Source organism: Bos javanicus, chromosome 8, assembly GCF_032452875.1.
Source record: "Bos javanicus breed banteng chromosome 8, ARS-OSU_banteng_1.0, whole genome shotgun sequence".
Taxonomy (NCBI): domain Eukaryota; kingdom Metazoa; phylum Chordata; class Mammalia; order Artiodactyla; family Bovidae; genus Bos; species Bos javanicus.
In genome coordinates, this window is record NC_083875.1 from 6,821,815 (window position 1) to 6,965,993 (window position 144,179).

Sequence of the window (144,179 nt, forward strand, 5' to 3'; positions counted from 1 at the left end):
TGAGCTGAGGAGTTGAGGATGGGGCAGAAAGAAGAATAAGAGGATGCAACAGGCTGAAACAAGGAGTCTTTTCTTCTTTAGGCACAGCTGTATCCCTGAAACTTTACAGTGGGAAGCATTCTATGTATCCAATTGTTTGTTTGTTTTGTTTTGCTTTGTTTTGTTTGGCTTCACTAGGTTGGCTTGTAGGATATTAGGTCCCTGATCAGGGATTCAGAGAGGGCAATGGCACCCCACTCCAGTACTTTTGCCTGGAAAATCCCATGGACGGAGGAGCCTGGAAGGCTGCAGTCCATGGGGTCGCTGAGGGTCGGGCACGACTGAGAGACTTCACTTTCACTTTTCACTTTCATGTATTGGAGAAGGAAATGGCAACCCACTCCAGTGTTTTTGCCTGGAGAATCCCAGGGTCGGGGGAGCCTGGTGGGCTGCCGTCTCTGGGGGCCGCACAGAGTCGGACATGACTGAAGCGACTTAGCAGCAGCAGCAGCAGATCAGGGATTGAACCTGGGCCCTCTACAGTGAAAGCACAAAGTTCTAACTACTGGACTGGCAGGGAATTCCAGTTTTCTGTTTTGTTTTGTTTTATAGAAAGTTCTTTTTTAAAATTAATTAATTAAATTTTTTTCTTTGACTGCCTTTGGTCTTTGCTGCAGCACTTGGGTTTTCTCTAGTTGCAATGAAGAGGAGTTCTCTCTAGTAGCGTGCAGGCTTTTCCTGCTGTGGAGCATGGACTCTGGAGCCCACACGCTCCGGAGTTGTGGTATGCTGGCTTCTCTAGTTGTGGCACAAGGGCTTAGTTGCCTCGAGCCATCTGCAATCTCAGTTCCCCAACCAGGGATCATACCTGCATCCCTTGCATTGGAGGCCGGATGCCTAATCACTGGACTACCAAGGAATTCTCCCCAGTATTCTGTTTTTACAATAAAACATAAGGTGGGATAATGTATTAAACTGTCCCCTAGCTTGATCTGCACTCTATCTAGATCTCAAGGGCCCTTTTCTCCACTAAATTGCACTTGATATATGATATTGACTAAATTCAATATCACAACGGAAGGATATCAGGCATTGGGCACAGGAGGGCAAGGATTTAGAAGAAATGGGTGAGGTTTTTTTTTTTTTTTTTTTTTTAACACTTCTAGACTGATTGGCTTGGAAAGGGAGTTGGAGAGGTGCCAGGTAGGTGGGAGCTGATGGACTCAGAGTTTAGCACCAGTAGGCCATCAGGTACTTCCTGTCACCAGTATCCAGAGGCCCCATATGAGCCAGGAAACCATCCAAGCACTTTTCAGATGCACAGTGCAAGTCTCTTTTTCCTTGTGGGAGTGACAGCTGTCCTCCACAAGTTACTCCTGTTTAAATTTTGAACAGATGATTTAGCTCAAACATTGCAAGGGAAAAGTGACCCAATGTAGCAGAAAGACTTTTTCTTCTCTTAAAAAACTCATACCCACTGACAGTTATGTCTAAGCGACAGGCTGTTAAAAGCACAAAGTGAACCAGAAAATTAAAATTATTCTGTAACTTTAAGAGAGTCAGATAGGCCAGTGGACACATAGTGTAAGACATACATTCATTACCACTTTATCCTTTTATTTTATATTTAGTTTATAACTATTTTACAGTTGCTTCACAATGTTGTGTTGGTTTCTGCTACAACACGTGAATTAGCTATATACATGTATATTCCCTCCCTCTTGAGCCTCCCTCCTATCCCCTCTTCCCACCCCTCTAGGTCATCACACAGCACTGAGCTGAAGTCCCTGTGCTATACAGTAGCTTCCCACTAGATATCTGTTTCACACATAGTAGTGTACATATGTCATTCCTAATTCATCCTACCGCCCTCTCCCCCAACACATGTCTGCTCTCTGCCTCTACATCTCTATTCCTGCCCTGAAAATAGGTTCCTCACTACCTTTCCCCCTAGATGTCACATATATGCTTTAATATACAATATTTGTTTTTATCTTTGTGACTCACTTCACTCTGTTTAAGAGTCTCTAGGTCCATCTACACTCTTAAATCACTTTGTGTTTCATAACAAGCAGTATTTTTGCTTTGGTCATTTGGATAAACTAAAGCTGGATAATTCCATTACAATTCTTGAATACCAATGATTAAAGTTCTAAAGAGAATCTGTAAGTTTACAGAAACTAGTGCTAAATGTACCATACTGTATTTCCTGCCCCATTAATGGGGCATCATTTCCTGCCAAGCAAATGGTGCAGTTTGTCAATTATTTGGTTTGTCTCATGTTCAGTTCAGTTCAATTCAGTTGCTCAGTCATGTCTGACTCTTTGCAACCCCATGGACTGCAGCATGCCAGGCTTCCCTGTCCATCACCAACTCTCAGAGCTTGCTCAAACTCATGTCCATTGAATTGATGATGCCATCCAACCATCTCATCCTCTGTTGTCCCCTTTTCCTCCTGCCTTCAATCTTTCCCAGCATCAGGGTCTTTTCAAATGAGTCAGTTTTCGTATCAGGTGGCCAAAGTATTGGAGCTTCAGCTTCAGCATCAATTCTTCTAATTGTTTGAATATTCAGGACTGACTTATTTTAGGATGGACTGGTTTGATCTCCTTGCAGTCCAAGGGTCTCTCAAGAGTCTTCTCCAATACTACAGTTCAAAAGCATCAATTCTTCGGTGCTCAGCTTTATTTATGGCCCAACTCTCACATCCATACATGACTCCTGGAAAAACCGTGGCTTTGACCAAACAGACCTTTGTCGGTCAAGGAGTATGTCTGCTTTTTAATATGCTGTCTAGGTTTGTCATAGCTTTTATTCCGAGGAGTAAGCGTCTTTTAATTTCATGGCTGCAGTCACCATCTGCAGTGATTTTGGAGCCCCCAAAATAAAGTCTGTCACTGTTTCCATTGTTTCCCCATCTATTTGCCATGAAGTGGTGGGACCAGATGCCATGATCTTAGTTTTTTGAATGTTGAGTTTTAAGCCAACTTTTTCACTCTCCACTTTCACTTTCATCAAGAGGCTCTTTAGTTCCTCTTTGCTTGTCTCAGGTGGATATTAATAAATCCAGAACACTGCCATGAAGCATTTATTTATTTGCAAGATTGAGACATGAAGCCTCCATCAAATAAAAATAATATCCTAATGCAAAGTTCAAAATGACAGATGATATCAGCATTGTAATCTGTGCAGACACAGATGTCACTGGTGTTGACAACCTTGTGACCATCTCTCTAACAGACTGTGTCTTTCAGGGAAGAGCATTGGACACTGGGAGCCTGCTGGTCCTAGGACAACCCCAGAGCATCAAACAGCTGATTTAGTAGCAAGTGCAGCAGTGTCTTCTGCAGTATCTGTGAACCTGAAGTGAGAGTCTGTGTTCTCATATCTTCCTTTCTGAGTTTTGCCTGAGATGTCATTGCTGCCTCTGACCCTGGGTTTTGGGAGAAAGATTTTCTAACACGTTTTACATTTAGATGCTGCCCCCCGAATGCCCCATCAAGACCTTCACACTTTTCCCATCAAATTTATTTTTACAGTAAATAGTTTAGAAGTAGCCCACATGTTCAGCCATTGCCAAGGATATTAGTGAGAAAACACCTAAAATATGTACAGCTTATGTCATACCTTTGCCTAATAAATTAGTACCAGGAAAGTGCGAAACCTCAAGAATACTTAATGATGATGGGATATTTTATCACACTGTAGCAATGTAAAAATAGCCTGGAAATCTTGCCAGAAAATTTTAGGGGCAAAATTCAACAGTTCACCTGCCATATAATGCAATCTGGGCATCCAAATTTGGAAAATCTATTCAAATGTCCAGACTGGGGACATTTAGATAATCACCGAGACACTGTCTACCAATTTTAAAACCAGTTTTCCAATACACAGAGGTGCAAACAATCTTACAATATGCCCTATATACCCTCCCTGAATGTCAAGGGTAACCAGTGCTTTACAACACTTATTTTTTTCCTTTAGAATCTTCTCCTCACAAGTTTTTTAGAAATATTTTTAAAAAATCCCATACATCATGTCATTTCAACTGTAAGTATTGTCTGCATGCAACTTTAATTTCTAGGGTCTTTGTTTTTATTAACCACTATTCCTCCACACCAACAAAATTAACCATTGCTAAATATCATTCATATTCATATTTCCAATTTGTATTCAAATTACCTTGATTGTTTTGAGAGTGTTTTTCAATGGCTGGCTACTTCTAGTAAGGATCTGAATATGATCAATAAAGACAAATACTACATGATATCACTTATATGTGACACTTAAAAATAAAAATCAAACTTATAGAAACAGAGTAGAAAAGTGGTTGCCAGGGGCTCCCAGAAAGAAGAACAGAAGTTAGTCACTCAATCATGCCCAACTCTGCAACCCATGTGGACAGTAGCCCACCAGACTCCTCTGTCCATAGAATTCTCCAGGAAAGAATACTGGAGTGGGTAGCCATTCCCTTCTCCAGGGGATCTTCCTGACCCAGGGATCAAAACTGGTCTCCTGCATTGGAGGCAGATTCTTTATGGTCTGAGCCACCAGGCAAGCCAGGGGCTGGGGGGTGGGGGAAATAGAGAAAGGCTGGTGAGTGAAAGTCTCTCAGTCATGTCTGACTCTTTGCGACCCTAAGGACCATACAGTCCATGGAATTCTCCAGGCCACAGTGGGTAACCTTTCCCTTCTCCAAAGGATCGTCCCAACCCAGAGATCGAACCCAGTTCTCCTGCATTGCAGGCAGTTTCTTTACGAGCTGAGCCACAAGGGAAGCCCAAGAATACTGGAGTGTGTAGCCTTTCCCTGCTCCAGCAGATCTTCCCAACCCAGGAATCAAACCAGAGTAGAGAAAGATTGGTAAAAGGGTATAAAATGTTAGTTATAAGCTGAATGAGGTCTGAGGATCTAATGTAGAAACTAGTGACTGTAGGTGGCTCAGTGGTAAAGAATCCGCCTGCTAATGCAGGAGACATGGATTTGATCCCTGGGTCAAGAAGATACTCTGGAGAAGGAAATGGCAACCCACTCCAACATTCTTGCCTGGGAAATCCTATGGACAGAGGAGCCTGGTGGGCTACAGTCCATGGGGTCCCGAAAGAGTGGGACACAAATTAGTGACTAAACAACAAGAAGTTGATAAGATTGTGTTGTATAATTGAAATTGCTAAGAAGTTAGAATACAGGTACAGAGGATTATGTTAATTAAGCCAATGGGTGAAATCTTTTCACAATATTTATGTGCATATATCAAATCACCATTTAAACTTTAAATGTCTTACAATTTCATCAATTATAACTCAATAAAACTGAAAAAGTAAGATCAATATGCAGTACTCTTGTTGCTCTCTTAAGTCTCTCTCATTCTGTAAGTCTTTCTGTATTCTGTAGAGTGGAAGTCCTCTTCCACTCTACTCTCATCCTGCCATTGATCTTATGGAGGGACTGGAATGTCCCAAGTTCTAGATTTGGCTTTCTGCTTCCTCTGCTGTGGTCTCTGCTCTTTGATTTTTCCTATAAACTGGCATTTAGATACAGAGGCTTGATGACCCTTGGGTTCAGTTATTCATGCATAGTGCTGAGTGCTTGCTCTCTATACCCAGTTAGCAGGCACTGTCTACTCTTAGTGTGGCTAAGACTGTGACTGGCCGAATCAAAAGGGATCAGCCTGATTCTCCTTTGTAATGATCCCCATTCACCTTTTTAAAAAACAGTAATTGATGACTGTTGCATAAATCCATTATTTCACTGTCGTTGACAAAAGAATGATTCCCTAATTTTGCCATTTCTGGAATTCCTTTATTAAAAGGACTCATCAGTTATTTAGTGACCCTGAAACAAGAACTCTTTTTTTTATTGATACCTAGAATAATGTGTTACTGCCCCAGCAACCCTGAGGGAGTCCACAGTGGGGTGCTTTGGGGTATCATTATGAATGCATATATGATATATTTTAATCCATTGTAGTTACTGTTTTTATTACAAAAACGATCACATCTTAGGACAGTGGGAGCTGCTTCAAGTTGTCTCCTATGCCCTTTTGATATGATCCAATTTCTCTTTGATAGACTTCTTATTTTCCAGTGCCCTAAACCTTCCAGGCTCATCTTACATTTGCTAGATGGACCTAATAGCAATTATTTCTCTAAGAACTCTTGGTTCTTATTAGTGGGAAATCAGAGCACCAAAATTTGACTTTTATACGAAATCTTGCATTTGCATCATGGCCATAAACATTGCACATATCTTTTTTTTTAATTAATTTTTTTTATTGAAGGATAATTGCTTTACAGAATTTTGTTGCTTTCTGTCAAACCTCAAGATGAATCAGCCATTGGTATACATATATCCCCTCCCTTTTGAACATCCCTCGCATCCCCGTCCCCCATCCCACCCCTATAGGTTGATAGAGAGTCCCCATTTGAGTTTCCTGAGCCATACAGCAAATTCCTGTTGGCTATCTATTTTACATATGGTAATGTAAGTTTCCCTGTTACTCTCTCCATACATCTCACCCTCTCCTCTCCTCTCCCCATGTCCATAAGTCTATTCTCTATGCCTGTTTCTCCATTGCTGCCCTGCAAATAAACTCTTCAGTACCATTTTTCTAGATTCCACATATATGTGTTAGAATACGATATTTATCATTGCACATATCTTTTATTTTGAAAAAATAAAATATTTTATTTTTTCAACCCAAAGTATTTGAAAAAGCTGGACATATAAAATCTTAAAGTGGACCTTTCAAGGTTTGGTATGTCAATTGTTTACTTCTGTAGCGACTTAAAAATTTTATGTAGACTTAGAGATAGCATGTGTTAGCATTTTTATTTATGCCTTTGTAAGTTTTATTTAAAACATTTTTGCTTTTCTGAAATATGAAAGATATACACCAGTGTTCACTCAGAATTTCAAAATGTAAGCACAATATAGTTTAAGGGATGATATTTTTAAACAATTATATTTTCTTATTTTCAATGAGTTAAAAAATCATTTGTGAATCTGCTTTTCTTAAGCTAGCATTTTTACATTGAAACATTCAGTACTAAGACCTGACATGTAGGTTTGAAGTAAGTTTTGGGGGATAATTTAGAAACCTAGCATGCAAACAGTTCTACTTTGCTAAACATCTTTCAAAACTGCAATTTTTCAGTCAAATACCACTGAAAGCTTCAGTACCATTAGAATCTGTCTAAATCTCTAAGTTCTATTCACTCCCCAAAGTGCAAAGATCTTCATGTAACATTTTTTTTTTTTTTTTGCCATACTTATTTTGATTGCTTGAGCTCCAGTAGGTATATTCCAAGGCTTAATGTTATTAAGTAGATATATTCCAAGATTCCAAGACTTAATGTTTCCCAAGTGGCTCAGTGATAAAGACTCTGCCTACCCAATGCAGGAGACATAGGAGACATGGGTTCCATCCCCAGATAGGGAAGATCTCCTGGAGAAGGAAATGATAACCCACTCCAGTATTCTTGCCTGGAAAATTCCATGGGCAGAGCATTCTGGCAGACTGCAGTCCATGGGTCACAAGAGTCGGACACGACTGAGCCGCATAAATGTTACTCAGCCACTTATACACTGAGGGAGAGTTCAGTTCAGTCGCTCAGTCGTGTCCGACTCTTTGTGACCCCATGAATCCCAGTACACCAGGCCTCCCTGTCCATCACCAACTCCCGGAGTTTACTCAAACGCCTGTCCATTGAGTCAGTGATGCCATCCAGTCATCTCATCCTCTGTCGTCCCCTTCTCCTCCTGCCCTCAATCCCTCCCAGGATCAAGGTCTTTTCCAGTGAGTCAACTCTTTGCATGAGGTAGCCAAAGTATTGGAGTTTCAGCTTTAGTATCAGTCCTTCCAATGAACACCCAGGAATAATCTCCTTTAGGATGGACTGGTTGGATCTCCTTGCAGTCCAAGGGACTCTCAAGAGTCTTCTCCAACACCACAGTTCAAAAGCATCAATTCTTCGGTGCTCAGCTTTCTTCACAGTCCAACTCTCACATCCATACATGACCACTGGAAAAACCATAGCCTTGACTAGATGGACCTTTGTTGGCAAAGTAATATCTCTGCTTTTTAATATGCTATCTAGGTTGGTCATAACTTTCCTTCCAAGGAGTAAGTATCTTTTAATTTCATGGCTGCAATCACCATCTGCAGTGATTTTGGAGCCCCCCAAAATAAAGTCAGCCACTGTTTCCACTGTTTTCCCATCTATTAGCCATGAAGTGATGGGACCAGATGCCATGATCTTAGTTTTCTGAATGTTGAGTTTTAAGTCAACTTTTTCATTCTCCACTTTCACTTTCATCAAGAGGCTTTTGAGTTCCTCTTCACTTTCTGCCATAAGGTGGTGTCATCTGCATATCTGAGGTTATTGATATTTCTCCTGGCAATCTTGATTCCAACTTGTGCTTCTTCCAGCCCGGCGTTTCTCATGATGTACTCTGCATATAAGTTAAATAAGCAGGGTGACAATATACAGCCTTGACGTACTCCTTTTCCTATTTGGAACCAGTCTGTTGTTCCATGTCCAGTTCTAACTGTTGCTTCCTGACCTGCATATAGGTTTCTCAAGAGGCAGGTCAGGTGGTCTGGTATTCCCAGTCTCTAATGGAGTGAATTCTTAAGGAAACAAAGCAACAATTATGTAGGTCTCTGATAAATACAATGAATACTTTAGGTTGTCCTTGAAGGTAAATAAAGTGGAAAATTACATATTACCATTAAAATGACTGTGTTCTACATCCATTGAAGTTCCTGGGATATAATTGGAGAGAATACCAAAATAAATACTGAAAGGTATAAATCAAAGGAATGGTATTCATATTAGTAAGTAGGTGGCCTTCCCTGGGAGTTCAGAGGTTCAGAATCCACCTTGCAACACAGGGGATGTGGGTTCAATCCCTAGTCAGGTAAATAAGATCCCACATACCATACTAGAGAGTCTATATGCCACACTGAAAGATCCTGTATGACACAATGACAATCTTCCGTGCTGCAACTACGAAAGAACTGGTGGAACCAAATAAATAAATTTTATTTATTTATTTTTTTAAAAAGTGGACTGGAATCTGGATGAATCTCAATGTATAAAGAAATATTCTAACCCAGAACCAGGAATCTGAGAGTCCCACAACCTGTACAGAAAAACTGATCTATTCTCTGCACCAGACCACCCTGACTTCTATACATTATTTTCTACACAACCAAAAGGGTTTCCTGGGTGGCTCAGATAGTAAAGAATCTGCCTGCAAGGTGGGAGACCTGGGTTTGATCCCTGGGTTGGGAAGATTCCCTGGAGGAGGGCATGGCAACCCACTCCAGTATTCTTACCTGGAGAAGCCCCATGGACAGAGGAGCCTGGCTACCGTCCACGGGGTCGCAGAGAGTTGGACACAACCGAGGTACTAAACACAGCACAGCACAGAAATGACTGAAGTCAAAACAGAAAGCCTTCTGGCGCTGAAGCAGTGGAGACACAGGAAAACGAGGCCATTGGCTGCAACCCTGGGCCTGCCCATCTTGTTGCCGATTTTTCCAGGGATCAGCTGAAGTTGCCCCCACATGCCATCGGGCTGTGAGGCACTGAAATACCTGGTGTTGATGAGGCAGAGACCACCAACCTCTCACTGGTCTTGGGACCCAGGTCTCTGAAGGTGAAGGGTCAAAGCCTCACCTCCCAACACCGCCTTGGGTCTGTTTCTTATTACAAAATAATTTCCAGAAGGAGAGAAAGCATGGGCCTGGGTTTCCAGGAAGAGCATGGAGATAAAAAGGCCCCGAGGAGGGAAAGCATGGCCTCCATGCAGCATCTCTTCAGGGCTGAGAGTGAGAAGGGCTGTGGGATCAGGAGGAATGCAGCCATCTCCCCATCCCAGCCCCAGGTCAACTGTGACTGTCAGAGGGACCCAGCCACTCGTCAGAGGACACAAGCTTCTTGTGAGGAGACAGGAGGAAACACGGTATCTGCCACCAGAAGGGCTGCTGCCTTTCAGGAGCCACTGGCTGGAGCCTTAGGCAGCCCAGTCCCCTAAGAGGAGAGGTGCAAACCACATCCATGGACCTGAGGTGAAGGACCACCATTAAAAATAAATAAGAAACTTCAAATGTGTAAATCCGATATAAGTCAAACCATATGGCATAAAACGAAAATGCTTTCTCCCCACGCGTTTGCTCACATTGCTTTCTACTAGATTTTATCCACAGGGAAGTATTAACACACCTTAGGCCTGTGGCGCTCCTCCCCTGATCCATAACCCGGATAACAGGAGCGGCTCGACCATCCTGCCACAGTTCTTGCAGCTCTGCATGTGAGAGAAGGTCGTGTGTGCAGAAGTGCTAAAGTTCAGGGCTAACACCTCATCCATTAGCGGCCTTCCACGCCGAACAGTCATTTTTCAGGCAAGTAATAAAGTAGCCTGAAAAACAAGTGTTTCAGTGTTTGCTCCAAATGAGGCGGTGACCGGGGGACCGTCTGCCCTGACATCATTTCTGACGTGGTCAGTGTGAGTTTGGTATCTGATTAGGGCTCCCGCCACTGTGGTGCCAGACTCCCCCTTGAAGTGAGGTGGTGAAGGGAAATTAATGTCCGAGAAACCAGAAGGTGAGAGCGTCGGCGGCAGGGTTCTTTTGGAGAACTTCAGCTGGACTTGCCTTTGAGCCTCAGAAGAGACTCTTTTGAAACTATTTATGGAGTCTGGTAGTAGGTAAAGAAGAGCTTCCAGCAGGAATCTCAGTCAGCATTAGAACTAAAGGTGACCTGAAGGGTGTAGATATGTTGCAGTGACATTTATGTACAAATGTGGTCAAATAGCTGACTCACTGAAAGGATGCTCTGCGTCTCCCAGGAAACCAAACCAGCTTATCCCTTTATCCCTAAAGGCCGAATTTTCACTTGGCTGAGCCCTTGACACACCACCTGGTTCTGCAGACTCAACCTCTCTCACTGTTAATTTATTTACCTTAAACAATAAGAGAAATTCTGTATACTTCACTGATGCATGGGAAAATTGGATAGAAAAATACCAAAATGTGTTTTGAGATTGTTTGATGAAAGGATGATATATATACTTAGGTGCTATTTCTGTAATGTGTTCTTTTCTCCCCCTCCTCTTCCTGGCCTGTCAGCTGCTACACACATAAAACTTACCACAACTCCTAACCCTCTTTATTTCCACTTTCCAGGCAAACTTTTGGATCTGTAGATGGAAGACGTTGTGGTGTACCTTTGCTTTATTCAATTGAGGCAATGCACACAGGAGAATTCTGCAGACCTTAAAGTCAGACAGAAATATCAGTTACTATTCTCTTTTTTTAAATTTTGAAAATATAGTATGAGAATGCATCCTTTACATCAGACAAATCTGGACTTGAATCTTGGCTTTGCCACTCACACATATGTATAGCATATGTACACACACACATGCAGTCACACATGCACATATGTGTGAACAAATAAAGTCACACATATGTACACACGAGCACAGATGCTCCCACTCATGCATCACTTTGGGGCCAGAAGACTGGGTGTGAATCCTTCTGTGTGACCTTGAATAAGAGACTAAATGTCTGTGTTTTAAATGTCCTCATTTGTAAATCAGGAATAATAAGAGTACCCATCTCACACCCTTACAAGGTAGTTGTAAAGAATAACCCAGCAAGCTACTCAAAACATGCTTTGTGGTTGTTGTTTTTCAGTCACTAAGTCGTGTTGGACTCTTTGAGACCCCATGGACTGTAGGACACGAGGCTCCCCTGTTCTCCACTGTCTCCCCGAGTTTGCTCAAATCCATATCCTTTGAGTCAGTGGTGCTATCTAACTATATGCCACACTCTTCTCCTTTGGTTTCAATCTATCCCAGCATCATAGTCTTTTCCAGTGAGTCAGCTCATTGCATCAAGTGGCCAAAGTATTGGAGCTTCAACTTCAGCCTCAATAGTCTTTCTGATGAGTATTAAGGGTTGGTTTTCTTTAGGACTGACTGGTTTGATCTCCCTGCAGTGCAAGGGACTCTCAAGAATCTTCTCCAGCACCACAATTTGAAAGCATCAATTCTTTAGCTCTCAGCCTTACTTGGCACATAGTAAATACTACATATTTATTTGCCATTAACATTAAGGGAAGAAACTACACACAGTTAGTAGAGAGAATTCTTTCCCAGCATGACTTTTAATGCACTTTTCCATGTGTGAAAGGGAGAATGAAACCTTATGTGAATTCATAAAATTTTTAATGAGTCAGGTCATCTTAATAATGCACTTGGAAAAGCTGTGGCATTTTCATAGGAAATGTCAAGTTTTCCTGGTTTACCCACAGGGAGGGTCAGGCCTGTGCTCCAGTGACTTTCAGGAGAAATAAGAGATGGCAAACACTGTGTAAATGCCTCAAGGTTTGTTTCGAGCTGTTCTCCTAAGAGTTTAATGGAGGCAATTATCTACCTTCTCAGAAATCTGGGGGATTGGGTGGAGCCTTTCATTGAGAAAGAAAATAGTTTAATTTTACTGTGCATGGTTTTAAAACCTACTTTCTTGAATGATGGAATATGCACACTCACCATTCTTGTTGCTGCTCTGTTTCCCAGCATACCAACCCCTTTGTACAGCTGTGTTATATTTAGAGTTGTATTAGGCTCATTCAACTTTAAAAATATTAATTATTCTCATATTCTAAGTATGATGAACTTTGGAAAGATAAATAGACCTTGGTCTGGACTTTTGGGCTGTATCATCAGCCTTTTGGAGGTGCTAAGAGTGAGGAATGTGTACTGAGTTGTATAACTAATGGCGATTTAGAGCACTAACACCCATGGTAACAACCTTGGTGATTAATTCTGAGTTGCTCTTCATCACAGCCCATCCTAACTGATTTCCAACAAGCTTGAAGAGAGATATTCTATCAACTTGTAGTGAAGCTTCTTATTTGTGTTAAAAATAATGCTCCTTTGACTTACAGGACATCATGCTGGCTCTGTATCAGAGTTCAATATGGAAACCTTTACATCCTGATTTCTTTTCTTTTTTTTTTTTTTTGATGTGGACCATTTTTGAGGTCCTTATTGAATTTTTTACATTTCTTCTTCTTCTTCTTTTAATGTTTTGGTTTTTTGGCCATGAGGCTTGTGGGATCTTAGCTCCTCAACCAGGGATCAAACCCGCACCTTCTGCATTGGAAGTGCGGAGTCTTAACCACTGGACCAGCAGGGAAGACCCACGCCCCTTTGATTTCTAATTAGAAATTTATTTCTGCATCTTCTCTCCTCTAGAACCTACTGTTAAAGGCCTTCCTTAAAGGTTAACAATCCTTCACTTTGACTCAGTGAGATATGGTTTGCCTGCCTTCCAACAAATGCACATTTTTAGTCACATCATAAACTCATCAACTGCTTCTGATTTTATCAAACAGTATGAGCCATTCAAAATTTTCGCATAAATACAATAAATACTTACATTTACACTATTGACCTTCTCTTTTTTTAAGATACTCCCACCAAAAAGTTTGCTATAAAATGCTTTCAGAAAAACTTTGGACTTACACTAGATTATAACTTGAACATTTATATTCAAATAAAATTTTAAAAACTGTTTAAGTGGGAATAAATAATGGATAGGAAAATAATTTTTGGATCACCTATCTTAGGCAGTACTCTTTGAGTTATTTTACTTAAATCTCTGTAACAAGCATGTGAGAGATTAAGTTATAAAGATAAGGAAACCAAGGAACTGTTGAAAGTCAGGATATTGAATCCATTATGATAGGCACTGGAAAAATAAAAACTCTGATTCCCATCTTCAAAGATGGGAATTTAATTGGAATGAGAAGACGCACAATCTTCAATAACCACACAATGGTACAGACATAAAAACAACTAGGTTGGTTCTCATTTATGGAAAACTTCCTAGAAGAGACATGAATAAAACCTCAAAGATGGGCAGGAATATACTGTGAGGAGGCAGACTCTATCACCTGCTTGGGGGTGGTGTTCAGCATACTGCATTCAGGTGATGGTAGGAAGGTCCCCTTACTAGTGCTAAGTCACTTCAGTTGTGTCTGCCTCTTTGCCAGCCCCATGGACTGTAGCCTGCCAGACTCTGTCCATGGGATTTCCCAGACAAGAATACTGGAGTGGGTTGTCATGCCCTCCTCTAGGGTATCTTTCAGACCCAGGTATTGAACCTGTGTCTTTTACATCTCTTGCATTGGCAGGCGGGTTCTTTATGACTAGCGCCACCTAGGAAGAGCCCCAACTAGAGATGGGCTCAAATCAAAGAGCTATGAGAGGGTGGAGGGTATCTGACCAGTTTGATCAGAATTGGAAGGGTAGGGAGGAAGTTTGGACTTAATGATTAAAAAAAAGACAATATTAGAATTTTAAGAGCACTGAAATTATCATAATGGTGGAAGCATTTAAAAATATGGTGGGGGGAATTTCCTGGTGGTCCTGTGTCTAAGACTCTGTTTTCACTGCTGGGCCTGAGCTTGTTCTCTGGTGGGAGAACTAAGATCCCACAAGGCATGCGGTTAAAAACAAGAGAAAAGAAACATTAAAAATATCGTGGGGCCAAAAGGGACTATGAATGATGATACAGTTTTACAGTTGGAGGACAATTGGGATAATTTAGGCTTGAGGTGATAAAATCTTGTTGAAGATGATAGTACACATGTGGGGAAATGGAATCTGGTGATTTATTAAAATTATGAGATCTAAGGAAAAGTTTCCGTGATAATTTTTTGATTTGGAAAAGTGGTTTTTCAATTTACTTGATTTTAGAGAAAGACCATATTATCTAATCCAATTGGTACTGGTGTTTGGTTGCATAAGATGATAACTTGACTTTAAACATATAGACCTTTCACATTTTCTTTTCTTTTTGTTTTTTAAAGACTTTTTTTTTTTTTTAAAGGGGACCATTTAAAAAGTCTTTATTGAATTTGTTACAACATTGCTTTTCTTTTGTGTTTTGGTTCTTTTTTTTTTTTTGCCACAAGGCATATGGGATCTTAGCTTCCCAACCAGGGATCAAATCTGCATCCCCTGCATTGAAAGGCAAAGTCCTAACCACTGGACCACTAGGGAAGTCTTCCACACTTTCTTCTGGAGAATTTTCAGTTCAACAGAGAGTAAATGCCAAGTCTAACAGTTTTTAAATTTGCAGCAAAATTGAAGCAGCAAGCAGATGAGAAATGAGATAGAATTTGATATTATAAGGCAAAAGCTTTAAAACGTATTTAAGAGGAGGAGAGAACAAGATGGTAAGGAAGTAGGTGGATGTGGAGTATGTCTCTCTCCATGGATGCATCAGGTATATACCTTCAGACACAGAAGTGCCTGCAGAACACCTGCTGAGAGTGGACAGGAGTACCTGACCAGTGGAAAAGAATATATAGAACCACGCAAAACTCGGTAGGATGAAGAAACTATGGGGAAAAACAGGATTGTTAGTAGGACAGGACCTGCCCTTGGCTGGTGGGGGAACTGAAGCAGGGGTATGATCCAGGCAATTGTCTGAGTCAGAGGAGAAACATTTAAGGCTGAGAGTGAAACAGCTGATCTGTAGCAGCCTAAATAGAATGGGAATCAGACAATCCTTGCCGCAGCCATACACACCCTGGGGAAGGAATGCTGCTCCCCTGAAAGGCAGAGTTGCTGGGAGCTGGAGTTTAGGGATGTGGAGAAATCCCAGGGCATGGGCTGCTGTTGACTGCAGAGAGACTAGTCAAGGGGATGTGAGGCAGGAGATTGTGGGCAGAAATGCCTGTGGAGGAAAGCTGGGCAGCCATGGAAGCAAGGTGATACTGCTGAGTCATGTGTAGGGGGTGGACCCAGCACCAGAGACTCTCTCTCCCCACACATGCCAGCATCGGCAGCTGAACAACAGACAGGTTGGCCCATCAAAGGCCTGACACAGTGAACTACAGAGTAGGAACCCACCCAGGGTGCCCCTTTAAGTGCCTGGCACGCCAACTTACAGAGTAGGATTCTGGCCAGGGTGACCCCTCTATGTGCCTGACACGTTGAACAACAGAGAAGGACTCCAGGCAAGGGAACACTCTAAGTGCCTCAACAGGCGGAGTTACAGAGAAAGACTGGCCAAAGAGGCCTTCTGATAACCAGCTACAAGAGGCTTGAAAAAAGACTCTGATAGGGCATAACTCCTGCGACAGAGGTAGTCCGTGTCCCTGCACACTTGGTGCCGCCATGGTCCCCCAAGCCAAGCAGCTGCACTACTTTCATGCTCAACTCTTACTGGGGCAGAGCTGCCACAGGCAAAAGTCTTGTGTCTGTGTGTACAGGGTCACTTTGGTCATGTCTGGCTCTTTGTGACCCTGTAGAATGTGACCTACCAGGCTTCTCTGTCAGGGAGGAGGGTTCTCCAGGCAAGAATACTGGAGCGTACTGGCCAATACTGGTTGCCATACCCTTCTAGAGCACTTTATTTCCTGCTGCCCTAGCCACCAACTCCCCTGAGTACCTGGTGCTGCCAGAACCCCTGCGACCCAAGCAGCTGCACTACCTCCACACCTGGCCCTCACGGGGCAAACCCAAGTCCTCCAGGGCAGTTGAAGGAGCAAACCCCAGTGGACGACCAATATGCAGAGGTGGAAATAAAACCACATTTGAAATCCAGGGGCAGTGTGACTAAGGAAGACCCAAAACCGTCCCATTAGCTATACAACCTGCAGATTAAATCCATATGATCAACTAGGTAGACTCTGTGTCTATGGAATATATAAAAGGTCATTGAGAGTTCCCACAAAAGAAAATGCACTAGTTCTGATAGCTGTGGACATTGGAGGCAAGAACACAGAGGAGTAGGACCAGATTAGAATCTGAGCTGCCCCCACGTCAGGTCTAGAGATCAGCACAGTGTTGCAGGGCATCCTAGGGAGGTGAGGTGGACTGTGACTCTCAGCAAAGGAAAGGACTCTGCTAGCAGTGACTCAAAAAAAAAAATTTTTTTTTTATTATTATTTTTATTCTATAGAATCTTTTGGATTTTTTTCTTTTCCTTCCCCTTGCCTTGGTTGTAGTTGTCAATTTTATTGGCACTATGAAATCCAGTTAAGCTTCTGAGCTTTTTTTATTCCCCCAGTCACATTTTTTTATTGTTGTTATAAACATCTGCCTCTACATTGGGCTTTTACAGTTCTGTGACATTTTCCTTTTTTTTAATCTTTTTTTTTCTTTTAATTCTAATTTTTTAAACCTATTATTATTTTTTCTACATTTATTCCTTGTTTGCTTTTCCTACTATACTTTTCCCCTTGCAGTTAATCTTTAATTATATAAATCTCTTTATCTACCTCTATTTAACTTTCATATCTATTCTTTCTTTCTTTTCTTTCTCCCCTTTCCTCTCAACATATTTGTCAGTTTTATTTTCATTATTTTATTCCCCAGTTGGCACCTTGCTTTAGTTTTGTTTTCCAGTTTGTGCTTTAGTTAGTTTTGTTCTTAACTGGTAAATATAATTTTTGATTCCCTTTGTTCACTGTGTCAGCCTACCATATTTTATTTTTGTTGGGCCATTTTGACTTTGCTCATGAGTGTATATGTATATGTGTATATTCCATTATTTTAATTATTATTTGCCTGATTTTGTAACTGCCATTTGTCTGGGGCTCATCTTTGGTTTCTCATTTTTGGATATGTGTTTTAATCTCACTTAATGCCATAACAAACCACTAGTGAAATCTTCGTTCCTGAACACAGATCAAGCCCTGAGCCTCTAGAGTAGAAGCACTGACTCCAGGACCCTAGACTACCAGAAAACTAACCCTAAGGAGTATCAAATAGTGAGAACTTACACAAAGGAAACCACTTGAACACAAGACCAGCATCACCCAACCACCAGTAGCACCCTGTGCAGGACACCTCATCTAAACAACAAACAAAACAAATACAAACCCAGTCATCAGCAGACAGGATCACCACCTCGCTCAGCCTGTCCATCAGAGGAAAAACAAACAAACAAAAACTCAGCACAAATCTCATATCCTGTATGAAGCTTACACAAACCCCTGGACCAACCATGGGAAGGCAGAAACCAAAAGGAAGAAAAAATTCAACCTTGAAGCCTGGGAAAAGGAGACCTCAAACAGAATAAGTTAAAAAAAATAATAATGAAAAGGCAGAGAAATAATAAACAAATGAAGGAACAAACTAGAAACACAGAAGTCCAAATAATGAAGAGGAAATAGGCAAACTACCTGAAAAAGAATTCAGAATAATGGTAGTAAAGATGATCAAAAACTTTGAAAACAAAATGGAGAAAATGAAAGAATCAATTAAGAAAGACCTAGAAGAATTAAAGAATAAACATGCAGAGGCAAACAGCACAATTACTGAAATTAAAACTACTCTAGAGGGAATCAATAGCAGAATATCTGAAGCAGAAGAACGAATCAGTGAGCTGGAAGTTAAAATGATGGAAATAGCTTCTGAATAGCAGATAAATTAAAAAGAATGAAAAGAACTGATGACAGTCTCAGAGACCTCTGCTACTGCTGCTGCTAATTCGCTTCAGTCGTGTCCAACTCTGAAACCTCATAGACAGCAGCCCACCAGGCTCCTCTGTCCCTGGGATTCTCTAGGCAAGAATACTGGAGTGGGTTGCCATTCCTTTCTCTGGGACAATATCTAATGCATCAACATTCGAATTATAGGGGTCCTAGAAAAAGAAGAGAAAAAGAAAGGGTATGAGAAAATTTTTGCAGAGATTATAGTTGAGAATTTCCCCAACACGGAAAAGGAAATAGTCCATCAAGTCCAAGAGGCACAAAGAATCCCATACAGGATAAACCCAAGGAGAAACATGCCAAGACACATACTAATCAAACTAACAAAGACTCAACACAAAGAAAGAATATTAAAAGCAGCAAGGGAGAAGCAACAAGTAACATACAAGGGAAACCCCATACGCTTAACAGCTGATCTTTCAGCAGAAACTCTGCAGGCCAGAAGGGAATGGCAGGATATATTTAAAGTACTGAAAGGGGAAAATCTACAACCAAGATTACTGTACCCAGAAAGGCTCTAGTTCAAAATTGATGAAGAAATAAAGAGCTTTTCAGACAAGCAAAAGGTAATAGAATTCAGTACCACCAAACCAGCTTTACAACAAATGTTAAAGGGACTTATATAGTCAAGAAATACAAGAGAAAAAAAAAATCAACAAAATCAACCCTGAACAATTAGAAAATGGCAATAGGAACATATATATCAATAATTACTTTAAATGTAAATGGATTAAACGCTCCAACCAAAAGACACAGACTGGCTGAATGAATACAAAAACAAGACCCATATATATATTGTCTACAAGAAACTCACTTCAGACCTCAAGACACATATAGACTGAAAGAGAGAGGGTGGAAAAGTATATTCCATGCAAATGGGAAGCAAAAGAAAGCTAGAGTAGCAATCCTCATATCAGACAAAATAGATCTTAAAATAAAGAAGATTACAAGAGATAGGGAAGGACACTACATAATGAGCAAGGGATCAATCCAAGAGGAAGACATAACAACAGTAAATATCTATGCACCCAACATAGGAGCACCTCAATACATAAGACAAACACTAACAGACGTAAAAGGAGAAATTGACAGCAACACAATAATAGTAGGAGACTTTAACACCCCACTCACACCAATGGACAGATCATCCAAACAGAAAATTAATAAGGAAACACAAGTCTTAAATGATACATTAGATGAGATGGATATCATTCAAATCTTCAGGACATTCTGTCCAAATGCAGGAGAATACACCTTCTTCTCAAGTGCACATGGAACATTCTCCAGGATAGACCACATCTTGGGTCACAAATCAAACCTCAGTAAATTCAAGAAAATTAAAATTGTATCATACGTCTTCTCTGACCATAACACTATGAGATTAGATAACAATTACAAGAATAAACCTGTAAGAAACACAAGCACATTGAGATTAAACAACATGTGCCTAAATAAGAAACAGGTTATTGAAGAAATCAAAAGGGAAATAAAGTAATTTCCAGAAAAAAATGACAATGAAAACACGACAACTCAAAACCTATGAGATGCAGCAAAAGCAGTTCTAAAGGTGAAGTTTATAGCAATACAATCTTACCTCAAGAAACAAGAAAAACATCAAATAGACAACCTAGCTTTATACCTAAAACAGCTGGAAAAAGAAGAACCCAAACCCCCCAAAATTAGTAGAAGAAAAGAAATCATAAAGATCCAAGCAGAAATAAATGAAAAATAAATGAAAGAAACAATAGTAAAGATTAATAAAACTAAAAGCTGGTTCTCTGAGAAGACAAACAAAATTCACAAACCTTTCCAGATTCATCAGGGAGAAAAAGAGAGAAGAATCAAATCAATAAAATTAGAAATGAAGAAGGAGAGGTTGCCACTGACAATGCAGAAATACAAAGGATTATAAGAGACTATTATGAACAACTATATGGCAATAAAATGGATAACTTGCAAGAAATGGACAGATTCTTAGAAAAGTTCAATCTTCCAAGACTGAACCAGGAAGAAATAGAAATTATGAACAACCCAATTACAAGCACTGAAATTGAAGCTGTGATCAAAAATCTCCCAGAAAACAAAAGCCCAGCACCAGATAGCTTCACAGGAGAATTCTATCAAACATTTAGAGAAGAGCTAATGCCTATCCTTCTAAAACTCTTTCAAAAAGTTGCCAAGGAAGGAACACTTCCAAACTCATTCTATGAGGTCACCATCACCCCCATACCAAAACCAGACAAAGACAACACAAAAAAAGAAAACTACAGGCCAATATCACTAATGAACAACATAGATGTAAAGATCCTCAACAAAATTTTAGCAAACAGAATTCAACAACACATCAAAAAGTTCATACACCATGATCAAGTTGGGTTTATTCCAGGAATGCAAGGATTCTTCAATATATATAAATCAATCAATGTGATACATCACATTAACAAATTGAAAGATAAAAACCATATGATCTCAATAGATGCAGAAAAACCCTTTGACAAAATTTAGCACCCACTTATGATTAAAACACTTCAAAAAATGGGCATAGAAGGAACCTACCTCAACATAGTAAAGGCTATATATGATAAGCCTACAACAAATATTCTGAATGGTTAAAAACAGAAAACATTTCCTCTAAGATCAGGAACAAGACAAGGGTGTCCATTTTCACCACTATTATCCAACATAGTTCTAGAAGTCCTAGCTGCAGCAATCAGAGAAGAAAAAGAAATAAAAGCAATCCAGATCAGAAAAGAAGAAGTAAAGGTATCACTGTTTGCAGATGACATGATACTGTGCACAGAAAACCCTAAAGATAGTATTAGAAAATTACTAGAGGTAATCAGTGAATTTAGCAAAGTTGCAGGATACAAAATCAATACACAGAAATCACTTGCATTTCTATATACTAGCAAAGAAAAATCAGAAACAGCAATTAAGGAATCAATCCCATTCACCATTGCAAGAAAAAGAATTAAATATCTAGGAATAAACTTACCTCCCTAAGGAGATGAAAGAACTGCACACAGAAAATTAAGACACTAATGAAAGAAATCAAAGATGACATAAACAGATGGAGAGATAGTTCATATTCCTGGGTAGAAAGAATCAATATTGTAAAAATTACTATACTACCAGACACAATTCACAGATTCAATGTGACCCCTAGCAAATTACCAATGACATTTCTCACAGAACTAGAACCAAAAATTTCTCAGTTCATATGGAAACACAAAAGATCCCAAATAGCCAAAGCAGCCTTAAGAAAGAAGAATGGAGCTGGAGGAATCAATCTTCCTGACTTCACATTATACTTCAAAGCTACAGTCATCAAAGCTGCAGTATGGTACTGGCACAAAAACAGAAATATAGACCAAATGGAACAAGATAGAAAGCCTGGAAATAAACCCATGCACCTATAGGTACCTTATCTTTGACAAAGGAGGCAAGAATATACAATGGGGCAAAGACAGCCTCTTCAATAAATGGTGCTGGGAAAATTGGACAGCTGCATATAAAATAATGAAATTAGAACACTTCCTAACACCATACACAAAGATAAACTCAAAAAGGGTGTAAGACCTAAATATAAGACCAGAAAGTATAAAATTCTTAGAGGAAAATATAGGCAGAACACTCAATGACATAAATCAAAGCAAGATCCTCTATGATCCACCTTCTAGAGTAATGGAAATAAAAACAAACAAGTGGGACCTGATTAAATTTAATAGCTTTTGCACAGCAAAGGAAACTATAAGCAAAGTGAAAAGACAGGCCTCAGAATGGGAGAAAATAACAGCAAATGAAACAACTGACAAATGATTAATTTCCAAAGTATACAAGCAACTCATACACCTCAATGCCAGAAAAACAACCAACCCCATCCAAAAGTGGGGGAAAACCTAAACAGAAATTTATCCAAAGACATACAGATGGCTAACAAACACAGAAACATGAAATAAATAGATCTTTCTAATTTCCTAAATAAATGAAGTTAAGCTGAAAAATTGTCACTACTTTCCTTGAAGTCATCCATCAGATGGACAAAAGCAAAGACTCCAATGAAGCATAAGATAGTCACTCCAAAGTTGTCTTTGGACATGGTATCCTTCTATCTTTTCTCCCACCTCACTTTCTTTCAAGCCTAAGACTTTCATTGATAGATCTGAATGGCAGAGCCTTGGTCATATGTCAGCTCCGACCGCAAGGCAGGCTGGTTAAGTCCATTCCTGGCTTCCACTTTGGCGTGCCATGTCCATAAATTAGAAAGGACCTGAAAATAAGTTGTTAAAATTACCAATTCTCACAATTGAACACTATCACTGATTTCAAATCATGTCATCTCATGCCAGAATGAATTCTTTTCAAGGGTGCATACATGCATGGTTGCTCAGTTGTGTCCAGCTCTTTGCAACGTCAGGCACTGTAGCCCACCAAGCTCTTCTGTACATGGTATTTCCTAGGCAAGAATACTGAAGCGGGTTGCCATTTCCTTCTGCAGGGGAATTTTCTGAGCCCAGAAATCCAACCCACGTTTCCTGCATTGGCAGGCGGATTCTTTACCACTGAGACACCTGGCAAGCCTTTTCAAGAGTAGAGGGCTTAAATGTGAATATCTCAACTCTCTATTTTAAAATATAACCAAATTCAGTAGGCTTAAATATCTAAAAAGAGATAGAAGGAACCTTGTGTGTGTTCATCATGGAAGATCATCCCTACCACAGTTCATCTTTCAAGTGCCTTTATGTGATAATCATATTCCATAAAGTGTTTTATAGAATGAATAATTCACAAAAGTCCTTTTTAGTGGGTAATATTTCATTTAGTGAGTGTCTGGATGGTCATTTACAGCTTTTAGGTCTCTCAGAGATTTTTAATTATGACAGGATGGGCACTGTGCAAAGTAATGTCGAAACCCAGCCATACATTACTTGTGCTTAAGAGGTAGGGGAGTCTGGAACTGAGTACTTTAGCTGATAAAGTGCACATTTTTCACCCACCAGACCTCAGCTCCACTTGTCTCTGATTCCTTCAAATTAATTTAGTTCTATCAACGATGCTACCATTAGTTGATAATCCAGGAGGCAATAGATGCCATGAATATTTCACCCTTCATCAGCTTCTTGGTGTCTCTGAATATGGGCCGAATATAAAAAGGAGACTGACTACCTTTAGCTTTAGCTCAGAAATTGTACAAATTTGGTGAATTGTTAACAGTTTTGAGCAGGACCTAGGAGAGAGTTGGGGTGATCATCCTGATTTTAATAAGGGAAAAATATTAGCATATTAACTAAAGTGTCCCACAGTCACTGAATTGAGGATTAATTTGTGTTTCTAATACTAATTTTGTGAGGATACAAATTACTTTTGGAGTTCAGTGTTCTGTGTTTGCCTCCCACTCAGTCCTAGGAAGTCCCTCAAGTTAGAATGAAAGTCTAATATCTAGTGTGTGCATGCTCAGTCGCTCAGTCATGTCTGACTCTTTGTGACCCTGTGGACTGTAACCCACTAGACTTCTCTGTCCATGGGATTTCCCAGGCAAGAATACTGGAGTGGGTTGCCATTTCCTTCTCCAAGGGATCTTTCCAACCCAGGGATTGAACTCACATCTCCTGCATTAGTAGGTGGATTCTTTACCACTGAACCACCTAGGAGGTCGTACAATTTCTGCAGTGTTTAGCATATAGTTTATGCTTAACGTATGGGAGTGGGGTTGAGGTAGTACCCAAGATCTCATGTCTATGAGGACCAGATTGATCCACTAAGAATTCTATAAAAGAGGATTTGGGAGTTAATGATCAAACAAAAGGATACAAGAATTAAAACTCTGAAAAGAGAATATAAAAAGCTTTCCAGGAGTACCTCATATAGACAGGAAGCTCATGAAGAAATAAGAAATAATCAGATGTCTATATTGTTCTCCTGGGTTGCTGATTGGGTGGAAGACTGAGAGTACACCACACTTTTGGGTGAGTACTTTTAGGGTCTACTCAAACATCTCCCTGGAGAAGGCAATGGCAACCCACTCCAGTACTCTTATCTGGAAAATCCCATGGACAGAGGAGCCTGGTAAGCTGCAGTCCATGGGGTCTCAAAGAGTTGGACATGACTGAGTGACTGCACTTTCACTTTTCACTTTCATGCATTGGAGAAGGAAATGACAACCCACTCCAGTGTTCTTGCCTGGAAAATCCCAGGGATGGAGGAGCCTGGTAGGCTGCTGTCTATGGGATCGCACAGAGTCAGACACGACTGAAGTGACTTAGCAGCAGCAGCAAACATCTCCCAACTCATCCTGGGGAAAACTTATAATAAATTCTCTGAATGAGGGAACTTAGGAAACTAAATGGATGAGGCCACCTTTCCAGGAGTCACAATCAGGGAGGGAGAACTCAGTTGCGAAGACTTTGCAACCTATAACGGACTTCCCAAGTGGCACTAGTGGTAAATAGCCAGTGCAGCAGATGCAAGAGATGAGGGTTTGATCCCTGGGTTGGGAAGACGCCTTGCAGTAGGAAATGGCAACCCACTCCAGTACTCTTGCCTGGAACATCACATGGACAGAGGAGATTTGTGGGCTATGATCCATGGGGCTGCAAAGATACAACTGAGTTGGATACAACTAAGCAACTGAGCATTAGCACTGGGACCTTTAATAACAGGCTTTAAGGACTGAAGGAAGCCCTGTGGTTTACCCTAGTGACACAACCTGGCTGCAGGCCTGAACTTGAGGGGCAAGATGGCATTATTCTCAACCGCAAGCTACACTTAGGCTTATCAGGAGATAATGTGACTCTTGAGGAAGGTCCACACTGGTTGATTGGAACAGGACAAACCCATCATGGCCATGGAGGTTGAGTGAAGAGAAGTTCTACAAGCAGTAGCAGGAAGGGAGGAAATTAAATATCTCCATGGAGTCCACGTGAGCCACTTGGATTCTTTCGGGGAATGGGGGTAGCCTTTGCGGGGGTGGGGGGAAGATCTAAAGATGTTCTGGCCTCCATCCTGAAGACTGGCTATGTTACTATCCTAGCAGACTTATCGACACTATAATTTTACACAAATTTACCCACACTGCCATTTAATTGTGCAGAAAAATGTGTAGCTAATTCATTTTGTCTATAATTAGTCTCTGAAGAGTCCTTAATGGGAATTAAGGCACAGAGAAAAAGTATTTGTTTTTTTTTTTTTTTCTGTTTCCCATTCAAATTTCTGGAGAAAGATCATGCTATATACTGCCCTGAACCACTTTGAAACATGACCTCACTGGAGTAGTTTTGGTGACTCCCTGAGGTCAGGTAGGGGAAGCCTGGCTGTTCAGCTTCCATGGGCTGCTCTAGATTCAAACTGCAAATGGCCTGGACACCTCCCAGACATTTTCACAGGCCCCTGGGTGGAGCTGGGAAGGTGGATGATTTGCCGAGGAATGGATCTGTTCTTGGACTTGCATTGGTGAAAGCGAGATGATCCCACTAAAGTCAGGAGTGTGGCCCTCAGTAGAGAGCAGATGGAGAATTTGGGTTGTATCTGGCTTTTTTCTATGCTTCCCCAGAATTTCTTGGGCTCACCTATCTCTGCCTTTTTGCTCCTCCCTGGTGGAAGGAACTAGGGGTTGTCATCTTGTCACCATTGCTGATATACCTTATATCTCACTCGAAAGGACAAAGAATTGTCCTTTAGTGTGATTTCAGCAACATTTACACAAGCCTGTTATGATAATATATAATGAACATAATGAATGTAATCTCCAAAGAGCCCCTAAGACAAGATGCCTCGTTAATAGTTGAAATTTCAAAATAAGAAAATTATGCTTGCCTTGGGACCATAACTTTATCTTTTCTGTTTATCTTCTCTGCTTAGAAATCAGCCTATTTGTACTAAAAATATCTGGATAATGACAATTGCTTTTTAAACATAATTCAAGTCATGAAGAGCTATGAGTGAGAACATGATGTGAACTCTTTTCATCAAAATGAAATTCTACAAACATCTTGGGGGATGAGCTTTGTTGAAATGTCCAGGTCCACTTTTTTCATCTTAAATGATTAAAAGTGAGGAGGCATCTTTAGGGACAATGTAATGATAAAATCATGTTTTAGAATTTTAAACTTTGATATTATTATTAATTCTGATTGCTTAATATGTACAGGTTTACCAAGTAGGGACATATTTATGCAAAATTTGCATCTGGGGAATTCCCTGGCAGTCCAGTGGTTAGGACTCCATGATCTCACTGCTGAGGGCCCAGGTTCAAACCCTGGTTAGGGAACTAGGATCCTGTAAGCCATGCAGCATGGCAAAAAATAAAAAGATTCACATCTGGTCATCAACAAAGCAGGGGGTAGGGTAAGGTGAGTGAGATACCATGATGCTGGTCCTAGTCATCAAAAGGTCAGGTAAATAAGACAAGCTAGGAACAGTCTAGTCTCCCTTAAACTTTCAAGTAATTCTTGCCAAATCTATTAATGGTTAACTGAAAAATATGAAGATGGGAGACTCAGGTTTTAGATAGGAGAGGGATAGGGCCAACACAGAAAGCATTCAGTTTTGACTTGATTGTAAAGGATAACTTTTGGGAAGTCAAAGAGGAGAGATTAAAAGGGATATTTAATCCCCAAAAGCCTTTTTGCAGTACTTGAGATAGTGAATATTTTCTTAGAGAAAGGAAAAAAATTGGTAGAAGTCACGCTAACTTTGTCAGCATGTACACTAAAATTGGAACGATACTGAGAAGATCAGCATTTCCTGAACAAAGGTGATACACAAATTTATGAAGTGTTCCATATCTTTTTGGACTGGGAGTTTGGGGTTAGTAATGGGTTGGCTAGAAAGTTCATTCTGGTTTTTCCATAACATCATATGGAAAATACTGTACAACTTTTTGGCCAGCTGATAGATGCAAATGTAGAATGGATGAACAACAAGATTCTATTGTATAGCACAGGGAACTATATTTAATATCTTGGGATAAACTATAGTGGAAAAGAATATAAAAAGGAATGTATACACCTGTGTATAACTGAGTCATTCCGCTGTACACCAGAAATTAACACAGCATTGTAAATCAACTGAGTGAATGAATGAGTCATGTCTGACTCTTTGCCACCCCATGGACTGTAGCCCTCCAGGCTCCTCTGTCCATCAACTATACTTCAATAAAAATAAATAAATGAAATGAAAAGAAAAAAGTTGATATTGATTAAATATAGAAATGAAATATTTTGGATATATTGAGTTAAATAAAATATATTAATAAAGTAAAAAAAAACCTAGTAAAAGTCATTCTGCTAAAGAGTGTAATTCCCTTGAATCACAACATCCATTTTCTGAACACTTTTTAAGCACATGGCTCGCAAAATAGTTCATAACCTGAAGACTGTGACAGATGGCAGATTCTGAAAACAGAGAAACTCTTAAAAAAAAAAAAAAAACTTGTTGAGCATTTCTCTATGTATTGTTTGCATTATGTTTTTCCTATCTATCCTGCCCCTGGCTGACTTGAATTAGGTAGCAAAGGATATTTGATTATGTTAGATTTCTGCCCTAAGGTTAATGAGTAATATTTGTGATCTGAAACAGCTATATTACATTGATAGTGTCAGGAATGCCTCCAGCTGTGCAAAAAAGGTGTCAAAATGCCAATAACCAAGTGTGTGGGGAAGGTGGTGGGGACTATATCTGGCCACTCAGTGGGCAGGTCATAAACTCTTAATAAGTGGCACTTGGGCTGGGAAAGCCTCATAATTTGTCGACACATGTCTTTCCCTCTGAACCACCAAACCCCATCAACTCACAGCCTGCGGCTTTAACTGTTTCCCTGAGCAAATCTCAAGATATTTCTTTCTGACTTTCCTGTAAATAGATGAAGAGAGGAGTCGCCTTAGCTTTCAAAAGTCTATTTTAAACCCCCAATGCAGCTCATCCATTTTCATCTTTTTAAAAGCAAATTACAGCTATGAATTAAATATCTTTAAAATGACATGCACTGAATCACAAGTTTGCATTTAAACCTCTTGATAAAGATATGAATCTTGAAGGCTTTTAGAACCAGCTCATAAAACTTCTTATTCAGTTACCTTTAAGGCAGCTGCAAAGACTGCCCTGCTTGTCTGGTTTTAAAATGGATTTAAACATTTTTTAAAAATTATTTTTTCCAAGTTAGCATTCATGATAATTTATAAAAATATTTCTTTCTTTCTCTCATTTAATATTTATTGTGCCAGGCAGACTTCTAGGATTTGAGTTATTAGTGAAAAGGATAGATGTGTTTGAGAACTGTGTGTGTGTGTGTGTGTGTGTGCTCAGTCACTCACTTGTGTCCAACTCTTTATGACCCAACAGACTACAGCCTTCCAGGCTCCTCTGTCCATGGGATTTCCCAGGCAAGAATACTGGAGTGGGTTGCCATTTCCTTCAGGGGTTCTTCCTGACCCAGGGATCAAACCCGTATCTCCTGCTGTTGCATATCCTGCATTGGCAAGTGAATTCTTTAGCACTGTGCTGTGAGCATAATCCAATAATGGATTTTGGCTAGTTTTATACATGAACTGTTTTCATATCCATGGAATTTAGTGCAGTCATGAGATTACTGTGATCTTTTGTGAGGGGACAGCCTCGACAATTACTCACATTATTCTTGTCCAGCCACTGTGCATAGCATTTCTTTACTCATCAGAATCAGAATCAAGGGGATAGTCCTTCCTCCTGGTCCTTCACTCTATTACCTGCCAGTCGAATGGTTAATCTGTCTACTACGTCTTGAATAACTACAACTCAGAACCTCCACCATTCTGATCTGGGATGATGCTGGAGAAAAAGAAAATCATAAAAAAGCAAATCTTGATTACTCCCAACGTACTACATTTTCTGTCTCTCGTTTCCTATTTTAGTTTCAGCTATATTGTTATTGGGGCTTCCCTAGTGAAGTATAGGAATTCAGTGGTAAAGAATCAGCCTGCCGATGCAGGAGATGTGGGTTTGATCTCTGGGTGTAGCAGATTCCCTGGAGAAAGAAATGGCAACCCACTTCGGTATTCTTGCCTGGAAAATCCCATGGACAGAGGAGCCTAGCAGGCTATAGTCCATGAGATGGCAAAGAGTCAGATATGACTGAGCGATTGAGCATGCACAATATAGTCATTAGTCCTGCTTTTTATTCACTGGGGAGAAAAATAAAAGAGATGGGAAAGTGTCACACATGTATTGGGATGTGTAGTAGTTGCATTTTCAGGTGGAGATTTTCCTGTTAAACTCACATCTCCAGTGGCTCCCCCTGGAAGCAGAATACAGCTGTGGGATGCAGTGGGCTTCCCTGTTTGGATGCTTTACCATCCTACCAATATTTCTCATTGTTGGAATTATGTTTGTCATATTAAAAGACATGAAAGATTTGAATCAGAGGTTAGAGGGTGTTGATTACTCATCTTCTGCTATGACTGAAGAACTCTATTTTCAGGTTTATACTTTTGGATGAATAACAATGTTTTTTTCCCCAGGAATGTGATGTTATATCTTGAATTTAAATTCCCACACATACTCGGTGGGGAGGAGGAGAATAAATTGGGAATTTGAGATTAGCAGATACACACTTTTATATACAGAATAGATACACAACAAGGACCTACTGTAGCACAAGGGACTATATTCAATATCTTGTAATAACCCATAAGGGATAATAATCTGAAATATATACAGACTTTCCAGGTGGCTCATTGGTAAAGAATCCGCCTGCCAAGCAGGAAACATGAGTTCAGTCCCTGGGTCGGGAAGATCCCTTAGAGAAGAATATGGCAACCCACTTCAGTATTCTTGCCTGGCGAATTCCATGAACAAAGAAGCCTGGCATGCTATGGTCTATAGGGTTGCAAAACAATTGGACATGGCAGAGGGACAGAGTATATATATATATATATACACACTGAATTACTTTACTGTACACGTGAAAGATTGCAAATCAACTAAACTTCAAAAAAAAAAAATTCTCACACATCCAGCATGACAGAGTTTGAATCATATTCCTGCTCTCCAGCTTTAGAGCCTTTCTCTGCTGCCAACTATGCAGTTTATCAGGGAATTGTTAATGTTTTAATGTAAATCTACGGGAAATAGGGTTTCTTTAAAAGCAACCAAAATTGTGACAAATGTAGTTTTACTTTTTAAAAAGGCAATTGAAATAGTTGTATCTCTAAATAATAATTCTTCATCTTTGTAGAAAAAAATGTTTAATTTGAAAAAGATTACGCATAGCACAAGCTAAAGCATCATTCACTAGAGAGATATACACTGGATGAATGATTTTTTGATAGTAGTACCATCTCTTTGTATAGTTTGGTGGGGCTTCCCTGGTGGTTCAGATGTTAAAGAATCTCCCTGCAATGCAGGAGACCTAGGTTTGATCCCTGGGTTGGGAAGATACCCTGGAGAAGAGAACTGCCAACTCCAGTATTCTTGCCTGGAGAATTCCATGGACAGAGAAGCCTGGTTTGGGCTACAGTCCATGTGGTCACAAGGAGTAGGCCAAGACTGAGCAACTAACGCTTTCACTTTTTATTTTTCATTTTATGATTGTTTTTATAAATGACAAAATATCTATCATTTTAATGCATAAACTAAAATTTATTATATGTTTAAATAACTCAAATCTGCATAGATACAATCTCCACTATATTCACATTGGAGCACTTTTGATACTCTCATTAAAACAACTATCATTTTATACATTAAATAATATACCAAGTGGCTTTTTTTTAAAGGATTGAGTAAGGTTATGTTCAAAATAGTAAGAAAAGATAAGAAACACATCTTGCTTATTTGTTAAATTTTATGTTATTTGCTATATGTAAGTTAAAAATTAGTAACCTTTAAAATTTACTAAATCTATCTTATTCCTTATAACTTAAGGCTTGCAATTTTTTCCCCTTTAAAACTCCCACCCTAATGGGGTCAGTTCCCTAAGCACAGGTTTTATAACCAGGGAAAGCTGCACACATCCTATAATATGCCATTTCAGTTTTTTGCATCCAGCCTCACACTTCCAAAGGTACTAAAAGATGCCGTAGAGTAATCAGCAAATATACGACCTCATATCAACTAAAAGCACTTAACAGAGGGGGAATGACTGCAAGGCAGCAAATTTCCTACAGCGGTGCTTTCCTAAGTGTGCTAAGGTAATTAGCCTCAATAGGAGATAATTTTGGTTCACAGGGGTTGCTGTTGCTTTAAGCCTTTCTGGGAAATTTGGATTTTCCATTGATAGCAGTTTTAACAGGTCACACTGGAGCCAGAGTGAATTAAAGTGAAGAGCCACACAGTCTAAACAAACATTCCTTACCATTATCAGAAGCCTGACAACATAATAGCATAAACTATAGTCATGTGGTCACATTTGCAAGTAATGCAGGAACAATTAAAAATCAAAGAGACGCTACATTTCCTAAACCAGACTGAAGTTGAGGTAAGCAAGTTTAAAATTGCCACTTTCCTTCCCTTCTCCAGAAAATTTATATTGCCTTTTAAGTTGAAAAAAATATATAACACTTGGTTTAAATCATTCTTGTGATTAGTCTACTTCTCTGTTTTGTAAAATTAAGGCAGAATGTGGTAACATTGTAATACAATTTCAGGTTTTTAAACCTTGAAAATACTATGTGATTTGCCATACTTATTAAAAAATTTTTTCTATTTTGCCATAAGTGCACATATTTAGAGCTAAAATTCCATTCCATTTTATATTTTCCCCAAGGATGTTGATAGAACATGGTTTGTTTATAGTCACTAGGACTCTTTTTAAAATATGCGATGGGTAATGTAGTTACATGTTAAAAGTGAAATATTTGTCTATGTACTTTTGCTTATTTTTATAACTAGGAGATTAAAAAATAACTCATAAAATGGATGTAATTATATTTCAGCGGGCTCTGAAGTGACAGTATTTATCAATAGTTTTGGTATTCTAATACTACTTGACTACTTTTGGATGAGAGTTTTATAGATATTCAAAATTTATCAAAATGCTTTTGGTTACAGAATGTATTATAAGGTGGCAACAGACTCTGCTATGTTTAAGGGAGATTGTATCAATAGTATTTCAAAAATCTTTTAGATTTAGACTGGGGGTGTGTGTGTGTGTGTGTGTGTATTTACCTGCACAGAAGATTTTATATGTCTATATTTTGAGATTTATGACCACACATTCTTTGCTTTGTAAGACCCCCATTTTCAAATTCTCTGCTTCCATAAATATATTCAGATTTACCCAAGCTTACTATTTTTGTTTGGAAAAGGAAATAAATCAGTTACCAAAATACTAAAACACTTCAAGCTAGGCTGAGTTGTTTCATCTGCAAAAAATTCTCTAAGTAGCATTCTGGCAAACAGCTCACTTTACCCTTAACTTTATCCTGGTTTGGTGTCTGAGGAAAAGAACTGAATATTGTTCTGAATTCATGGTTTGGGGTCAAATGATAAGTGAGCAGGAAATATCAAGATGCATCAAAATGGAAGACAGAAGGAATTCAATTTGTCTTATATTTTAAATATCTTTGGTGACTAAAAACTGCACAAGGTACCATATGGGATACAAAAACTAGAAATATCCAACTCTGTCCTCAGGGAACACACAAGCAATAGGGAGACAAGATATGGGAAAGTAATTACTACACCAGATAGTATGAAAATGTTAGAAGAAAAGTGCTAAAAAAAAAAAAAAATTCAACAACAAACAAGATACAAGGTCTTGAAAATATCCCCAGTTCAGTGATTCCCAAGCCAGGCCATACTTGAGAAACATCATGAAAGATCTTGATTAAAAAAAAAAAATCCATGTTATTAATAGTACTTTCCCAGACCCACTGGATAAGAGTTTCAGAGAGGGATGGGGGGAGGTGTAGAAATTAGTAATGCATATTTTTTAAAAATTTCTCTTGATAATTTTGAAGCACTCTCCTGCTGCAGGAAATTATGAAATTCTGTGTAACTATGTGTTTAACTTTCCTAATGATTTTCATTGACTACGCTAAAGCCTTTGATTGTGTGGATCACAACAAATGGTGGAAAATTATTAAAGAGATGGGAATATCAGATCACCTTACCTGCCTCCTGAGAAATCTGTATGCAGGTCAAGAAGCAACAGTTAGAACTGGACATGGAACAACGGACTGGTTCGTAATTGAGAAAGGAGTCTACCAAAGCTGTATATTGTCACCCTGCTTATTTAACTTATATTCTGAGTACATCATGCAAAATGCTGGGCCGAATGAAGAACAAGCTGGAATCAAGATTGCAGGAAGAAATATCAATAACCTCAGATATGTAGATGATACCACCCTTACGGCAGAAAGCAAAGAGGAAGTAAAGAGCCTCTCGATGAAAGTGAAAGAGGAGAGTGAAAAAGCTGGCTTAAAACTCAACATTCAGAAAACCAGTCCCATCACTTCATAGCAAATAGATGGGGAAACAGTGGAAACAGTGAGAAACTTTGTTTTCTTGGGCTCCAAAATCACGGCAGATGGTGACTGCAGCCATGAAATTAAAATACGCTTGCTTCTTGGAAGAAAAACTATGACAACCCTAGACAGGCTTAAAAAACAAAGACATTACTTTACTGACAAAGGTCCATATACTCAAAGCTATGGTTTTTCCAGTAGTCATGTGTGGATGTGAGAGTTGGACCATAAAGAAAGCTGAGTGCTGAAGAATTGATGCTTTTGAACTGTGGTGTTGGAGAAGACTCTTGAGAGTCCCTTGTACTGCAAGGAGATCCATCCAGTCAGTCCTATAGGAAATCAGTCCTGAATATTCATTGGAAGGACTGATGCTGAAACTGAAGCTCCAATACTTTGGCCACCTGATGTGAAGAACCGACTCATTGGAAAAGACACTGATGCTGGGAAAGATTGAAGGCAGGAGGAGAAGGGGACGGCAGAGGATGAGATGGACCATTACCAACTCGATGGACCTGAGTGAGTAAGAACCAGGAATTGGTGATGGACAATGAAGCCTGGCATGCTACAGTCCATGGGGTCTCAAAGAGTTGGACACAACTTAGCAACTAAATCACCACCATACTTGTTAAGCTTTAGGGCTATTTCAGTCAGACTCTTAGAAATGTTAATGTTCTGGTAGAACAATTCCTGACATTTAGCTTAGATTTCCAGGAGAGTGGGAGGTGGGAACACAATGATTAGAGAGAAGACAACTTCCAGATGAGGATGGGGGTGGGGGACCCAAGAATTTAGAAGATGGGGATTATGCATCCTTCTTCCCCATTTAACAGTTTGCAGACCTAACTTCTGAATTCTGATTTTCTAATCTTATTATGGTAGCTTTCAAATCTGTCATTTTACTCTGAGTTTATTTTCTTTCATCACAATATTTATTAAAGTGCAAAGTTCATTTTATTTTAATTTGCTCAGAATATACTATTTCTGCTAAACTGAATAAACTTGAATAAATAACAATAAAGCCAGGAAGCAAAGTTCCCAAGAAAGTGTTAAGTGTAAGATATTTTTTCATTAATACATATATATGGCCAAAGCCCAGTGCCAGTTTATGGAAAATGGCAATATTTCATATCTTTGAGGTCATTAAACAAATGGATATAAAAGGATATAAAATGTTTCCGACAGTATTGCTGAGTTCAACCAGCTGGATTGCAGTGAGATAGAGAAACTTTAAGCAAGAGCTCCCTGTGGGAAACAATAAATTTATCTCCTTCTTGGGTTAAAAACAATAACAGCAGCAGCAACAGTCCTATGAGAAGGATGACTGGGGGAGGGAAGAACAGACTCCAACATAGCTTTAGTGCTTCTTCTATTGAGAACCTTGTGCTGAGGCTGTTCATCCATCCTGGCAAAAAGGACTCCAGTTTACTCACACCATGCTTTCAGACCATGCAGATTTCTGACCCAAAACCATTCTATTCCTGGCCCATAACACAATTTAAAATACCTCTGGATCAAGGCACAGGAAGAAAGTACTTGAGATGCAATGAGTACCACATTCTGTAAAAGTTCCCCAGCAAAGGAAGGTGCCAATGAGAAGCTGAAACACTAAAATATTTCAAAAGGTGTTTGAATGTTGCTGGAATATTCGGTTCAGTTCTCACTTTCTGTGGATCAACCCTGGAGCAATGACACTGAAAACCAAGGAAATAATAATTCAGGTTCTACTGATTTTATTTTGCAGTTATTTAAGGTTTTACCCTAAATACTACATGTATAGAAAAAAAATTATGTATTGACTGACTTTGTAAACTTTTTTTTTGTTTGTTTATTTTGCTTTAGCCTATCTTGAGAAATAACACAGAAAATGTAGACCAGACCGGGAAAAGTATTTAAAAACATAATACTCATTCAGATTATTATTAAACATTCAACCAACAAGTATTTCCTGGGCATTGACTATATCCAACCCTTTCTGAAAGATTATGAAGTGATATAAATTTAGAAGACACAGTCCTTGTCTTCAAGGAGTTTTCAGTCCCACCAAGAAGATATAGGACATTATATATATATATAACATGAGGAGGAAGGTGAGTTGGCTGGTACCTGCCTGCTGTATTTTGGGGGCATCATAGAATAACACCCCTCAACTAGCTGGTGTTGGTGACATGAGAAGAACTGGAACCCCATTTTGTTTGAACCTCCCTTCTCACAGCTTTTTTCCTGAAGCAAATCTCATAGAAATCTCTTACTGCCTTTTTCCTCAACAGAAAATGGAGAAGGTAACTATCACATTCATAGAAACTGGGTGAGAAATTTTAAAAAAGAGATAATAAGTCTAAAAATAAGTTGTATTTTTAATCATGTAGCTTGATTTGGAATCTCATAGCTTATCAAATTGTGTGATGTTTATATTAGAAGAAACAGGAAGCATGGTGTGAGGGGATGAAGTGTCTGATTTAAGTACCCATGAAGAAGAGACAGATAGAAGAATTGGCTTCACAAGTCCAGAGACAGGCTCCAAGCAGGGTCCAGTGGACGAGGGAGCAGACTTGGGTGGTAGTCTTGGATTTTGAAAGAACTCTGCTCAGAAATGGAATGAAATGTGCCTGAAGAAGATTGATGGATGTGCAAAAGAAGTGAGCCTAATACGGCCAAAAACATTTCCTAGCTGATCCTGTGTTGCTTGTTGACATCCAGCTTTGACTTTGTTATCAATTGGGTAAGGTCAATTACAAAAAAGACAAGGATGAGAAATGTAGCAAACAGTGATATCACTTCTTTGGAGTAGACGGAAACTCTTTAAAATTATTTTTGATTAAAAAAAAAAAACAACCCTTTATACTCAGCTATACAAAAGTCAGATCATGCCGCCATATAAAATTGGCTTGTACATAAAATAGAGACATAGTATTCTATCTGTGTATGTTTGATAAATATTTGTATTTTGAGATCACTGCAATCATAATGGGATCTAGCAGAGTGATTCATATGAAGAAGGTTAAGTAATAAAGTCACTACCATTAAAACTTGAATGAGTTTCTCTCTAAAAATTCCTAATGTGGGGTGTAATTTTGATCTGACATGGACCATAAATGACCTACATTAAACAGCAAACCCCTTGAGAGAAAAGAATCTCATTTTAGTTTTATACAATACTTAGTGCATTCAGAGAGTTTAGTTTTTTAAAAAAGCATTCATTAGGCTAATGAAAAATTATTTTTAAAAGGTATGTCTAAAAGACATCTCTAATGTACCATGCCCCAAATTATATTCTCAATCTTCTTGCCAAACCTGTTCCTCCCATATGTGCTGCGCTGTGCTAAGTCTCTTCAGTCATATCTGCTCTTTGCGACCCCATGGACTGTAGCCCACCAGGGATTCTCCAGGCAAGAATACTGGAGTGGGTTGCCATGCCCTCCTCCCAGGGATCTTTCTGACCCAGGGATCAAAACCACATCTCTTATGTCTCCTGCATTGGCGGGTGGATTCTTTACCAGTAGGGCCACCTGGGAAACCCATTCCTCCCATGCTTTGCTAAATCTCAGTAAAGGGCAACTGCTTTCCACCCAAACTCAAGTTCAAACTTTGGAATCATCCTTGCCTCTTCTCTCCTCTCAAATCCACATCTGATCCATCAGCACATCCTATGAGCCTCTATGAGGGTGTAGGCTAAGTTACCCTAATACAGACACTGAAAAATAGAGGCTTGAGGACTTTAGAAGTTAGTTCTTTGCCATGTACAATTTCAAGAAAGATAATAATTATTCAGGGCTCTGAGACAGTGGCAGATCTGCCTTGCTCAACACATCCCAAGGTGCCCAGTCATCACTGTTTCCAGAAAGACTGGAGAAAAGATGAGAGGCAAATGTGGGGCTACCACTTTGATGAGGACGGCCAGGAGCTGGCACAGAGCACTTCAACTTCTCATCCACTGGCAAGAGCCACATCAAGTGGATGCTCTTGTCTGCAAAGGAAGCTTGCAGATGCAGTTTCTAGCTGGGTATCCATATGCCCAGGAAGGAGAGAGGAGATGTGAAAGGATAGCCTGTGATGTCTGTCACGAGCTTATATTTCCAAAATAAATTTATTGCCAATTATCTATCATCTCTACTACTACACTACCTCTGCACTACTCCATGGATCCTCCATCTATCACCCCATTGAACTGGCATTACTGCTTCTGTTTTTATCTCAGGAGGTCCATTCACAATGACTCAGTCCATGGTGGTACTATAGGACATAGGTATACTTATGGCTGATTTATGCTGATGTTTGGCAGAAACTAGCACAATATTCCGGAGAAGGCAATGGCACCCCACTCCAGTACTCTTGCCTAGAAAATCCCATGGATGGAGGAGCCTGGTGGGCTGCAGTCCATGGGGTCGCTAAAGAGTCGGACATGACTGAGTGACTTCACTTTCACTTTCCACTTTCATGCACTGGAGAAGGAAATGGCAACCCACTCCAGTGTTCTTGCCCCAGGGACAGGGGAGCCTGGTGGGCTGCCGTCTATGGGGTCGCACAGAGTCGGACAGGACTGAAGCGACTTAGCAGCAGCAGCAGCAACACAATATTGTAGAGCAGTTATCCTTCAATTAAAAATAAATAAATCTAATTACAAAAGTTTTTTTTTAAGTAAAATAACACATGAAATGTAAAAAAAATAAAAGCAACACATTGAACTGTGGCATTTTTCTGCCCTTAACCCCGCGGTTGCTTCCCTTCTCACACTGAGTAAAACGCATGGGCTGGCCTTGCTCCTTTCTGAGTTTAGCTCCTACCCACAGAGTGGGCCACCTGGCACCCAGCACAACTTGTGGGCTCCCATCCTGGGAAATGGGGTCCTCAGCCCAAAGCTTTCTTCCTCTGGCTCTCCATGGCTCCCCCTCACCTTCATCTTGATTCAAATGCCGTTTCTGGAGACACCTTGACAGGCCATCCTGTGTAAAGTTGCAGCTTTTCTATCACCTAACACTCCCTATCTTCCTTCCTGTCTTATTTTTATCTTCAGTATCTTCTAACTTATTGTGTATTTTACTTATTTACCTTGTTTATTCTCTCTCGCCCCTCCCCAGAAGATAAGCTCAGGAAAATAGATATTTTGTCTGTTATGTTTCTCTACCATGTATGCCATGGTATACCCTGTATACCATGTATACCCTGACCCCATAGTAAATGCTCAATAAATTCCTTGGAGTCAATCATAGGGAAAAAACATACAGCCCCAGGCATCTATCTGCCTTTCCATTGCAAGTACTGCCTTCTTATAAATTCTCAGCAGGATATAGGGAGTCGATCTTATAATAAGAATTGATGCTGTGAGGTTTCATGATTAGGAACTAAATATTGAATGAGCTGTGGAAGGAAACAGAAGCTTAAAATTAGGAAATTTTATGTTGACAGCCATTCTGAGACTAACTTACCCATGAAATGAAACAACTGATTTCCTCTCTAGTTGCCTCGAGATTCTCAATTCAGTAAGACCTAAATACCTACTTCAGATTTATAGGGATTTGGAAACAAATATGTGAAGAAGGCAAAGCACTATCTCAAAAGTACTGCATATAATTTGTCTTTAAATTAATAAGTTTTGTTAAAGTAAAAGAGTACCAAACATTTTGCTGATTTCAAGCAATATATCTTGGAATTTGTACAGAACAGTCTTTTTCTCTGCTCAGGTAGCACAGTGGTAAAGCATCCACCTGCCAATGCAGAAAACACAGGAGATGCGGGTTCATTCCCTAGGTCGGGAAGATCCTTTGGAGGAGGAAATGGCAACCCACTCCGGTATTCTTGCCTGGAAAGTCCTGTGGACAGAGAAGCTTGTCAGAGTGTAGTCCACGTGGTCGCAAAGAGTTGGACACAACTGAGTATGCAAGAAAGCACACAGGTATTTTTCTATTTTGTGTTTCAGTCTCTATCCTGAAGTTGTACTGAATCTCAAAGATTCCTTGAATACGTTTAATAAAATATCCATAGTAAGTGACAACTTCTGTATATTACATATTTTTACATATTACATTAAATCCTTATAACAGACCTAGGAAGTAGAAACTTACAAAGACAGGTAGAATATGATTATCACTGGCTTTAACAATGAAAATAACTATAACATAAATGTAATTTTGTCATTTGAAAATACTTCAATTTTGGCACTAAAACCCAATTAGAAATAAAATGTGTAAATATAAAATAAATCTATTTTTCTAAGATGAGTACTTACAAGGACACCCTTCACTTTTCTTCCACAATTGTTTATTTCTTCAAGTTCAACCAACAAAGAATGTCCAAATAGATTTAAAATGTAAAAAGATGATAAAGATGCAGTGCCTGGCAAAGGTCACTCTTCAAATTTCATAGCTCCAGTTTTCTTTCCTAAATTAGAAAGAAAAAAAGAACACAATATTTTCCTACAAATTAGCTACACATAATCACATAAAAACAAGTTTTTTATATTTGTTAAGAGTGACAAACTTAGAAAAAGAAGCAAATCATGAATATAAAGACTGAGTCTGGAATTATCAAGGAAACAACCCAGATTCCTGCTAATTTAGTTTCAGAAGATGATAATAATGCTTTTTTTATCTCAAACTTGGCTCAAGCTTTTGGAAAAAAATATTCGCCAGGAAATTTGAGCCCAGTTGAACCAACTGATTTTTACTGACTGTATCCAGGATCCTCATTTTTGAATTTTGGCTACTCCCACGATGGCCCAGTCACATGCATCCGAATGGTTATTCAGAATTGAATCGACAGCTCTGACAGAGTTAATATCTCTGCTGGCCTTTCACATAATGCCGTTGTTACTCCAGAAGATGGACAAGAACCAGAAGAGACATCCCTAGTATCTTAGCAACAGCAATTTACACAATCAAAAACAGTGCTGGACTAGCCACTGTTTCTTAAGACACCATGGAGGGTGCACACATTTCAAAAAGAACGTGGTACAAGTCTTCAGGGAATAGAATTCATCATATTCTAAAAAATATCCTTAAAAACAACATCTCAATAACTGGAAAGCAGAATCAACAGTGTTAAATGACAAACTGATATGAAAAAGAAATAGAAACTATAATTGGAAAAAAAATGAAATAAAAAAAAATCTCAAACTTTTTTAATTTTCTGGGCAAGTCTGGACATACTCACAGAACTTGTTGATTCTATGAAATTCTCAACAGTGGTCACTATAATACAATTCTTGACAGTATTACTCTAAACACAAGCAATGGATACATTCAAATTCATTGAAATAAAACGGAAAAAGCCTTCTGGATATTAAATATACTAGTTTTTTGCAAACCTTCTACTTAGATAATTTTATATCAATGATGGGAATTTTAGTATCACCATGACTTTCATTAAATTTTACAATGATAGCCAAGAAGTCTAGCTAAAAAATTTCCAGAGTGTTCTTGGGTTGAAAGGGTCACTTCCTTAATAGATTGGGGCTGGGTCAAATCTACTTTAAAATGAGATAGCACATATAAAAATACTTTGAAAAGTTAAAAGCATCATATAAATGCAGGACCTTTCATAGATTGAGGTCCTGTTTTGGAAACACTTAACTGTAATTACAAATGCTGATAAATGAAAAAAATAGGGCACCAAAATGTTTTCATTGCCCTTTTCCTGTAGCGCAAATACACTCACCGATGAAGAGAAATCTATGTCATGCGTTAACCTGGCAAAACCATTTAAAAACCAAACATGTAACAAATATTCAAATCTGTGGTCTCCTTTGAGCTAAGCCCCATTATGAATGCTGTCTCTTTCTTATAGCTCTCTATAAATGTAAGTTTGTTATAACAATATTTTAAATTATAGTAGTCTAATGAACATAATTATAAAAGTTATTTGTCTTTTAAAAAATGCTTCACTCTTTAGAAGCTATGAAACAAATATATTACTTTCAGATCTCTTATTCTCCTCAAAGGGTCGGAATGGTTTTGATTACTTCTTCACTTTTATAGGAAAAGCAATGTACAAAAATTTACTCTCAGGGTAACATTAAGAATTAACCTCATTCAAAAAAAAAAATTATTGTGTCCTTGCTCTACCCTATAAAGCTGTGAGGTAGCCCTAGCTCCCTCTACTGGCTGAATCCGCATCCCAGTTTCTGAGTTCTGTTGACCCAAGACTGGCATTCTCTCACCCCACTCCACCCCCCCAAACAAGGATGAAAACCAAGGAGAGCATTTCTGGCCATGTACTGGTCTTTCAGAAGCAGCCCTGGGCCAAACAAGCCTGGGAATTTTCTTTCCATCTTTAGGAGGGAAAAAAGTGATTATCATGAATAAAGAGCCCTCAGTGGAAGAAAGGGAAGTATTTTCCTTAAAAAAAAAATAGTGCCAAGTCAATTTTTGAAGATTAAAGTAAAGATGCACGGCCCTCTGTGCACGCAGAGTATGACTTTTCCCCAGGATAAATAGAGACAAAGCAATTTGGAAAATAAGTCACATCAAATCTCATGGCTGTGAATGTACAAATGTGAAAAATCCAATATTCACATTCTTATAAAAGAAAAAAGACTCTCCATTTACACCTGGATTTAGAAAACCAAAATATGACCCAGGTAACAGTACAGACAGAAATGAAAATGGCATGTCAGTTTGTTTCATGTTTTAACTTTCCATTTCAGTTTAAAAAAAATAAAATAATACTCTTCTTTCAAAAAAAAATCCAATATTTACCTTCTTGATAAATGGCTCATTAGGACCCTCCTACTAGACAAGGCAGAACTCGAGGTTAGGTATTTTAAGTGGCATTATACATTTTCTTTAAGTTCAGAGGGTTAAACAGGTAAGTGGTTTCACATGGAGGTCCTTCCTAAAACACGAGGACAAAGATGATGAGCTAGCTACTCTTTTAGAGGTGGAAAAAAACGGGTTAGAAGCCACAATCTCTGGAGACACAGCCCTGCAGTAAGTGGAACCTTCTGACGGTGGAGGCTGGGCGAGGCAGCAGCTGGCTTCTGTCACCCTGACTGGGGCGGCCTTGTTAGTGTAGCGTGACCCCTGGAGGGCTCGCACAGATAATACCGGCACCTCGCCCCTCTCTAATCTTCCACCCGTCTGAGCAATTCAACAGGAGATAGGGCAGTGAGGCCATATTATTCCAAACAACATTTAGCTGAATGGTAGCCGAAGACTGTGACAGCAAAAGACAAATTCTCCCGGTCAAATACTTTCCTTCCCAGAAAGTTTCCTGTTTTAGTACTTTTAAGGCACAAAAATGTCGTTAAAATGAAACCGAAATGGAAATCCCACAGCACCCTTAGTTGAACCCAGGAAGACTTTTAAATCTCAGAATTTGACGAGCTTCCTCTGCTGCCATGGGTTATGATAAACACCCAGATAGTCCAGATAAAGACTAAATCATTCGTTCATAGGTTGGCGTATTTTGTTGACATTATGCCACAGCTTCAGATATGTGTGGATGGCCCCGTTTTACAACATGCCTCAGAATTTTTGGTGGCCTGTAGCGGTTCTAACTGCAATGAGACAGTGTTATGAGCACATAACCTGGGTCAAAATTCTGAAGATGAAACATTTATGTGATCTGGAGGTCCACGAGGGAAGGGATATATGTATACACATAGCTGATTCACTCTGTTGTACAGCAGAGACTAACACAACACTGTAAAGAAGCTATACCCTAATTAAAAAAATAAAAACTCTGAAGGCCAGTAACACAGTACTACTTCGTGATACAACAGCCCCTATATTTTTGTTGTTCAGTCGCTAGCTCATATCCAGCTCTTTGCGACCCCATAGACTGCAGCACACCAGACTTCCCTGTCCTTCACTAGCTCCTGGAATCTGCTCAAACTCATGTCTGTTGAGTCAGTGATGATATCCAACCACCTTATCCTCTGTTGCCCTCTTCTCCTTTTTGCCTTCAGTCTTTCCCAGCATTAGGTCTTTTAGACTTTACCAAATGTGCTTTCCAAAAGCCCACACAAGCAAAAGTAAAAACTTTCTTAAATCCTTAGAGCTAGTTTTCAGGGCTACAGCTGCGCCTTGACATTATTTCCTGTTTCAAAGTAGGGATCTAAGCAAAGTGATATTTAACGTGTGTAAGGAGAATTAAGAGGCATCCCTCTGTTGCTTTTTTCTATTTCTGTTGTTTTTCTTTTCAAAATATACAGCCCCAGGATTTTGCAGTGATGTTCTAATAATCCAATTTGGGTTTTAAATTCTGGCAATGGGACTTATGGGAAAAAAAATAAACTCTCTCTCCGGTAATCTGCAATGCCTGGTGCTCTCAAATAAGATCAGACAGTGATTGGAGATGATGCCTTCCTGTGACAGGGCGCTGTGTTTTGGGAAAGACTGATTATTCCTTTCATTTTGCCTGCACCAAACATGACCTGGCTTACATGCTAAAGTTTGACTGAATGCCCGGGTCTCTCACACCTTTGAGATTCACAATAGTTACTAACTATGAAGGATGAGCATTTAAAAAGCCTCCTTTCAGAAAAAATATGCATTTTATACACTTCAGAGGAGGTTGTCGTTGTTGTTTAGTTGCTAAGTCATGTCTGACTCTTTGCAACCCCCTGGACTGTAATCCTCCAGGCTCCTCTGTCCAGAGGATTTCCCAGGCAAAACTACTGGAGTGGGTTACCAACTCCATCTCCAAGGTCAGAGGAGGTTAGTATATCAGTAAAATGGTTTTTTTCTACATCATTCTTTTAAATAGTATTGACAGATTTGTTGAATGATAAGGATAGATTTTCTTTATTGAATAGCATATTATATAGCTTTGAAATTCATTGTTCATCTGAGAAAAGTCTATTTCTCATGTCCAAACAGAGTTTCATTTGATGTTCCTACATTGGTCAAAGAATGTAAGCTCACTCTCTGTGTGTGTGCGTGTGCGCGTGTGTGTGTATGTGTGTGTGTAAATAAGGGAAATGATGGTGAGCAGTAGAGGTGGTTATTCATTCTTGTACATCAAAGTAATTCATTTGTTCAATCTGCCCATAAGTCTTAGGAGATTATGAAACAGGCATGAATTAATTCATTCTCATTAGAACAGTTTTGCCCATTTGTTAAGAGCTATCTCTTTATGTTCTTTTGGTCACAAAGACAAAAGGAGAATTTATTAATGATAAACATGCTCACAATTTCAACCTAAGAAGCATGTCACTCCACACTGGAACTTGGTAATTTTCAAGTCAATCCCTTTATTTTACAGCTTTGGAAACAGAATAAAAAAGATGAAATAATTCTTTTACATTCACCTAACTGGATCTGAATCAGCAGTCCCTGTGGTTAAGTCTCCACTTTCCAATTCAGGGAGTGTGGGTTCTATCCCTGGTCAGAGAATTGAGATACTAAATGATGCTTCAGTTCAGTTCAGTCGCTCAGTCGTGTCCGACTCTTTGCGACCCCATGAATTGCAGCATACCAGGCCTCCCTGTCCATCACCAACTCCCGGAGTTTACCCAAACTCATGTCCCTTGAGTCAGTGATGCCATCCAACCATCTCATCCTCTGTTGTCCCCTTTTCCCTCTGCCCTCAAAATTTCCCAGCATGAGGGTCTTTTCAAATGAGTTAGTTCTTCGCATCAGGTGGCCAAAGTATTAGAGTTTCAGCTTCAGCATCAGTCCTTCCAATGAACACCCAGGACTGATTTCCTTTAGGATGGACTGGTTGGGTCTCCTTGCAATCCAAGGGACTCTCAAGAGTCTTCTCCAATACCACAGTTCGAAAGCATCAATTCTGTGGTGCTCAGCTTTCTTCACAGTCCAATTCTCACATCCATACATGACCACTGGAAAAACCATAGCCTTGACTAGACAGATCTTAGTTGGAAAAGTAATGTCTCTGCTTTTGAATATGCTATCTAGGTTGGTCATAACTTTCCTTCCAAGGAGTAAGTGTCTTTTAAGTTCATGGCTGCAATCACCATCTGCAGTGATTTTGGAGCCCCAAAAATAAAGTCAGCTACTGTTTTCCCATCTATTTGCCATGAAGTGATGGAACCAGATGCCATGATCTTAGTTTTCTGAATGTTGAGCTTTAAGCCAACTTTTTCACTCTCTTCTTTCACTTTCATCGAGAGGCTCTTTAGTTCTTCCTCACTTTGTGCCATAAGGGTGGTGTCATCTGCATATCTGAGGTTATTGATATTTCTCCAGACAGTCTCGATTCCAGCTTGTGCTTCCTCCAGCCCAGTGTTTCTCATGATATACTCTGCATAGAAGTTAAATAAGCAGGGTGACAACAGCCTTGATGTACTCATTTTCCTATTTGGAACCAGTCTGTTGTTCCATGTCCAGTTCTGACTGAGGCCCCCAAAATAAATAAATAAATAGAACTTTTTCATAGCAAAAAAAATTGTTTAAGAAAATTTAAATTATGTAACTGATTGTCAGAAGAATTTATAATGAAACCAAGACTGCTGAGTGAATCTGTTTGAAATCCCCTCCAACTTGCTGTATTGGACAATTTTTAAACTATTCATTATGTTAGCTAGTAGATAAATGGAGAAGTATAAGTATGAGCATCATTCTATGGTTAAAATGTATCCAAGTAGGATCATAGAAAGGGCCAGATTTTTAAAATAGGCAAGTCAGGCAATCTATATGCTGTCAATCTATATAAATTGCTGCAATAAATTAGGACGCTGATGCCCAGAAACAAAGGTTTCTGCAGAACACATTGTACACAACTGATAAATGGTAACTTGGTCCTGCTGTTGGTGAAAATAAAAGCATTCTTCACCCACATGGACCTATCTCTGAGTATTAATTTTGGCTGTGATGCACAAGTTGGCAGGGAGTGCCAGGGATAGTTAGCTAAAGTTCAAAACATGTAATATTATACAAGGCTTTACCAGAACAGTGACTTATTATCAAAAATGTCTATCCCAGAAAATTGAAAATTCAAACTGAAAAATGCAGATAAATGAGAAAATTTTTACAGACATGAAAGCCGAGAGAAAACAAACATTCATATTATTTGTAACTAGACTTTATAATTGTATCTATGCACAATATAGATTCCTGTGGTTAGTGTTGGAGAAACTTAGATAAAAGAGAATTTCCAGACTCTTAAAATGTTATCTTTTTAATGGATAAGAAAATCCCATTGATGATAGCAACAGCAAAAAATATTTAGAAATAAATTTAACAAGAAATACTCCAATCCTACATAAAGAAACCTATAAAATACAACTGAAAGCAAGGTATTCTTGAAGATATGAGAGACATTCCATGTTGTAGGATTGGTTGTCTCAATATTAATATGCCTCTTCTCTGTTAGTTTATAAATTTAGTGTGACTCTAATAAAAATACAAATGGCCTTTTTTGTAAACAAAGTTAGAAGAATTTGTACTTAAGTTCACGTGAAACAATATGAAAGACCAGCTAGAGGAACACTGAAGAGAAAGGGGAGGGCTAATGGCAATAGAACACACAGCAAAGCATCTGGAATTAAAGCAGTGTGATATTGGCACGTGAACAGACAGAGAACCAGAGGAATAAAATGGAAGATCCAGAAATAACTGTGCTATGTACAGAATCCTAGTGTCTGGTACAACTGCTTCTGCATTTACTGGAACAAAGGTTTTGCTTTGTTTTTAATAAATATATTGGGATAACTGGATAGCCACTTGAGAAAAGATAAAATTAAATCCACTTCTTGCATCATATATAAGAATAAACAAATTTATCATAGGTCTGGAAGCAAACATGACTACAGGGACCAAAAGAGAGTGGATAAATTCTTCTTTAATCTGAGTGAAAGGAAGGGCGTTCTCACTATGAACAAAAGTCCAGATGCCACAAAACAGAATGATACGTTTACATAAAGTTGCATAAAATTAAAAATCATATGGCAAGAACCCCCCAAAACAAAAAGCAAAGCCCAAATACCATAAACAAACCTAAAAGACATAGGACATACTAGGAAAAATATTTGCAAAATTAGTACACAGAGAAATAATTTCCCTAACATACAAAACAGTTATATAATTGAAGAAAAGAGGAAAAATGTCACAGAAAAAAAATCAAATGACATGAACAGACAAGTCACAAGAATAGATATTAAAATAACCTTTGCACATATGAAAAGATGTCTTAACAATTCAAGTTGCTGCTGCTGCTGTTGTTAAGTCGCTTCAGTCGTGTCCAACTCTGTGTGACACCATAGACGGCAGCCCACCAGGCTCGCCCATCCCTGGGATTCTCCAGGCAAGAACACTGGAGTGGGTTGCCATTGCCTTCTCTGACAATTCAAGTTAGAGAAAGTCAAATAAAATCACACAAAAATATTGTTTCTCATCCATTAGACTGGCAAAAAATATCAAAGCTTGACAATGCACTCTTCTGATGATGATGTTGAAAAGCTAACATTCTCATACATTCCTGGTGGAAATGCAAAATGGCAAAATACTTATAAAGTGGAATTAGCCAATATCTAACAAAACTACATACTCATTTAACATTCTAAGAATTACTGTAAATACACCTCCAACTATAGGAATAAAAAAATATACATATGCACAAGATTATTCACTATAATTAACTATATACACAAATATAGTTATGTATATAGTTAAACACAAAACCATATAAACACAAATTACATCCAATACTTTGTAATTATATTACTGTATTGGATATAAGCATAAGAGTTGGTTTAATTAACTATATCACAAACACTCAAAGGAGTACTATGCAGTTATTAACATATACACTCTGCTATATATTAAATAAATAAACAGTAAGAACCTAATGTATAGTACAAGAAATTATATTTAACATCCTTTAATACCCTATATTAAGAAGAGGAGACAAGAATACACAGAAGAACTATACCAAAAAGATCTTCATGATCCAGATAATCGTGATGGTGTGATGTCTGACTCACCTAGAGTCAGACATCCTGGAATGTGAAGTCAAGTGAGCCTTAGGAAGCATCACTATGAACAAAGCTAGTGGAGGTGATGGAATTTAAGTTGAGCTATTTCAAATCCTGAAAGATGATGCTGTGAAAGTGCTACACTCAATATGCCAGCAAATCTGGAAAGCTCAGCAGTGGCCACAGGACTGGAACAGGTCAGTTTTCAGTCCAACCCCAAAGAAAGGCAATGCCAAAGAATGCTCAAACTACCACACAATTGCACTCATCTCACAAGCTAGCAAAATAATGCTCAAAATTCTCCAAGCCAGGTTTCAATAGTACATGAACTGTGAACTTCTAGATGTTCAAGCTGGTTTTAGAAAAGGCAGAGGAACCAGAGATCAAATTGCCAACATCCGCTGGATCATGGAAAAAACAAGAGAGTTCCAGAAAAAAATCTACTTCTGCTTTATTGACTATGCCAAAGCCTTTGACTGTGTGGATCACAAGAAACTGTGGAAACTTCTGAAAGAGATGGGAATACCAGACCACCTGACCTGCTTCTTGAGAAATCTGTATGCAGGTCAGGAAGCAACAATTAGAACTGGACATGGAACAGACTGGTTCCAAATAGGAAAAGGAGTACATTATGGCTGTATATTGTCACCCTGCTTATTTAACTTCTATGCAGAGTACATCATGAGAAACACTGGACCGGATGAAGCACAAGCTGGAATCAAGATTGCCGGGAGAAGTATTAATAACCTCAGATATGCAGATGACACCACCCTTATGGCAGAAAGTGAAGACGAACTAAAGAGCCTCTTGATGAAAGTGAAAGAGAGAGTGAAAAAGTTGGCCTAAAGCTCAACATTCAGAAAACTAAGATCATGGCATCCGGTTGCATCACTTCACGGCAAGTAGATGGGGAAACAGTGGAAACAGTGGCTGACTTTATTTTTTGGGGCTCCAAAATCACTGCAGATGGTGACCGCGGCCATGAAATTAAAAGACGCTTACTCCTAAGAAGAAAAGTTATGACCAACCTAGACAACATGTTAAAAAGCAGAGACATTGCTTTTCCAACTAAGGTCTGTCTAGTCAAGGCTATGGTTTTTCCAGTAGTCATGTATGGATGTGAGAGTTGGAGTATAAAAAGTGCCAAAGAATTGATGCTTTTGAACTGTGGTGTTGGAGAAGACTCTTGAGAGTCCCTTGGACTGCAAGGAGATCCAACCAGTCCATCCTAAAGGAAATCAGTCCTGGGTGTTCATTGGAAGGACTGATGTTGAAGCTGAAACTCCAATATTTTGGCCACCTGATGCAAAGAGCTGACTCTTTAAAAACACCCTGATGCTGGGAAAGATTGAAGGCAGGAGGAGAAGAGGTCAACAGAGGATGACGTGATTGGATGGCATCACTGACTCATTGGACATGAATTTGAGTAAACTCTGGGAGTTGGTAATGGACAGGGAGGCCTGGTGTGCTGCAGTCCATGGAGTCGCAGAGTCAGACACAAGTGAGCGACTGAACTGAACTAAATACCCTATAATGGAAAAAAATTTGAAAAGGATATATATGGATAACAATCACTTAGATGTACACCTAAAACTAACACAGCATTGTAAATTGACTATTTTTCACAATTTTAAAAAGATAAAAAGAAAATAAAAATTTTTGTGAATGCATAAGCAGTGATTTCTAGATGTTGTGAAGTGAAAAATGCAAATGCAAAACAGCATAGATAGTATGCCAGTTTTGTTCAAGAAAAAAGAGAAAGTAAGAAAGCATACATACTACTTATTTCTACATTTTATAAAAGCTTACCCACTCAGAAAGGGTAAACTAGCAGAGAACGAGGTTGATTACCTCAAGCGTGGAGGGAACTGAAGCAGAGGAGCTGCAGAAAGGAGTGACAGTTCTCTGAGTTTTTGTAAATTTTGGCTTTCTTGAAGCAAATTCAGGTTGTTAGTAATTGAAATGTCAAATTAAATCAGTAATGGTAATAAAGTAGTTCCTAATATTAGAGAAAATAGAAATAAATAAACAAGGATCTATTTCAAATAAATAAGACAGTCAGACTGGAAAAGGGAAGAGAACTAATCCAAGTTATTAATCGAACATGGTATCTGATATATGTCCTGTCTTGGGCAGAGAGATAGGTCAGGTGAGAAAGAAAGCTATGAACAAATTCTGAACTCTCTCTAGTAGATTTGTTTATTGTAAGGATATAAGTGAAGCCATTCTATTAGGTATATCGCAAGATTGAGCAAGTTATCAAACATGTTTATGTGACTGTGATCTCAAGTAAGAGAAGGGACACACCAACCAGCAATAAGGTGGCAACCCCATAGGAACTCATGATTTCTAACGTGTGTGTGTGTGTATTGGAGTGTGTGTGTATATATATGTACATATACATTTGTGTGTATATATGTATATATGTGTAATTATTGTTCTTGTTCAGTCACCAAGTCAGTCTGAATATCTGCGACCACATAAACTGCAGCACACCAGGCTTTCCTGTCCTTCACTATCTCCCTAAGTTTGCTCAAACTCATGTCCATTGAATTAGCAATGCCATCCAACCACCTTATCCTCTGTTGTCCCCTTCTCCTCTTGCCCTCAATATTTCCCAGTATACATATGTGTATTTATCTGTCTATATAAATGCATATGCTTTTTAGTTTTCCTAGAAGCAAAGACACCCAGAAGCAATCAGTTTAACTGGTGTCTAGATATATTGGAGTCTAGTGCTTCCCTGAGAAATGTTTGATTCTAGAATGAGGCAGAATGGGTAAGTGAAAAACAGGGAGACCCATGTTCCAGAAAGTCAGAAAGCACTCCAAAATTGAGGAGGCATGTCATAAGAACACAGGACCCAACATGAAGTGGCTTCAACTAGAAAAACCTTTAAAAATAGGAGCAACACAATAACAAAGGGAAAGTAATAGGTTACAGACAGTTGAAACGTAGAAAGCCATGAGTCCATGACAATAATAAGTAGATAACAAAGTAAAGGAAGGAAGGACAGAGTGGAGGGGGAGGAAAGAAGGATGGAAGAAGGAAGAAAGGAAGAGAGGAAAGAAGGGAGGCAGGAAGGGAGGAAAGGAGGGAGGGAGAAAGGGAGGGAAGAAAAGTCAAAGGAGAGCTCTCACTTATAGAATGTTGGGAGTCAATTGGTAAATGTAGTATATGATTAAGAATTAGAAAATCATCATTTTGCAGCCAACATAATAAAGACTAATTCAGGCAAAAATCTTCAATGGGAGTTAAGCCAAGAGGGAAAAATTAATGAAAAGTGTGTATTTGCACGGACTTGAAAATTTTTCCTACAGATTGATATTACTTGCAAGGGAAAAAAAAAAAGATAATAACTCTTTGATGGAGAACTCAGACAACACACTGATAGAATCATCAAAGTTAACACCACCAATGAAAGGCAGATGGACACGACATCTTGAGAAGGATATAGCATCCTCTATGAGACATTTCAACTGAGACTGTATAACTTCAATCTAATAGTGAAGAAATAACAGATAAATGAAAAATGAAGGGTGCTCTGTTTTTTAAATGGGGAATTACACTTCAAAAATATCAATGTTGTTAAAAGATAAAGAAAAGCTGTGGAAATGTTTCAGATCAAAGGAGGCTAAAGAAACATGACAAGTAAATGCTATACTAGATCCTAGAGTGATCCTGTGCTGGAGGAAAAGTAATGTTATATGGGAACATATTAGATCAGTTGACAGACTGGAATACAGATGAGGAACTGAACAACAGTTAAATATATTACAGGCTTCCCTGGTGGCTCAGACGGTAAAGCGTCTGCCTACAATGCGGGAGACCCAGGTTTGATCCTGGGTCAGGGAGATCCTCTGGAGAAGGAAATGGCAACCCACTCAAGTGCTCTTGCCTGGAAAATCTCGTGGACAGAGAAGCCTGTAGGCTACAGTCCACGGGGTCCCAAAGAGTCAGACCCGACTGAGTGACTTCACTTTTACTTTCACTTTAAATATATTACAGTATGGGGTTACATAAATGAGCATCCTTATACTTAAAAAAAAAATACACCTAAAATATTAGGGATAAGAGGTCATAGTGTATGAAATTTGCTCTCAAAGGGTTCAGGAAAGAATTAATTAGGTGGATGGATTAGATTGGCAGATTAAATGCATTCGGTGATAAGTAATACATATATTAAAAGATAACAAATAATAAAGCAAATGGTGCTAAATGTTAAGAAAAGGTGAAGTTGGATAGAGGCTGTCCAGGCATTCTATGTATGATTGTTTTTCTTGCAACTCTTAAGTTTGAAATTATTTCCAAATTAAAAGTTTAAAAAAATAGCTTATAGATGGGACATTTAATACATAATTTTGAATATAAAGATTGGGACATTTTAATTCATATAAAGTCAGTTTATTCATCCCATCCACCCCATCCCCAACCAAGTAAATATTGAACAAATATTGAGCAAATGTTAATTTGAAGGATACCAAACATGGGTCTGCTTGGAATCCATATCTCAGTGTAGCTCTCAATATTAATGAACTTGCAAGGTAAGCTAAGTTGTTTTGGTATCATTTGTATCTCCTGGAAATTAGAACATAATAACTAATAGAAGCAAACTTCTGCAGCATTTCTTACCAATAAGAAAAACGTGCTTAGTTATCAAAACAGAAATGCTAAAATTTCAGGAAAACAAAAAGCAGCAGTAAGGCCATCTTTATTTTGGGGGGCTCCAAAATCACTACAGATGGTGACTGCAGCCATGAAATTAAAAGACGCTTGCTCCTTTGAAGAAAAGCTATGACCAAACTGTGAAAGTGAAAGTGAAGTCACTCAGTCGTGTCTGACTCTTTGGGACCCCATGACTGTAGCCTACCATGCTCCTCCATCCATGGGATTTTCCACGCAAGAAAACTGGAGTGGGTTGCCAATTTCCTCCTCCAGGGGGATATTCCTGACCCAGGGATCAAACCTGGGTCTCCCACATTGCAGGCAGACGCTTTACCGTCTGAAACACCAGGGAGGCCTAGACAGCCCATTAGAAAACAGAAACATTACTTTGCCAGCAAATTTCCATCTAGTCAAAGCTATGGTTTTTCCAGTAGTCATGTGTGGATGTGCAAGTTGAACTATAAAGAAAGCTGAGCTCTGGAGAATTGATGCTTTTGACCTGTGGTGTTGAAGAAAACTCTTGAGAGTCCCTTGGACTTCAAGGAGATCCAACCAGTCAGTCTTAAAGGAAATCAGTCCTGAATTGGAAGGACTAATGCTGAAGCTTAAGCTCCAATACTTTGGCCACCTGATGCAAAGAACTGCCTCATTGGAAAAGACCCTGATGCTGGAAAAGATCGAAGGCAGGAGGAGAAGGGGATGACAGAGGGTGAGATGGTTGGATGGCATCACTGACTCGATGAACATGAGTTTGAGAAAGCTCTGAAATTGGTGATGGACAGGGAAGCCTGGTGTGCTGCGGTCCATTGGGTTGCAAAGAGTCAGACACAACTGAGTGAGTGAACTGACTGAACTGACTGAACTGACTGAACTGAAGGTCATGTTAGAGTCCTTGATAATCAGCAAGTGAACATATGGAGGTATTACACTTGGTACCCCAAATGTTAGAACAGAATGCAAAAATATTCAGAGAAAAAATAAATTTGACCCCCCAAACACAAATTTATGAAAGAGTCTAAAATAAATTTGACCACCAAACATTAATTTCTGAAAGAGTCTAATATGTTTAAGAAGTTATGAAGCCTTCATAAATTCAGTTCTAACAGACAAGAATAAAAAGGGAGGTATAAATGGATTGGATTGCAATGTGTGATAACATAAGACCTCAAAAAATTTTAATATAAGCACAAAGGTTAAAAGGCATACAGCAAAGGATGTATGAAAAGGGTGATGAGGAAATATAAAATTAATGTCAGGAAGACTAATTTTCCAGTGAATTTGAGGTGCTCATCCCACCCCTGCAACAGTGCAAAAGAAAACAAAAAGTTTTATGCTGCTATAGTTGAAGCAAAAAAATAAAGAAATAGAGGGCATTTTGCTAAGCCTGAAGGGTCATGGATGAGACATTGCTTGGGCTAAATTTTGCAAGAAAAGTTTAAGAAATAAAAGAGCCAATCAAGCTTCCAGCCCGGGGCCATGGGTTCCATCCCTAGTTGGGGAACTAAGATTCCCACATACTTTGTGGTACTGCCCCCCCTCAAATTATTAAAAACAGAAGAAATAAGAGAATAAAGGGAGCTTTCTATGCAGAGGAAAACTACAAAGAATGCCACAAAGGTATGTTGTTGAGAAGGAGTCATAAGGCTTCCGTTAAGAGAGTGTGAGGATGATCAGATGTCTGAGACATAGCCAGGTCACAAGAGCCTAACGTATCACACCATGGATTTGTGCTGCAATTCAGAGAGATGGAGATCTCTAAAAAATTTTAATATTAGCATTTATAATTATATAGTTCCTTTAAGCACTGCTTTAGCCCCATCTTCCAGGTTTGATATGACACATTTTTCTTATCATTTTGTTCAAAATATATAAATTTTTTTACCTTGTGATACATTTTTGCCCCCAGGGTTCCCAGGTGGTGCTAGTGGTAAAGAACCCGCCTACCAATGCAGGAGACCTAAGAGACATATGTTCAATCCCTGGGTTGGGAAGATCCTCTGGGCAATGGCAAGGCAATCCATTCAAGTATTCTTGCCTGGAGATTCCCATGGACAGAGGAGCCTGGTGGGTTACAGTCCATAGGGTTGACAGAGTCGGATAAGACTGAAGCAGCTTAACACAGCATGTGGCACATATTTTTGCCCCATGAATTAATTAGAAGTGGGACACTTGATTTGTGAATATTTTATGTCTATCTAGGTAGGGTGTTGTTACTGCTTTCTAAGTGAATTCTTATATCGTCAAGGGACATACTTTGTAAATGTCCATCTTTTAAAATCAATTTGGGAATTATTTCATTGCCTGGGATGTGATCTAACTTGGTAAGTATTCCATGTTCATTTGAAAAAACTATGTATTCATTAGTCATTAGGTGTGATGTTTTATGTCTGTCAATTTGGTGAAGGTCAATCGTTTATTTTCTTTTACTTTATTTTTTAAATTAATTTTCCTTGGAGTATTGTTGCTTTATAATGTTATCTTAGTTTCTGCTGAACAGCAAAGTGAATCAGCTATATGCGTATACATTCATCTCTTTTCTGGATTTCCTTTCCATTTAGGTCATCACAGAGCACGGAGTAGAGTTCCCTGTGCCATACAGTAGGTTCTCATTATTTGCTTTGCAAATAAGATCTATACCATTTTCTAGATTCCACATATATGCATTAATACACAATATTTGTTTTCTCTTTCTGACTTACCTTACTCTGTATGACAGTCTCTAGGGCCATCCAAGGTCAGTCATTTAGATCTTCTACATCTTTACTAATTTTTTATAGGGTGGTTCTATCAACTAAGAGAAGAACATTAAAATCTTCTATTATAATTGTAGATTCAACTGTTTATTCCTTTTCTTCTGTTTCTTCATATATTTTAAAGCTGTTCTATAACTGTAATACATTAGTAATAAATGTGTGTGTATGTGTGTGCTCAGTTGTGTTCGACTCTTTGCAACCCCATGGACTATGAATAGCCTGCCAGGCTCCTCTGTCCATGGGATTTCCCAGGCAAGAATATTGGAGGGGGTTGACATTTCCTTCTCCAGGGGATCTTCCCAAAACAGGGATTGAACCCACATCTCTTGTATCTCCTGCAGCGGCAGGCAGATTCTTTAAGACTGCACCATCTGGGAAGCCCATATTAGTAATATATTGGTACTTTAATAATCATGAAATGTCTCATTTTGTGAATAGCAATCTCCTGTCTTGAAGTTTGAAGGAGCCACAAGCTCACAGTTTCGCCCAGTGGACTCTGTTTTTCTGAGACAGACTCCTCTCTCATTTCTGTCTGCAGTTTCCCAAGCCCCATGCAATAATCCCCACACATGTGTAGCTGCAGTTATCCAGGGATTTGGAGGGAGTTTATGTTAAGACTCTGTGAGTCATTCCTCCTGCAACTTTCTCATTTCCAGTATTTCTCTCCTAAATTTCCAGCTGCTTTGTCAACCCTAAACAATGTCTTTTTGACAGCGAGCTGCTAGGATATAGTCTAGAGGGTCATCATGAAGACTTTAGAAACTGTTCTAAAGGCGATGGGATGCACTGAAGATTTTGAAAGAGGGGCATGATGTGGTGCAAACTTAATGACAATAAGATGATTCTCAGTGCTCTAGGGAGTCTGTAGTTGAGTAGTAAGAGTGAATGTCGAGAGAGACCAGCTCGGGTGTGACTACAGTAGTCCAGACATGTCCTCTGAGCTTCATTGTGGACTGGCTATCTGCAGTGATAAACACACTCTGGGAAACTGAAAGTAACATTTTTCACAAGGAATCAATCTTTGTAAATGTCTATGTTTCTGGGTATGTTAAGGCCTGATTCACTATATTTTGGTTTATGAAGTGTAAGCAATTGAGCAGTCCTTTTAATACAGAAAAAAGTTGACAACAGCATATTTCACTTAACAAATATTAACTGAGGGACTGTTAAGTGACTGTTGGTCTCTGACCTAAGGCGGGGACATACTAGACAAAGTCCTTAGCTTCAGAGAGGTTATGGTCTAAAAGGGTAGATGATAATAGATTAATGGACCTGGCTTTGACAGGTGGAGGTAAGTGTGCTGCAAAATATGAGGAGAAGATTTATCGAAAATGAACTGTAACTTCAGAGTGTTCAAGTAAGTCTTCGCCAAGGAGGTCACATCTCAACAGTGACCTCAATGAGGAGAGGACAGAGTCATGTGCAAACCCAGCAACATCAGACATCCAGATGGGAGAGTGTTTTGGTGTCCATGTATTGCAAGAACAGAATGCTGGCGTTTGGGCTTCCCAGGTGGCGCTAGTGGTAAAGAAATTACCGGCAATGCAGGAGTTACAGGACACACGGGTTTGATCCCTGGGTCGGGAAGATCCCCTGGAGAAGGAAACAGCACCCCACTCCAGTATTCTTGTCAGGAGAATCCCGTGGACAGAGGAGTCTTGTGGGCTACATTCCATAGGGTCACAAAGAGTCAGATGCGATTAAAGCGAATTAGCACACATAATGCTGACATTCAGAAAGATGGTGTCTGAGACACAGCCAGGGCAAAAGACTGTCAGGTCTCAAGGGCCATTGTTAGGAGTTTGATTTTATTATTAAGCATGACTGGTAGTCACCGGAGTAGGAAAGTAACATGAGCTGATTTATATTTTGAAAGTATCACAACAATGTGTTTATTAGAGCAATTCTTCTTAATCATTTCTTTTTGCGGAGAAAATGCTCTGTGACTTCTTGCATTTCTGTATATCTTGAGAGCAGAAGTACATGCTACCTTGGTGGCAGATTATCTTTCTAAGGGTATCTGGGTGAAGAACAGCCTTGGAGGTTGGAGACAGTGCCTTCCTCAGGAGCACATACGCTAAGCGTGCATTCCACCCCTGTAATGCAGCCCACTGCGTGTATCTCATGGGCTTCCCAGGCGGCGCTAGTGGTAAAGAACCTGCCTGCCAATGCAGGAGACGTAAGAGATGTGGGTTTGGTCCCTGGGGTGGGAAGATCCCCTGGAGGAGGGCATGGCAATCCACTCCAGTATTCTTGCCTGGAGAATCCCCATGGACAGGGGAGCCTGGTGGGTTACAGTCGATAGGGTTGCAAAGAGGTGGACATGACTGAGAGACTTAGCATGCACACGCGTGTATCTCCTAGCTCTCTTTGAGACACCCCAGAGGACTAGGGGCTCAGGAAACAGGAGTAAACATTGATTTTCTGGCTCTTGCTCTTTTCTTGGGCAACGAAGTCTTATGTCTCTGACTCAGAATTGTGTCTTTTTCCAGCATCCATGAAACTGTAGCAGCCTAATTTATTAGTTTGTAAGTCTGATATAAGCTCATATCCTTCATTTTTTGACCATTTTGGCAAGGAGGATGAGATACTGACAGACATAGCACATTCTGGAAAAGACAGGAGGATACCCTCTCAGGCCAGGAATGGGGAGAGAGAAGTCTGTGGGAATCAGAAATGAAAGGTATCAAATCCAGTAGTCTGTTTGGCAATAGATGGTGTCCTTCTCTTCACTGCTTTTTAATGAGGGGAGATTGGAGAAGTGGCGGCCGGCCAAGCAGAGGGAACTGGGCTTAAAGACAGAATACAATCCCCACTTCCTCTTCATTAAAAAACTATGAAAAGAAAGATAGCGTTTATTGCCAAGTTGATTGTATGATTGGGGAAGGGGGGGCGGTAATCAGGAAAGGAGAGCTTTTCTCCCGTCTGATTGTTTGTCACAGGTTTGCCCAAATGTGCAAGCTATGACCAAGATTCATCTTGGGTGGGTGAATTTTCCATTCACTGGCAGATAACAGCTACAACAATACTCATTTACATTTAATGTGAAAGGGGGAAAATTTGCATGTAGTATGAGCAGAAACCTGGCAAATAGTAGATGTTTGGCCGATTCAGTGGAAGGGGAGGAGTGGCAGTGTGTGTAGGACTCAAGGAAGAAGGGCAATATCCAAGCCATCGTACGGCCCCACCATTTTTCAGTTTATCTTGCAAGCCTTGAAAGCCTCTCAGAAAGGACATTAAGAAATCTCAAGAGATTGTTTTCCATAAAGTCTTAGCTGCTATAGGAGAGTTTTGGCCACATGTGTGTGCATGTGTGCTAAGTTGCTTCAGTTGGGTCCAACTCCTTGCAAACCCATGGACTGTAGCCTGCCAGGCTCCTCACTCCCTGGGAATTCTCTAGGCAAGAATACTGGAGTGAGTTGCCATGCCATCCTCTAGGGGATCTTCCCGACCCAGGGATTGAACCTGTGTTTTCTGTGGCTCCTGCATTGCAGGGGGATTCTTTACTGCTAAGCCACTGGGAAACCCTTTGGCCACGTGGAAGACACCAAATTCCAGTGGGAAGCCATAGATGAGGCATCAGCTAAGATTTGGATCCACTGTGGCTATAGACTTTTTTTTTCAGGAAGATATCCATCAAGGATTTATTGAAGTAAAACTTCATGGTAAATCCTTCAAAATAAGGTAGTTGTGAAATATACCCCCAGATAACTGAATGAATCTCTAAATAACAGTTTCCTATGAATCACTTATGAGGTCCTCATCCTTCTTCTTTCCCCAAACCAGGTCTCTGTCAAGATCCCGTCTGCATCACCAAAGCCACAAAGACTGCACAACACTATTTCTTAGAGATGTTAGTAAGAGACCAATTAAATGTTGGGGCACATCTAAGAAAAATTATGACTCTGAAAGAGTCAATCAAGAGGTTTGCTTTCATAGAGAATTTTCATAGAAATTTCATAGAGAAACCTCTAGAAATAGAGGAGCAGTTATCTTTTGAGGTTAGTCCTAGTTTATTATGGGGCTTCCCAGTTGGCGCAATAGTAAAGAATCTGCCTGTCGATGTAGGAGACTTGCAGGACATGAGGTTTATATCCCTTGGTCAGGAAGATCCCTTGGAGAAGGAAATGGCAACCCAGTCCAGTATTCTTGCCTGGAGAACCCCATGGACAGAGGAGCCTGGCAGGTTACAGTCCATGGGATAGCAAAGAGCATGCAATCATATCATATATTTTCCTGTACACTATGGTGGGATGTACCCACTCCAGTGTTCTTGCCTGGAGAATCCCAGGGACAGGGGAACCTGGTAGGCTGCCGTCTATGGGGTCACACAGAGTCGGACATGACTGAAGTGACTTAGCATAGCATGGTGGGATGTGAGGAAACAGGCATTGATACAGTGTTTGTTCTTGATTTCTTCTCTTCTTAACCCTCAACTGAGGTAATACATATGTCTGGCTAATGGATTATGGGAAGGAAGAAGACTGATCACTGAAGTCTGCAGTCTCTGGGTTCCTGTGATGTAGACCAAGTAAGAAAACTTCAGGCCCACCCGCTGCATAGTTTTTGTGAAACTCTTAAGGATAAAAAGCAAATCTTCCAAGCTTCCACACAGAGAGAAGAGTTTATCAATAATGATAAACTCAGAATCAGGAGAGATATTCCCACTGCAACTCAGGAAGCTGCAACAGAGTAAAAAAATATTTATGGTTTTAAGGAATTTGAAGATACTACAGGCAGCCAAGATATAACACAGGGGTGAGGGAGAGAATGTAAAACTTATCTCACAAAATTGAGTAATTAACTCAACAAAATTATAGATGCATATAAAGACTTGAAGAATACAAGGTGATATGTGAACAGTCTACATCATAAAAACTCAGAAAAGTAATTTTTTTTTATGTCCATGGAATATTTTTTTTAATGGATATGTATTTGGTCACAGAATAAATCTTAACTGATTCCAGGAATGCACATTTTATGGCAACAACTTTGGACTGAAAAAAAAGAAAAGAAAAATGTAAAATTTCTGGTTATTTGGAGATATTAATGATAAACATAAGAATAACCTATATGAAAACCTACAGGATATAGCTAAAGGAAAATCCACAGCTTTAATAGATTTCACTATTAAATAAGAAAGATTTAAAACAAGTGGAATAGCCATTCAATTTAAGAAAGAGGAAAAATACAGGAGCTGGAAATTAATAAAGATAAAAGCAGAAATTACTGATTTAGGAAATGATAATAATAGTTAACATCTATAGAGCATTTGCCATATACCAATTACTGACTAAGTGCTTTGTAAGCATTGTGTTATTTAATCTTCATAACTCTAAGAGATAATATTCTTCATGACAATTAACAGTCATAGATCTTTATGAGACAAATAACTATATCAGACTCTACAAAGAAAAATAGAATTACAATTGTCACAGAGGTTTTTTAAAGAACTCCTTCAGCCTTTGATGAGTTTAGAAAATAACAGGCCAACACTCCCTGCAAAATTAACAAAATAAAAACAAAGCTCAGAGAATTTGAATAATTAAACAAGGTTGAGTACATGTATATTTATGTTTTTCTCTTACAAACCTGTTACATGCTCAGAATTAATAAACAAAACTGAAATATTAAGACCCCAATGAAAGTTAAATCTGAAAAGCTGTATCTCATACAGGTCACTGTCTTTGTCTAGAATTTAATATATCAAAGAATTAACAAGCATTTCCAAGGAGAAAAATCATGAAATTTTAACTGTATCTTCATCTGAAATCAAATAACAAATGATGAACTTATTTTCAAAATTTATGAGATGAAGCCAAATCTATACATACAAGCAAATTAACAGCCCGGAAAAATTTGAAAACAAGAAAAAAAAAATTTTCAACTCAGAAAGTTCTGATGTGTAAAAACTGAGGAAAACCAGCAAGAAAGGACTTCTGAAAATGAAGTATTAATAAAAAAAAAAAAAACTATTTTAAAAGACAAAGAAAAAGACATTAAATCTTTTTGCTCTTACTTTTAATTTCTCTTTCCTATTCTAATTCATTCTGAGCAAACTCAAGTGTGGGTCATAACTGTATTTTTTTCTCAGCCTCATTCTTCTGCAAAGTGTTTCTAAAGTTGTATTTAGTGATGGAATTCCTTTTTGTTCTCTCCGGATCTCATTCAGCTACCTTTTCATTCATCCTTTCTCATCATCTTTCCTGGACTCTTTTGTATCACAGGCCTATTCCTTTCCATGAATTACTTATTCCTTCCCTAGGTGTTGGCTGTTCTGTAGAGGACAAAAGGTGGGAAATACCAGTCCTTTTTCCCTTGAGGGTAAGAGATCAGTTAGGCTGTCTCTGGGTCCTTGGACCTTTAAACTGTGAACCCTGCATGTTTCTGTCAGCCTTCCATGCCATGAAGATTGGTCCACATGTATTGCAAGCAGAATGAAGTGGATGCAAGGGGGTTGGGAGGGGGCGGGGGTGCAGTTGGGGTTGGGGTCAGGAGTGGAAGGATGAGAGCCGCAGTCTTCACAGAGCTAATCCAAGGTCTTCTTCCTGCTCAGGTCCACCCCAGACCTGGTGTTCCCAAGCTGCCCCAGTATGTCTATTACCTCTATTTTTGGCTGATTGGTACCAAAAGAATCCTTTCTCAACATATTATCTTTTCTTGCCTTTCCTATTTTGTTTCTAGTCATTATTTTCAGTGACATTACTTAAAACATCAAGCTGATTCTTTAAATACCTGCTCCAGCTTTCTTTAGTCAATCGCCTTATCTTTCTATTAATAAGACCCAGGGAAGTGCTTTTTTAAAATTTTAAAATTATGTATTCTTAGGGGAGAGATCTGTTTGAGTGGACTCTCTTTGATTCTTTCTACTGAAGCACTGTTTGGTGTACACTTCCTCAGTCAACTATCTGAAGGTTTATACTCCCTTCTCTCTGTGATTCTGCTGACTGCTGTAGGACCCTCCCGGACACTGTACTCCTGGAGGTAGAGGTCACTTCTGGTTGTTCTGCAGCAGCCCTCCATCTTCTCCTGCCAGAATTAGCAGATGAAGATCCATAATCCCTACATGAGCCACTTTCAGCTCTTCCAGGCTCAGTTTGTTCTGCAGCTGATTTCATATCTTAGAATGTCAAGTGCTACTCCCTCTCCAGCCTGCTTCTTGATTCAGTGCATTGCTGGCAGTTCTTTATCCTCCCTCTAGTCCTGGAGGATAAAGGTTCACGTCAAGCTGTGCTTGTTTGTAACACAGTGATACACTTGGCCAAAACCACTGGTCCTACGTGTCAGAGACTGCAGATATGAAAACAGGCAGTTCCAAATACAGAGATTGCATAGTATGGAAACTATATGGTGTTAGAAAAGTGGAGAACTTGTATAAAGAGAATAAATTGCCCTAGGGAGACTACATCTGTGGGTCCCTGTGTATCTCAGGGTTAGTATATTTTTAGGGAAATAATTGTTAAAGGGGTTAGAAATTGGTTGAGGAAAGTAGATAAAAGGCTATGTTCCTGTTTATGTGTGAGGTCTGTCTGTTACTGTCACCCTCTGTAATCATGTCTTTTTAAAGTTTTTTTTTTTTTAACTGTGGTAAAAATCAATAACATAAGTTTACTATTTTAACCATATTTAACTCAGTCCAGTGGCACTGAGTACATTTACATTGTTGCGCGACACTCACCATCATCCATCACTTGAATTTTTCACCTTCCTAAACTGAAACGTGTATGTGCTCAGTCGAATCTGACTCTCTGCAGCTCCATAGACTGTAGCCCACCAGGATCCTCTGTCCAAGGGATTTTTCAGGCAAGAATACTGGAGTGGGTTGCCATTTCCCCCTCCAGGGAATCTTCCAGAGCCAGGAATTGAACTCACGTCACCAGCATCTCCTACACCGGCAGGTGAATTCGTTACCACTGGCACCACCTAAATTGAAACTCTGTTCCCATTAAACTCTAAGTCCCCATTACCCCCCATCCCCTGGCATCTACCAACTGTGCTCATGCTTTTTGTAGGTCATAAAGTTAAGCATAAATCATAATATCAGAGATGCAAAAGTTAAAATGTGTTAATGGATGGTTAACTAAAAGTGAGATAAGAATAACATATGGTAAAATTAGAAGATTCAACATTGTTTTTAAAAGTCACTATTTAACATAAGAGAATTTAACTACAATGCAAAAAAATCAAAGGCTTTTAACATTTTTTAAAAAGATTAACAGGATAAAGATTATTTCCATCAGCACTTCAGCATGAAATAAATGGGATTCTCCAAATGTTTACCTGAAAGACTTGTAAAGAAGAATAAATGACAGAGAAATGGAGAGAGTCCAGAGAACCAGGGGGACTGGTCAAAAATGGGGACCATGACCACTTCTGGACTTGAAAGGGGAGGAGGTATCTTTAAAATTTGGTCTCCTAAACCCCTGAGGGCCACCCTCCACAGAGGGAGTCAGTCCAAGAAAGGAACAGCATGGCCAGGTAAAGAGGAGCTTCTTTTTTTCCACTCCTCAATCTTCTTTCTCTCGAGGCACAAATAAAAGGCAGAAAAGATCAGAGAATGAATGTGGAGAGACAGAGAAAATCAACCTGAAAAAGAGGTATTTAAGGCTTTCCTTTGGATTGGCCCACTCTCGTGCCTCGAGGGTGTATTATCCTTTGTTTACAGAGTAAAACTCTGAGCTGTAACCAAGCTGTAACACTGGTCCACCATTTCAAATTTTTGTTGCAGCGAGACAGAACCGAGGAAATTACACATTCTCCCGACATATGCTGTGACTTGGATCTAACCTGGCTGAAGCAACTTTGACTCAGCCGCAGCAAGGAGGAGGCCAAGCACAGCAGAAGCCCAAGTTGGCAAAAGCTCATGTGGTGGGCTTCCCTGGTAGCTCAGAGGGCTTCCCCGGGGGCTCAGATGGTAAAGAATCTGCCTGCAATGCAGGATATCTGGATTTGATCCCTGTGTTGGGAAGATCCCCTGGAGGAAAGCATGGCAATGCACTCCAGTATTCTTGCCTGGAGAATCCCCATGGATGGAAGAGCCTGGTGGGCTATAGTCCATGGGGTCACAAACAATTGGACTTGACTGAGCAACTAAGCACAGCACAAGGCTAGGAAATGATGACAGACAAAAACATAAAGGCAAAGGGAGAGTGGATATTGACACATTTAAAGCTCATTAAGTAAAGACTAAATGAGAGTAATCCTAGTGGGATTATAGATTAAGAACAAGAATTAGGGACTAGAAAACTGAGCAAAAATATGAAATTGTTTTAGAAAATGAAACCAAGGAAGGAAGTTTGGACGTTAGAAAAAGACGATAAAAGTAGAATAAAACAATGAAAATAAAATCCACATAAATCAAGGCAAACATACACAAAAACGGTAACCCAACAATGGACATTAGCACAATTGCTTTCATTAGTTTTACTTTTATATTTATATATTTTCAGATTTTTGAAATAATAAATATGCCTTATTTATATAACAAAAGAGGGGAAAGTATTTAGACCATAAAGACACACACACACAAACACAGCCCAGCTAGCCAGTTGAATGGAAAGAATATATTACAGAGGAGGAAACTGTTCAGAATTAAGTAATTTGCCTAAAATCACACCAATAGTGAGTTTTCAGCTATTTATTTGCATGAGTAAGGCTTCGAAGAAAAAAAAGTAATGAAGAAATAATTTTTTCCTGCTCTGCTGTATCCACTCTCAGCTACATTTAAAACTCATTTACAATAGTTCTCTCTCAAGGTTTCTGCCACATTTATTTCGTCTTTTTCCCCCTCAAGTAGAGAAAAGGCAGAGACTTCTCTGGTGGTTTAATGGTTAAGACCCCATATTTCTAATGCAGGGGGGTGTGGGCTGGATCCCTGGTTGAGATACTAAGACTCCATATGCTACATGGTGTGGTAGAAAAAAAAATAGAGAAGAGGCAAGTGTATCTTTTGTTATATGCCATTTCAAATACTATAAGTAAGCAGACCCAGTACATTTGATAAACCCCTAATGTGAATGTTCTAATATTCAAGAACAAATATAAGAATGGCATTGTATTACTTTTCCAAGGCAACCAGTTGTGCAATATCAGCATTGAAAGAAAAGAGGGAATTTGATGGAGATAAGTCTGTTCATGGTTCCCCTTCTGCCTCCTGTGGGGGTGGTACCCTCAGCTCCACAAGTGCCCTCATCTCCCACTCCCTTGGAATTCTTACATTTCTCCCACCACCCACCTTATCTACCATGGAAGACATGCCTGTTAAGAATCACTGCATTTTTTGCGTTTCACACTTTCCTTTCAGTAGTTTAAACGATAACATCAAGCATTTTTGTCTTCCTTCTAATATAATAAACATGGATTCCATATTTTTAGAAACTGCCAATTCCACTGCCTGAAAGTTACAGGAAATTCTCATCGCTGAGAAAAGCATTGCCTCTGCTAAACTTTCCTGTCACTGTCATCTCCACCAAAGCACCCTGGAGAATCCACAGTCAGTACCTTTTTTTGTATGGAAGCAAAGGATGTTTTGCCCCTTTGCCCTTTGCCCTTTGCCCACTGCCTTGCACTTCTGCTCCTGGCATTTTACATTAGGAGAAAGTCCAGACATCACAAAAGAAATACAAGGGGAATCTGAAAACTGAATATGAATAAATAAAGCCAGACCTGACTAATGGGGAGTTGTTGCTACTGTAACTGATCCTTGCAACTTTATTGAACAGATGGGATTCCTAAAAGATCTTAGAAAATGATAGATAATTGGAAGGTGGCCTATGTTATCTAACTGTCATATTCTGAACACAAGAAGAGTTCTGCAGGAAAATAACTAAATTAGTAGCATGTAAAACAAATGTGTTTATTGTTTTTTAGTATTTATGGCTCTCTGGATAGCTGATAGCTTATTTGACTATACTTCTGCCTAAACCAATTTAAATTAATCTAGCTGGTAAATTGAATAATGTTATATCAACTGCTTTGCTGCAATCAAGATATATTGCATCTAACTCAACTCTCTTAATCTGGTAACCATATTTTCCAGTGTTGATGGATAATTGCCTTTAAGTGCATCTCTGTCCTCCCTGCTTTTAGGTCTGGCAGATAGGACCATTACTGGAAGTGGTGTGTTCCCAGAACCATTTTGAGAAAGCAATTTGGCTTAACTCTCCCATCAGTAATATCAGTATAATCTGAGAGTTCTAAAGGCTATTAGCTTTCTGTAATGGTCTTTGACTCCCTTAAATAATGACCCAAAAGGATCTAACAGACAAGAGGAAACAAACTTCAACTTTCAACTCCTAATATTTTCTCCATTTCAGGATGAATGTTCACCATAGTTCAGAAGTCCGTAAAAAATAAAAAAGTGAAAGCATTAGTTGCTCAGTTGTGTCTGACTCTTTGAGGCCCCATGAACTGTAGCCCACCAGGGTCCTCTGTCAATGGAACTCTCCAAGCAAGAATACTGGAGTGGGTTACCATCCCCCTTCTTCAGGGGATCTTCCCAACCCAGGGATCAAATCCAGGACTCCTGCATTGCAGGCAGATTCTTTACCATCTGAACCACCAGGAAAAGAATACCTGTATAAAGATGTGTGTGCTATATCATTGAATACAGACTATCCAGCTAATCAAATCTGTAATTTCCAAAACTAAATTTTTCCCTTGTCAATCCATTTCCAATTATACTTTCCTTTGACATTTGTAGTGTGACACATCAGGAAGTTATGAAGAAACAAAATGCCGATGAGTCTTGTAGACCAGTAATAACAACTGAACTACAACCATTTCAGTAATGCACAAAATCCCAAGTCTCTTTGACCAATAGGGCAGGCTCAGAATTATGAGTCGTTTGCACTTCCTGTTTTCTTTGAAACATTTGGTGGATATTAAGCTTGGCTTTGAAATCTCAGCTTACATATGCTTCTGTTTCAGCCAGGAAGTCTTCTCTTTTAGATTTTGTCAATAATTGCTTAGTCCTTTAATGTTCAATGTTAGAGCTGTGACTTTGTGAATTTAGCTTCACAAAGCTAAACATCGTCTTCACTTTTTAAGATTTGTTGCTCTTCTTCAGTCGCTCAGTCGTGTCCTACTCTTTGCTACCCCATGGACTGCAGCACACCAGGCTTCCCTGTCCATCACCAACTCCTGGAGCTGGATCAAACTCATGTCCTTTGAGTCATTGATGCCATCCAAACATCTCGTCCTCTGTCGTCTCCTTCTCCTCCTGCCTTCAGTCTTTCCCAGCATCAGGTTGTCTTCCAATGAGTCAGCTCTTCACATCAGTGGCCAAAGTATCGGAGCTTCAGCTTCAGCATCAGTCCTTCCAATGAACATTCAGGATTGATTTCCTTTAGGCTTGACTGGTTTGATCTCCTTGCAGTCCAAGGGACTCTCAAGAGTCTTCTCCAACACCACAGTTCAAAAACATAAGTTCTTCCACACTCAGCCGTCTTTATGGTCCAACTCTCTCATCAGTTCTTGACTACTAGAAAAACCATAGCTTTGACTAGAGGAACCTTTGTCAGCAAAGTCATGTCTCTGCTTTTTAGTATGCTGTCTAGGTTTGTCAGTTTTTCTTCCAAGGAGCAAGTGTCTTTTAATTTCATGGCTGAAGTTACCATCTGCACTGATTTTGGAGCCTAAGAAAAAGTCTGTCACTGTTTCCATTGTTTCCCCACCTGTTTGCCATGAGGTATTGGGGCCGGATGCTATGATCATCACTTTTTGAATATTGAGTTTTAAGCCAGCTTTTTCATGCTCCTCTTTCACCTTCATCAAGAGGCTTTTTAGTTCCTCTTCACTTTCTGCCATAATGGTGCTGTCATCTGCGTATCTGAGGTTATTGATATTTCTTCTGGTAATCTTGATCCCAGTTTGTGTTTCATCCCGCCCAGCATTTCACATGATGTACTCTGCATATAAGTTAAATAAGCAGGGTGACAATATACAGCCTTGACAGACTCCTTTCCCAATTTGAAACCAGTCCATAGTTCCATGTCTGGTTATGTTTCTAAGATCTCCTGTGATCATGATTATTGGTGACTGTTGGTAACTATCACGATTATTGTTAGACTCGAAGGAAGATGGCCGTGTTCCCCACGATGGGGCACGAGCTTGTAAGGGGTTTTCCAAGTGAGGGCACAGGTAACTATGCATCCACATTTGTCATTGCTTCCTCTTATGAACAGCGAACCCAAATTTTAGTGTAGCATTTAGCTCTGGCAATGTCATTCTAGATAAGACAGGAGGGGCTGCCTGTTTTCTGTCATAGAGAAAACTTGATATTTCCAAGAACTGTTGTTCTTTTCAGCTGAAGACTAAAGACGATCCACAAATCCTTGGGGATTAAACATTAGGAAGATGACCACTAAATGATCATGCCTTGAACCTCTACTGCTAAGGGAAAACCAAAACATGTAAACAGAAAAATAATAAATGCTTCTGTTTGTTATATTTCATCAAATGAGACTTAATATGTAAGTATTTCTGTTTTATCTTGAGTTGACATAAATGTGTAATCTAGTACATGGATATAGAATAGAAATATATTTATATCTGTTTGGACCAAAATCAAAATGAGATCATATTCTGGAAAGTACTTTATGCTTTATGATACATTTAAAATATAAGATTTACTACACATAGATTTAGGTAGGCCTTAGAAGCAAGATGCTCCTTCAGCACTATCACACTGACTTATCGAATTGGAAGTAGGTTATCTGATTCTTCACTGACATTTTTAGGTAATCATTTGAGCATCATATAATTTTCAAACCCAAATCATTCCTTAAATGGAAAACTGTAAATCATAAAATATTTCCAGAGGAGCCAAGATGACTGTCTCAAATCTTCTTTGGTTTTCAGATACATATGTTAGGCAGTATTTCAAAAGGCATAAATATGTATAAATGCTCTACAAAAATCTGCTTGAGTTACTCTTATATCTCTAAGATATCTTATATCTCTAACTCCTATATCTCTAATTTCTTTATACATACAAACACGTGTACTCACATATCCATATATTCACATATATGTGACTTTTTAAAAGATAAAATTATATATATAGACATTTCTCCAAAGAAGACATACAGATGGCTAACAAACACATGAAAAGATGCTCAACATCACTCATTATCAGAGAAATGCAAATCAAAACCACTATGAGGTACCATTTCACACCAGTCAGAATGGCTGCGATCCAAAAGTCTACAAATAATAAATGCTGGAGAGGGTGTGGAGAAAAGGGAACCCTCTTACACTGTTGGTGGGAATGCAAACTAGTACAGCCACTATGGAGAACAGTGTGGAGATTCCTTAAAAAACTGGAAATAGAACTGCCTTATGATCCAGCAATCCCACTGCTGGGCATACACACTGAGGAAACCAGAAGGGAAAGAGACACGTGTACCCCAATGTTCATCGCAGCACTGTTTATAATAGCCAGGACATGGAAGCAACCTAGATGCCCATCAGCAGATGAATGGATAAGAAAGCAGTGGTACATATACACAATGGAGTATTACTCAGCCATTAAAAAGAATACATTTGAATCAGTTCTAATGAGGTGGATGAAACTGGAGCCTATTATACAGAGTGAAGTAAGCCAGAAGGAAAAACACCAATACAGTATACTAACGCATATATATGGAATTTAGAAAGATGGTAACGATAACCCTGTATACGAGACAGCAAAAGAGACACTGATATATAGAACAGGCTTATGGACTCTGTGGGAGAGGGAGAGGGTGGGAAGATTTGGGAGAATGGTATTGAAACATGTGAAATGTCATGTATGAAACGAGATGCCAGTCCGGGTTCGATGCACGATGCTGGATGCTTGGGGCTGGTGCACTGGGACGACCCAGAGGGATGGTATGGGGAGGGAGAAGGGAGGAGGGTTCAGAATGGGGAACACATGAGAAATAAAGGAATAAAAAATTTAAAAAAAATAAAATAAAATAAAGACAGGTTCAAAAACTTCAAAAAAAAAAAAAGATAAAATTATATATAGGCTTTGTACATTAGCCAGTTTTCATATCTTACCCAAAAAAATCATTTTAAGAAACAAAGACATTTTGCATTAATTTTTGAACAAGTGTTTTTAACTCTCAATTATATGTTTTAAACCTATAAAGTACAAATAAATTCACCTGAATGAACTTTGAGCTCAAAAATTATGTCTTTTGCTACCTGCATAATTTACTACAGATTTTAGGATACTGTTAAATCCAAAGTGGATACTTAATAATTGTTTGGATTGCTAGAAAATATCTTTCTAATATACTCCTACATAGAATTCTGTATCTGACTTCTAGGTTTTCAGTCACCATTAATGATAATGAGATATGCTTACAGCATACAGAATACCAAGAATTGCTGATAAAAAAAAAGGAGGTGTGCTCAGCAGTGTGACTCCTTGCAACTCCCATGAAGTTCCTCTGTCCATGGGATTTTCCTGGCAAAAATACTGGAGTGGGTGCGACATTTCCTCTTCCAGGGGATCTTCCTGACTCAGGTATCGAACCTGCATCTCTTGTGTCTCCTGCATTGCAAGCAGACGCTTTACCACTGAGCTGCCAGGGAAGGCCCAGTAAAAGAAGTCAAGCCCTAAAATCACCAAGGATCATCCAACCATATGCAGTCTGAATAAATCAGAGTGATGGAGAAGCACCTTCTCTTTTTCTAAAAGAGACTTGGGTTGTAAATGATGCCTGTTTATCCAGGTCACCCTTGTTTTATTTCGGTGTGTGCAGGCACTTTCTCTTCCCCACTGCTGCCAGACGTGACTAGCATGTGATAGCGACAAATCAATTACACAATGTCTGAAGTAACAAGGCACTCTTGTCAAGTAGATCTTATGAGTCTGGAATGTTCTGTGTATGGAGCCATGATATTAATCCAGTAAATGCTCTAGTTAGACTCCAGTCAGCAGATTTTTAGACAGGGATTCTTATGTACTTATCATTTTGATAAGGATTTCTAAGGAGTTTCTATCCCTGGGGATTTGATCTTATTGGGAGGACAAAGTGATAGACAAAAACAACAACAACGACAGCGCAAACCAATTATATGATCCAGTGATAAAATGAATGCTACGGATTGTAAGTGTTTGAGGAATAAAGGAATCAGTATGATCAGCTGTGTTCAGAGGTAGGCCTATGAGGAGTGTGAGCTATCAGGGAAGCCCCACAGCTCACACTCCTCATAAACCTACCTCTGAACACAGCTGATCATACTGATTCATTTATTCCTCAAGGACTTCCCTGGTGGCTCATGTGGTAAAGCAGCTGCCTACAATGTGGGAGACCTGGGTTCAATCCCTGGGTCAGGAAGATGCCCTAGAGAAGGAAATGGCAACCCACTCCAGTACTCTTGCCTGGAAAATCCCACGGACAGAGGAGCCTGGTAGGCTATAGTCCCTGGGATTGCAAAGAGTCGGACTTGACTGAACAACTTCACTTTCTTTATGAGGAGTGTGGGTCTTGGGAAAAAAGCCAGATTTGAGTTGGTGGCAAGGATGGTAGAGATTTGAGTGAGGAGTATGGCTCATCTAAGTGTCTATACGGCATCGGGATCAGAGCAGGAGCTCTGTAGTTAGATCTCCTGCTCAACTCAAAGCCTGTCCCTGTGTTTCCTAAACTGACTTTATCTCAATATTTTTACCTGTAAAATGAGGAAGATAATAGTGTATATATATATATATGTATATGTATATATGCACATATACTGTCATATATATATAAGTATATATATACTATTATGTGTGTATATATAAAAGTTTATACTGTGTATATTATATCAATAATATATAGAATTTTATGGGTTCTAGATCCTTATTTCACTGAGGATTTTATTTTACTTTTTAAATACTACATCATTACCTTTTAATAAACAACCAAAATACAAAGCACCATAGTAAATTGATGGCAGTTTGGCCTTTTTGTTTCTCTTTGGCCTTTTTGTTAAAACTAAATAAATTAAATCTTCCTTATTACTATTAGAGTTCAAACTTTGACTCACAAAGAGCAGAGTTTACCCTTATTTCATAATCTTAATATATACCAATGACCAATATATGTTTATATATTTATTTTATATAAACAATATATGTTTAAAATATTTATTTTAAAAAATATTTTTATATTTTTAAATATAAAATTAAATTAAAATTAAATTAAATATAAAAATAAATTTTTTATAATATATAATATAATATAATATAAATTAAATATAATTTTTTATTTTATTTTTTAATTTAAAATTTATATTTAAAATCTAAAATTTTAAATATAAATTTAAAAATATTAAAAAATTTAAATATAAAATTAAATTAAATATAAAAAATAAAAATTTTTATAATATATAATATATTATAATATAATATAATATAATAAAAATTAAATATAAAAAATTAAATTAAATTAAATATATTTTATATATTTATTTTATATAAACCAATATATGTTTAAAATATTTATTTTAAAAAATATTTTTATATCCTCCAACTTTAAGTGTTTTCATTCCTGCACAATACATTGTTTCTTTTTATATGAGTGAGTGAGTGAGTGAAGTTGCTCAGTTGTGTCCAGTTCTTTGCAACCCCATGAACTGTAGCCTACTAGGCTCCTCAGTCCATGGAATTTTCCAGGCAAGAGTACTGGAGTGGGTTGCCATTTCCTTCTCCAGGGGATCTTCCCGACCCAGGGATTGAACCCAGGTCTCCTGCATTGCAGGCAGATCCTTTACCATCTGAGTCACCAGGGAAGCCCCTTCTTTCTATATAGCATTGGCTAAAAACTTTGGCTGAGTAAGCAGTATGTACCGAGCACCCTTTTCAGCAATATGTAAAATAGAAAACAAGGCTTTTCAACAATGACAACTAACATGGCCTATCTCCTTGAAGAGAGGAGGCGACATTTTAGTTGGAGAAGTGGGGCATAGAAAAATACTTAACAATATAAGTAGGACAGAAATGGTGTGGAAATTATTATAAGGCAGTAAAAGAGATGAGCGTATACTGAGCAGGTAATGAGAGTTTGGCAGTTCTAGCTCTATCAGTTCAGTTCAGTTGCTCGGTTGTGTCCACCTCTTTGCCACCCCACTGGACTGCAGCATGCCAGGTTACCCTGTCCATCACCAATTCCCAGAGTTTGCTCAGACTCATGCCCATTGAGTCAGTGATGCCATCCAACCATCTCATCCTCTGTCATACACTTTTCTTTCTGCCTTCAATCTTTCCCAGCATCAGGGTCTTTTCTAACGAGTCAGTTCTTTCTATCAGGTGGCCAAAGTATTGGAGCTTCAGCTTCAGCATCAATCCTTCCAATTATTTGAATATTTAGGAATGATTTCCTTTAGGATTGACTGGCTTGATCTCCTTGCAGTCCAGGGACTCTCAAGAGTCTTCTCCAACACCACAGTCCAAAAGCATCAATTCCAGCACTCAGCTTTCTTTGTGTCCAACTCTTATATCCATACACGACTACTAGAAAAACCATAGCTTTGACTAGATGGACCTTTGTCAGGAAAAGTAATGTCTCTGCTTTTTAATATGCTGTCTAGGTTGGTCATAGCTTTTCTTCTAAGGAGCAAGTGTCTTTTAATTTCGTGGCTGCAGTCATAATCTGCCAAGATTTTGGAGCCCAAGAAAATAAAGTCTCTCACTGTTTCCATTGTTTCCCCATCTATTTGCTATGAAGTGATGGGACCAGATGCCATGATCTTAGTTTTCTGAATGTTGAGTTTTAAGCCAGTTTTTTTTTTTTTTTCACTCTACTCTTTCTCTTTGATCAAGAGGCTCTTTTTAGTTGCTCTTTACTTTCTGCCATAAGGGTGGTATCATCTGCATATCTAAGGTTATTGATATTTCTACCAGCAATCTTTATTCCAGCTTGTGCTTCATCCAGCCCAGCATTTCACATGATGTACTCTGCATATTAGTTAAATAAGCAGGGTGACAACATACAGCTTTGACATACCCCTTTCCCAATTTGGAACCAGTCCAATGTTCCAATTCCAGTTCTAACTGTTGCTTCTTGAACTACATACAGATTTCTCAGGAAACAGTTAAGATGGTCTGGTATTCCCATCTCTTTAAGAATGTTCCAGTGTGTTGTGATCCACACAGTCAAAGGCTTTGGCATAGTCAATAAAGCAGAAGTAGATGTTTTTCTGGAACTCTCTTGCTTTTTCCATGATCCAATGGATGTTGGCAGTTTGATCTCTGGTTCCTCTGCCTTTTCTAAATCCAGCTTGAACATCTGGATGTTCTTGTCTCATGTACTGTTGAAGCCTAGCTTGGAGAATATTGAGTATTACTTTGCTAGCATGTGACATGAGTGCAATTGTGTGGTAGTTTGAACATTCTTTGGCATTGCCTTTCTTTGGGATTGAAATGAAAACTGACCTTTTCCAGTCCTGTGGCCACTGGTGAGTTTTCCATAATTGGTGGCATGTTGAGTGCAGCACTTTAACTGTATCATCTTTTAGGATTTGAAATTGCTCATCTGGAATTCCATCACCTCTACTAGCTTTGTTCGTAGTGATGCTTCCTAAGGTTCACTTGACTTTGCACTCCAAGTTGTCTGGCTGTAGTTGAATGATCACACCATCATGGTTATCTGGATCGTGATCTTTTTTGTATAGTTCTTCTGTGTATTCTTGCCACTTCTTCTTAATGTTTTCTGCTTCTGTTAGGTCCATACTGTTTCTGTTCTTTATTGTGCCCATCTCTGCATGAAATATTCCCTGGGTACCTCTAATTTTCTTGACGAGGTCTCTAGTCTTTCCCATTCTATTGTTTTCCTCTATTTCTTTGCACTGATCACTTAGGAAAGCTTTGTTCCTTTTTTAGATCTATCAGTTCAGTTCAGTCACTCAGTTGTGTCCCACTCTTTGTAACCCAATGAACTGCAGCACGCCAGGCTTCCCTGTCCATCACCAACCTCAAAGTCCACCCAAACCCATGTCCATTGAGTCAGTGATGCCATCCAACCATCTCATCCTCTGTCGTCCCCTTCTCCTCCTGCCCTCGATCTTTCCCAACATCAGGGTCTTTTCAAATGAATCAGTTCTTCACATCAGGTGGCCAAAGTATTGGAGTTTCAGCTTCAACATCAGTCCTACCAATGAACACCCAGGACTGATCTCCTTTAGAATGGACTGGTTGGATCTCCTTGCAGTCCAAGAGACTCTCAAGAGTCTTCTCCAACACCATAGTTCAAAAGCATCAATTTTTTGGCGCTCAGCTTTCTTCACAGTCCAACTCTCACATCCATACATGACTACTGGAAAAACCATAGCCTTGACTAGACGAACCTTTATTGACAAAGTAATGTCTCTGCTTTTTAATATAGTGTGGTCATTAATTCCCCTGTGTGTGGAGTCAGAAAAAGCTGGAGCCTCACTCTGCTACTATTAGCTGTACAGCCCTTGGGTGAGTTACTTAAGCCACACAAGCTCCAAGTACCTCATTCTTTAAGTAAGTGTCAGAATATTACTTAATTTTTTCAGTGATGCTTGTATGTCCACCTTAATCCCTGGGATTATAGTGGTGATTCAGACAGCTTTGGACTCAGCCCTCATTAGACAATAATCAAGGAGTCAAAAGTGTCATAAGACTTCTGAAATGGAGATATTAGAATGCAGCAAACAAAATAAACCCTAAAAGAATTTGGTTATTTCTGTGACATACAACATTTTAAGATAATAGCTACAATGATGACCAACAACATACCAGGACATTTCAAATTTTAGGTACTTCATATAATTTCTACAACTTTTATATTAATATTTTACTATAAAATATAGTGTTAGAAGATTTTTTATTAGTTTTGACAATGTTTCTCATGTAATTTAATGTACCATGTGTGCAGTCCCTCAGTCGTGTCTGACTCTTTGGGACCCCATGGACTGTAGCCTGCCAGGCAGGCTCCTCTGTCCATGGAATTCTCCAGGCAAGAATACTGGAGTGGGGTGCCATTCCCTTCTCCAGGGGATCTTCCTGACTCAGAGATCAAACCCCTGTGTCCTGCATTGGCAGGCAGATTCCTTACCACTAGTGTTAACTGAGAAGCCCTGTAGGGGAAGAAGTATTAATTTATATCTCATTCATTATATAAGGAGCTTGGTGGTAAGTTATCAACCAGCCTCTTTCTGATTCCTTCTAGGCAGCCATAGAAAAGTATTCCCCAGAGTTGTCAGATGATCCACATCTTCATCCAGTTTTTAAGGGAATCAATTTAAAACACTATTTTAAAATAAATATGCAATGTTTGAAAAATGCATAAGACCCACCCCACTCCTTCCCACTCTTGGAATAGTATTCATTCTTTTCTGATAAAAGGAGACCTTGATGGAGAAGCTTTACAAGCTCTGATGGTATAAACTCTTCATAAATGGCAGTGTTATTATTATTTAAAGGAAAGACAGAGAAGATATTAGAGTCCTTGAAGACCCTGGGGAGATGGAACTACAGTTTGCAGGAGGCAGAGGATAGATGAATGGAGAGAAATGTGTTCCAGGCTGAGGACTCACTGTGAGTGAAAGAAAATTTATAGCATCAGTTCATACTCAATAAGTTGGAGGGATGATCCATGGAGTAATCTGGATAGTAGAGTCAGGTTCTGGGTTGGGGGGTTGGGGAAGGGCTGGAGAATCCAGTGAGATGCAGAGACAGGCAAATTAAGCTGCATGCATGTCCATGCTCATTCATGTCTGACTCTTTTCAAGTCCATAGATGGTAGCCCACTTGACTCCTCTGTCATGGGATTATCTCAGGGAGAATACTGGAGTCAATTGCCATTTCCTCCACTAGCAGATCTTCCCAAGCCAAGAATCAAACCTTCATTCCATGTGTCTCCTGGATTGGCAGATGAATTCTTTACCACTGAGTCACCTGGGGAGCCCAGAATAGGCTACAGTGTGATAAATTATTCCAGGGTAAAAAACAAACAAACAAAAACTATGATTTTTGAATCATTAACCTCTCATACTTTCTAAGATACAAAATAAATGTTTCCAAAGTTGTATAGATGAAAAAGTATACTCAAGGGAATTCTCTGGCAGTCCAGTGACTAGGATTTTGTGCTTTCACTGCTGAGGGCCCTGGTTCAATTCATGATTGGGGAACTAAGATCACACAAGTCTCAGAGTGTGGGGAAAAAAAAGGAGAAAAAAAAATGTAGGCTCAGAGATACAATAAAATCACTAAGTAAAATAAATGCATTTCCCTTCAACAGTTAATTAATACTATTAATGCTATTGCCCACCAAACCATTTTCCATTTGACCAAATGGAAAAAATCATACTGGATTGAGATCCTTTCAAATGAAAATGCATGATTGTCAGCATTTTCATTTTTTGTTGTTGTTGTTAGAATTTATTTTTTTATTTATTTATTTTTTCTTTTTATTTTAATTGGAGGCTAATTACTTTACAATATTGTATTGGTTTTGCCATACATTGACATGAATGAGCCATGGGTGGACATGTGTTCCCCATCCTGACCCTCCCTCCCACCTCCCTCCCCACCCCATCCTTCGGGGTCATCCCAGTGCACCCTCTGGATGCATCCTGGTGCATCCCAGTGCACCAGCGCTGAGCACCCTGCCTTATGCATTGAACATGGACTGGCGATCTATTTCACATATGGTAATATACATGTTTCAATGCTACTTTCTCAAATCATCCATCCCACCCTTGCCTTCTCCCACAGAGTGCAAAAGACTGTTCTATATATCTGTGTCTCTTTTGCTGTCTCGTATATAGGGTTATTGTTACCATCTTTCTAAATTCCATATGTATGTGTTAATATACTCTATTGGTATTTTTCTTTCTGACTTACTTTGCTCTGTATAATAAGCTCCAGTTTCATCCACCTCATTAGAACTGATTCAAATGCATTCTTTTTAATAGCTGTGAGCATCTTCATAAGGGTAGGAAAGGGGAGAGTACATTGTACTGCATGGTACATTAATTCATATACTATAAAAATAAATTAATCAATTATGCAGTGGTTTGTTCATTTATAGAGTATTAAGTCAGTCTGAAAGAATCTCAGATGATTAAAAATTAAAAGAATGATACTAGGAAAAAAACTTTTAAATAAGTTTATTAAAAGAAGACTTAACCAGTGATCTTTTAACAGAAAACTAAGTTGAATAGATTGAACAAAACTAGCACAAAACTAGTTCAGCGTTAGAGTGTCACTTATTCACTTTTATTTTGGCTTCAAAACTGATGCTGGGAAAGATTCAGAGCAGGAAGCAAAGGGGGCTACAGAAGATGAGATGGTCATATACCATCACCAGCTCAATGAACATGAGTTTGAGCAAACTCTGGGAGATAGTGAAGGACAAGGAAGCTGGGTAAACTGCAGTCCATGGGGTACCAAAAAGTTGGACACAACTTAGTGACTGAACAACAACAGTAAGTGGTATCATATGATATTGTCTTTGTCTGACTTATTTCCTGAGAATAATGTGTGATAAAGAGGTTTTCTATAGATTTGTTTTGGGCTGATTTATCTGGGAAAGGCCAAAAACATTTTAAAGACTTCCTCAATATATGAAGATAATATGTGAAAAATGAACATCATAGTAATTCTTCCAAAAGCAAATACACAGTTTCATTTTTGGTATGGAGGTAACAAGAAATAAATACTGTAGGCATAGATGTCAAAGCATTAACAGAGATACCAGAATATATCGAGAAAAGTCTCTGCTATACCAGGACAAATACCAGGATAGTGAGATGAATGATTCATCTTTGAATGACCTTTGAAAAGTCTCATTAAAAAAAAAAAAAATCCTACCCGCTCCTTCGCCTGCTGTGTCCACAAGTCCGTACTCTGCATCTGCTTCTCTATTTCTTCCCAGTAGCACTGACATAAATACACTAAAATGTGTGAAACAGATAACTAGTGGGAAGCTACTGTATAGCACAGGGAGTTCAGCATGGGGCTCTGTGACTAACTAGAGGGGTGGGATGGAAATGGATGGGAGGGAGGCTTAAGAGGGAGGAGATGTATGTATGCATATAGCCAATTCATAAAGCAGAAACCAACACAATATTCAAAAGCAATTATCCTAGAATTAAAAAAAAAATTTTTTTAATTTAAAAATTTTAAAAAAATTTAAAAATTTAAAAAAAAATTTAAAAAAACTTTTAAATCCTGACTTGCAGGAGGACTTGGTACAACTGAAGACGCCCTGTTCCCATGACCTTGCTCTTATATTCATAACATCATTGTTAAATACTTAAAAACAGCCCATGTGAGTAAAAGGGTTAAATACCTTCTAGATTTTAATACTAATCTCTACCATGTTCAATATTTCTGGAAAAAAGATAAAGAGATAGCACTAATATAACAGCCAACCTGAAATTCAGACACCCAACAAAGAAAAGAACTCCTTCAAGACACTAAGTTGCTACCACAGGACTAAAAACTGTCTTCAAAGGCTGTCAAAACCACCCAGCTGGGTTCTAAGGTAAAATCTAATGTAAAGTAGTGGATTCTGAGGTAAAATCTGATAGGAAGTAGGGGGTTGTAAGGTAAAATGTGGCAGAAAGTAGGGAGTTTTGAGGTAAAATCTTGCAGAAAGTAGGGGATTCTAAAGTAAAATCTGACAGAAACTAGGGGATTCTGAGGTAAAGTCAGATGGAAACTAGGATTTTCTGAGGTAAAACCTGATAGAAACTAGAACATACTGAGGTAAAATTTGACAGCAACCAGAGGGATCTGAGGTAAAATCTGACAGAAAGTAGAGGGTTCTGAGACAAAATCTGATAGCTAATAGGGTTCTGAGGTAAATCTGACAGAAACTAGAGGGTTCTGAGGTAAAATCTGACAGAAACTCAAGGATTTTGAGATAAAATCTGACAGAAACCAGAGGATTCTAAGGTAAAATCTGAAAGAAACTAAGGCATTCTGAGGTAAACTCTGACAGAAAGCAGGGGATCCTGAGGTAAAATCTGACAGAAAGTAGGGAATTCTGAGGTAAAATCTGACAGAATCTGGGGGTGCTGAGGTAAAATATGGCAGAAACTAGAGGGTTCTGAGGTAAAATCTGACAGAAATTTGGATTACTGACATAAAAATGAAAGAAACCAGGAGGTATCTGAAGTTAAAGGAGAAAGCATTTTTCTTATTCTATTTATAGTTTATAGATCTCTGAGAAAGCCAGTGAAAAGAAAGACATCAGAGCTATTAGGAGATTTTTCTACATTTTTATTGATTTTAATGAATGAGATACTTGCATTTTGCAAAGGAGATGATGAATTGTAGGGACTGTGAAGTTTAAAAGAACCTATATCTCAGCTATAAATCCCATAATGTGGGTACAATTCCCTTTGTTTAGATCTCTTAACTTTTCTCCAAGCAATGCATTGCCCATTTGGGACTTGTTCACATGTTTAAGCTGTATTTATGTATCAGAATTGTGTTTTGGTGAAGCAGATGATGAAGACATGGAGTTCTTTCAGAATGTAAAATGTTAGTCCTTCAGTCATTTCTGACTCTTTGCAATCCCATGGACTCTAGCTTGCTATGCTCCTCTGTCCATGGAATTCTCCAGGCAAGAATACTGTTGTGGGTTGTCATTTCCTTCTCCAGGGAATCTTCTGACTCAGGGCTCAAACCTGGGCCTCCCACATTGCAGGCAGATTCTTTACTGTCTTAGCTACCAGGGAAGCTCAGAATGTAAAGAGAAAACATAAATTTATAGGAATCAAAAACTAACCTGAGCTTCTAAAATATTCACTCATATTTAGACAGGGACAGCACACAAAATGCTGAGCATATTCATCTTGGAAAAATTTTGCAGTTTTTTTTTTTAAACTTTACAATATTGTATTAGTTTTGCCAAATATCGAAATGAATCCACCACAGGTATACCTGTATTCCCCATCCTGAACCCTCCTCACTCCTCCCTCCGCATACCCTCCCTCTGGGTCGTCCCAGTGCACCAGCCCCAAGCATCCAGTATCGTGCATCGAACCTTGACTGGTGACTCGTTTCATACATGATATTATACATGTTTCAATGCCATTCTCCCAAATCTCTCCACCCTCTCCCTCTCCCACAGAGTCCATAAGACTGATCTATACATCAGTGTCTCTTTTGCTGTCTCGTACACAGGGTTATTGTTACCATCTTTCTAAATTCCATATATATGCGTTAGTATACTGTATTGGTGTTTTTCTTTCTGGCTTACTTCACTCTGTATAATAGGTTCCAGTTTCATCCATCTCATTAGAACTGATTCAAATGTATTCTTTTTAATGGCTGAGTAATACTCCATTGTGTATATGTACCACAGCTTTTAAGAATAAAGAGGAAAATTCTACAAGCTTCCCGAAAGGGTGTGGGGAGAGGGAGAGACAAAGAGTCTACAAAGAAACAAGAATCCTATTGCATTAGATTTTTATGAGTCAGATGCTAGACAACAATGAAGCAACTTACTCAGATATTTAGATTTCTGTGGGAAATGTTTCAATCTAGATTTAAAATTATATATAGTGCATATATACATATATATGTGTGCAGTTTTATTTTTGAAGATGTCCATATGGTGTAATAATCAATATACTATAAATATATATAACTTACATAATTGCTTTACATTGTTAGTTTCTGCTATACAACACAGTGAATCAGCTGTATGTTCACATATATCCCCTCCCTCCTCAGCCTCCCTCTCACCACCAACCCCAGATATATGTGTATACAACTTACCAAAGAGAAGACTCCCGCCTCTCTTCCCACCCTCTCCCTCAACAATTTCATTTGTTGTTTGTGTATGCTTTTAATATTTCTTTGTAAATATATTAGCCCCCTTTCTTTACTAAAACTGCTGCTTTATTACTTTTTAATCACAACATAAAATGTTGGGGGTCTCACCATTTTGGTACCAAAATCTTGGTCACATCACTGTTCTTAACAGCTTCCTAGGACTGTGCTGTGTAGATCCACCAGAGTTCGTGCTTTCAGTCCCCTATTGCTGGCCTTGAATGGTTTCCATGCTTGTATGTGTTATAAACAGTCCCACAATTAATAATACTGTGTAAATGTTTTAAAATATTTCTTAAATATCCATATGTATCTGTACAATTACTTTATAGCAGTACTACTAGATACGGTTAAATGCACTTAGGTAAATAATATCAAATTTCCTTCCTAAAATGTCATTCCATCTTGGAATCCAGAACAATGTATAAGAACAATCGTTTTCCCATAATTTTGCTAGAAGAATATGTCAACTGTTAGGATTTTTGTCAACAAAAAATGTAAAACATGGTATCTCAGCGTAGATTAAACATGATTTCTCATACTTCCACTGTTGAGGTATAGCTTCCTTTCCTATGTTTGAGGACATATTAGTATTTATCTGCAAATAATCTTACCTGCATTTTGTTGGGGTTGTTAGCCTGTTTTATCTCAGTAACTAAGACTGATTTATATATTAGGGAATTAGCCTTTGTTAATGAATGAGTTACAATCCCCACCTTCCAATCATCACCCATTTCTCATTTATCCTTTGAATTTTTGTATGGCATGGGGTTACTGATATTTCTCCTGGCAATCTATATTCCAGTTTTTACACTCCAGGAAAACGTTCTTGACTTTTCTCCGGGAAAAAATGTCATTCTTGTCTTTAATTTTTCATTATATTAATAAAGGTCAGCCCCATTTCAAGGATATAATTTCTTGATGTTTTCTTGTAGCTTTTGTATAGTTTCATTTTCAAAATTTCAACTATCCATTCATTCAGAATTTGTCTAGTGTAAGATTTGCAATGTTAACTGACTCCAGATGGCCAGGTGATCCATCTAACACTGTTGATCAAAAGTTTATATTTTTTTAGTTAACAGAAAAATTTTGACTACACCAAAGCCATTGACTGTGAGATCACAACAAACTGGAAAATTCTTAAAGAGTTGAGAATACCAGACCACCTTAACTGTCTCCAGAGAAATCTGTATGCAGGTCAAGAAGCAACAGTTAGAACTAGACATGGAACCATAGACTGTTTTCAAATTAGGAAAGGAGAATGTCAAGACTGTATGTCGTCACCCTACTTATTTAACTTATATACAGAGTACATCATGTGAAATACTGGGCTGAATGAACCACAAGCTGGAATATAGATTGCTAGGAGAAATATCAATAACCTCAGATATGCAAATGACACCACCCTTATGGCAGAAACCAAAGAGGAACTAAAGAGCCTCTTGATGAAAGTGGAAGAGGAGAGTGAAAAAGTTGGCTTAAAACTCAACATTCAGAAAACTAAGATCATGGCATCTGGTACCATCACTTCATAGCAAATAGATGGGGAAACAATGGAAAAAGTGACAGACTTTATTTTCTTGGGCTCCAAAATCACTGCAGATGGTGACTGCAGCCATGAAATTAAAAGACGCTTACTCCTTGGAAGAAAAGCTATGACCAGTTTAGACAACATATTAAAAAGCAGAGACATTACTTTGCTGACAAAGGTCCATCTAGTCAAAGGGATGGTTTTTCCAGTAGTTGTGTATGGATGTGAGGGTTGGACCGAAAAGAAAGCTGAGTGCTGAAAAATTGATGCTTTTTTGGTTTGCTTTGTTGTGTTCTTTTTTTTAATTTATTTTTTAATTGAAGGATAATTGCTTTACAGAATTTTGTTGCTTTCTGTCAAACCTCAAGATGAATCAGCCATTGGTATACATATATCCCGTCCCTTTTGAACATTCCTTGCATCCCCCTCCCCACCCCACCCCTACAGGTTGATAGAGAGTCCCTGTTTGAGTTTCCTGAGCCATACAGCAAATTCCCTTTGGCTATCTATTTTACATATAGTAATGTAGGTTTTGTAAGTAATGTAAGTTTCCAAATACGAAAAGGAGTACATCAAGGCTGTATATTGTTACCCTGCTTATTTAACTTATATGCAGAGTACATCATGAGAAACACTGGGCTGGAAGAAGCACAACCTGGAATCAACATTGCTGGGAGAAATATTGATAACCTCAGATATGCAGATGACAGCACCCTTATGGCAGAAAGTGAAGAGGAACTAAAAAGCCTCTTGATGAAAGTGAAAGTGGAGAGTGAAAAAGTTGGCTTAAAGCTCAACATTCAGAAAACAAAGATCATGGCATCTGGTACCATCACTTCGTGGGAAATAGATGGGGAAACAGTGGAAACAGTGTCAGACTTTATTTTTTTGGGTTCCAAAATCACTGCAGATGGTGATTGCAGCCATGAAATTAAAAGACGCTTACTCCTTGGAAGGAAAGTTATGACCAACCTAGATAGCATATTCAAAAGCAGAGACATTACTTTGCCAGCAAAGGTCCGTCTAGTCAAGGCTATGGTTTTTCCAGTGGTCATGTACGGATGTGAGAGTTGGACTGTGAAGAAAGCTGAGCGCCCAAGAATTGATGCTTTTGACCTGTGGTGTTGGAGAAGACTCTTGAGGGTCCCTTGGACTGCAAGGAGTTCCAACTTGTCCATTCTAAAGGAGATCAGCCCTGGGATTTCTTTGGAAGGAATGATGCTAAAGCTGAAACTCCAGTACTTTGGCCACCTCATGCAAAGAGCTGACTCATTGGAAAAGACTCTGATGCTGGGAGGGATTGGGGGCAGGAGGAGACAGGGACGACAGAGGATGAGATGGCTGGATGGCATCACCGACTCAATGGACGTGAATCTGAGTGAACTCCGGGAGTTGGTGATGGACAGGGAGGCCTGTTGTGCTGCGATTCATGGGGTCGCAAAGAGTCAGACACGACTGAGAGACTGAACTGAACTGAATGTAAGCTTCCACATTACTCTTTTTATACATCTCACCCTCTCCTCTGCTTTCCCCATGTTCATAAGTCTATTCTGTATGTCTCTTTCTCCATTGCTGCCCTGTAAATAAGTTCTTTGGTACCATTCTTCTAGATTCCATATATATGTATTCAGTTCAGTTCAGTTCAGTTGCTCACTTGTGTCCAACTCTTTGCAACACCATGAATCGCAGGACACCAGGCCTCCCTGTCCATTACCAACTCCCAGAGTTTACTCAGACTCACGTCCATCGAGTCGGTGATGCCATCCAGCCATCTCATCCTCTGTCGTCCCCTTCTCCTCCTGCCCCCAATCCCTCCGAGCATCAGGATCTTTTCCAATGAGTCAGCTCTTTGCATGAGGTAGCCAAAGTACTGGAGTTTCAGCTTTAGCATCATTCCTTCCAAAGAAATCCCAGGGCTGATCTCCTTTAGAATGGACTGGTTGGATCTCCTTGCAGTCCAAGGGACTCTCAAGAGTCTTCTCCAACACCACAGTTTAAAAGCATCAATTCTTGGGCGCTCAGCTTTCTTCACAGTCCAACTCTCACATCCATACATGACCACAGGAAAAACCATAGCCATGACTAGATGGACTTTTGATGGCAAAGTAATGTCTCTGCTTTTGAATATGCTATCTAGGTCGGTCATAACTTTCCTTCCAAGGAGAAAGCGTCTTTTAATTTCATGGCTGCAATCGCCATCTGCAGTGATTTGGGTTTAGAATATGATATTTATCTTCTTTCTGACTCATTTCACTATGTATATTAGGTTTTAGGTTCATCCACCTCATCAGAACTGACTCAAATGCATTCCTTTTTATGGGTGAGTAATATTCCATTGTGTATATGTACCACAACTTCTTTATCCATTCATCTGTTGATGGACATCTAGGTTACTTCTATGTTCTAGCTATTGTAAATAGTGTTGCAATGAACAATGGGATACATGTATCTTTTTCAATTTTGGTTTCCTCAGGGTATATGCCTAGGAGTGACATTGCTGGGTCATATGGTGGTTTTATTCAGTTTTTTAAGGAATCTTCATACCATCTTCCATAGTGACTGTTTCAATTTACACTTCCACCGACAGTTCAAGAGCATTCCCTTTTCCCCACATCCTCTCCAGCATTTATTGTTTGTAGACTTTTTGAGGATGGCCATTCTGACCGATGTGAGGTGATATCTCATTGTAGTTTTGACTAGCATTTCTCTAATAATGAATGATGCTGACTATCTTTTCATGTGTTTGTTAGCCATCTGGTTATCTTCTTTGGAGAAATGTCTGTTTAGGCCTTTTCCCCACATTTTTGATTTTTTTTTTTTCTTCCTGGCATTGAGTTGTATGAGCTGCTTGTATATTTTGGAAATTAATCCTTTGTCAGTTGCTTCATTTGATATTATTTTCTCACATTCTGAGGGTTTTCTTTTCACCTTGCTTGTGGTTTCCTTTGATGTTCAAAAGCTTTTAAGTTTAATAAGGTCCCACTTGTTAACTTTTATTTCCTTTACTGTAGGAGGTGGGTCATAGAGGATCTTGCTTTGATTTATGTCATCGAGTGTTCTGCCTATGTTTTCCTCTAAGAGTTTTATACTTCCTGGTCTTACATTTAGGTTTTTAATCCATTTTGAGTTTATCTTTGTGTATGGTGTTAAAGTGTTCTAATTTCATTCTTTTACATGTAGCTAATGGAGAAGAAAATGGCAACCCACCCCAGTATTCTTGCCTGGGAAATACTGTGGACAGAGGAGCCTGGTGAGCTACAGTCCATGGGGTTGCAAAAGAGTCGAATACAACTTAGCAACTAAACTAAACAACAACATGTAATTATCCAGTTTTTCTAGCACCGTTTATTGAAGAGGCTGTCTTTGCCCCATTGTATGTTCTTGCCTCCTTTGTCAAAAATAAGTTACCCAGAGCTGCATGGGTTTATTTCTGGGCTTTCTATCTTCTTTCATTGGTCTATATTTCTGTTTTTGTGCAAGACAGTATCATACTGTCTTGATGACTGTAGCTTTGAAGTATAATCTGAAGTCAGGAAGGTTGATTCCTCCAACTCCATTCTTCTTTCTCAAGACTGCTTTGTCTATTTGGGATCTTTTGGGTTCCCATGTGAATTGTGAAATTTTTTGTTTTAGTTCTATGAGAAATGCCATTGGTAATTTGATAGGGATCACATTAAGTCTGTAGATTGTGTTAGGTAGTATAGTCATTTTCACAATATTGATTCTTCCTACCCAGGAACATGGAATATCTCTCTATCTGTTTATGTTGTCTTTGATTTCTTTCATTAGTGTCTTTTAATTTTCTGCAGTTCTTTTGTCTCCTTAGGTAAGTTTATCCCTAGATATTTTATTCTTTTTCTTGCAATGGTGAATGGGATTGATTCCTTAATTGCTCTTTCTGATTTTTCATTGCTGGTATATAGAAATACAAGTGATTTCTGTGTATTGATTTTGTATCCTTCAACTTTGCTAAATTCACTGGTTAGCTCTAGTAATTTTCCGATGCTATCTTTAGGGTTTTCTATGTACTGTATAACATCATCTGCAAACAGTGAGAGCTTAACTTCTTTTCTGATCTGAACTCCTTTTATTTCTTCTTTCTTCTCTGATAGCTATAGCTAGGATTTCCAAAATTATGTTGAATAATAGTGGCAAAAATGGATGCCCTTGTCTTGTTCCTGATCTTAGGGGGAATGCTTTCAGTTTTGTACCATTGAAAATGATATTTTCTGTAGGCTTATCAAATATGGCCTTTACTATGTTGAGGTAGGTTCCTTCTACGCCCATTTTTTGAAGTGTTGTAATCATAAGTGGGTGCTAAATTTTGCCAAAGGGCTTTTCTGCATCTATTGAGAGTATCATATGGTTTTTATCTTTCAATTTGTTAATGTGGTGTATCACATTGATTGATTTATATATATTGAAGAATCCTTGCATTCCTGGAATAAACCCAACTTGATCATGGTGTATGAGCTTTTTGATGTGTTGCTGAATTCTGTTTGCTAAAATTTTGCATCTCTGTTCATCAGTGATATTGGCCTGTGGTTTTCTTTTTTTGTGTTGTCTTTGTCTGGTTTTGGTGTTGGGGTGATGGTGACCTCAAAGAATGAGTTTGGAAGTGTTCCTTCCTTGGCAATTTTTTGAAAGAGTTTTAGAAGGATAAGCATTAGCTCTTCTCTAAATGTTTGATAGAATTCTCCTGTGAAGCCATCTGGTCCTGGGCTTTTGTTTTCTGAGAGATTTTTGATCACAGCTTCAATTTCAGTGCTTGTAATTGGGTTGTTCAGGATTTCTATTTCTTCCTGGTTCAGTGTTGGAAGATTGAACTTCTCTGAGAATCTGTCCATTTTTCCCAGGTTATCCATTTTATTGCCATATATTTTTTCATAATAGTCTGTTATTATCCTTTGTATTTCTGCATTGTTTGTGGCAACCTCTCCTTTTTCATTTCTAACTTTGTTAATTTGATCCTCCTCTCTTTTTATCTTAATGAGTCTGGATAAAGGTTTGTCAATGTTTATCTTTTCATAGAACTAGCTTTTAGTTTTATTAATCTTTACTATTGTTTCTTTCATTTATTTCTGCTTCGATCTTTATGATTTCTTTCCTTCTACTAATTTTGGGGACTTTTTTGTTCTTTTTCTAGCTGTTTTATGTGTAAAGTTAGGTTGTCTAGTCGATGTTTTTCTGTTTCTTGAGGTAGGATTATACTGCTATAAACTTCCCTCTTAAAACTGCTTTTGCTGCATCCCATAGGTTTTGAGTTGTCATGTTTTCATTGTCTTCTGTTTCTAGAATTTTTTTAATTTCCCTTTTGGTTTCTTCAGTAACCTTTTGGTCACTTAGAAATGTGTTGTTTAATCTCAATGTGTCTGTGTTTCTTACAGTTTTTTTCTTTAGTTGATATCTAGTCTCATAGCGTTGTGGTCAGAGAAGATGCTTGATACAATTTTAATTTTCTTAAATTTATTGAAGTTTGATTTGTGGCCCAAGATGTGGTCTATCCTGGAGAATGTTCCATATGCACTTGAGAAGAATGTGTATTCTTCTGATTTGGGTGGAATGTCCTGATGATATCAATGAGATCCACCTCATCTAATGTATCATTTAAGACATGTGTTTCCTTATTAATTTTCTGTTTTGATGATCTGTCCATTGGTGTGAGTGGGGTGTTAAAATCGCCTACTATTATTGTGTTACTGTCAATTTCTCCTTTTATGTCTGTTAGTGCTTATCTTATGTATTGAGGTGCTCCTGTGTTGGGTGCATAGATATTTACAGTTGCTATGTCTTCCTCTTGATCATTATGTAGTGCCCTTCCTTACCTCTTGTAATCGTCTTTATTTTAAGGACTATTGTGTCTGATATGAGGATTGCTACTCCAGCTTTCTTTTGCTTCCCATTTGCATGGAATATTGGAATATATTTTCCACCCTCTCACTTTCAGTCTATATGTGTCTTGAGATCTGAAGTGCATTTCCTGTAGACAGCCTATATATGGGTCTTGTTTTTGTATCCATTCAACCAGTCTGTGTCTTTTGGTTAAAGCATTTAAACCATTTACATTTAAAGTAATTATTGATATATATGTTCCTATTGCTATTTTCTTAATAGTTTGGGATTGATTTTGTAGATCTTTTTTTCTTCTCTTGTATTTCTTGACTATATAAATCTATTTAATATTTGTTGTAGTTGGTTTGGTGGTATTGAATTCTCTTAACTCTTGCTTGTCTGAAAAGCTTTTTATTTCTCCATAAATTTTGAATGATACCTTTGCTGGGTACAGCAATCTTGGTTGTAGATGTTTCCCTTTCACTACTTTAAATATATCCTGCCATTCCTTTCTGGCCTGCAGAGTTTCTGCTGAAAGATCAGCTGTTAAGCATATGGGGTTTCCCTTGTATGTTACTTGTTGCTTCTCCCTTGCTGCTTTTAATATTCTTTCTTTGTGTTTAGTCTTTATTAGTTTGATTAGTATGTGTCTTGGCATGTTTCTCCTTGGGTTTATCCTGTGTGGGACTCTTTGTGCCTCTTGTACTTGATTGACTATTTCCTTTTCCGTGTTGAGGAAATTCTCAACTATAATCTTTCAAAAATTTTCTCATACCCTTTCTTTTTCTCTTCTTCTTCTGTGACCCCTATAATTCGAATGTTGGTGCATTTGACATTGTCCCAGAGGTCTCAGACTGTCATCAGTTCTTTTCATTCTTTTTACTTTATTCTCCTATTCAGAAGTTATTTCCACCATTTTATCTTCCAGCTCACTAATTCATTCTTCTGATTCAGATACTCTGCTATTGATTCCTTCTAGAGTAGTTTTAATTTCATTAACTGTGTTGTTTGTCTCTGCATGTTTGTTCTTTAATTCTTCTAGGTCTTTCTTAATTGAGTCTTGAATTTTTCTCCATTCTGTTATTAAGGTTTTTTTTCATCTTTAGTATCATTATTCTGAATTTTTTTCAGGTAGTTTGCCTATTTCCTCTTCATTTATTTGGACTTCTGTGTTTCTAGTTTGTTACTTCATTTCTGTAGTTTTTCTCTGCCTTTTCATTATTTCTTTTTAACTTATTGTGTTTGAGGTCTCCTTTTCCCAGGCTTCAAGGATGAATCCTTTCTTCCTTTTGGTTTCTGCCTTCCCAAGGTTGGTCCAGGGGTTGTGTAAGCTTCATATAGGGTGAGATTTGTGCTGAATTTTTGTTTGTTTGTTTTTCCTCTGATGGACAGGCTGAGTGAGGTGGTACTCCTGTCTGCTGATGATTTGGTTTGTATTTTTGTTTGGTTTGTTGTTTAGATGAGGTGTCCTGCACAGGGTGCTACTTGTGGTTGGGTGATTCTGGGTCTTGTATTCAAGTGGTTTCCTTTGTGTGAGTTTTCACTATTTGATACTCCTTAGGGTTAGTTTTCTGGTAGTCTTGGGTCTTGGGGTCAGTGCTCCCACTCCAAAGTCTCAAGGCTTGATCTATGTTCAGGAATGAAGATTCCACAGGTGGGTTTGTTATGGCATTAAAACAAATATCTGAAAACCAAAGATGAACTCCAGACAAATGGCAGTTACAAAATCAGGCAAATAATAATTAAAATAATGGAATATAACATATACATATACACTCATGAGCAAAGTCAAAACAGTCTAACAAAAATAAAGTATGGTAGATTGACCCAGCAAACTAAAGAAATAAAAAATTATAATTACCAGTGAAGAACAAAACTAACTAAAGCACAAACTAGAAAACAAAACTAAAGCAAGGTGCCAAGTGGGGAATAAAGCAATGAAAATAAAACAAGTAAATATATTGAGAGGAAAGAAGAGAAAGAAAAGAAAGAAGGAATAGTTATGCAAAGTTAAATAGAGATAGATGAAGAAGATTTATAAACATTAAAGATTAATTGCAAGGGGAAAAGAACAGTAGGAAAAGCAAACAAATGAATAAATGTAGGAAAAAATAATAATAGGTTAAAAATTTTAAGAATTAAAATTATAAAAAAGAGAAAAGAAAAAAAAGGGAAGAAGAAAAAAAACAAAAAAAGGAAAATCCCATAGAACTGCAAAAACCCAACACAGAGACAGAGGTTTATAACAACAGTAAAAAGTGTGATTTAATATACACATATACATATACACTCATAAGCAAAATCAAAATAGTCCCAGAAAAATAAAGTACAATAGATTGATCTGGCAAACAAAGGAACCAAAAATTATATCTACAAGAAGAAAACTAACTAAAGCATAAACTGGAAAACAAAACTAAAGCAAGTCACCAGTTTGACATTAAAGCAATGAAAATAAAATTAACAAATATGTTAACAAGAAAGAAAAGAAAGAAAGAATAGATATGCAAAGTTAAATAGAGATAGATAAAGAAGATTTATATACATTAAAGATTAACTCAAGGGGAAAAGAACAGTAGGAAAAACAAACTAAGGAATAAATGTAGAAAAAATAATAATAGGCTTAAAAAATTAAAATTAAAAAAAGAGAGAGAGAGAAAAAGGAAAATTCCACAGAACTGCAAAAGCCCAATGTAGAGACAGAGGTTTATAGCAACAATAAAAAATGTGACTAGGGGAAAAAAAAGAAAGTTCAAAAGCTTAATTGGATTTCATAGTGCTAATAAAGTCAACAACTACAACAGAGGGGGGAAGAAAAGGAAAAAGAAAAAGAAAAAAAAATCCAAAAGAATCTACAGAACAAATCAAAACATAAGAATAATAAATGCTTTTCTTGAGTCACTGCTGTCAGAGTCTTTTCCCTAGCTAGAAGTCACAGTCCACCTCACTTCCCTAGGACGCCCTCCTACACTCTTCTGATCTCTGGACCTGTGTGGGAAGCTCAGATTCTAATCTGGTCCTACTCCAGTGTTTTCTTGCCACCAATGTTCACAGCTGTCAGAACTAGTGCGTTTTCTTTTGTGGGAGCTCTCTATGACATTTTATATATTGCATAGACATAGAGTCTGCCTAGTTGATCGTGTGGATTTAATCTGCAGCTTGTACAGCTGGTGGGAATGTTTTGGGTCTTCTTCCTTAGCCATACTGCCCTTGGGTTTCAATTGTGGTTTTATTTCCACTTCTGCATCCTGGGGTTTGCTCCTGAGGCTGCCCTTGAGGATCTGGGTTTGCCCTCATGAGGGCCAGGTGTGGAGGTAGTGCAGCTGCTTGGGTTGCAGGGGTTCTGGCAGCACCAGGTACTCAGGGGGAGTTGGCAGCTAGGGCAGCAGGAAATATAGTGCTCTAGAAGGGTATGGCAACCAGTATTGGCCAGTACGCTCCAGTATTCTTGTCTAGAGAAGCCCCCCTCCCTGACAGAGAAGCCTGGCAGGCCACAGTCTACAGGGTCGCAAAGATTTGGACGCTACCAAAGTGACCCTGTGTGTATAGATGCAAGACTTTTTTGCCTGTGGCAGCTCTGCCCCAGTGAGTGTTGAGCGTGAAGGTGGCACAGCTGCTTGGCTTGTGGGGACCCTGGAGGTGCCAAGTGTGCAGAGACATGGACTGTCTCCACCACAGGAGTTATGGCCCTATCAGAGTCTTTTTTCAAGCCTCATGTAGCTGGCGATCAGAAGGCCTCTTTGGCCAGTCTTTCTCCATAGGTCCACCCATTCAGGCACTTAGAGGGTTCCTTTGCCTGGGGTCCTTCTCTGTTGTTCAGCGCATCAGGCACATAGAGAGGCCCCCCTGGCTAGGACCCTACTCTGTAGATCAGTGCATCAGGGACTTAAAGGGGCACCCTGGGTGGGGTCCTACTCTGTAATTCAGTGTGTCAGGCATTTGATGAGCCAGCCTCTCTTTTGTTGAGCTGCTGTTGCGGGCATGTGGGGAGAGAGAGGCTATGGTGTTGGCTCCACCCCCTACGCCTGACTCAGCAGTATTGCCTTGCTTCCATGGCTGCCCAGCTTTCCTCTACAGGCATTTTCCACCATAATCTCCTCTCTCAGCTCCTCTTAGATTGATCTGTCTCTCTGCAGTCAACAGCAACCTTGCCCTGGTATTTCTCCACAATCCCTAAACTCCAGTTGCCAGCCGCTCTGCCTTCCAGGGGACCTGCATCCCTGTCCAGAGTACGTGTGGCTGTGGCAATGACCATCTGATTCTCATTCCGTTTAGGCTGCCACAGATCAGCTGTTTCACTCTCAGCCTTAAATGTTTCTCCTCTGACTCAGATGATTGCCGTGATGTGGGGACCGGACCCCTGCTTCAGTGCCCCCACTGGCTGAGGGCAGATCCAGCCTTACTAACACTCCTGTTTTCCCCCCTTGTCCTACCAAGTTTTGTGTGGTTCTTTATATTCTTCTCCACTATTTAGGTTCTCCTGTCTGCTCTCAGCTGGTGTTCTGCATGCACTTCTGCATCTGCAGGTGTATTCCTGATGTACCTGTGGAGAGAGATGTACTCCACATCCACCTACTCCTCTGCCATCTTGTACTCCCAGAATTGATGCTTTTGAACTGTAGTATTTGAGAAGACTCTTGAGTGTTCCTTGGACTGCAAGGAGATCAAACCAGTCAATCCTAAAGGAAATCAGTCCTGAACATTCATTGGAAAGACTGATGCTGAAGCTGAGACTCCAGTGCTTTGGCCACTTGATGGGAAGAACTGACTCACTGGAAAAGACCCTGAAGCTGGGAAAGATTGAAGGAAGGAGGAGAAAGGGACGACTGAGGATGAGATGGTTGGATGGCATCACCAACTCAATGGACATGAGTTTGAGCAAACTCCAGGCTTTGGTGATGGACAGGGAAGCCTGGTGTGATGCAATCCATGGGTTGCAAACAGTTGGACATGACTGAGTGACTGAACTGAGCTGAATTAACAGAAACTATGGATTAATGTTTATTTATAATTTCACATTGGGGAAGGCTTTTCTAACCATAATATATAATCCAGCAATCATGGAAAGATAAGACTGATACTTCAGGATACATGAAATTGGAAAGCTTAATTTTTACTCACTGTTTTCCAATGACACCTTTATCACATATTAAAATCCTGTATATATTTTTATTTTTGATATTACTATTTTGGATTGTGTCTCCTTACACATAAGCACAACACTATTCTACCTACTGAGGTTTATAATAGACTCCATGTCTGTTAGAACTCATTTCTGCTCTTTGTTCTTTGTCCAAGTTTATTTAGCTAAACTGCCCAATTTTTATGTGAACTTTAGAATCATTTTATCTGGTCCCAGTACCATTTAAGATCACATTACATTAATGCAAAAGAATTTAGGAAAAATAGATGCCATTGATATTGACTCTTTCTCTCTCTGACTGTGATATGTTTTTCTATTAGTTTAAGTTTACTTTTATGTACTGTAGGAGTGGTTTGAAGTTTCTTTTCATATAGAGTTTGCACATACTGTGCTAAGTTTAGGCGTGTGGCTTTATTTTTTATGCTGCTAGTAAGAATGAGGTCTTTCATTATATCTTTGAACTGGTAGTCTCATGTTTGGTGGTTTGGTTGCTAAGTCGTGTCTGACTCTTGGGAACCCAAGGACTATAGCATGCCAGGTTCCTCTGTCCATGGGATTTCCCAGGCAAGAATACTGGGGTGGGTTGCCTTTCCTTCTCCAGAGGATTTTCCTGAACCAGAATCAAACCCACGTCTCCTGCATTGCAGTTTTATGTTTAGATAAATTCTATTTGTGTCAAATTCTATTTCACCAAGTCACTGTATTATCTCATACTTGCAGGCTTTTGCTTTCTTACTTAATATCTTAGTGTTTTGCAAAAAACACTATGTTAACTGCAAATAGTTTTACCTCCTCCTTCCCAATATTTATATCTCTAATTTTCTTCTCTTGTCTAAGTTATAGCTTCATCTCTTTCAGACAACATTAAATTGTCATAATGATAGTGGATATTCATTCTTGTTCTTGACTTTGGTGAGAGAATCTGTAGTATTTCCCCATTAGGATGATGCTGACTTTTCGACATTTAGCTATATGTCTATGTGTAGATAATCAAGTTAAGAAAGAAACGATAAAATGATTCCTGTATTGTCAATGTTTTTAATAAAAATGAATGCTTATTTTGTCAAATGCCCTCTCAGAATCCATACAGATAATAATATAATCTATATGAATAGCTTGATAGTATTGAATCAGAGGGTATATGGTTCTTGCTTCTATCTGCTCAATGTTCTGCAAACCTAAAACTACTATAAAGTCTATTAATTAGAAAATAAACTTGTATATATATTTAAAGAAAGAGTGGCATAAATTTCAATATTCGATATCAACTGAGAATGACTGATGAGAGAAGGAAAATGTTTAGAAAGAGAAAAAGAACTTGTTAGCCTTGACCTTATTAAAGTTGCTATGGAATCACAAAGCTTCAACAGAAGTACATTTCCTTCTATATAAATTCAATATCTTTTAGAGGTTTTCAATTTTCTGAGTTAACTTGTACAGACCTACATAAACTTGATTAAAGTCAGAGACTATAAAATCAATGTTCCAACTTTAATAATGTAAAAACTATAATGTAATAACAAAAACTGGAAAGTAGAGGTGAATAAAAAAGGGGAAAGAAGTTGAATGTGTGTTTTAACTATTTTTTAAAATGGTAAGATAGTGACTAAAATTGACAAAGAAATATATGCATATTTTAATGACATGAAAACAGTTTTAAGAATGAAAATCATATAATAAAGTTTAAAAGTCAATATAAAGGGGAGGTGATATTTGGTATGTGTTAATTCCACACATTTTCACAAAGGAGAATAAATCCGCTGAAACTGATTAATTTCCTTGGGATACACTGTACCCCTTGAATTGGAGCCCACTATGAATCCAACTATGAATCTAGAATAAATTCCATTTGGAAAATGTATCAAACTCCTTTAAGTCCAACCAGGATATTTCCTAGGTGTTTGGGATTTTGTTTCTTTTTAGATTTGTGATTTAAAAAAATAAAAATAAAAAGGATGTATATGCTGGATAGAGAGAAAGAATATTTTCAGACATTTTAGAAGTGAAAGGATCCTCAACCTCATTCCACACTCCAAGGTGTTTGGTATGTAACCTTATGTAACCTTATAGACTTTTCTGTGTGTAGATACACATGTACACACTCACACAAATATAGTTCTACTCAAACATAATATGCCACAAAAGTTTATGATCTCAAAGTGTCATCTACAATAATATGGTGGAAATGAAATCCAAGAGAGTTATCAACCATGCACAGTGGCAAGTATTGATTTATCAGAGATCATAGTTGCTGTAAATATTGCCAAAGAGTTTTGAACCTGTAAATAAGAGGTAATGTTTAAAATACAATTCTATATGACATTAAGGCTTTATGGGAAGACTTATTGCAAGTGGGGCCTAAAAAGATGACATGGTCAAAAATAGGAATTCAAATATTAAAAAAAAAAATAAGCTCTTCCCCGGTGGCTCAGTGGTACAGAATCTGCCTGCCAGTGCAGAGACACAGGTTCAGTCCTTGAGCCGGGAAGATCCCACATGCTGTGGAGCAACAAAGCCCATGGGCCACAACTATTGAGCCCGGGCTTTAGAGTCTGGGAGCCGCAACTACTGAAGCCTGTGTGCCCTAGAGCCCAAGCTCCACAAGAGAAGCTGCTGCAGTGAGAAGCCCGTGCATCACAACGAGAGCAGCCCCTACTCTCCACAACTAGAGAAAAGCCTGTGCAGCAACTAAGACTCAGCACAGCCAAAAAGTAAAAATAAATAAACAAATAAAATTACTTAAAAAGAAAAATAAGGAGAAAATTAAAAATGAAACATGTTGCATTGTGTCAGGAACATACATGCTTAAATGAACCCAAACATACACAAAGGCACACACCTACAAACACACACAGCTAAAGAGAGAAGGGGCCTCAGAGGAGGAATAGATGAAGGAAAAGGAAGAGGGTGAGCAGGATGGAGAGGAGAGAGGAGGTTACGCGGGAGGAGGGAAGGAAGGGGACGTTGAACCAGCTATTACACATCAAATAAATAGTCCTTTCTCTCTCCAGAGATTTGAGAGATGACTTATCATCAGTTATCAAGCAGGGAGAATCTGAAAATAAAAGGGATAAGGTCAGCACTGGCTGTATTAAAAATTAAAATGGATCCAGCTCGAAAGGAATAAAATTATAGGCAAAAACTATTCTATGCAAGAAGGTCTTGAACCAAATCACTCAAAGGTAAATACACATCCAACACAGATGCTGCAAAGTATATATTAGCCTCCATGTTCCCTCAAAACAGCAGGTTTATGACAGTCACTAAATAAATAAATAGATGCAATGGATACCATAAAATAAGTGATCCCAGGGGAATGGTCTGTAAACTGGAGCTTTGTCTACAATAAATGCACCATGGCTGAAGTAGAGAGATTCTTTTTACAAAGTAGAGAGATGAACTAAATACATGAAATGCAACATTTAAACTACTGTGACATAAATAATATAGAAATAAGAAAATTTTAATAAAGTATGCTTTAAAAGCCTCTATGCTTATTATTTGGTGCAAGTGCACAATGCAACAGCCTTCACTCCACTGAACTTACTTACTCTTCTCCCTTTAACAAAGCAACTCTGGGAAAATAACTATGAAGACATCATTCTAAATTAAAATTTGAAATAGCGAAACAAATTCTTTCCAAAATTGAGCGTATAAGACTTAGGTTGAACCAAGAAGAAAAATGGAGGGTAAATGTCAGCCAGTTGTTGATACTTTTTGCTTGTTCCCTGTTCATTTCTTACTCTTAGCCCTTGAAATCTTCTCATTCTGCCTGTGATGATACTTACAAAAAAGGGCTGCATCTCCCAAAGATGTCTTTGAACAAGTTAATCTTGCTGAATTGCTAATGTGTCTATAAAAATTTTTTTTAATCCTTAATGCAAACATTTACCAAACGTTCAGCAGAATTCTAAGCATCTTACATGTGTTCATTCATTTAATTCTCCCAGCACTCATATGAGATGGATACTCTCATCAGCCACGTTTGACAAATGAAAAGTTGTGAGGACTGAAAGTGAAAGTGAAGTCGCTCAGTCGTGTCTGACTCTTTGCAACCCCATGGAGAGTGTAGCCTACCAGGCTCCTCTGTCCATGGGATTTTCCAGGCAAGAATACTGGAGTGGGTTGCCATTTCCTTCTCCAGGAGATCTTCCCGACCAGGGATTGAACCCGGGTCTCCCGCATTGTAGGCAGACACTTTACCATCTGAGCCACCCCAGGAAATGGAATAACTTGCCCAATGTATGGTGCCAGGAAGAAGAAGAGAGCCAACTTTTAAACCCATAATGCCTTTCCACTTCCAAGCAAAACAGCTAACTGCTGAGGTGCTTGCATGACTAGAAAAATGAGACACACCTATTGTCTTTCATAAACAAGACTGAGCGTAGACACTTGACTTGGGGGAATCATGAAGGAATAAAGACCCTCAGAAGGAAGAGAATGTTGACTCTTAGAAGAGAGAGGCAATGTGTAGAATATGTGGGAGGCTCCTGGTTGTGTGGGAACTTGTTGTCACATCACTTCTCATCAGATGTGTGACTTCCAACACTCCTTTGCTTCTGGCCACAGGTGAAGCAAGGGGAGAAATAGTATTGAAAATGGAAAATAAATTTTGAGATTGCAGATGGTCATTTGGGGGCATAATTACTACACAGATTAATTAAGATAAACCTAGACCACCTGAAAATATAAAAGCTAAAAAATATTCTAATATTTCTTACTAGAATTAAATTTTGGAGGATAAAAAATCCCATTCTAGAACACCTGTATACTATGCTTTAATGCAGCTGTGATGTATGCAGTACTTTGATATTTTTCCAAAATGTTTTATTTCTAATAAATTTTGAAATTACCAAAGAGGGTAACCAATTCAATGGACATGAGTTTGAGCAAACTCTGGGAGATGAAGGATAGGGAAGTCTGGCATATTGCAGTCCATGGGATCACAAAGAGTCGGACACGACTTAGTGATTGAACAAAAACAAAAGAGGTTAACAATAATTTCTTTCTCATTTTACACTTTTGTAAATTACTCCTTATTTTATAAAATTGTAATGATCCAAAAATAACAATTTTATCTGCAACTTTACTAAATTAAAACCCTTGCATTCTTTTTTCATTGATTTCCCAGTTATCAGATTTGCCAAATGTAGCATCTGTTTATATTATATACCTTAAATATAGATATTTGTTTACCTAGTAATATTCACAAAATACACAAAAGAAGATATCTATAAGGTCTGAAATTGTTTACCCCATAAAAAACAAACTGATAAAACAATAGACTAATCAGCCAATATTTGATTGGCCGTTTGTTAAGCAGACATCTTATAAATACTCACTGAACATTTTCTATATGCTAGATATAGGGTGGAGTAACAAGATTACAGAAAGCATGCTGGCCTATGCTCTCGGGAAAAAGGTCAATAATACTCCTTATGGGAGGAGTATTGAGAAGACCTCAGTAATGGTATAGTATAGCTCAAAGAATAGGGAGAAATCTTCTGTGCTGGTGCACAAAAACAAATGACAATAAAACAACAAAAAAACTGAAAAATGAAGACAATATGGGAAATAAAACTAAGGAATAAAGGAGGCAAAATAACTAAATTTTCCTGATTTGCTGAACTATAGATTATTATTTGAGGAAAATGGAAACATAAAGAAAAATCTAACTTGCATCAAGGTGGTGAAGGACATAGAAGGCCAGTCTAGAGATATTTGTATCATATAGATAAAACATCTGGATGACTGATCTTTTCATCCAGATACTTGGCATTATTCCAGCTCTTGACTCAGAATTTTCAAATTAAAAAAAAAAATCAAGAGAACATAATCCTTGGGTAAAGGTCAAGGAATATCTGAATTTTATTTTGGAATTTGTTTCCAAAGGGAACAGTCTTACTACTATCCCTTGAGACTTGAAACAAAAAGAGATCAAGGTTAAGAAAATAAATCTTGACGAAATGGTGAAAAAAATCATATGGTCTATAACATGAAATGGGTCTACTCCAACTCTCACTGATATAATTTTATGGGTGTGAATATTTTAAACAGTCTCTAAAGTGATATTGTACCTTCAGCCTACACACAACCAAGACACGAGGTCATTGCATTGGCTATTCCTGGATCAGTATTTTAAATTGTAAAACGCACATTGGTGTCCACTGAATTTACTTTGAGGTTCAGGAGTCTTTATTTATTAGTGCATGCCCTTAAATCTGTAAGCTGGAAAGTCATGAGTTCAATCATAAATTTAGAAGTCATGAATTTGTAGGCAGTCTAGAGTTCAATCATAAATTCTGGAGTCATGAATTTGGCATTGGCTTCAGTCTTACCAAAATGTATCTTCCTAACTCTAATCCAGTGACATCACTGTGGCCTCCAAACTTTAATCCCTAAGTAGGCACAACTCCAAATATAAACACTGGGAGTTTTTCACTCTCAAACTGTAAACCCCGTATAACCAAGAGTTTGGTTGTGATGTTCAATGTATATAAAACTCAGATTTTAATCCCTATAAGCATAAAATAAAAATAAAAATTCTTCAAGAACATATTTTAGCAAAGAAGAGTGTGTCTTTCTCTTTCTTAAGTGGAGCATGAGTTAAGGATAATCTGTCACCATAACTTTGAACTACTTGATCTCTGTATGCTTTCCTGGTCTAGTTTTAATGTTTCTTAAACCCAATTTCTTTTGTCTCCTTTAAAATGGACTAATCTCCAATCATCATGGAAATAAGTCAAGTAAATGAAAAATCATAAATTACATGGGGACTCACTAATTCAGTTTATTTGGAAACGAATGCCTGGGGCTTCAAAGAGAACCAACTGCCTTAGCTCCAATTCATCGTACTCATTGGCCAATTTAACTTGCCAGGGAAATGATAGATGATTTAACAAAGTGAGTGGTCAGTGTGACTTTCTGTTCCGTCTACAGACGTAATGGGGGTGGGAAGGAGGTGGAGATTGGGGGGATAGGAAAAGTCTGCAACATTCATTCTAAATCACGGTTTTTATGAAACACTCGGGTCAGTTATATTCCCCCCGCCCCAAGGAAATATCATAAAATAACCCCAACATTTTCTAAGTTAAATGCTTTCAATTCAATTCTCCTTTAACTATACATATTACAAAGCATTTTTAGGAAGATATGAATGCTGCCCAGAAGCTAAGAAATATCAAATTAGATATGTGCCAATCAGAAATTAATTGAACTCCCTTACAGTTTAAGTTACATCATTAGAAATGAAAACCAGAGGATATCAAGAAGAAGAACACAAAATGAATTTGAGATATAAATGACATTTATCTTACAGTAACACTGTGATTTCTAGGTATAAATGCATGTATGTATTATGACTTAGTTATTTGAGATATGAGAGAGAGTTTGTTCCCATTTATCAGGAAAAAACAACTGACAAATGGAAAGATTTAAGTATATATTCAAGAACACACAGTTGACAAGTAGAAGAAAACAGATATCTATAATCTTTCCAGCTTTTCACTATAATTCACTAATTTTTAAAATACAAGTGAGGGAAAAGAGGTATAGACAATCAATAAAATAGCTTATAGAATCCAATAAAATATTTATTCATTTGTTTAAAAATGATTTCATATATTCACTGTCTCACACTTTAGCATGAACTAGGAAGAGGTAAAATGAAAAGTAGAATAGTTTTAAAAGAAACTATGTTGTCAAATACAGAATATCTAGAGTGGCAGCTAGTTAGATAAAACTGATATTTTCTCATGACTTTTTCCTTTATATCATTATAGAGTTGTTATTTCTTGCTTGCTTGCCCTTTAAACATTTTTTCTGCAGATATCTAGAATGAGAAGTATAAAACAAAATTCCATCTTGAATTTCTAAGTTTCATGATAGGAGAATTTTCTACAATTCTTAGCTCACTATCAAATAGTTTATTTAAAATATAGTAATGTATTACTGGTTTAAAATACTTAAAGAAATCAATAACTGAATTATGGTGAATTGAGAAGAGTGGAATCAAATTAGAATTTTTAACTCTTTTTTTTTTTTAACTCCCAAATTCTGGGTGGATATGTATGGATGGAAAATTATAGACTTAGCCTAAGGGGTAATTTGGAAAAAAAGATTTCTGATTTCTTGTATTGATGCTCAGGAAGTAGAAATCAAATGTCAAATATGAATGTAAAACAGGACAGAATAAACCATGACAGCAAACCATGAAAGTGGTTCAATTCAAATGGACTAGTCTGGGAATTTTGCTCTGTCCAGATGGGTCAATTTGATACATGCACATATATACATCCTATGAGGATCAACTAAAGTCTCTTATTACTGGAATGTATCACAAGCTGACAGCTTATGAAATACCAAAGTATTGAAATACAAGCATCGTGTGATGAAAATTAGAATCACATACAAAAAATCAGCTTTAATTACTTGCGCATTAATTTGATCCAAATTAGTTGTTTACTCACAAGTCCATTTGGACGGATGAATGGACATCTGCTAGTTGTGTAGGCAAACGCAGAAAGATAATTTTATTTTTAGCTCCTTTAGGAAGGAAACAGAGAAAGTACAGCAAATATGACAGGCTAATTAAATAAATTAGATTTTTCAATTACCATACAGTGAATGATCATGTTAACCAAAGAATGACCATCTTATTTTGGGCAAAGTCATTAGAAAACAAAACAAAATTTTTTTTAAGTATATAATAAAATGATCATGAAGACAACGTGTTTTTAAATAAATGCATAATTTAGAACCTTGGGAATGAAGATTAAAAAATTAATTGGAAGGTGGGATGGGGAGATGGAAGGGAGGCTTAAGAAGGAGAGGATATATATATACACATATAGCTCAGAAACTAACACAACATTGTAAAACAATGATACTCCACTTAAAAAAAAAAAAAAAGAATCTGCCTGTAATGCAGGAGACCCGGGTTCTATCCCTGGATCAGGAGGAGCCCCTGGAGTCGGAAATGATAACCGACTCCAGTATTCTTGTCTGGAGAATTCCATGGGCAGAGGAGGCTGGCAGGCTACAGTCCATGGGATCGCAAAGAGTTGGACATGACTGAGCAACTTTCACTTTTCCATGAAAAATTAAGATCTATACATTTTTTTTTTTTAGATCTATACATTTTTATGTTTAAGTAAAGGAAAGAAGTTTTCTTATCTGCTGGTGGCAATGGTTGTATTATTCCACATAATGTGAAAGGTTTGTGAGAGAGAAAGATTACTAAGAGAGACAGTCACTTTTAGCTAAGTTGTAAATTAGCAGGAGGTAGGTTGGTTCTCTCTGCATTCTTACTCCCTTCCGATCATCTTCAGAAATAAATATAGAATTATCACAGTGCATGACCCAGAATTTATTCTGTTGGCACTGCTTTTCTATTGGTCTATTTCTGGTTGTTGTACATTGAATTTACACCCTGACCTACAGAGCTGGATAAAATCCATTTTGTTAAGTCCCTTCATGTTTAGGGATCCTAAATAAACTACCTTCAACAGACTATTCCTGTGCCTGTGTCCAGATTTAAAGCCACGTAACACCTGGAATTTGTGAGCTTAACCTGCTGTGACAAATAAAAATAAATAAGAAAGTTTCCCGTAGTTGACAACCCAGGTGGAAGTTTTACTACAATTTCCATCAGTCAAGAGGGCAAGGCTTCAAGTGAAATAAACTGTATTTACACACAAGTTTTCTCAGAAAGGTGGCTGTATTATAGCTTTATACAGCCTTTGAAACATGTGAGGAGACCTATGGATATAAATAAACAATGAAAATAAATCCCCTTGTCCGCTTGAAATTTTTTATCTGTTTACTTGATTCTTTTCTGTATCTAGACAACTTGGACCAATTAAATTTTGCCCTAATTCAAGAGAAAAAAAATGGGTGCTCTACGTTTAATGACATAAATGCTTTGGGGGGGGGGGGAAGCCAAGTATTACATATACTCACTCAAATCCATATCTCAATTGATTCTATAATTCTCATTTTCCTTTATTCTGATTTATTGAATTGATGGTGTAGTTGGGGTGTGACAAAACTTTGAAAAATACTGAATAAAGATAAAACAACCTTCATGCATCTACATTCTAAGAGCATTGGATAAAGGAGTCTAAAAGTCTAGAATTTGAATAAAAATCCAAAGTACTTTTTGGATGGTTTGGCCATTTAAAAAAAAATCTTTTTTGGAGTGCTGTTACTTTCAGGTGTACAGCAAAGTGAATCAGGTGTACACACCCACTTCCCTGGTGGCTCAGAGGGTAAAGCGCCTGCTTGCAATGCAGGAGACCCGGGTTCGACCCTTGGGTTGGAAAGATCCCCTGGAGAAGGAAATGGCAACCCACTCCAATACTCTCGCCTGGAAAATCCCACCGACAGAGAAGCCTGGTAGCTACAGTCCATGGGGTCACAAAGAGTCGGACACAACTGAGCGACTTCACTTTCACTTTCACACATATATCCACTCTTTTTAAGATTCTTTTCCCATATAGGTCATTACAGAGTATTGAGTAGAGTTCCCTGTGCTATACAATAGGCTCTTGCTGCTGCTGCTGCTAAGTCGCTTCAGTCATGTCCGACTCTGTGCCACCCCAGAGACGGCAGCCCACCAGGCTCTCCTGTCCCTGGGATTCTCCAGGCAAGAACACTGGAGTGGGTTGCCATTTCCTTCTCCAATGCATGAAAGTGAAAAGTGAAAGGGAAGTCGCTCAGTCCTGTCCGACTCCTAGCGACCCCATGGACTGCAGCCCACCAGGCTCCTCTGTCCATGGGATTTGCCAGGCGAGAGTACTGGAGTGGGGTGCCATCGCCTTCCCCTAGTCTCTTACTAGTTATTTATTTTATATATAGTAGTGTGTATATGTCAGTCCCAATCTCTCAGTTTGTCGCTTCTCACCACCCCCCACCCCACCGCCCCACCCCTTGGTAACCATAAGTTTGTTTTCTGTATCTGTGACTCTACTTCTGTTTTTTGGGTAAGTTCACTTGTACCCGTTTTTAGATTTCATATGTAAGCAATATCATATGATATTTGTCTTTCCTTGTATTTTTTTAAGTAACCAGATTTTAAAAAAATATATGATGTGAAAATTCTAGACAAGCAAAAAGACTTATGAGAGGAACTGCAGTAAAATATAAAAATGCTATAAAGGTACTACTATACTTAATAAAGTATGGTGGTATTGACACACACACACATACACACACACAAAACTAGAGTTCCAAGAAACAGAGAAGCCTATAGAAAGTAAAAGTATTTCATATCATGAAGATGGCACTTAGAGTAATTGGAAAAGGATGATTTTTGCCGTTAACTAATGTATTCAGCTTTTCAAGAAAAAGAAAAGTTATTTCTCTACTTCTAGCAAGGAACAGCATGGTTTAACCATTGAAACCATGGTTTAACAATCTTGATATTTAAAAAAGAAAAAAAAAACTATAAGAGACAAAGAAGAAAAATGAGTATTTACTCAATACTGAAGTGTGGAAGAGTTTAAGCAGAGAAGCTAATGAGCATACTTACAAGGCAGAAGAATGTTTCAAAACATAAAAGTAGAAATCCCTGAATTACAAACAAAAAGAACACTGAAAGGAAATGACAAATTAGAACAACATTGTACCACACATGGCAGATTAGTGATCACAGTCCTAACTAAAATAAAGAACTACAAATAAATTTAAAAAGCCAAACACACAAATAAGATTATACACAAAAGACAGGAACTTTTAAAAATAAGTTATAAAAATAGTCATTCAGCATATCAAATAGGGCTCATTGTATTTTAATCTAAGAAATATAAATTAACATGAAATAACACTTCTCATTTTCTCTTTGGAAAATCTAAAAAGTAATACCCAGTGCTGTATGGGTAAAGTAAACACTCCTATACTTTGGAGAGGAGTATAAATTAAAACATTTTGAAAAACTCAGTTGTCAATATGAATCAAGATCCTTAAAAATGTCTGTGCACCTTGGTTCAACAATTCCATGTCTGGGGATTAATCATATGGAATTAATTGAGAGATACACATTAATATTTATGTACAAAGATAGTCACAACAGCTTCATTTATAATAGGAAATTACTTTAAACTTCAATCAAAAAAGATAAGCTGAATAAATTGCAATACACACATTAAATGCAATCTCCAACAACAACCATAAATCATATCTTCGAAGAATATTTAATGACATGCAAAATAATCAAAAGAAAATTGTGATACAAAATGCTCTATGCACTAATTCAAATTTTGTTATTATACACAGACACAAACAAACACAGAAAAAGACTACATTGAACTATATCAAAATGTTAATATGGGCTAAGTGTCAGTCTTGTATGTTAATTGATTTAAATTTTCTTATTTACATTTTTGAATTTTCCAAAATATCTACAAATGAGTGCATATTGCTTTTCTAACTTAAGACAAGAACTTTATAAAATTCAGTTTAACCATAACGTCACTAGCTATGTGAAAGCACTTGTGTGTCTTCTAGGGATTTCATTTACGAAGTGCCCACCATCCTAGCTCTGCTTTTCAGATATCTAATGTGCTTAATAGTTTCAAAAATAATAATAAAAGGTTTTCACATATTGAAAGTTGTTTTTGTTGTTTTAGAAAATAAGAGGTCATTTCTGATTAATCTCTGATGCCTTTCTGAAAATTAGGGACAAAAGCTCAAAAATGGCATCAGAGTCAATAGAATTATTGGGGAAGGTATTTCTAACTGTAGTTTCCACATTATGGTTGCTGATGGCAAAATGCTTATACTCTCTAGTGATTAATAAAATAAAAGCAAACTGAAAGAAAATTAGAGAGTCAGAATGAAAAAGAAAGTTTTCTACAATGTCTAGATATTTTTGTTACAAAACCAATACAATATTGTAAAGTAATTAGCCTCCAATTAAAATAAATAAATTTATATTAAAAAATAAAATAAAAATATTTTAAAAAAGAAATGTAAGCAGCATTATTAAGGAAAATAGGAAAATAAGTTTCTGCATTATCTGCATTGATACATTATTTCTGAAACATTGGATCATGATGGATTCTGTTTCTTCATCAGAAACCAGGGAATGTTAATGTCTCACAGGCTTGGTATTTGGTAGTCTCTCATTGCTCTCTGCTAGTATCTAGCCAAAGTGAAGGTTAAAATTATTAAGTTGGTGATTAAAAAGGGGTAAGATAGATGACTAGACATATAGGATAAATGTGATATATGGTAATGTTGCAGAAAGGACAAGTGGGACTGTTGTGCTTCAGAAAAGAAACAGTTGTATTTAACTGGAATAATAATAAATAGCAAACAACGTTTCACGCTATTGAATTTCATCACCTCGACAATAAGGTGACAAGATGCTAAAAATTATTAAATGTATCCCTTCATTATACTGTCCTAATTTTTTAAATTACTGTTTAAAATTCTTTTATTTTTATTTCTTTGTTTTATTTAAAAAGAATTTTTGGCCACACTGCACAGCATGCAGAATCTTAGTCTCCAAATCAGAGGTTGAACCCATAACCCTCACAGTGGAAGCATGAAGTCCTAACCACTGAATGGCCAAGGAAGTCCCTTTAATGGTTTTTAATTTATTATTTAAGGAAAGGTTTTTTACTATTTAAGGAAAATATTTAAGAATTTTTTAATATTTAAGGGAAAAGATTAATCCTAGTGGTCATATTTATAATCTACCAAAATCCTTTTATATTTGAGGTCAGAGGGCCTTCCATGGGATAGAATAAAATCAAGGACATCGAAATTTCTGACAAGTACATTTTTAGATACAGAATTATAGAAACTAAGTTCTGAAGCTTTGAGGGTTTTTTAAGCTTCAACTTCACAGAGAATCTAGAAAGGTTTACATTTCACCTTTGTTGAATATAGTCTATCTTTAATAAAAATTGGTGAGATGTTTTCATGCTGGGAAAAAGAATTACCCATTTCACTTTTATCATCCTTTATAAGAGGGTGGTATTTACCATGATAGTTACAATCTTACCTACTTTGATGCTCTGGTACATCTGGACATCTTTGGTTATAGGAAGACTAAGCAAGCCATAACTACAACCTTAAAGTATATTTATTTAATGAAGAAAATGGAAAGAACAGAAATAAATGTTACATTCTGTGGCTGCATATAATAACCTCTCCCCTTTAAATCACTGTATTTCTTCAGGTCTCTTCGGGAAGTTGAGAGAAAACTTCCCCAGGGAGTAACTAAGATGACCAGAGTCATCAGTGTATTTTCAACAAAAGCAACAGAAAGTTCACTGAGCTCCTCCTATTCAGAGCTGTCCTCTCCACCTTCTCCCTGCATTTTCATGAAAGAAAACAAATTCCCTTCTCAGTGTTACCCACATACTGCTTCTCTCATCCACAGTTTGGAGATAAATTCAACACAGTTACATATATTTTATGTTGCTATTGTACTCAGCTTTAAGAGTGTAAGCATATTTGCTCTACAGACATCTATGTCTTTTTTATACATAAAGGTGATGGAGGCTTGTGTATCTGCCATTTGCATTTGATAGGACTTAGTGTATGGCACCCTACTCCAGTACTCTTGCCTGGAAAATCCCATGGACAGAGGAGCCTGGTAGGCTGCAGTCCATGGGGTCGCTAAGAGTCAGACACGACTGAACAACTTCACTTTGACTTTTCACTTTCATGCATTGGAGGAGGAAATGGCAATCCACCCCAGTGTTCTTGCCTGGAGAATCCCATGGACAGAGGAGCCTGGTGGGCTGCCGTCTCTGGGGTTGCACAGAGTCAGACACGACTGAAGCGACTTAGCAGCAGCAGCAGCAGCAGCAGCAGTGTTACAATGCATAGTGGCAAGTTCAGACCAAATTTGCTAAGTCCTTAATCATGTGATGATAATTACATTCAATGATAATGAGTTCAGGGATAATGAAAGTTTTTATGACTTATTGTTATTGAGATTGACTGTTCAGAGACAATCACTAATGTTGCAAAGAATATGGACCTTGGAGCCAAGTAGGATCTTAATTTAATCTCAGCTCTAATTTACAGGTTCTGTGATGGGATGCAAATTACTTAAACACTCTGGCCCTCTGTATCTTCATTAGTAATTGGCTATTTTGGGGGCAGAGATTAAATGTGATAAAGTAGAATAGAGTGATGAATACATAATACACACTCAATAAGTGGGAGTGGGCTTTTAAATTCTTGGTTAAAATATACTAGAAATACTTTAGTAACTTATACTTCCTGTTTACTGAGAGTTTGTACTCTTACTATCAAAAATATTCAAATGGGACTTGGCTGGTGGCCCAGTGGCTAAGACTCTGAGCTCCCAGTGCAGGGGGCCCAGGTTTGATCCCTGGTCAGGAAAGTAGATCCCACATACCACAACTAAAAGATCCTTCATGCCACAACTAAGACCTGGGGCAGCAAAATAAATAAACATTTTAAAAAATTTAGAACAAGAGGTGATTTCTAAGAAAAGTTGTTAAAATATTCAAGATCTAAATAATAATTGAAGTAGTTATTTCATTTCCTCATTTTTCTTATTTGAAGGCTGAAATTCAATTATTTACTTTTTACTTACTTCTTTGACATCTTTCTTTCCCCTAGACTGTAAGGTTTTTGAGGTCAAGGATCAGGTCTGTTCTGCTCCTCTTTACTTTCTGAGTGCCTAACACACAGTAGGCATTCAATAACCACGTGCTGTTGGACTGCATGGTAACCAATGAGCCTTGTTTATGAGACAGCGAGTGATGAAATGATGAAGGCACAAGCCAGCCCCACTGACCATCCTGCCTCACTAAACTTGGAAGAAGGGCAAGGATCTGCGAGTAGCACATAGTTCTCTAGACCATCTCATCTCTGATCAGCCCAATAAATCTTTACTATCATCGATACAAATAATGTAGCAATGTATATTAATTCCATTTTCTAGAAACGCAAATTCACAGATCTGAATTTACTCCAGAGCTGGGAAAAGAATAAGGAGACATTCTTGTCTATAAAAGATATCATGAGAAATGCCCAATATTACCCGTTAGTGTTTGGCTGCATCTGAGACCTTTGTAACGAGCTCACTCAAGGGATCAATGGCATCTCACAAAAGAACAAGTCAGATTCCCTTGTTCTACCAAAATGTTAGGCGGCCAGCGAGTGGGAAATCCAAGGAAGGGGCAGTTTAACTTTTTTATTTTACTATCTACCACTTCTTTTGAACAGCATGGGTGGTGCTGGGGGCCTCTGGCACTGTTCCCGGGAGCACCGGCCCTGCCAAGCAGAATTTGCACCTTTACAAGTGCTGATTGACTGTGATGGAAAGACACAGTCCCCTTTTGGAAGCAGGTTTCTGGGAAAGATATTACATCTTCAGTCTGGTTATGGGGAGGACCCAAGGGAAACAAAAAAGATACTAGTAGGTAACAGATAATTTGACTCCTTTCTCATTATATCTCTTCAATCTACGATGTATTTTGAAGACTTGGGTTCCCTAGACACAGGTCATAGAGAAATAAACTATGAAAGCAGTAAGGTTTTTCTTTTTCTTCTCCCTTTCTTTTTTTCTTTTTTACAGAGTATTATAAAAAGTTTGTTTTCCTGGCTAACAGCAGCAAACTTACAAAGCTTTCTTCGTTAGGGTTGGCTATTTAAACCATCAGCCCATTCTGCAAGAACATCAGACATATGTCCACCAGATGCTGGGAACAACCCAGTCCTAAGGACCCAGCTCAAGTGAACAATAATCTGTGGACAGCGGGTGTGAACCTGAGCTGGGCCAACACCTCATCAGACCCAATGGCTAATTGATTTCAAAATTAGACTTGGTATTTCTGAACAATAATCTTAAAAGGCAGCCATAAAATACATCAGGATCCTTTGAGCTAGCCAAGCTTTCATCCAAATGGCTTATTATGAAGAGCTGGCACACCTGAACTTTGGCACAGTCAAATAAATCCCCAAACAGCAAATGGAAACCACATTTGGCACATTTGGTCTGTCAGGGGAAGGTTCTATTCAGGAGGAAACAAGATTTTTGATTTCCAAAATAATTTTTGTGTTACAAGGCAGGAAGTAATTCATTGAATGTGTTTTACTTTGACACCTGTGATTTACACAATAAAATATGCATACTCAGTATCTGAAGGCTTTTGGGGTGTCACATAATCTTTGGAACAACGGGAGCAGGCAGAGCACAGCAAGGGTTATAGTCCTTCCATTAGCGATAACTTAATCGTATGTGTAGACCTACCCCTTTGAACTCTGCATAGCTGTTCCGTGGCATCGGAGTCCAGAAGAGTTTAAATCTGACTGTGCTGCAGTGACAATAAATTATACCAACTATTTTAGAAATGCTTGGAATCTTATCTGCCTTCGGAGTGTGCAAACTAAGATTACAATCCCTGGTTTAAAGGATGGCGTAAATTCTGAGAACAAACACGGAAGATTTACACAATGTCAATGGTGTATTTCAATATACTTGCAGCACTTTACTAGGACTTCTGCAGATACTCATGGAAAGCCCTGTGTTTTTGTTAGTTTATTCTGTTTGCTTTTTTTTTTTTTTTTTATAAGAAGCAAAGGATTAGGTATTATCTGGATGGGTACAACAATTTAGAGTCGACTCACTGCACAATCTGTAAAAGTGGAATTCTTATTTTAATCTTCTGGTTGCTTTAGAAGAACAGCTTTTGGCATTTTCTTTACACTTCTTATCCAAATAATTGACTCAATTTTTAAAATGAAATTTATGAAAAGGCAGTCTGCTTAACCGGATGTATTTGTTAAGCCATCTCACGTCCCGTCCCTGTTAGACTTTATCTAAGGGTAAGGACGTTTTTCATAGGAGAGGAAAGAAGAAAAAATATTTAAAGCAGGAACATAATTACACACCTTGGGCTAACCCAGAAATTCACACAGCAAAGAAGCATCGTGAGAAGGGCGGGACACGACCCTGGAGAATTTATCTCCAATTGGAAACATTTTTCTCTGCGTTGGCTCTCCCTTTTCTAGGGCAGTATTTTTCTGATGGCTCCAAGAAACACTGACAACCTAAGAGCAATCGTGATGATGACTTTTTACCTAAGAAGTTACTCCCATCCACAGCCTGTGCTGAGCTCATTAGGGGGTGACTGCCACTTGGGGATTTAGTGGTTTGAGAGCTCAGAAAGTCAGATATCTTCTGCTCTTCCATTAATTCACTGGATGATCTGGGACATGTCTTCCTTTCTGGGCTTGTTTCTTCATTTTTAAATGTGGAGAATTGGACTAGATGATTTCTAGGGACTATTAATATTTCAGTTCTAAAATATTATTAAGCTATAAAATAGTTCCTTCAAAATTGAGATAAAGAAGCTTGGAGCAGGGACTGCTAGAAGGAAAACCAAAGAAAAGAAATATTTAGGGTGTGATACTTAATGAACTGGATTAGGACACATGCAGTGGTTTCAGAAATTTGATTTATAACCACATTTTTCAGCATAATGAGATAGAGAACTAGTCAACAAAAGCTTTAATGAGAAAATACTATTTGAAGTGGAAATAATCTTTTAGCTAGAGCTAAGTAGATGGAAAAATTACTCATTAACTCTACTTGGGCAGGGTAATAGCAAAATTCTCCAAAATAAAATTAGTTTCTGGGAGTAGAAACCTTAAATCACGTTTTCCATCTATCTAGTCAGCCAGCATATTCTAGAGTGTTTCTTTTATAAAGATAAATGAATACTCAAGATATACAAATTCTCTAGAGAATTACTAATGTTGAATTCTGGAGCATTTTAGATATTATGAAGATTAACTACTTGGCATTCTGCTTATGTATTGTATCAGTATAAAATAAAAAGCATGTATTTAATTTTAAAATGTTATTGACTCTTAAAAATTAAAATCCAAAATTAATGTTTAAAAAAATTATCACTTAAATCACTAAAATGGTTTTGTGTTCTACAGTCAAATCCAAAATTCTTAGGGTTTTACATTTCAATATTGAAACTTACATAACCATGACACTGTGTTAAAGAATTTCATCTGGAATCTTAGCTAATGCATTTTAATTTTTAAAATGATTTTTTCTTAAATCTTTTTACTGAATGAAAGATTCCTTAAATTCTACAGTGCTTTAGAGTTTTCAAAAATTTCATACAAATGATTTTCTATAATGCCATAATAATCCTTTTTTTTCTTATTCTCTACTCCTCCCCATACCCTGTCCCCACTGGTAACCACTAGTTATTTTTTTTTTTCTCTATGAGTCTGCTTCTTTTTTGTTTTATTCACTAATTTGTTTTTTAGATTTCATATATATTAACTAATGTATTTTAACTATTAAATGCATGTACTATATTATATTGTATTAAATATAATGTGTATTTAACTTTTAATTTTGTTGAAAATGCCTTTTGTGTCATTTTAAGTCATTTTCTAATTTTTGTAAAATGGCAATAATAATGACAACAATATTTAACAAGCATATTCTAATGTACCAAGTATTTTAAAGGCAGTAAATCATTTAAATTTCACAGTGAACTTGCAAGGTGAGTGCTACTGTCTAATTTACTGATTAGGAGAACAAGTTTAAAGAGTTTAAGTAACCTGCCCTGGTTAACACAGTAACTTGTAACTGTTACCTACCAAATTCCTATTTTCTACAGTAAACATCATTACTACTGGAATGAGTGTAATTAATTCACTTTTTCTTTCATTCTACAAATACTCATGGGTGGCCTACTAAAAGGCAATAAGTATTCTAGGCATAGAGGATAGAGTGAAGCTACATTCTAGGGTGGGGAATCAGAAAGTCAATATATATATAAACAAGATTATTTCAGTTAAAAGATAAGTACCCTGAGGCCACCATGTCTAGCCATGTAAGTTGTAACAATGAGAATCAGGAAGAAAATAAAGCAGAACAATGCAGTGGAGAGGAAGGGAGGAGTGATTTTTGATTAAGTAGTCGTAAGAAGGCAATGGCACCCCACTCCAGTACTCTTGCCTGGAAAATCCCATGGACAGAGGAGCCTGGTGGGCTGCAGTCCATGGGGTTGCTAAGAGTCAGACACAACTGAGCGACTTCACTTTCACTTTTCACTTTCATGCATTGGAGAAGGAAATGGCAACCCACTCCAGTGTTCTTGCCTGGAGAATCCCAGGGATGGGCGAGCCTGGTGGGCTTCCGTCTATGGGGTCGCACAGAGTCGGACACAACTGAAGCGGCTAAGCAGCAGCAGCAGCAGTCATAGAAAGCTTCCTGGAGGAAGTGGCATTTGAGCTGAGATTTAAATGACAAACAGCATCCAGCCTTGGGAAGATCTTGGGAGGGGCACCAGGCAGTGCAGCAACTAATAAAAAAGTATTGCAGCCGGGACAGGTTTAATGAATATAAGAAACAGTGATGACTGTGGGATTAGAGCCCAGTGAAAGGGGAGGAGATGGGGGACCTGGTCATGGTGAAGAGCAAGAAATGTGTTACAAAAGTACTAATATCGTCATTAACCTTTTAATGGTATCTTTTAAACTATCGTCATTAACATCTGTTTTAGTGACCTAAAGCAGAAGTTTTGAATTTTTCTCTGAGAATGCTTGGAGATTTAGGGGGCGGGGCAAGGAATGGACCATCTCCCTGGAAAAATGCACATGTACACAGGAATGTGCACACCATGTCAGTAGTTAAGTGGGCTCACGTTCCCCCAGGAGCTTATATATGGGTCCGTGGATTTCAGATTAAGAAAAATCACCAAATCATTTAATAGTGAGCTAAATGAATTGTAGTCATTAAATTATAATTATAATCCCCATCTAAATAGACAGGCTTCCCCCCAAAAATTATGTAGTGCAGACCATAAGGCATGCTGCTTGACACAAGGCTAAGTTTCCAATTTCAACTTCAGAATTGTATTTTTTGGAGAGATCCCAATCTCCTTTCTGCAACAACGATATGCCAGAGCCAAATTCTTAAAGCAAAAAAAAAAAAAAGTTTTCATAAATCAATTACAAGTGAAATTTGACCTGATGTGAGATTATTTATGATTTATGTTTATTTGTGCCATTCATATCCCTCTTTTTTCATGTGGCAAAGATGATAATGTGTTGGGTTAGACAGTGATACCTTAGTTTCCACTGGTAGTGTTAATAGGTGATTGATAGATGATAGATACATAGATAGGAAGATAGATCCCTACAGTCAAAAAAAAAAGAAAGAATCAAAATTCTGAAACACATGAGACCTTGAGATTTGGGGATAAAGAAATGTGGATCTGCAAAACTTCTCATCCTTCTGAAATATTTCTTGAGTATTTTACACCCCTTATCAATGTATTCGAAATACCAAACATACGTCAGCCCACAGGGCTCAAGCTGCTTACACCCAGCTGGTACCCTGACAGGTTTTAGATGACAGCCTCCTGTTTCCTCCGCACAGACCACCTCAGGCGAAGGAAGGCTATGGTAGGACACTAGAATGTTCTCACTCTGCATACAAAAGAAACACCTGTACCAAATTAATTTGTGTTTATTCAATGTGAAGTTCACAGGGTGCCTCAGACAGCCTTCCCTTCTAAGGGTGGTCTATTGACTTAGCTGCTGTGCAAAACAAGCCCGTACTGGGAGCCCTGGCCTCTTGAGCTTTTCCTGGAATTATTCCTAACCTGTTCCCAGGCTTGATTCTTCCCATGTTTTCTACATTCTTGACCTTTATTTAAATTGTGTAGCTTTGTATTTTCAAGGCATCTTATCATCATTAAATCACTAGTACAGCCCATGTTGTCTTAAAACGCCTTGTGCTCTGGAGAGACCCAGAGATGGGTTTGTTGTTGTTTAGTTACTGAGTCGTGTCCGACTCTTTTCCACCCCATGGGCTGTAGCCCGCCAGGCTTCTCTGTCCGTGGAATTCTCTAGGCAAGTAATATTGGGTGGGTTGCCATTTCCTACTCCAGGGGATCTTTGTTACCCAGGGATCAAACTGCGTCTGTTCTGTCTCCTGCATTGGCAGGCAAATTCTTTACCACTGGCACCGCCTGGGAAGTCTGTAAGAACAAGCACCTGATATCTAAAAAGTACACAATAAATACTAATGGTCTTATCCCAGGAACAGATTTAGTACTTCCATATAAACACATGCAGAATTGTTTTTTATCATTCTGGTAGCATGACATGAAACTGAAAAAAATCAGTTCTGAGACTACACCTTTCTGGAACAAGTTCGAGGGCTTTCTGGTTTTGACTCGAGTTGCTCTCAGGGACCTGAGCCTCTTCTGTCTTCTTGGCCAGCCAGCTTCAGCATGTATTTTCTCCCTCACTGCACCCCACTCCAGTCCTCTTGCCTGGAAAATCCCATGGGCGGAGGAGCCTGGTGGGCTGCAGTCCATGGGGTCCCTAGGAGTTGGACACGACTGAGCGACTTCACTTTCACTTTTCATTTTCATGCATTGGAGAAGGAAATGGCAACCCACTCCAGTGTTCTTGCCTGGAGAATCCCAGGGACGGTGGAGCCTGGTGGGCTGCCGTCCATGGGGTCGCACAGAGTTGGACAGGACTGAAGCGACTTAGCAGCAGCAGCAGCAGCCCTTCACTTCTGATCACAAGGTGACTACTCCACTTCTACCGTTATATTTTTTGTCCAGGTATGAAAAAGAGAAAGAGAAAAGTTAGTTACCTCTTTTGAAATAATTTTCCAAGAAGTCCTAAAAGTATCTGTTAACTTCTGTGTGCTATAACTGTGTCGCATGACATCTGTTAACAGCAAGAGAGGCCAGGAAGGTGATCTGGTGGCTGGGTGTGCCCTCTTGGGCAAGAGTGGGCTTTTGTTAGTTGGAAGATGAGGACAGTGAAGAAAGCCTGGCTGGGAACCAGCAAGAACTGATTATCAATAAAGATTGCTGTTCCCACATCCCACGAGGGACCTACATTTTGAGTTTGGGTTTGCCTATCTAGACTGTGATGGCTTTGGAATTCCTATCTAGAAATGATTCTGTGGTAACAATCTGACCAGAAATTAATTTCCTTTAGTAATTTTTGTTAAGCCTGGGTACATAGCAAGTACACTGCTTTGTTTAAATGGCAAGGTTAGTGGGGGTGCAAAGTGGGGGTCAGAAAGTGGTTGATGGAGCCATTGAATGGAGTCCTGCAGGCCCCCAGAGTCCTCAATTGAACCTCTACTACTAATACTTATGCTTTTAACATCTCCAGACACAACGTTTAAAATAGAGCTTTTTTGGTGGTTTTGGGTTTTTTTTCCCCCTCATGGAGTAAGTCAGCAAAATACAAAGGTTGCAATTCTTATTAATATTTTTTCATAAGGGGGATTAAGTATATTTTAGTAAAACTGTTCTTTTCTCCTATTAGCTTTTTTCTTTCTGTTCTTATGGCCTTATAGGAAGAAAATCATAGAACTAATTTTTTTTTTTAAAGAGAAAGCAATATTCCTCCCGAGAGGGATCTTGCCTGAAGCAATCTCATTCATAGGTGCTTCCTCGGGCAGTCAGCCCAGTCTTTTACAGACATGGTGCAGCACAGGTGTGCTGGAACTCCAGTAATGAGTTGCATATGACCCTAGGTTCATTCTCATTTATGGTGTCATCAGGGTCCAAGAAAGCAAGAATATTACAATTATGTTTTTTAAAAAAAGAACAAGGGAAGATTCTTAGGCCCTTTCAAAAGTTACGTATTCTGGGAATCATGATTAAAATAAAAACTTTGAACTATTACAGTGTACCTCATTTATAGCAAAGACTTCACCGATGAAAGTTGCATAGAGAGAGAATGTTTTAAAGTCTCTGGGGAAAGGAGAAGTAAAACAAGTTTTCCCGGAATGTCAATCTGGCCAGCCTTGACCCACTGTCATTCTACATTCAAAGTTTCACCCAATACATTGATCTTTACCCAAGTTCTTTGAACACTGGCTTTTACAAAAGATAAGAAAATAAAACCGAATTGATGACTTACCTTAAGTCTCAGCTTCAAACTAGACACCGCCACAAACAAAGCCTTGGGTTCCATAAAACTCTGACTGGCTCATCTACAGAATTCAACCTCAAATTTTATCTTGATTTAATTTGAAAGGACCACTCCTATTATGATCAAAGGTGGTACGCTTGGCTCTCCTTTGGGTAATGATCTGAATCTTCAGAATCTCCTTGTAATTCCAAATGGGATCTGGGTTAATATGAACTGTCTTGGATAAGGATCTATGTTGAGCTCTGTATTGTATTCACATCAAATAATCAAAGTCATACAATCACACTTAGATGCTTTTACTGTTGCACGAAAGTCTGAAATTGTCATAGAAGCAAATGCAAAAAGTGCAAATGCTTTCACTTTGGTTTTTGGCCCTAAGCCATCTGGCAGTGAGGATGAAGGGAGTAAAAGCAAAAAGAAAAACCAAAGAAAAAAGAAGTGACGAGCAGAAGTATCAGCCTTTTATACCTAATCTATAGGTTTGGGAGTCAAAGAAGTGAGAGGAATGCTTATTCCCTTCTGATGGAGACTGGTAACTCAAAAGCTGCAAAGCCAATCACAAGAGAGTGGCATGAAGTCAGACACTGGACCCCAAAGCCTACTCTTTAAAACAAAAGCTGAGTGAGAGCCAGGCTACTCACATACAACTCAACAAGCAGAATTCGCTAAACCCAAGCAGAGCAGGTGCAAGAACCAGAGTCTTGGGGCATACTGAAGTCTAGAATTGCCCATAGTTGATAAGGAGGCATGGAGACTAAGAAACATCTCCAGTTGAGAGGCACAGTTCTTTGTAGTTCCTTCCCCTGCCCCGAATATGGTACTGTTTCTGGTATTTAAAGGGTAGCATTTAATGTTTCATCAGGTAGTCACCTACCCCTCAACACATCTTTCTAGGTGTGATGGATTTCACACAGTTGTCACACCCACTGTCCGCAGACAAATTTGTGTGTCTGTGCTAATATGCATGTATGCAACCAATAAGGAATGAAGCATCTGGAAGATTCATGGCAGCTAAGACCAAAAGAGAACTTTGTCATTTTTGACTCAACCTTCCCCTTTGTCTTCTTCACAGAATCTCATCCTGTCTGCCAATCTCTGCTTTCAAATAGCTTTCAAATTCATGTTTTTCTTTTCTCTCTCATGGTCATCACCTGGACTAGACCCTGATCACATCAAACTTGGATTCTCTGAATAGTCTTCTAATTTGGTACTCTGGTTCCAGTCTCTCATCTCCCTAATATGGGATCCCTGAGGATGTGAGAGTTGGACCGTGAAGAAGGCTGAGCGCCAAAGAATTGATGCTTTTGAACTGTGGTGTTGGAGAAGACTCTTGAGAGTCCCTTGGACTGCAAGGGGATCCAACCAGTCCATTCTGAAGGAGATCAGCTCTGGGATTTCCTTGGAAGGAATGATGTTAAAGCTGAAACTCCAGTACTTTGGCCACCTCATGTGAAGAGTTGACTCATTGGCAAAGACTCTGATGCTGGGAGGGATTGGGGGCAGGAGGAGAAGGGGACAACAGAGGATGAAATGGCTGGATGGCATCACTGACCGGATGGACGTGAGTCTGGGTGAACTCTGGGAGTTGGTGATGGACAGGGAGGCCTGGCGTGCTGCGATTCATGGGGTCGCAAAGAGTCGGACACGACTGAGCGACTGAACTGAACTGAGAAGTCTCATTACCTATAACACTAAGTCTAAACCCTTCCCATGATGCTCAGTATCTGGCTCACCTTTTCTATCCATCCAACCACAATCCCCACCCCTTCTTACCACTCGTTTCCCTATTTCCAGTTTGCCATGCTTTTCTCCCACTTCTTCTAGTAGAGTTTTTTCATTTAGCATTATATGCACTAGCAAGACATTTAAACAAATGTCCATTGACAGATGAATGGATAGAGGAGAAGTAGTACATATATACAATGAAATATTGCTCAGCCATAAAAAAAGAACAAAATAATGCCATTTGCAGCAACATGGATACAACTAGAGATTATCATACTTAGTGAAGTAAGTCAGAAAGAGAAAGACAAATAGCATAAGATATCACTTATATGTGGAATCTAAGATACGACACCAATGAACCTGTCTATGAAACAGAAACAGAATCTCAGATGTAGACAGCAGACTGCTGGTGGCCAAGGGCGGGGTGTTGGGGAAGGGATGGGGAGGGAGGTTGGGGTTGGCAGATGTATGCTTTTGTATATAGAATAGACAAACAACAAGGTCATACTGTATAGCACAGGGAACTACATTCAGTATCCTATGATAAACCATAATGGAAAAGAATATTAAAAAGAATGTATATGTGTGTGTGTGTAACTAATTCGCTTTGCTGTACAGCAGTAATCAACACATTGTAAATCAACTAATTTCAATTAAATTAAAAAAAAATTTCCTTACTTAATCCCTCCTTCCTCTCTAGCTCTCCAAATGCTACTTATCCTTCCAAGTTCTTGCCAAATTATCTATTATCTCCATTGTCTCCTCTGAAAAATTTGGTTTCTATTATTTCCACAGCCCGGTCAATGCCACACATTTAGGTATGTAGAAGATTATGTTCTGGTTTGTGTTATTTATTGCGTGTTTTATAAATTCAAATGTGGCTCTGTAAGCTGTTGTTGAGAACAATGACTTTGTGACACATTTCTCCTATATTAAGCTTTCTCCCCAGCAGGGTACAACAGTCACACAATGAGTGTTTAACATTTATTTATAAAATTTGCCTGGGAGTATAGGTAAAAAAATATATATATATATATAAGAAGGACCCTTAGAAAGTCAGCTTGGGTGTTAGAGAGGTTTAAACATGTTGTACAGAAGAATTATTCAAAGACACTTAGAATGAAATAGTCCTCTTCCTTTCTTCTTTGGGCCAGCACCAACGTGAGCTCATTCTACTCTATTTTTTGGCCCTTCGACCAATTTCCAGGCTGCTTAATTGGCCTGCATTCCAACTTCATCATTGGAATGTAGGACTTCACCTTCATATTTAAATAAATAGTTAACTCTGACCTCTTGCTTTACCCAGTGGAACAGTGCTTTCCAAGACCGGCACCCCACGACTCTACCCCATCCTGTGTGACTTGGGGAAGGGTCTGTCATGATCTCCCCACTTCCCTCTGTGGAGTTCACGTTCTCTTTCCCTGAAAATGACACAAAAACAAGACAGCAGCAAAAGCAGAGCCCATGGGAAATGGAACGATGAAGTAAATTCATTTTTAAACTGAAAAACAGTTTCATCCTAAATAACTAGCATGCACAGTACTTTCAGTTAAACAAAATAATGTGATTTTTATTAAGCACTAAAGAAGCAAAAAACCCGGGTGAAGCTGGTTGCCAGCTCTGCTTCCTCTCAGCAGCTGGATGATCTAATAAGTAAATACTACTACAAAGATAGAAAATATACCCAGAATATGAAAATGTATTAAATAATGAGTGAAATTCTCCTCAATCACATCTTCTTATCCTGTCTTAGAGGCTGTAGCATAGTTACTTAAAGTATGGAAGCCATGTAAATTTTGTAAAATCATTAAAGGAAAGGAAAGTTGATTTTAGACTGTATAAACCACACCAGACTGGGATCCTGGAAAACTGAATTAATGTGCATAATCTACATGCAGAAATAGCATCTGGGAGTTATCCAACAATTAATTTTGAATAAGAATATCCATTTTTATCATTCTCCCTTAACACATGTGATTTAGAATTTCAGTCATCAAACCATAATGAGTTGAAAATGCTAAAGTTAGCTCACCAAATTCATGTGTAGACAAGATTAGCATTCAATAATGTGCTGACTAATCTCACTCACCCTAAACATATTATTTTCAGATTTGACTTAAATAGCTAAGTTACCACTTTATCTCTTTCTTTGTCCAAGCCAATCTCTTCCCTCCCTTCCTTTTATAGGACCATCTTTTCTTCTTGCTCAGTATTATCAAACCAAGCCACAAATCTAATTAAGCTGTCTTGATGCCAAAATCTCTGCTCCTGGAGAAATGTATCATGCAGCACATCTAGGTAAGTGAATTAAAAGAGCATCCAGGCAGGTATCTGGTGAATGTCTCTGTTCATCTTTGCATAATAAACTATCTTCTCCCGCTCATTCATTTGTCAGTCACAGTAACTAAGGATTATTGTTTGCTGAATGTACGTGACACCAGCAATTTGCAAAGTCTGTTGGCAAGAAAATCAGGTTAGAATGACAGAGTGAGAAATTAAGCAGAAGCCTGATGTAATTAGCTACAACAATCAGGGCTCTAATTTCTGATTTATTGTTTCCTGTTTTCCTGCTGTTCTCCACGCTATGTATACTGTATGCGCTTTGCACAGGCCAAACAATGGCCTTATCAGTCCTGGCAAAGTGAGAGGTCAGAGTTAACAATATTTATTTAAACATGCAGGATGCTTCCCGCTGCAATCAGGAAATAACCATTACTAATAGGCCCTTGGCAATACTTCCTCATTTATACAATTTTTGGGAAGAAAAAAAAAAAAAAACTGAAACAAGAAGGAATTGGAGGAATTGGGATTCATTCCTTACAAATGCACAAGAGTTGATTCATCTCTCTCTGGGGGAATCTTTCTTACTCTCAAAAGATCTATGATTCTAAATGAGCCAGACAAATCATGATTGTCACAGCTGAATATTCACAAAAATACGGAAAAGTATCCTTCCTGATAAATAGCACAGTTTTCTATTCAAAGTTTGTTAAAAGGTTGTTGTAGCTCATATCATTCCACTCCATTCTCCGCCTTGGAAACTAGTCTGTAGAGAATTTTTTTTTTTGCTTTCCACATTCAAACACAAAGTGGAGTCAGTCTTTCTTTTCATATTTTTGAGAAAGTTTTCTTTAAAATTATGTGGAGGATATATTCTGAAGAGGAAAATTATAAGCATCCTTAAACTCAAAATAGAATTTAAAAAAAACCTTTGAAATAAAGCAATAAACTATAAAATATATATACCACTCTACTTAACTCAAACAATGTTAACCTTTCTGAAAAGATGATTACAACTCAATTCAGGATAAATTTAAATGAAATTTGCATCAGTGGCCATGTAAAAACATATAATATAGGTCCCTCTGAAAAAAGGAACTAGATATGATGAAATTAATATTTTTTCATTTGTTCTTTTCATTGAGAAAATGTCAGTGTGTCAGAGAATTCTACTTCTCCCCATATTCCTCCCCACTTAAACTTATGTCTGCTGCTCCTTCTTTAATAATTAAAAAAAAAAAAAAAACTGGGCAGAGGCAGATAGCCAGTGAAAATGAGTATCAAAGCTCTCCATCTCTCTTCTAGTCAGTAGATGTGATCATGTGTTGAAGTTCTGGCCATTGATGTGAAGGAAATTGTGGGCAGCACTCAGGAACCTCCTTAATATCTGTCATTCTGGCCAATTGCTCCACATGGACAGGCGTCCCACTTCCCCTGTAGCAGGACTACATTCCAATTATCCTCCCCTCAATTGTCCTAATGGAGAAGGCAATGGCACCCCACTCCAGAACTCTTGCCTGGAAAATCCCATGGACAGAGGAGCCTGGTAGGCTGCAGTTCATGGGGTCGAGAAGAGTCGGACATGACTGAGCAAGTTCACTTTCACTTTTCACTTTCATGCATTGGAGAAGGAAATGGCAACCCACTCCAGTACTCTTGCCTGGAGAATCCCAGGGACGGGGGAGCCTGGTGGGCTGCAGTCTATGGGGTCACACAGAGTCGGACACGAGTGAAGTGACTTAGTAGCAGCAGCAGCAACTGTTCCAAAAAAGAAATACTTTTCCTTTTCATTTTCAAAAGCATACTAGCATGACTATATTTCATCCATATTTATTTATTTATTTTATTGAAGTGTAGTTGATTTACAATGTCATGTTAGTTATTAATATATATACATAATACATACGGGCATCCCTGGTGGCTCAGAGGGTAAAAGAATTTGTCTGCAATGCAGAAGACCCAAGTTTGATCCCTGGATTGGGAATATACTATAAAGAAGGGAATGGCAACCCACTCCAGTATTTTTGCCTGGAGAATCCCATTGACAGAGGAGCCTGGAAGGCTGCAGTCCATGGGATCGCAAAGAGTCAGAGATGACTGAACGACTAAGCACACACATATACATGATACGTATATAATATATATTCTTTTTCAGATTATTTTCCACTATAGATTCTTACAAGATACTGAGTATAGTTCCCTGTGCTATGGTATGTATACAGTAGGCCTCTGTTTATTTTATGGTAGTGTGTATATGTTAATCCCAAACTCCACTCCATATGTTTATTCCTCCCCATCTCTACCATCTGGCAACCACAGGTTTTTTTCTGTGTCTGTGAGTCTGTTTCTCTTTTCCAAGTTCATTTATATCATGTTCCTTAGATTCCACATATACGTGATATGATATTTGTCTTTCTCTGTCTGAACTACTTTACTTAGTACGATCATCTTTAGGTCCATCCATATTGCTGCAAATGGCATTATTTCATTCTTTTTTATGGCTGAATAATATTCCATTGCATATTTATTCCATATCTTTATCATATCTTTATCTTTGGTCAATGGACACTTAGGTTGCTTCCATGTCTTGTGTATGGTAAATAGTACTGCTATGAGCATCAGTGTGCATTATCTTTTCATATTAGTTTTTATCTTTTCTGAATGAAAAGATGGGATTGCCCAGGAGTGGGATTGCTGGGTCATATGTTAGTTCTAGTTTTAGTTTTTCAAGGAATCTCCATGCTGTTCTCCATAGGGGCTACACCAATTTACACTCTATTTTATCCATTTTATAAGAATCTTCCTGTTGAACCCACTTACCTTGCCAACTACCATCTCTTTTCTTTTCTCCCCTCTTCTGAACAATTCTCAGAAAGCATGTCAAAATCCACTGTTTCTAATGTTTTAGTGTATCTCCATGCTCCCATCTGGATCATTTAACTTCTGTCTGAAGAATCCTCTCAAACCTTTGCTTCTTTGGGAGCTTGCAAGTATCTTCAAACAATTAATTTTTAAATTTTGTCCAGATTTCTCTAGGTATTCTTGGTAAGGGTGCCTGCATGCATGCCATCACTTCAGTCATGTCTAACTCTTTGCAACACCATAGACTGTGGCCCGCCAGGCACCTCTGTCCATGAGATTCTCTAGGCAAGAGTACTGGAATGTGTTGCCATGCCCTCCTCCAGGGGATCTTCTCCACTCAGGGATCAAACCTGTCTCTCTCTGTCTCCTGCACTGGCAGGCAGGCTCTTTGCCACTAGCACCACCTGGGAAGCCCCTGGTAAGAGTACTGGTTTGAAATAAGCTACTTTGTTACTCAGAAAGCAGAAGTCTGACTGGAGCACTCCCTGGTAGACCTCAAATGAACACTTCACTTTCCTATGTAGGTGGCTGATGGTTCCAACAGTGTGTAAACCCTGGCCTTTCCCTGACCACCTACTATGCCCACCTTCTCCGCCCACAACCAAAACATTCCTTCATCTATAGCATTCCCATCTCAATTGATAATATTGTCAACCTTTTAGTTGGTCAACTTCAAATCCTTGGGGTCACCTTTCATTTCTTTTTTACCCTCGACCTCCTATTCAATCAGTTGGAAATTCTGTTTGTTTAATCTTCAAGATATTTCCAGAAATCAATCATTTCCCTCTATCTATATTGCTCTAATCTGAACCACTGTTCTGTTTTGCCCAGATTACTACAATAGTCCCCTTAAAATGTCTCTCTGCAGCTACCCCAGATCTCCTACAATCTATCTTCAGCAGGGCAGATGGAATGATCCTTGTAATAATTAAATCATATCATGTCACTTTTCAGCTTATGCCTTCCAATAACTGCCCATTTGAATAATTAAAAACCTTATTATAACTTGTAGGATCACACTTGATTGTCCCCATTCTGACTTCATCTGCCATTGTTACTGTCCTCCATCACCACACTGGCCTCTTCACTGTTCCCAAAACACGTAAGGCATTTTCATATATCAGAATCCTCGCTCTAGATATTTCTTCTTCTTGGAGAGCTCTTCTGGCTAATTTCACCTTCTCAAATCCCACCTTTTCAGTGATATGAGACCAACCATGACCTACTATTTTAAACTGTAACTTGCCCAACTTTTAAATGACCCTATCAATTCTTTTTACTCTGGTATAGGTTTTCTTTTTTCCACTGAATCTTTCACCTTCTATTATGACATTTAATTTTCTTTTAATGATTTATCTTCATTGATCTTCTCCTTCTAAAAAACATACCAAGAAGAAAGGAGTCTTTTCATTTTCCATTGGTGCATGCCAAACAACCAGAACAGTGCCTGGCATATAACAGTTTCTCCATGTATATTGTTGAATGAATAAGCGAGTCAATGAATGCACACATTTCTCTTTCTACACATTCTTAGTTAGAAGATGAATGAGAGGTTTGCTTATCTTGAAACACAAAAATATATACCAAATGCTAGTGTGCTTGTATTCTATGTCTGCCGTAACAAATTACATGTCATAAACTTGGTGACTTCAAACAACGGAAATGGATTCTCTCCCAGTTCTGAGGCCAGAAATCCAATCAAGGTGTCTGGATTCATGCTCCTTCCAGGGGCCTAGGGAAGAATTCACTCTGTGAATTTAAAATTTAGAATGGAATTCTTGTTCTGTGGCCACATGACTCCAACTTCCAAGGCCAGCATCTTCGAATCTCTGTTTTTGCATCACCTTCTCCCGTGTGTGTGTGAGCTCCCTCTGCCTCCATTTATAAGGATATGTGTGCTGGCATTCTCCAAGGTATCTTCCCAACCCAGGGATCAAGTTTGCATCTCTTGCATCAGTGGTAGATTCTTTGCCTGGGAAGCCCAATGACAGTTGGGATCGACCTTAATCCCTCATAATCTCCCTCATCTCCTTTGCTTAATCATATCTGCAAAGACTCTCTTACCAAGTAACATTAAGGGTTCCTGGTTATGGTGTGATATCTTTGTTTTTAGTTTATTTATTTATTTATTTTTAAATTTTTGGCTATATCACCCAGCATGTTGGATCCTAGTTCCCTGACCAAGGATCAAGCCAGTGCCCCCTACAGTAGAAGTGAAGAGTCCTGACCACTGGACCACCAGGGAAGTTCCAGGGCATGATATCTTTGAAGGGGATTATCAGCCTACCATGCCTAGGGCTGATAGTGGGGTGAATACAGTTCCCTCCAAGCTGTGGAACAGAGTTGCACACCAGCCTCAGAGTCCTTACTTTAAGAAGTTAGGTAAAGGAGAAATAAATTATTTTAAGCCACTGTTATTTTGAGCCTTTTTAATTCAAGCAAATTGGATCCTAACTGGTAAAAGTTGGTGAATCATTGCTGTTATTTTTTAATTGAAATATTATGTTTACCTAAGATGAAGTTTCACAGACTAACTCTAATGTCATGTTTCTTTAATTTAGATTGGAATCTTATGGACTCAGTAATATTGGTAATTTTGTGCTAATCAGAAACTCTGATATAAAATAAGTTGTAACTTGGCAATGAAGTTTAATAGAATTTTTTTTTAACTTGAAATATTTAGAGAATATAAAAAGTAATATAAAGAAATCTTATTATAGAACTATTGAGAACCACTGTTCTATATGAAAGCACATTAAATAGCTGAGCAATTATCTTCTTTACCTACTACATTTTCTCGATAAGCCAAATAAAAAGCAAATTACAATAGTCTAGACTGAGTCACAAAGACATGAATGTTCTCAATAAACTATGAGCTAAACAAATACTGTATTTGATAAGTGCTAATGAATGGTGACTGAAAAGCCTAGCTTTTTAAGTAGAAAACTGCCTCTTCAGCCTAACTGTAAAAGCTGACGTGTATTGTGACATGTTTGTCAAACACAAAAATTAACAAAATATTGGGCAATTCTAATTCTGCAAAAAGAAATCCCCAATAAACTTTCACAGAGATCCTCAAGGGAGAGGTATTATTGGGGATTGTGAACTAAAAAGGCATTAGGAGAGTAGAGATGTGAAAGACAGTTTGCAAACTGTGGGATTCCAGCGGACGTCTGTGGTTGGTTTTTCCCTCTATGTTCTATTATTAAGTGACACTGTTAGGGGAAACATCTCAGGCCAAAATAAACTTTATGACCTGATAGAGTTATCTACTAAATGTTAACATGTTATAATTAAGCTACCTTGGCTCCCAATGACTGCCTAAATTATCATGTACACTACACTAAATATTTTGTCAAGACACCAAAAATTTATGTTCTGGCTGTTTCTATAAATTATCATTAACTGGCTTATTCAGTAATTAGTGCACCACCAACCAACTGGCTGCCCAAGCCAAAAGCCTTTTCTTTCATTGCCCCCCTCCACCACACACACACATTGGGGGGTGAGTGGGAGGAGTGAGGAAGTCCTACCTACTTCATATCTCCTTCTCTGCATCTCTTACTACCATGCAGGTTGACTTTTGAACTACCATTTCCCATCCAGGTCCCATTAAGCTCCCAAATGATCTTCACACATCTGTTGATGCCTCTGTAATACTATCCCCTCTATTCTTCCAAGGAATCTTCTAAAAGTGCTAATGCATCCTTCTTCCACTGAAAACCACTGGGTGACCCATCAGGTTCTTCAGGGCAATTCATAATCTGGCTGTAGAATTTCATGGGGAGAATATGGCCATTGGAGAGTAATTCCATGAATATACCTTAGCAGGTTCTGATTGGTTCTCTAAGTGGCATAAGATGATTAAGAGTATCTACTGTATCAAAGACGGAAAAGGCAATGGCACCCCACTCCAGTACTCTTGCCTGGAAAATCCCATGGATGGAGGAGCCTGGTAGGCTGCAGTCCATGGGGTTGCTAAGAGTCAGACACAACTGAGCGACTTCACTTTCACTTTTCACTTTCATGCATTGGGGAAGGAAATGGCAACCCACTCCAATGTTCTTGCCTGGAGAATCCCAAGGACGGGGGAGCCTGGTGGGCTGCGATCTCTGGGGTCGCACAGAGTTGGACACAACTGAAGTGACTTAGCAGCAGCAGCAGCAGCAACTGTATCAAAGAACAAGATCATCCATCATTGAACAACGATAACAATCTCCAAGTGTCTACTCATCACTATAAATTTCAAGTTTTCATTCCATCTTCTACTCTATTTTCAGACTTGAGCTGTTTTCTTCTTTCAAGTGACTTATGCTCATCCTTTGAATTTTATTCCAGTTTTCCATTTTCCCCATCCTCTAGTTAGGATCCTTCTCCCATTCTTCCTCCAATAGAGTCCTGGAGGAAGTTATTAACTTGTAAACTTTTTCTTCCTCTACATCAATGATTTCAACAGCCAGCAAGAAGCACCCCTAAGACCCATGACAACCATCCTACCATGATCAGAGTGAGATAACTTCTCAAGTTCAGGAAAAAAATTCATTTTGAGAATCACTGTTTCAGTAAGTTTTCCTCAAAATTTTTCCTAAAATGACCTTCCTAAAATATTACTGTTATCATGTTACTACCAATGTATCCACCTTCAAAGTTGTGTCATTCTCACAGAGTAAATTGAAAACTCCTTAGGATGTCATATTATCTGGCATATCTACCTGTAACCTATGCATCTTTGAAGCTAAGTTCCAGGAATGGGGATGTATCCCCATCTGCAAATGTCCCATCTTATCCACCTCCTGCTATTTTCTTCCTGACTCCTTACCCAACAGGCCTCATGGCACATCTTAGATCATAACATTATTGCGTATTTTTTACTTATTTAATCTTCTTATCCCCACTTTGACACTAAACTTCTTAGACAATAGAAGCCAAATCTTAGTTATTTTTCTTCTTCAGGGTTTTTGGCACAATGCTGTAATACGTAGTCAACAAATTAGTTGGTTTAAAAACTTGCTCACTTGATTCAGCTTAGCTCTTCACTTTATTCAGGAGTGACAAGGAGATTAAGCAAGATAACCTGTTGGGTTTCTTATTCTGGCTTTCCACCCTTACTCTCCTTCATGATGGAGGCCAGAGATGGGACTGCAGATCAAAGGAGCCCATTTGTTTGGAAATGCATGTAAAAATCTCTGTGACCACTGAACAAACACAAGACTCATTTTCAGAAAAGCTACACTTTCATCTTCATGTAATTTCTCTAAGTCCCAAAGTTGTTTTTATTTATTTTATAAATAAATTAACAAAACAAATCTAACAATTATTTTTTAGATGAGTCATAAATTCATGAGGGGACACAGCCTCTTGGAATTTATGGGTGAGGGAAAAATTTTACATGAAGTGGTAATTATTTATATCCCCTGGAACATCAGTTGTGACCTTTGCTAGAAAAGTAGAATAAAAGAGACACTGATGTATAGAACAGTCTTATGGACTCTGTGGGAGAGGGAGAGGGTGGGAAGATTTGGGAGAATGACATTGAAACATGTAAAATATCATGTAAGAAACGAGTTGCCAGTCCAGGTTCGATGCACGAACCTGGGGCTAGTGCACTGGGATGACCCAGAGGGATGGTATGGGGAGGGAGGAGGGAGGAGGGTTTAGGATGGGGAACACATGTATACCTGTGGCGGATTCGTTTTGATATTTGGCAAAACTAATACAATTATGTAAAGTTTAAAAATAAAATAAAATTTAAAAAAAAATTTGGGAAGGAAAGATTCAGTTCAAATGAGCAAGGCCTTGTATTCTTCTCTTAAAATTTTGAAAAGTCTCTGATAATAATAATCATACCTTGTATCTATCTGTCTGTCTATCTCTCCCCATCTATTGACACACCTAATCTCTCCCTCTGCATCCCCTACCCCCACTTATGACCTAGGCTTGTCAGAGAAAATTAAAACACTATGAATAAGAGTATAGCTCAACCTGAACTGCAAAGCAAGACAGAGTACTACTAATGCAGATCATCTAATATCTGCATCCAGCCAAACGCCCAACACTAAAACCTAAACTCTATATCAAAAATACATACACATACATATGAACATACATCCCCGCTCTAAGCATGATCTGCTATGTCTGATGGTTGATTTTCTTAAGCATTAAAAAAAAAAATCCTATTAAGAGCTATATTTGTGGAAAAATTCAAAGTGAAAGATAATGGCTTTGCTTCTTTAAGTGACGGAGATCCACATAGTGTTGCCCAAACAGGCACGTGCTGATTTCTGCAGGGGTCGTTTAAGAGGGCAGGGTCACTACAAGACTCAGTAACCACAAGACATTATCACTAATTTGCTGCCAGTGAATAAGGGGTACAAACCAGAATTTCAGCTTGACCCTTGATTTTACAATTTAATACCAATATTACTTACATTATTAGTTTTACTGGTAAATCAGGAGCAAGTTGTTGGAACCCAGCTGTGACCTGAGGGCAAGAAGTCTTTGCCTGCTGTCACCTTCTGACAGTTTGGGCTGTTAATTAACCCAATCAACTAGAGCACAAGCACCTCTCTGTCTGCCAGCTGGCAGGCTCCGCTTCAGAAACTGGCAGCTTGCGAAGATTTAAAACCTGTAAAAAGGGCTGCTATGTAAACAGTTGATTGTGTAATATTCGATGACCACCGTAGACCTGCATCAGTAATCAAAGGTAGGGTCTGCGATTGTGCCTGGAGAGCGTAGCAGAGAAGGAAGTTAAAAATAGCTTTTGTTTATATCTTCTTCATCCAGAACAATCAAACCAGGGGTTTCGGTTCTGGAGGCAGGACGCTTGGTGCCTTGGAGGAAAGTCAGCCAGTTAGCTCTCCTGAAATAAATGTGGACACAAACAAAAAGAGGTAACTAAGCAGTGGTCTTTACTTTGCAGAAATCACAAAATGGGTGGAAAACCTGAAAGCTGTCTACCAGTTCAGGATTCTGCATGGGCATTCACTCTCAAAGGGAATCTGTATCCATAAAGCATGTGGTACGTATTATATGTATGCCACTCTATTATTATACTTGCTGCTCTATTCCTACCAAAATGACTTTCCTAACATTCAAGAACATTTAAAATACATTTCAAAATCATGCTCACACTTTTGAGATTGTATCTGATATTTCACAATCTCCTTTCCAACTCTATAGATAATTCCTTAAACATTAATTTGGTACGCTATCCAAGATAAATCAAGGTGCTAAATGATTCTTAATATTTTGCATTCCACTTGAGCATTAAAATTCAGAAACATCTGGTCTGTGTTGATTTAATGGCTGGTTTCATAAGCCAATTGGCTTAAGTTCAAATCGTGATCAGAATCTAAATTATTTATTTATTTTAAAGAAATAACAAGCATAATACACTATGATAAAATAACACTAAGTAATTTTCAGCAATGAAAGAAAACAAAATTAGCATGTATCTGCCATTGATTCATTTCTTTGAGGCTTTTTTTCCATAAATCTTTCCAGAAGAAATAGTAGCCTTCTTGATATTTTTCTTGGAGCCTCTTTTCATATAAATTATCAAACCAATTTAGAATTAAATATTTTTACACACACACACACATACACACACACCCCCCTTGTCCAAACATTCTACCGATAAGGATTATAAATATGCCTGTATTGCAAGAAGATTTGAAAAACCCCACATCTAAAGACTTCCCTGGTAGCTCAAACAGTAAAGAACCCGCCTGCCAATGCAGGAGACATAAGAGATGCAAGTTCGATCTCTGTCGGGAAGATCCTCTGGAGGAGGAAATGCAACCCATTCCAGTATTCTTGCTGGGATAATCCCATGGACAGAGGAGCCTGGTGGGCTACAGTCCATGGAGTCCCAAAGAGTAGGACATGATTGGGCAGCTAACACACACACAAGAGTAAATCCTACAGGTTTGTAATCTTTGCTTTGCCTTCTAGAGAAGCAAAGCTTACATCCCCTTCTTCGTTCTTTTCAACCTCCCTGAAGCATCTTTTACTCTGATTGATCATAGTAGATAATATTGATTGCCTGCTATTTGCCATACAAAATGAGGAGCATTTTAAGATTTTTATTTATAATTTTTTCTTTGCAACAGCCTTAAGAGACAGGTTATGATTACCTTCACTATACAGATAAAGGTAATATAACTTGCTCACAGTCATACAGATATCAAAACAGAGATTCTGTAGCAAATCTTTCTGACTCGGCTCCAGACTCTCAATGATTTTGTTACACCACCTCTTCATTGGCACTTTACTGAAACTCACTCTTGAAATACAATCATATCTCCATGCTTTCTTGGCTCTTCTTCCTTCCATAAGAACTTCACCAGCTGTTTTTTCTAGTTTTTTTTTTTTTTCCTTAGGTCTGTGTCCATCCCCAGGGCTTCTTCCCATCCACTGTTTTCATTTATTTCACTGGCTTTGACTTTAACTTCTTTGCACATGGCTCCAAATCTTCCTAGACTCTCTAGAGCTCAGGCAACCTCTCTATTCAGTTGGGGTAGACTCTGCTCTGTAGCAAACCTGAGATAGACCTGGGACCTAGGACCCTTTGCTGCAGTGCTGCAAAACTTGCACCTAGACACACCACTCCTCAAGCTACAAAACACAAAGAAACTATACGGGACTAAAAATAACAGTGTGCATGTGCAGCTGGGGCAAATTCTGGACTTCAGTTCAGTTCAGTTCAGTTGCTCAGTCATGTCCGATTCTTTGCGACCCCATGAATCGCAGCACGCCAGGCCTCCCTGTCCATCACCAACTCCCGCAGATCACTCATACTCACGTCCATCGAGTCGGTGATGCCATCCAGCCATCTCATCCTCTGTCGTCCCCTTCTCCTCCTGCCCCCAATCCCTCCCAGCATCAGAGTCTTTTCCAATGAGTCAACTCTTCCCATGAGGTGGCCAAAGTACTGGAGTTTCAGCTTTAGCATCATTCCTTCCAAAGAAATTCCAGGGCTGATCTCCTTTAGAATGGACTGGTTGGATCTCCTTGCAGTCCAAAGGACTCTCAAGAGTCTTCTCCAACACCACAGGTCAAAAGCATCAATTCTTCGGCACTCAGCTTTCTTCACGGTCCAACTCTCACATCCATACATGACCACAGGAAAAACCATAGCCTTGACTAGATGAACCTTTGTTGGCAAAGTAATGTCTCTGCTTTTGAATATGCTATCTAGGTTGGTCATAATTTTCTTCCAAGGAGTAAGTGTCTTTTAATTTAATGGCTGCAGTCACCATCTGCAGTGATTTTGGACCCCAAAAAACTACAGTCTGATACTGTTTCCACTGTTTCCCCATCTATTTCCCATGAAGTGATGGGACCGGATGCCATGATCTTCATTTTCTGAATGTTGAGCTTTAAGGCAACTTTTTCACTCTCCTCTTTCACTTTCATCAAGAGACTTTTTAGTTCCTCTTCACTTTCTGCCATAAGGGTGGTGTCATCTGCATATCTGAGGTTATTGATATTTCTCCCGGCAATCTTGATTCCAGCTTGTGCTTCTTCCAGCCCAGCGTTTCTCATGATGTTCTCTGTATATAAGTTAAATAAGCAGGGTGACAATATACAGCCTTGACATACTCCTTTTCTTATTTGGAACCAGTCTGTTGTTCCATGTCCAGTTCTAACTGTTGCTTCCCGACCTGCATATAGGTTTCTCAAGAGGCAGGTCAGGTGGTCTGGTTTTAGAAGACACAAAAAGACACACGCACACACAGGAACTACTGCTTCTAAAGTAAAATGTTAAATCATTCAGTCATGTCAGACTCTCTGCAATCCCATGGACTGTAGCCCACCAGACTCCTCTGTCCATGGAATTCTCCAGGCAAGAATACTAGAGTGGGTTGCCAGTCCCGTCTCCAGGGGATCTTACCAACCCAGGGATCAAGCCCAGGTCTCCTGCCTTGAAGGCAGATTCTTTACCAACTGAGCCACCAGGGAAGCCCACCACTTCTAAAAAGCTGGAGCAAAAACTGGGTGTCAGGGCAAAAGCAGGGTACTGTGCATGCACCCTGCACTCAACATTACAAAGGGAGTGGGCAAACCACTTATGCCACCACTCTAGCCCAACAACTGAACACACCCCAATCCTTACCCCATATAAAGAACAAGCTTGCCTCCCCTCTGGGAGCCAGCAATCAAGGAAGACTAATTTGTCTCTTTTGATCCCTCCCCACTACTGCAGGAGGGGCCCCAGGACAGCCTTGCCTGAATATCTTGTCAGTCTTTTAGTCAATTTCTATTGACTGGCTGTTGTTGTTCATTTGGGGCTTTCCTGATAGCTCAATTGTAAAGAATCTGCGTGCAGTGCGGGAGACCTGGGTTCGATCCCTGGGTTGGGAAGATCCTCTGGAGAAGGGAAAGGTTGCCCACTCCAGTATTCTGGCCTGGAGAATTCCATGGACTGTGCAGTCCATAGGGTTGCAAAGAGTCAGACATGACTGAGCGACTTGCACTTTCTTTCACTTTCACTTTTCTTTCTTGTTATTCAGTCACTCAGCTGTGTCTAACTCTTTGCAACACAGTGGACTGCAGGATGCCAGGCTTCCCTGTCCTTCACCATCTCCTGGAGCTTGCCCAAACTCATGTCCATTGAGTGGGTGATGCCATCCAACCATATCATCCTCTGTCATCCTCTTCTACTCCTGCCTTCAATCTTTCCCAGCATCAGGGTCTTTTCTAATGTGTTGGCTCTTCGCATCAGGTGACCATAGTATTGAAGCTTCAGCTTCAGCATCAGTCCTTCCAATGAATATTCAGGACTTATTTCCTTTAGGATTGACTGCTTTGATCTCCTTGCTGTCCAAGGGACTCTCAAGAGTCTTCTCCAACACCACAGTTCAAAAGCATCAATTCTTCAGCTCTCAGCCTTGTTTATGGTCCAACTCTCTCATCCATACATGACTACTGGAAAAACCATAGCTTTGACTATATGGGCCTCTCTTGACAAAGTTATGTCTCTGCTTTTTAACACGTTGTCTAGGTTTCTCTTAGCTTTTCTTCCAAGGAGTAAGTGTCTTTTAATTTCATGCCTGCAGTCACCATCTACAATGATTTTGGAGCCCATGATAAAGTCTATTACCGTTTCCATTATTTCCCCATCTATTTGCCATGAAGTGATGGGATCAGATGCCATGATCTTCGTTTTCTGAATGTTGAGTTTTAAGGTAGCTTTTCCTTCTCCTCTTTCCCTTTCATCAAGAGACTCTTTAGTTCCTCTTTGCATTCTTCCATAAGGGTGGTGTCCTCTGCATATCTGAGGTTACTGATATTTCTCCCAGCAATCTTAATTCTAGCTTGTGCTTCATCTAGCTCAGCATTTTGCATGATGTACTCTGCATAGAAGTTAAATAAGCAGGGTGACAAAATACAGCCTTGTATATTGGGTAAGTACTCCTTGTATATTGGGAAAGTACTCCTTTCCCAATTTGGAACTAGTCCAATGTTCTATGTCTGGTTCTGTTTCTTTTTGACCTTCTTACTGGTTTCTCAGGAGGCAGGTGAGATGGTCCGGTATTCCCATCTCTTTAAGAACTTTCCACAGTTTGTTGTGATCCATACTGTCAAAGACTTTAGTGTAGTCAATAAAGCAAAAGTAGATGTTTTTCTGGAACTCTCTTGCTTTTTCTGTGATCCAACAGATGTTGGCAAAGGCAGTTCCTCTGCCTTTTCTAAATCCAGCCTGAACATCTGCAAGTTCTTGATTCATGTACTATTGAAGCCTAGATTGGAGAATTTGGAGAATTACTTTGCTAGCATGTGAAATGGGTGTAACTCTGCAGTAGTTTGAACATTGTTTGGCATTGTCTTTCTTTGGGATTGTAATGAAAATCAACCTTTTCCAGTCCGATGGCCACTGCTGAGTTTTCCCAATTTGCTGGCATATTGATGCAGCACTTTAACAGCATCATCTTTTAGGATTTGAAATAGTTCAGCTGGAATTCCATTACTTCCACTAGCTTTGTTTGTAGTGATACTTCTTAAGGCTCACTTGACTTCACACTCCAGGATGTCTGACTCTAGGTGAATGATCACACCATCTTGGTTATCTGGGTTGTGAAGATCTTTTTTGTACAGTTCTTCTGTATATTCTTGCCACCTCTTCTTAATATCTTCTGCTTCTGTTAGGTCCATACCGTTTCTGTCCTTTATTACCCCCATCTTTGCATGAAATGTTCCCTTGGTATCTCTAATTTTCTTGAAGAGATCTCTACTCTTTCCCATTCTATTGTTTCCTCTATTTCTTGGCATTGATCATTTGGGAAGGCTTTTGATACCTGGTTTGATACCAACTAGATATCAAACTTGTCCTTTTACTTGTTGCTCTCTCTCAGTTAATGGCATTATTATCCACACAAGCTCAGTATTATCTTTCATTTCTTCATCTCTTTCACCCACAGAGTTGAAAAAATCTTCGGAATTCTACTTTTGAAAGAAATCTTCTTTTTCTTGCCTTCATAGCATGACTCACTTGAGTCCCTATTACTACTCGTCTTCACCCAAGTACCAATAGCATTGCAGTAGCAAAGGAGCTGCTCTCATTATCTCTTGCTCATGCTCTCTAATGAATCCCACATTGTGCCACCAGAAACATCCCTGTAAGCCCACAGCAGTCCTAAGAACTACCCTTCTCAAAATCCTTCCATGGCTTCCCCATGCACACACACCAATATCCAAATTCCTCAGTTCAGTAAATCCCTTGGCTTAGTTCTAGCTTATCTTAATCCAGCTTAACCTCTACTTCAATATCCCAAGATGTTTGGTCTGCCTTTCTTAATCAACCCTGTCCTTGTCTCCTCCTGACTGTCCTTTCTTTATGGGCATCTTCTTCCTCTTTCATCTTCATCCCTCTTGATCCACCTCTGATTTTCTCCTATGAAACTCCTTGTGTTCCCACTGAAAATTCACCCACCTCTTCATTTATTTAAGATATATTTACAGAATACTAACTATGTGCCTTACAGCACACTAAGATCTGAAGTCTTAAAAATAAAATACAGTGCTCCTTCACCCAAGGAATCTTTAATAGGCTAATGGAGAAGTCAAACAAGTAAATAAGCAATTAAAATGCCATGTGGTATTCATGAAAGACACACACTTCCAAAGCTCACTCAAGAAAAAATAACCTTAATAGAGTGCCATGATATATATATTTTTAAAGATAGCTTTGTTAGTGGATTCTGCTGAATATTTAAGAAAGACATGTTATTAATTATACACAAACTCTTCCAGAAATGAAAGATTCCACCATTATCTCATATTAAAAACCAAAGACCTTACATAAAATAAAACTAAGGACCAGTATCTCTCATTAATATGAATTCAAAATCCTACATAATATTTTATGAAGTCAGTTCAAGAAATATACAAGTAATATATCATGACAAAAGAGAGTTCATATCAGATATGTGAAATTTGTTTCAACATGTAAAAATCAATAAATGTAATTTGTTATATCAATAGACAACAAAAGAAAAACCATTTTATGATCCCAATAAATGGAGAAAAATTATTTGCCAAAACTTAAAGTCAATGGGCTTCCCAGGAGTCTCAGTGGTGAAGAATCTGCCTGCCAATGCAGGAGACCTAGATTTGATCCCTGGGTTGGGAAGATCCCCTGGAGAAGGAAATGGCAAGTCACTTCAGTATTCTTGCCTGGAGAATCCCATGGACAGAGGAGCCTGGTGGACTACATACAGTCCATGGAGTTGAAAAGAGTTGGACGCAAAGAATGACTGAGCACGCACACACGCAAAGTCATTAGTGTGCAGTAAAAACTCCTAAGGAAACTTCTTCAACTCAGTAAAGGACATCAACCAAAATCCTACAGCTGTTATCATATATAACGGTAAAAGAGCAAATGCCTTCCCACTAAATACTAGGATCAACTCAAGGATGTCTAATCTCAAAACTTCTATTCAATACTGTACTGGGGATTTTAGTCGGCACAAGTAAGAAAAAGAAAATAAAGGACACATTTGGGAAAAGGAAATAATTGCATCCTTACTGTGGATAACATGATAATCAAGATAAAAATCCTAAGGAGTCTACCAAAACATGACTAGAAACAATAAATGTCTTTAGCAGAGTTAACATACAAAAATCTATTGTATGTCTGTATGTTAGCACCTACCAGTTGGAAACTCTTATTTAAAAAATCACAATTCAGTTTCAAAAACATAAAATATTTAGGGACAAATTAAAGTTAGTTAAACTATTAAATAATTACAAAATCTGTACACTGAAAATTTCAAAACACTTTTGGAGAGAAATTAAACAAATTAAATGGAGAAATATACTATGATCACAAACTGGAAAATTTGATATCCTGAAGAAATCAGTTTTCTGTTAATTAATCTGTAGATACAGCATGATTGCAATTAAATGCAATTTGGATAGTATTTTGTATATTTTTGTGACAAACTGACTCAAAAATGTATATTGACATGAAAAGAAACTAGAATAGAAAAAAAAAAAACTTTTTAAAGGACAGCAAGATCAAATGACTTTCACTACCTGATTTCAAGAATTATCACAGAGATGTGTGCTTTGATGCTCAGTTGTGCCTGATTCTTTGCGACCCCATAGACTGCAGGATGCTAGGCACTTTTGTCCATGGGGATTCTCCAGGCAATACTGGAGTGGGTTGCCATGCCCTCCTCCAGGGGATGTTCCCAACCCAGGGATAGAACCCAGATCTCCCACAATGCAGGCGGATTCTTTACCATCTGAGCCACCAGGGATACAGTGTAGAATTAGTGAACCATAGAGGTTAACAAACTTAAGGTAATTTAAAGGAGAATGGATAGTCTTTTCAACAAATGGTACTGGAACATGTAGATAGTTATATACAAAGCAGTGAATTTCAACTTTGCTGCACACTGCATATAAAAATTAACTCAAATGTGATGATTGACCTAATAATCCATAAAAGATGAGTCTATGAAACTTCCAAAAGAAAACATTGGAGAAAATCTTTATGACTTTAGGTTAGGTGAAGATTTCTCAGAAAGGACACAAAAAATTAAAAAATATTAAAAAATAAATTGATAAAATGGGCATAATTTTAAAAATCTGCTTTTTGAAAGGCACTGTAAGAAAAAAGAAACAAACCACAGATTACACATAAACATATATCTGATTTAGATAAACACATATCTGATTTTAAAAATTGTGTTTAGGGATATATAAGGAATTCTTATAATAAAATACAAAGACAAGGTTTAAAATAATACTTCACCAGGAAAGATACGTGAATGACTAATAAACACATGAAAAGATGTCTAATATTATTTGTCAGGGAGATACAAATGAAAATCACAATGAAATATACAAACCCCCAGGAGAATGGCTCAGATTTAAGTTACTGATGGTAGCAAGTGCTGACAAAAATACTCTCTTTACTTTCTGGAGAAAGAAAACTCTTTTATTTCTGGAGTAAATGCAAAATGGTACAACCGCTTTAGAAAGCTGACTTTTAAGAGAAGTCTTTTGGTTGTGCCATGGCTTGGGGAATCTTATTTCCCTGACTAGGGATTGAACCTACTCTCCCTGCACTGAAAGCACAGAGTCTTACCACTGAACCTGAAAAGTTGGGAATTTTTGTAAGTAAAACATACACTTACTATCATCTCCTGTAGTATCTCCATCCTCTTTCCATTTCAAATCTGTGTATCACCTTCAGGTTTATCTGTATACCATACATTGGTCAGTCTGTTAATTTATTCATTCATAGAACATTTCATACAAAATAGTTTTTCTTAAAAGGCAAGTTTAATCCAGTACAACATTTCTGATGGGAATTATTTCAGATTTAAGCAACTGTTTCTCAGTCTAGAAATTTCCCATACAAATAATTCCTCTGGGGTTAGACAGGCTATAAATCAGATTATGCAAACTAACAGCCTAATAGTTCATTAAAACAGACATTTGTTCCTTATGCAGTTGCTGTTGTTCAGTGTTCAGTCGTGTCCAGCTGTTTGTGACCCCATGTTCTGCAGCATGCCAGGCTTCCCTGTCCTTCACCATCTCCCAGAGCTTGCTCAAACTCATGTCCATTGCATTGATTTCTTTTGCTAACCACAGTCATTTGAAGATTGAAGGCAGTAGGAGGATGGTTCTTCTTACAAGGATGGTTCTTCTCTATGCTGTCATTCCAAGATTCCATGTCTTTGATCTCCATTGTTTTACTGCCCATCCTCTGTGTATAGCTGGAAGACCAGCAGAGGTGGTATCATGGTCACAAGATTGGTTTTAGGTACCAGGTCTGAGAGTGTCTTATGCCTCTGCCCTCAGTTTGTTGTCCAAAAACTCAGTACTATGACACCATTTGAAGGCAAGAAAGCTGGGAAGATGTGCTTAAGTTGTGTGTTCAGGAAGAAAAGGGAACAAGTGAGTATATATAATTGTGTCTGCCTCAGTGACCATGAGAAGAACCCATATCTAATCAATTCCTTTGGTATTTACATATTTTTACTGGCTTCAAAGTTTTTTGGAGCAAGGTAAGTACAAATTAATTGAGTATGCTTTTCTTGTCATTAAATCATAACCTAATAACAGATATGTTTTCTATGCTAAAAACTTTCTTTAGTGCCTATTATAATTGAAGAAGGAGCTCATTAAACATTTTCTGAGATAATAAAAAACTGCCACAGAAATGACTCCGTACAAAATAAAGTGAAACTCAAAAAGCTTTTCATATTTACATTCATATGGATAAATGAACCCACAGATAACTGCATCCACATTTCTAAATAAATTCAAACTCTACAGTATGTACAAGTTATCACTTAGTTTCATTGTTTCTACTTTTTGTGACCAGTCACTTCAGTCAGTCAGGCAGTTCAGTAGCTCAGTCGTGTCTGACTCTTTGCGACCCCATGAACCACAGCACACCAGGCCTCCCTGTCCATCACCAACTCCCAGAGTCCACCCAAACCCATGTCCATTGTGTCGGTGATTCTATCCAACCTTCCTATCCTCTGTCATCCTCTTCTCCTCCTGCCCTCAATCTTTCCAGGTATCAGGGTCTTTTCAAATGAGTCAGCTCTCCGCATCAGGTGGCCAAAGTATTGGAATTTCAGCTTCAACATCAGTCCCTCCAATGAACACCCAGGACTGATCTCCTTTAGGATGGACTGGTTGGATCTTCTTGCAGTCCAAGGGACTCTCAAGAGTCTTCTCCAACACCACAGTTCAAAAGCATGAATTCTCTGGTGCTCAGCTTTCTTCATAGTCCAACTCTCACATCCATACATGACTACTGGAAAAACCATAGCCTTGACTAGATGGACCTTTGTTGGCAAAGTACTGTCTCTGCTTTTTAATATGCTGTCTAGATTGGTCATAACTTTCCTTCCAAGGAGTAAGCGTCTTTTAATTTCATGGCTGCAGTCACCATCTGCAGTGATTTTGGACCCCAAAAAAACACAGTCTGACACTGTTTCCCCATCTATTTGCCATGAAGTGATGGGACCAGATGCCATGATCTTTTTTTCTGAATGTTGAGCTTTAAGCCAACTTTTTCACTCTCCTCTTTCACTTTCATCAAGAGGTTTTTTAGTTCCTCTTCACTTTCTGCCATAAGGGTGGTGTCATCTGCATATCTGAGGTTATTGATATTTCTCCCAGCAATCTTGATTCCAGCTTGTGCTTCTTCCAGCCCAGCGTTTCTCATGATGTACTCTACATATAAGTTAAATAAGCAGGGTGACAATATACAGCCTTTTCCTATTTGGAACCAGTCTATTGTTCCATGTCCAGTTCTAACTTGCTTCCTGACCAGTCGCTTAGTCATGTCCAATTCTTTGTGACCCCATGGGAC

At 38.5% G+C, this 144,179-nt stretch overlaps 1 long non-coding RNA gene and 1 other non-coding gene across 2 annotated transcripts; both read left to right on the forward strand.

Moving 5' to 3' along the window:
• The first annotated feature begins 27,188 nt into the window (after positions 1-27,188).
• LOC133253523 (U6 spliceosomal RNA) lies at positions 27,189-27,293 on the forward strand. The gene has a single exon (XR_009738316.1). It is a non-coding gene; the product is annotated as a U6 spliceosomal RNA (small nuclear RNA).
• A 4,499-nt stretch (positions 27,294-31,792) lies between these two features.
• LOC133252401 (uncharacterized) lies at positions 31,793-97,579 on the forward strand. Its single transcript, XR_009737914.1, has 3 exons — positions 31,793-31,956; positions 39,625-39,836; positions 94,859-97,579. It is a non-coding gene; the product is annotated as an uncharacterized LOC133252401 (long non-coding RNA).
• Positions 97,580-144,179: the final 46,600 nt, after the last annotated feature.